The sequence below is a fragment of the Petromyzon marinus genome, chromosome 59, assembly GCF_048934315.1.
Source record: "Petromyzon marinus isolate PM22_M1 ecotype Great Lakes invasive population chromosome 59, UKy_Petmar_22M1.pri1.0, whole genome shotgun sequence".
NCBI classification, from domain to species: domain Eukaryota; kingdom Metazoa; phylum Chordata; class Hyperoartia; order Petromyzontiformes; family Petromyzontidae; genus Petromyzon; species Petromyzon marinus.
The window spans coordinates 6786044-6930222 of NC_133725.1; the positions used below are offsets into that span (position 1 = coordinate 6786044).

The 144179-nt window shown below is 51.2% G+C and overlaps 4 protein-coding genes across 7 annotated transcripts; 2 read left to right on the forward strand and 2 right to left on the reverse strand.

The window, feature by feature from the left end:
* Positions 1-9187: 9187 nt before the first annotated feature.
* C59H9orf78 (chromosome 59 C9orf78 homolog) lies at positions 9188-24424 on the reverse strand. The gene is made up of 9 exons (XM_032976446.2): positions 23841-24424; positions 22699-22758; positions 20768-20819; positions 19445-19515; positions 18173-18259; positions 14723-14920; positions 13117-13253; positions 11704-11805; positions 9188-9299 (listed from the first exon to the last, which is right to left on the reverse strand). Exons 1-9 carry the CDS (start codon positions 23909-23911, stop codon positions 9205-9207), a joined length of 873 nt encoding a protein of 290 aa, XP_032832337.1. The 5' UTR covers positions 23912-24424; the 3' UTR covers positions 9188-9204.
* A 67-nt stretch (positions 24425-24491) lies between these two features.
* Positions 24492-38518, forward strand: LOC116955388 (uncharacterized). 3 transcript variants are annotated; one of them, XR_012929831.1, is made up of 6 exons: positions 24570-24889; positions 28827-29033; positions 31161-31699; positions 34433-35126; positions 35542-35902; positions 36437-38518. XR_012929831.1 is itself a non-coding variant. In XM_032976433.2 (5 exons), the coding sequence occupies exons 2-5, from the start codon at positions 28884-28886 to the stop codon at positions 35782-35784; spliced, it is 1626 nt and encodes a 541-aa protein (XP_032832324.2). In that variant the 5' UTR covers positions 24492-24907; positions 28827-28883; the 3' UTR covers positions 35785-38518. The 3 variants fall into 3 exon arrangements, 2 of the variants coding, with proteins under 2 accessions (XP_032832324.2, XP_032832323.2); XM_032976433.2 differs by having other exon boundaries at positions 24492-24907; positions 35542-38518; XM_032976432.2 differs by having other exon boundaries at positions 35542-38518.
* On the reverse strand, positions 38364-76724 carry WHRN (whirlin). Its single transcript, XM_076052947.1, has 13 exons — positions 75711-76724; positions 74013-74130; positions 66974-67219; positions 64558-64836; positions 63043-63171; positions 60942-61154; positions 59894-60118; positions 57090-57317; positions 51584-51700; positions 49310-50498; positions 47017-47141; positions 45458-45580; positions 38364-45309 (listed from the first exon to the last, which is right to left on the reverse strand). Exons 1-13 carry the CDS (start codon positions 76142-76144, stop codon positions 45127-45129), a joined length of 3609 nt encoding a protein of 1202 aa, XP_075909062.1. The 5' UTR covers positions 76145-76724; the 3' UTR covers positions 38364-45126.
* Positions 76725-92448: 15724 nt separating this feature from the next.
* LOC116955377 (alpha-N-acetylgalactosaminide alpha-2,6-sialyltransferase 5-like) lies at positions 92449-121397 on the forward strand. Of its 2 annotated transcripts, XM_032976407.2 has the most exons (6): positions 92449-93177; positions 106943-107155; positions 108086-108286; positions 109884-110104; positions 116752-116859; positions 118024-121395. In XM_032976407.2, exons 1-6 carry the CDS (start codon positions 93127-93129, stop codon positions 118211-118213), a joined length of 984 nt encoding a protein of 327 aa, XP_032832298.1. In that variant the 5' UTR covers positions 92449-93126; the 3' UTR covers positions 118214-121395. The 2 variants fall into 2 exon arrangements, with proteins under 2 accessions (XP_032832298.1, XP_032832299.1); XM_032976408.2 differs by lacking the exon at positions 92449-93177 and having other exon boundaries at positions 107115-107189; positions 118024-121397.
* The last annotated feature ends 22782 nt before the right edge of the window (positions 121398-144179 follow it).

A 144179-nucleotide genomic window follows, 5' to 3' on the forward strand; every position in this document is an offset into this window, starting at 1 on the left:
ATAAAACATGCTTCAAATATCTTTAAACTATTGTCACATTGTAGTGCGTATTTAATGTGGCGCTGCGCTCTGATGTTGTAGGAAAAAACATTTATTAAAAAGTCTATTTAATTAAGTAGAACGTGTTGTGTCTATATTTATTTAAAGTTGCGCATTTTGATGTGACGTCACATTTCTCAACCCCCCCCCCCCAGGTACGTGACGTCATTTATGGACGGCCCCTTAGGGGTTCAGAGTCCGCACTCGGGTCAGGGGGTCAGAGTAGGCCTCTTGTAGGCACCACGCTCATTGACAGCAACCACCGCGGCTCAGCGTCGTGCTGCGGAACCACACGTGCAGAACCACACGTGAGGTTCCACACGTGCGGAACCACACGTGTGGTTCCGCACGTGAGGAACCACACGTGAGGAACCACACGTGAGGTTCCACACGTGCGGAACCACACGTGTGGAACCACACGTGAGGAACCACACGTGAGGAACCACACGTGAGGAACCACACGTGTGTAGTCACACGTGAGGAACCACACGTGAGGAACCACACGTGAGGAACCACACGTGTGTAGTCACACATGAGGAACCACACGTGCGGAACCACATGTGCGTAACCACACGTGCGGAACCACACGTGAGGAACCACACGTGCATAACCACACGTGTGTAGTCACACGTGAGGAACCACACGTGAGGAACCACACGTGCGTAGCCACACGTGAGGAACCACACGTGCGTAGCCACACGTGTGGTTCCGCACGTGCGTAGCAGCCACACGTGTGTAGTCACACGTGAGGAACCACACGTGAGGAACCACACGTGAGGAACCACACGTGCGTAGCCACACGTGAGGAACCACACGTGCGTAGCCACACGTGTGGTTCCGCACGTGCGTAGCAGCCACACGTGTGTAGTCACACGTGAGGAACCACACGTGAGGAACCACACGTGAGGAACCACACGTGCGTAGCCACACGTGAGGAACCACACGTGCGTAGTCACACGTGTGTAGTCACACGTGAGGAACCACACGTGAGAACCACACGTGCGGAACCACACGTGAGGAACCACACGTGAGAACCACACGTGCGGAACCACACGTGTGGTTCCTCACGTGTGGTTCCGCACGTGCGTAGCCACACGTGCGTAGTCACACGTGAGGAACCACACGTGAGGAACCACACGAGAGGAACCACACGTGCGTAACCACACGTGCGTAGCCACACGTGAGGAACCACACGTGCAGAACCACACGTGAGGAACCACACGTGCGTAGTCACACGTGCGTAGTCACACGTGAGGAACCACACGTGCGGAACCACACGTGCGGAACCACACGTGAGGAACCACACGTGCGTAACCACACGTGCGTAGCCACACGTGAGGAACCACACGTGCGGAACCACACGTGCGGAACCACACGTGAGGAACCACACGTGCGTAACCACACGTGCGTAGCCACACGTGAGGAACCACACGTGCGGAACCACACGTGCGGAACCACACGTGAGGAACCACACGTGCGGAACCACACGTGCGGAACCACACGTGCGTTCATTGCGATCGCTGCGGTTACGGAGACAAAGGGCAGAAAGAGCTCAACGTCAGCGTTATGTGTGTATATAAAAAAAAGGGAAAAAAAGAACCCCAACAAACGAATTGCCAAGGAGTCCCTTTTTGAAAGCGCCGATAACCGTGACAGCAGCAGTCTACTCCGCTCCCGTCGGTTAAAACAAATCCCTCGACGTCAATAACAACTCGGGCTGCTGCGGTACTACTCTTGAATACAGCAAGAGGAAAGCTGATGACATTCAGAATGCGCACGATTATACAGACAAGTCTCAGGGCTGCTCGAAAGCCCTGACCCATGAAGACAAGCGGCCTTTCGATGTTTCTTAAAAGTCAAAAGTGCATTTGATGTTGCGTATGTACAAACGGTTAAGAGTTCCACACCGAGGCTGTAACAATATAATTTAGTGTATAGTAATGTATAGTGTTCGTGTTGTAGTGTATAGTGCAGTATATAAGTGTATAGTATAGTGTGGGTGTATAGTAATGTAGTGTATAGTGTAGATTAGTGGTTTATAATCGTGTAGTGTATCATGTAGTTTAGTGTTTAGGAGTGTATTATGTAGAGTATCATAGTGTAGTGTATAGCGACATAAGGCTGTAACAGTGTAGTGTATAGTGTAGTGTATAGTAGTGTATCATGTAGTGTAGGGTATAGGAGTGTAGAGTGTAGAGTATCCTAGTGTAGTGTATAGTGACGTGAGGCTGTAACAGTATAATGTAGTGTATAGTAATAGTGTTAGTGTTGTAGTGTATAGTGTGGGTGGATAGTAGTGTATACTGTAGTGTATAGTGGTTTATAAGTGCAGTGTATAGTAGTGTATCATATAGTGTAGGGTATAGGAGTGTAGAGTATGCTAGTGTAGTGTATAGTGACGTAAGGCTGTAACAGTATAATGTAGTGTATAGTAATAGTGTTAGTGCTGTAGTGTATAGTGTGGGTGTATAGTAGTGTATAGTATAGTGTGGGTGTATAGTAATGTATAGTGTAGTGTATAGTGTAGTGTATAGTAGTGGTTTATAATAGTGTAGTGTATAGTAGTGTATCATGTAGTGTAGGGTATAGGAGTGTAGAGTATCATAATGTAGTGTAAAGTGACGTGAGGCTGTAACAGTTCGAGACCTTGGTGTCCGAAGAAGATTTTGAACTTCCGTGATCACGAAAATGTTCGTGATCACGGATTGTACAGTGAGGGAAAAAAAGTATTTGATCCCCTGCTGATTTTGTACGTTTGCCCACTGACAAAGAAATGATCAGTCTATAATTTTAATGGTAAGTTTATTTGAACAGTGAGAGACAGAATAACAACAACAAAATCCAGAAAAACGCATGTCAAAAATTGTATAAATTGATTTGCATTTTAATGAGGGAAATAAGTATTTGACCCCCTCTCAATCAGAAAGATTTCTGGCTCCCAGGTGTCTTTTATACAGGTAACGAGCTGAGATTAGGAGCACACTCTGAAAGGGAGTGCTCCTAATATCAGCTTGTTACCTGTATAAAAGACACCTGTCCACAGAAGCAATCAATCAGATTCCAAACTCTCCACCATGGCCAAGACCAAAGAGCTCTCCAAGGATGTCAGGGACAAGATTGTAGACCTACACAAGGCTGGAATTGGCTACAAGACCATTGCCAAGCAGCTTGGTGAGAAGGTGACAACAGTTGGTGTGATTATTCGCAAATGGAAGAAACACAAAATAACTGTCAATCTCCCTCGGCCTGGGGCTCCATGCAAGATCTCACCTCGTGGAGTTGCAATGATCATGAGAACGGTGAGGAATCAGCCCAGAACTACACGGGAGGATCTTGTCAATGATCTCAAGGCAACTGGGACCATAGTCACCAAGAAAACAATTGGTAACACACTACGCCGTGAAGGACTGAAACCCTGCAGCGCCCGCAAGGTCCCCCTGCTCAAGAAAGCGCATATACATGCCTGTCTGAAGTTTGGCAATGAACATCTGAATGATTCAGAGGACAACTGGGTGAAAGTGTTGTGGTCAGATGAGACCAAAATGGAGCTCTTTGGCATCAACTCAACTCGCCGTGTTTGGAGGAGGAATGCTGCCTATGACCCCAAGAACACCATCCCCACCGTCAAACATGGAGGTGGAAACATTATGCTTTGGGGGTGTTTTTCTGCTATGGGGACAGGACAACTTCACCGCATCAAAGGGACGATGGACGGGGCAATGTACCGTCAAATCTTGGGTGAGAACCTCCTTCCCTCAGCCAGGGCATTGAAAATGGGTCGTGGATGGGTATTCCAGCATGACAATGACCCAAAACACACGGCCAAGGCAACAAAGGAATGGCTCAAGAAGAAGCACATTAAGGTCCTGGAGTGGCCTAGCCAGTCTCCAGACCTTAATCCCATAGAAAATCTGTGGAGGGAGCTGAAGGTTCGAGTTGCCAAACGTCAGCCTCGAAACCTTAATGACTTGGAGAAGATCTGCAAAGAGGAGTGGGACAAAATCCCTCCTGAGATGTGTACAAACCTGGTGGCCAACTATAAGAAACGTCTGACCTCTATGATTGCCAACAAGGGTTTTGCCACCAAGTACTAAGACATGTTTTGCAGAGGGGTCAAATACTTATTTCCCTCATTAAAATGCAAATCAACTTATAACATTTTATACATGCGTTTTTCTGGATTTTTCTGTTGTTATTCTGTCTCTCACTGTTCAAATAAACCTACCATTAAAATTATAGACTGATCATTTGTCAGTGGGCAAACGTACAAAATCAGCAGGGGATCAAATACTTTTTTCCCTCACTGTATGTGTGCTGACCTCATTTCGTGCCCTACGTAGCCAACCGTGCTAATTGGAGGTGCGGGTTGAAGGCCAACAAACTAAACACAAACACAGTTTCCCTTCGTGAACTGTGTTTGTGTGGTCTTGTTTTTGTGACGTTATTCTTCCAATTTGAAAGCTTGCCAAAGGGTTCCTCCATCTAAATTCGTTCACTCTTATCCTCGAAAGACGTATACAGCAGCGCCTTACTTCAAGGCGCTTTACAAACATTATAAAAGTTGTACTTAAGATGATCGTGGTTCAAATAACGAGTGGGGTTGCTATTAAAAGTGGCGGTGTAGCTATGGTGACAGGAGGGCAGCTGGGAGCGTTAAGGAGGTACTGATATTTGAGGTAGTGATAGGGGCTGGGGTAGTGATAGGGGTTGGGGTAGCGATAGGAGTTGGGGTGTAATAGGGGTAGTGATAGAGGTAGGGGTAGTGATAGAGGTTGGGGTGGTGATAGGGGTTGGGGTAGTGATAGGGGTTGGGGTAGCGATAGGAGTTGGGGTAGTAATAGGGGTAGTGATAGAGGTAGGGGTAGTGATAGAGGTTGGGGTGGTGATAGGGGTTGGGGTAGTGATAGGGGTTGGGGTAGTGAAAGGGGTAGTGATAGGGTTTGGGGAAGTGATAGGGGTTGGGGTAGTGATAGGGGTAGTGATAAAGGTTCGGGTGGTGATAGGGGTTGGGGTAGTGATAGGGGTTGGGGTAGTGATAGGGGTTGGGATAGTGAAAGGGGTTGGGGTAGTGATAGGGGTTTGGGTAGTGATAGGGGTTGCGGTAGTAATAGGGGTTGGGTTAGTGATAGGGGTAGTGATAGGGGTTGGGGTAGTGATAGGGGTTGGGGTACTGATAGGGGTTGGGGTAGTGATAGGGGTTGGGGTAGTGGTAGGGGTTGGGGTAGTGATAGGGGTAGTGATAGGGGTAGTGATAAGGGTTGGGGTAGTAATAGGGTTTGGGGAAGTGATAGGGGTTGAGGTAGTGATAGGGGTTGGGGTAGGTGTTGGGGAAGTGATAGGGGTTGGGGTAGGTGTTGGGGAAGTGATAGGTGTTGGGGTAGTGATAGGGGTTGGGGTAGGTGTTGGGGAAGTGATAGGGGTTGGGGAAGTGATAGTAGTAGTGATAGGGGTTGGGGTAGGTGTTGGGGAAGTGATAGGGGTTGGGGAAGTGATAGTAGTAGTGATAGGGGTTGGGGTAGGTGTTGGGGAAGTGATAGGGGTAGTGATAGGAGTAGTGATAGGGGTTGGGGTAGGCCTGGTCGTAGCTGGAGGGCAGGGAGTAGCAGCAGTAGCAGGACGGTGGCCTAGGGGATACGAGTTGGGGGTTGTTTTAAGGGAGGAACGGTAGCCAGTTGGTTTAGATCGCAGCAGCAGCATACACATGGCCCACTCTACTGAAAGGGAGAAATCACGACTAACGCCACCATCAATCCCTACGACTGAACATCTATTAAAAAAAATAAAATTTTATTTTATTTTACCAGGTAAGGCCCACTGAGCAATGAAGCTCTTTTTCAGAAGCGGCCTGCCCACAAATTAAATTATAGCTCAACAGTGGCTTATCGCGTGGACATTTGTAGCAGCCGAATACTCGAAACGCAGGTCGATTTTACAAATGTGGAGGGGGAAAAATTGGAACCGGAGAAAAAAATCCACTTGGCAACGTGCCAGAGAATACAACAGACGTGAGCTCGCAGAATCGACAATTGGTGATTGATATTCTTGGTTCTTTCGGTAAAGTCACGTAGAAGGGAAACAATAAAATAATAAATAAAAACAATAAAATTCTCACGACGTTTCGACTGCAACACAAGCAATCATCATCAGGTGTGAAAAACAAATTTTCTTGCTGTGGTTTTCACACCTGACGATGATTGCTTGCGTTGCAGTCGAAACGTCGTGAGAATTTTATTGTTTTATATTTTTATTATTTTATTGTTTCCCTTCTACGTGGTGACTTTACCAAAAGAACCAAGAATATGAATCCCTGCAGTCACGAAAGCTTTAAATAAAAAATTGGTGATTGGCTAAGCACTCGTTTTGTATGAATGGGTAAGGGTGATCTGTAAGGACTTTACTCATTTATTTAAAACTGTTGTTTCACAAATATTTCGTCAGGATGTAACGCAGCAAACATTTCAACAGGGCCAAGATAATCAAGGCGGGATGATATATTGCAAAGCAAGATCATCGTCGCACTTGATTCGTACGAGATATGCGTGCATGCATGTTGAACTTCTGTCGCACCGTACATAGCCAAACGTGCTAATCGGAGTTGCAGCGGGGTGTAAAGGATGACAAACTATTATCGTACAGTCTGTTCTCCTATAATACGGTAACTGAGTTCTTGAAGGACACCGCGTTTTGGGAAAAATCGCGTAAAATAAATCGTATACAATACAGGGTAAATCAGTCCGCGATAACACATGACATGCGTTGAACAGACCGAGGCGTGTGGGTCGTATCTAGAAGCATCCAGCAGCATCCCGCCTGATGCGGGAACTCGCGCGACGTAGTTTCTGTTCACTCGATCGCGTTACAACCAATTCACATCCGGCGTTATAAAAAAAAAAATACGCGTTCCCAAATACGTCCATTGCGTTATGAAAACACCCGTCGTTACAGGAGAAAGACTGTACTTCCTGAACACCCCTGCCAACAATGCACAGGCAACCACCTCCCATCACCCGGAACAGACGGCGTTCTATTCCATTTTGCATAATGCGCTGCAAGGAAGTTCATGGTCTAGAACACTACGCAGCAGCGTCACACACAAAATCTGCTTCGGACACCAAGGTCTCGAACTGTTACAGCCTCACATCGCTACTTTACGCTACACTACTATACACTGCACTGCTGTACACTACACTATACACGACACTTTCGATACAGGTGGTTCGTTAGCCGAATAAGCCAACGTCGAGGTCTGCTTGGCCGCGACGAGATGGGTGGGCGCATTATGGGAGAGTTCTCTCACCCACCAGGCCGGGACGAGGGGGCGGAAAGGGAGTGCGGTATACCAGGGCCCTGAAATATAACTTTGTTCGTTTTAAAACCCTGAAAGTCTCTGTACCAATTAAACGATGGCAAGAGCACATGGTGTGCCGATTAAGTACTGGGCGGCGGGTTGGTTTCGTTAGCAGCACGTGGTGCTGCGAGCCTAGTGACCCATCTGGACCAGCGTGGTGAAGTATGGTTAGTCACTGGCGCTACACACTTATAAATCTATAACTCATTTATTTAAAACTGCTATTGTGTATAGTTTTGTGGCTACGTACGGAGCGAAATAAGTTCGTCATACATAGATAAGTACAACACTTTCACTCACTCACGTAGACTAACACACTTACACTCAGACAGAATAACACTCACATAGACTAACACACTTACACTCAGACAGAAGAACACTCACATAGACTAACACACTTACACTTAGACAGAATAACACTCACATAGACTAACACACTTACACTCAGACAGACTAACACTCACATAGACGAACACACACTCATACAGAATAACACTCACATAGACTAACACACTTACATTCAAACAGAATAACACTCACATAGACCAACACACGTACACTCATACAGAATAACACTCACATAGACTAACACACTTACACTCAGACAGAATAACACTCACATAAACCAACACACTTACACACCTCCGATTAGCATGGTTGGCTACGTACATTGCAAAAGAACTTCAACATACGTACTTGCTCACACAGACTAACACACACACTTACTCACTTTCACACACTCGCACTCTGCAGAATAGGGCGGGGGACACACACACGCAGACTCCAAATGTATCGGCATCATCAGGGTTCGGGATCGAACCCACTCACTCCTGCGTGCCAGGCTAGGGAGGTAACATCTCCTGCGCCACCGCGACGGGGGCAAAGACAAAGATCCCCGTGTAGCCTTAACAGACTGTTGGGGGCAAGTGCTGTAAGCGAGCACCTTCGAAGGCTGGCACGGCAGACGAGGTGGTGGGTGGCCAACGCCACGCCCGGCCGCCTTTGTCTCCCCAGTGGCGATGTTTACACACCAACCACACCAGGTACTCATTTGAAGCCGAGTCGACCTAGGGAAGCCCCCATGACCGGTTCAAATAATCGTCACCGGTGTTGGCCGTGAACGGGAATTGAGCTCGAGTCACCGGATTCGTAGGGCGGCGTAGCGCTCGCCGCTGCACGACCGCCCACCACCACGACGGCGACACACGCGCACACACACGAAACACTTTGAGTAAATCAAGAGTGGTGTAATATCAGGAACGCCATCGTACGGCATCCGATCGATCGCGTTGGGGCAAAGCGAGCGAGCTTGGGGGGCAGAGCACTCGTCACCGGAAGGGGGCCGTGGACCACCCCCGCCCCCCCCCCCCCCCCCCCCCCCCCACCGGTGGTGGCTCGGGAGCAAACGTCAAAGCCGGGTCCAAGAGGGAGGACGTTCCGCCCGGGAGACGGAGCGATGAAACTGGTGCTGCGCAGCAGGTTCCAAGGCAGATTATCACAATCACAGGGACACGAGGGGCGGTCTCGGCGGTGGCTTGGGGGCGGGGGGGGAGGCCTTCAAGGCCTTCAAGGCCTTCAAGGCCTTCGAGGCCTTCATCCACCAGTGGGGTTGACCATGGCTCACGGACGACGACGATTGTAAAGGTCCTGCTGTTGGGCGCCGTCCCTCCCTCGGAAAACGATCGCCACGACACGCCGGGCCCCCCCCGGCCCGGCGTGGCGTGGGGGGGTCGTGACTCCTCCGGTGACCCTGCCCCCCCCCCTCCACTCCACCGCCTCCCCCCCCCCCCCACCCACCCACACCGCCCCCCCCCCCCTCAGTAGCGCCGGTTCATCTTGCGGAACTTCTCGTAGTGGAAGTCGTCCGTCGCTTTGTCGGCATTGGGTCGCTTGAACCCAGGGCGGTGGTCACCTGTGGTGGGGATACACGGGGGCGCACGGGGACACGCGGTGATAGACGGGGACACACGGGGACACAGGGGGGTACACGGCGGTTATGAGGTGGTGATGGTAATAGACGTGGCTGTGCATATTAGTGTAGTGGCGGTTATGAAGGTGGTGATAGATAAAGGTGGCTGTGTGTCGGAGCGTGGTGGCGGTTATGAAAATGGTGATGGTTATAGGGGTTATGAAGGTGGTGACGGAAGTAGGGGCGGCCGTGTGTGTATGAGCGTAGTGGCGGTTATGAAGGTGGTGACAGCTATAGGGGCGGCCGTGTGTGTCTGAGCGTAGTAGCGGTTATGAAGGTGGTGACAGTTATAGGGGCGGCCGTGTGTGTATGAGCGTAGTGGCGGTCATGAAGGTGGTGACAGTTATAGGGGTGGCCGTGTGTGTATCAGCGTAGTGGCGGTTATGAAGGTGGTGACGGTAGTAGGGGCGGCCGTGTGTCTATGAGCGTAGTGGCGGTTATGAAGGTGGTGACGATAGTAGGGGCGGCCGTGTGTGTCTGAGCGTAGTAGCGGTTATGAAGGTAGTGACGGTAGTAGGGGCGGCTGTGTGTGTATGAGCGTAGTGGCGGTTATGAAGGTGGTGATGGTAGTAGGGGCGGCCGTGTGTGTATGAGCGCAGTGGCGGTTATGAAGGTGGTGACAGCTATAGGGGTGGCCGTGTGTGTCTGAGCATAGTAGCGGTTATGAAGGTGATGATGGTTATAGGGGTGGCCGTGTGTGTATGAGCGTAGTGGCGGTTATGAAGGTGGTGACAGCTATAGGGGCGGCCGTGTGTGTCTGAGCGTAGTAGCGGTTATGAAGGTGGTGATGGTTATAGGGGTGGCCGTGTGTGTATGAGCGTAGTAGCGGTTATGAAGGTGGTGACAGTTATAGGGGCGGCCGTGTGTGTATGAGCGTAGTGGCGGTCATGAAGGTGGTGACAGTTATAGGGGTGGCCGTGTGTGTATCAGCGTAGTGGCGGTTATGAAGGTGGTGACGGTAGTAGGGGCGGCCGTGTGTGTATGAGCGTAGTAGCGGTTATGAAGGTGGTGACAGTTATAGGGGCGGCCGTGTCTGAGCGTAGTGGCGGTTATGAAGGTGGTGACGGTAGTAGGGGCGGCCGTGTGTCTATGAGCGTAGTGGCGGTCATGAAGGTGGTGACAGCTATAGGGGCGGCCATGTGTGTATCAGCGTAGTGACGGTTATGAAGGTGGTGACAGCTATAGGGGCGGCCATGTGTGTATCAGCGTAGTGACGGTTATGAAGGTGGTGACAGCTATAGGGGTGGCCGTGTGTGTATGAGCGTAGTGGCGGTTATGAAGGTGGTGACAGCTATAGGGGCGGCCGTGTGTGTCTGAGCGTAGTAGCGGTTATGAAGGTGGTGACAGTTATAGGGGCGGCCGTGTGTGTATGAGCGTAGTGGCGGTCATGAAGGTGGTGACAGTTATAGGGGTGGCCGTGTGTGTATCAGCGTAGTGGCGGTTATGAAGGTGGTGACGGTAGTAGGGGCGGCCGTGTGTCTATGAGCGTAGTGGCGGTTATGAAGGTGGTGACGATAGTAGGGGCGGCCGTGTGTGTCTGAGCGTAGTAGCGGTTATGAAGGTAGTGACGGTAGTAGGGGCGGCTGTGTGTGTATGAGCGTAGTGGCGGTTATGAAGGTGGTGATGGTAGTAGGGGCGGCCGTGTGTGTATGAGCGCAGTGGCGGTTATGAAGGTGGTGACAGCTATAGGGGTGGCCGTGTGTGTCTGAGCATAGTAGCGGTTATGAAGGTGATGATGGTTATAGGGGTGGCCGTGTGTGTATGAGCGTAGTGGCGGTTATGAAGGTGGTGACAGCTATAGGGGCGGCCGTGTGTGTCTGAGCGTAGTAGCGGTTATGAAGGTGGTGATGGTTATAGGGGCGGCCGTGTGTGTATGAGCGTAGTAGCGGTTATGAAGGTGGTGACAGTTATAGGGGCGGCCGTGTGTGTATGAGCGTAGTGGCGGTCATGAAGGTGGTGACAGTTATAGGGGTGGCCGTGTGTGTATCAGCGTAGTGGCGGTTATGAAGGTGGTGACGGTAGTAGGGGCGGCCGTGTGTGTATGAGCGTAGTAGCGGTTATGAAGGTGGTGACAGTTATAGGGGCGGCCGTGTCTGAGCGTAGTGGCGGTTATGAAGGTGGTGACGGTAGTAGGGGCGGCCGTGTGTCTATGAGCGTAGTGGCGGTCATGAAGGTGGTGACAGCTATAGGGGCGGCCGTGTGTGTATGAGCGTAGTAGCGGTTATGAAGGTGGTGACAGCTACAGGGGCGGCCGTGTGTGTCTGAGCGTAGTGGCGGTTATGAAGGTGGTGACAGCTACAGGGGCGGCCGTGTGTGTATGAGCGTAGTGGCGAGCGCGACCACGCACCCTCCTTCTTGTCGGGGTGTTGCTGGGCCTTGCTGGCACGAGGTTTGCTCTCCTCGCGGTGATAGCCCCGTCGAGACCCGTGGCCCAGCTGCTCGTGGGAGACTGCACGGTGGGGGAGCCGGAGGGGAGGAGGCGACAGGGACTCGCATCAATACAGACTCAACGTGACACACGACACGACCCCGGCTTCTCCTTTACCACAACTGAGCCAAACCGTCTCGGCACGGCCCAGCTCAGGAGGGACCGCGTTCTTTTTACAACGCACAAGCCGAGCGGTCCTGCTATAGACTTATTAAAACTAACCTATTTTTAATTTTACAAGGTAAGGCCCACTGAGCTAAATAGCTCTTTTTCAGAAACAAATGATAGCTCAACCAAGTGGCTTATCACGTGGAAATGTATAGCAGCCAAATACTCTAAAACGCGCGACGTTGATTCTAAATGCGCAGGGAAAAACCACAGGACCCGGAGAAAAATCCACGAGGCCACGGGGCGAGAAACATGCAAACTCCAAATAATACAGCAGGTGTCAGGGGTCGGGATCGAACCAACGACCTCCTGTATACCAGGCGAAGTATTGAACATCTCGCTAGGACGCATGCGGGACACGAGTGAAACAGCCTTGGTCTCTCCAGTGGCGACATTTACACACCACACCAGGTACTCATTTGAGACTGAATAGACCTCGGAGAGGCCCAGGACCAGTTCGGATAATCGTGAATGGGAATCGAACTCGGGACACGGAGTTCATAGTGCAGCACGCTAACCGCTAAACCACCACACTCAAAAACAGACATACATACGCGCACACCCACACACTTACGTACGAATACAAAGATCACCCGTATAGTCTTATTAGACTGTTGGGGCAAATGCTGTTAGAGAGCACCTATTAAGGCTGGCACAGCACACGAGGGGGTGGGTGGCCAGCACCACACTTGGCCACCTTTGTCTCTCTCGTGGCGATGTTTACACACCGCACCAGGTACTCATTTGAGTCCGAGTCGACCTAGGGGAGGCAGCCTAGGATCGGTTCAGATGATAGTCACTGCGTGAGTGGGAATCGAACTTGCATCGCCGGGTTCGTAGCGCAGAGGGCTAACCACTACACTACCGCTCCCCACACACACACACACACGCACACCTGCACACCTGTACACGCACAAACACATACCACACATGTACGTACAAACAAATACAACGATCCCTCGTACAGCCTCAACAGACTGTTGGGGCAAATGCCGTTCGCGAGTAGCACCCGTGAAGGCTGGCGCGCGGCACACGAGGGGCCGGGTGGCCAGCACGCGTACACCCACGCACACACACTGACGTACACGCGCCCACCCGTACACGCACGAACACGGTGCACCCGCAACACACGTACGTACGCGCGCATGGCACGCGTGTACGCACATCGGTTGTGCTGCACATAGTTGACGGCCATGTTGGTGGGCACGAAGGAGGTGTTGTTCTGCTGGCGGTGGCGGCGCCGCTCGGCCAGCAGCAGCTGCTTCGCCTCCTCCGTCATCTCGATGTTGCGGATCTTAGCGCTGGCACACGATGGGGGGGGGAGAGAGAGAGAGAGAGAGGGAGAGATGAGGCGCGCACGCGAGAGACGGTTGCACGACTGGTTCCGTGACAGACCGTCGGCCTGCCGTTGGCTTCGTCTCAGGCGCTGTGGCCGTGATGCCGCTGCCTCTGCCTTTCATGTACACGCGTTGGGAATCTACGCTGCGGCTATTGCCTTAACTTGAAAAAGGGGAGTTTATCCTCTGTAGGCCCTGCCCTTTCCTTTTTAGCCCCGCCCACTTTACTTATCAGGCCCCCGCCCCTTGTTGCTTAGACCTCGCCCCTTATTGTTTAAGCCTCATCCCCTTGCTGCTTAGGTCCCGCCCTCTTGCTGCGTGGGCACCGCCCCTTACTGCTTAGGCCCCGCCCATTACCTCTTCTTCCTCTTTTGGCTCTGCGCCTTTGCTTTTTAGAAATCGGCCCCTTCTTCTTGAAGCCCCGCCTCTTTCTATGTAGGCCCTGCCCCCTGCCCCAGACACGCGGATGGGGTGGTGTGGGTAGTGGTGGGCGGGGGTCAGTGGGGGTAGTGGTGGGCGGGGGTCAGTGGGGGTAGTGGTGGGCGGGGGTCAGGAGGGGTAGTGGTGGGCAGGGGTCAGTGGGGGTAGTGGTGGGCGGGAGTCGGGAGGGGTAGTGGTGGACAGGGGTTAGTGGGGGTAGTGGTGGGCGGGGGTCAGGAGGGGTAGTGGTGGGCGGGGACAGTGGGGGGCAGGGGGTCAGAGGGGGTAGTGGTGGGCAGGGGTCAGTGGGAGTAGTGGTGGGCGGGGGTCAGTGGGAGTAGTGGTGGGCGGGGGTCAGTGGGAGTAGTGGTGGGCGGGGGTCAGGAGGGGTAGTGGTGGGCGGGGACAGTGGGGGGCAGGGGGTCAGAGGGGGTAGTGGTGGGCAGGGGTCAGTGGGAGTAGTGGTGGGCGGGGGTCAGTGGGAGTAGTGGTGGGCGGGGGTCAGTGGGAGTAGTGGTGGGCGGGGGTCAGGAGGGGTAGTGGTGGGCGGGGACAGTGGGGGTAGTGGTGGGCGGGGGTCAGTGGGGGTAGTGGTGGACAGGGATCAGTGTGGGTAGTGGTGGGCGGGGGTCAGGAGGGGTAGTGGTGGACAGGGGTCAGTGGGGGTAGTGGTGGGCGGGGGTCAGGAGGGGTAGTGGTGGGCGGGGGTCAGGAGGGGTAGTGGTGGGCGGGGACAGTGGGGGGCGGGGGGTCAGAGGGGGTAGTGGTGGGCAGGGGTCAGTGGGCGTAGTGGTGGTCGGTGGGGGTCAGTGAGGGGTAGTGGTGGGCGGGGGGTCAGTGAGGGGGTAGTGGTGGTCGGGGGCTCAGTGAGGGGGTAGTGGTGGGTGGGGGCTCAGTAGGGGGGGCGGCGGGGGGGGGTCAGCGGGGGTAGTGGTGTGCAGCTGGGTAAGTGTGCGTCAGTGCGAGTGCCAGTTGGGTTCCTGGCGTGTCTGTGCGCCCGCGTGCGCGCTCACTCGATGCCCAGGTCCACCTCCGGGATGCCGCTCAGCATCTGGTTGGAGAGCATCTCCTCGGTGCGCTTGGCCGAGTTGACGCGCAGGTTCTCGGGCAGCTCGTAGAGGGCGTCCTCCGCGCTGCGTTGCCGCGCCGCCATCTCCTCGCTCTCCTCCACGCCCTTGCGCTTGCGCAGCTCCGTCTCGATGTACTTCATCCTGCCCGGCGCAAGGCAGCAGCGCAGTTAGCGTCACCGGAGCCGGCGGTGCGGCGCTGTCGGCATGGGCTCTGGTGGCAAGCGATTAAGCGTGGTGGTACCCCGAACTTTCGCAGGTTCTTAAAATCCCCCCTTTTTCACGCCACCGGCGTGTGGACGCTGCCGTGTCACCTCGCAGGTCGACCCCCCCCCCTCTCCCTGCCCTTCCATCATGCTAAGTCCGCCTATTGAAATGCCACATTTTTTTTAATGCTAATTCCTTTGTCAAGGCACCTTAAATCCCTCTCACACAGCTTAAAGGTCCGTGGTCTGAGCTTGGCTCTGTGTTTCACTCCAGCGCAGTCTTCGAGACAGCCTGGTCCCTTCACCTGATGAAGGCCGCTTGTGTTGTGGCCGAAACGTCGTGATTTTTGTTGTTTTATTTTTTTACCTACGTGACTTTGCCGAATAGAACCAAAGAGCGTGGATTACCCCCCCGAGTCAAATTTCTCCACCCCCCCCGCCGGTCTCAATGGAACGGCGCCCGAGCCCCTTCCGGCCCGTAGGCACCCCCCCCCCCGCCCCTCCAGTGCAGCTGCACGGCCCCGCAGAATCGCTGGCTAGGCCACCGTCACACACAGAGTCGGCTCTTGCCGTTCAGAGGCACTTTCTTCTCAGAGACGTAGATGGAGGGGGAGGCGAGGGGAGAGAGGGGTCAGCATGGGACTGGTCGAGTTCTTCGCGCGATTAGCTTGGGATGACATACAAACACACACACACAAAACCAAAGATCCCTCGTACAGCCTGAACAGACTGTTGGGGCAAGTCTCGTGAGCGAGCGCCCGTCAATGCCGGTACGGCACACGAGGGGGTAGGTGGCCAACAACACGCCTTTGTCTGCTCAGCGCTGATGTTTACTCCACACTGCACAAGGTATTCATTTAACGTTGAGTCGACCGAGGGGAATCCCAGGACCGGTTCAAATATTCGCCACTGGTCATGACTGGGAATTGAAATCGGGTCACTGGGTTCGTGGTGGAAGTGCGTTAACCGCTAGACCATCCATCATCAGATACAAATGAAAGAGAAAAAAAACCTAGTAAACTTAGAAATATAATGCAATACAACACAGATAGTCAGCTAGCATAACAGTCAACACCCTACCTGGTTGATTAACGTTCTTCCAAAGATTGCTAAATTTAAGAGCGAGATAAAACACAGAACCGGAGACACACAGACAGACACATAAGCAGAGAGAGATAACACAGAGATACACAGAGGGAGACACACACATAGACACACACAGAGAGAGACAACACAGAGACACACAGAGGGAGACACACACATAGACACAGAGAGAGATAACACAGAGACACACAGAGGGAGACACACACGTAGACACACAGAGAGAGAGAACACAGAGACACACAGAGGGAGACACACACATAGACACACAGAGAGCGAGAACACAGAGACACACAGAGGGAGACACACACATAGACACACAGAGACACACACATAGACACACAGACAGATAACACAGAGACACAGAGAGAGACACACACATAGACACACAGGGAGAGATAACACAGAGACACAGAGGGAGACACACACATAGACAGAGAAAGAGAACACAGAGACACACAGAGGGAGAAACACACATAGACACACAGAGAGACACACACATAGACACAAAGAGGGAGACACACACAGACACAAAGAGAGAGACACACACATAGACACACAGAGAGAGATAACACAGAGACACACAGAGAGAGACACACAGAGAGAGACACACACATAGACACACAGAGAGAGATAACACAGAGACACACAGAGAGAGACACACACATAGACACACAGAGAGAGATAACACAGAGACACACAGAGGGAGACACACACATAGACAGAGAAAGAGAACACAGAGACACACAAGATAGAGAAACACACATAGACACACACAGAAACAACATCGTATGCTATTATTTAATTTAGAATTTTCTCTTTCTACGTGACTTTACCGAAAGAACCAAAGTAATTCCTGCAGTCACGAAAGCACCAAATCAAGTTCACTACACCACCGCCTACTGCTACATGCACGTACGTATACGTATGTATATATATGTTGAACTTATTTCCCACCGCACGTAGCAAACCGCAGCAATCGGTTGGCTACATATAAACAACTTCAGAGAAAAATCACACGTAAGAATCATCATCATCACCACGATCATCACGATCCATAGGCACATAGCCCGTAGGTGCCCACCCCACATTTCGTCATTTGGTCATCACATGCATCGGATTACTTGAGTCTTTTTTTTCTTCTTCACGGCCGAAGTGTCGGTACCCTTCCCGCCCGACTCTCCATATCCACGCTCGGGACTGGCTCAGATATCTACTGGACTGTGGACCCCCGAGGTGGAGTCATCCGTTAAAATGGATTACGTAATATTCTTCAACAAGCGGTGCATCTTCGGGGACAGTTTAATCCGCAACACGGATGCTAGCCGGGCAGACTGCGGTTGTAGTTTGGCTGATCCGCATCATTTTTCTCAGGTCCGTCTCTCCCCGTGTTTTCTGGGCAGTGCCGTGGTAAACGTGCCCGGGTTTTCCTGACCTGCCGAGCCTCCAGAAGCATCGCAATGTAACGCGCGCTTTCGGACGCAGCCGTCTGGAACGCGTCTTCCTTCCAATGTTAGGAAGCCACTGGAGCTATGCACTGTTAAATCTAGTTTGAAAAGTCGATTCTTTAAAACTGCCTTATGCGTTTAGCTCGTAGTCCTTCCCCCTGCACCTCCGATTAGCGCGGTTGGCTACGTACGGCGCGAAAGAAGTTAAACGTACGTAATGACGAATCGTGTTTCGCACACAGCGCCCGATACGCAGCTGGCTTTAGTCTGCTGCTGCGCAGGGGATCCCGGTTGAATAACCTGCGTTGTCATTTTCAAACTTTCTAACGAAAATCGGGACCCTGACGCGGCACACGCTGGCCTGCTCCTGCGAACGACGTCAAGGGATCTTCAGTCCACTGTAGGCGAAGCGGACGGCACGCAACACTGTTACTATTAGCATTACCAAGGTCGATACCACCGCCAACACGGGTATTAACCGGGGCGGCCGCCAGATTCGAACGGCAAACGTCCGCAACAACAAGCGGCTAACGAAGCACCGCCCCCCCCCCCCCCCCCCCGAGTTACCGTGGCTGCCTCCAGACGCACGCACACACGGACGGACGGACGCACGGACAGATGGACACACGGACACCACTCACATGTCTGCGTCCTCGTCGCGCCGGTTTGTCTCAGCCGAGAAGGCCGTTCCGAGGTTCGTGAGGTCTTTATCCTCATCCTCGCCGCTCCTACGCACGGTGTATCATACATGGCGCCACGCGGACAGCGTATCACACACGCGTAGCGTGACGTGCGCAGCATCACACACCGTGTCACACGCATCACAGGGTCACACGCACACAGAACATCATACACACGTCAAAAACAGCGTCGCACAAACATAGCATTGTGTATATGAGACCGGTTGGGGTACAGTGGTGGGACTGGTTGGGGTACAGTGGTGGGACCGGTTGTGGTACAGTGGTGGGACTGGTTGAGGTACAGTGGTGGGACTGGTTGTGGTACAGTGGTGGGACTGGTTGGGGTACAGTGGTGGGACCGGTTGAGGTACAGTGGTGGGACTGGTTGAGGTACAGTGGTGGGACTGGTTGGGGTACAGTGGTGGGACTGGTTGGGGTACAATGGTGGGACTTGTTGTGGTACAGTGGTGGGACTGGTTGGGATACAGTGGTGGGACCGGTTGGGGTACAGTGGTGGGACTGGTTGGGGTACAGTGGTGGGACTGGTTGGGGTACAGTGGTGGGACCGGTTGGGGTACAGTGGTGGGACTGGTTGGGGTACAGTGGTGGGACTGGTTGGGGTACAGTGGTGGGACTGGTTGGGGTACAGTGGTGGGACTGGTTGGGGTACAGTGGTGGGACCGGTTGGGGTACAGTGGTGGGACTGGTTGGCGTACAGTGGTGGGACCGGTTGAGGTACAGTGGTGGGACTGGTTGGGGTACAGTGGTGGGACCGGTTGAGGTACAGTGGTGGGACTGGTTGTGGTACAGTGGTGGGACTGGTTGAGGTACAGTGGTGGGACTGGTTGTGGTACAGTGGTGGGACTGGTTGGGGTACAGTGGTGGGACCGGTTGAGGTACAGTGGTGGGACTGGTTGAGGTACAGTGGTGGGACTGGTTGGGGTACAGTGGTGGGACTGGTTGGGGTACAGTGGTGGGACTTGTTGTGGTACAGTGGTGGGACTGGTTGGGGTACAGTGGTGGGACTGGTTGTGGTACAGTGGTGGGACTGGTTGGGGTACAGTGGTGGGACCGGTTGAGGTACAGTGGTGGGACTGGTTGAGGTACAGTGGTGGGACTGGTTGGGGTACAGTGGTGGGACTGGTTGGGGTACAGTGGTGGGACTTGTTGTGGTACAGTGGTGGGACTGGTAGGAATTCACGCGAAGCAAGACGCCGTGGCTGAGCATTTCACCGGTCGCGATTGCGATCCTTGATCCGTTTCATGTCCACCATGCCGCCTGTGTCCATCTTGAACGGGTCGCTCTGCACCGCCGCCAAACACAGTCAGTCAAAAAATATTTTTTTTCCACTGGCGCATGTGAGCCGAGCCAGCATGGGAGCCCTTAGCACAGGAATGTGTGTATGTATGTTTGCATGTTGTATGTGTGTACCCCTACAAGTCTCATATATACAATTAACGCTACGTGTGACGGTGTTTGTGACATCGTGAGTGTGACGCTGCGTATGTGTGTGATGCTTCTGTGTGCTTGCGACGTGTGTGACGCTGTGTAATGATCTGCATGTGATACACTGCGTGTGTGTGAGACGCTGTGTATGCTTTTATGCATGATGAACTTCTTTCGCACCACTGTATATAGCCAACCGTGCTAATCGGAGGTGTGCGGGTAAGGACAACAAATTTAAACACAAACAGCAGTTCTAAAGAAATTAGTTTTCAATGTACTATAGTGGTGTAGTGTATAGCAGTGTATAATCGTGTAGTGTACAGTGTAGTGTATAGTAGCGTAGGGTGTAGTGTATAGTGTACTGCATAGTAGTGTAGTGTATAGTAGTGTAGTGTGTAGTGTATAGTAGTGTATGTATGTAAGCTGAACTTCTTTCGCACAGTACGTGGCCAATTGTGCTAATCGGAAGTGCGGGAAAGGGAAAGGGTGGTTTTCCACTGGCCATTTGCCGAGCCGAGCCAGAAGCAAAGGCATGGTATGGCAGCCTGGCAAGAAGATATCCTTCTGGGGCTACGCACTTTAAAATCTAAATTTAAAATGAATTTCTTTAGAAAATGTTTGTGTTTCGTTTCTTGTCCTTCCCCCATACCTCCAATTAGCACGGTTGGCTACATACGGCGCAAAATAAGTTCAACATACGTGCATACATTAGGTTTGTTTGTTTTTTCCCATCTGCAATTGTGGATTTCTGTGATGTCATGCAAGTCTATGGGTCTTTACGCAAGTGCAGACTGAGACAATTAACTCACTGCACTTGAGAACCCGGTTTAATCACAACTCAGTCTGTGTGAGTCTATGGGTCTCTATGTGAGTCTATGGGTCTCTATTCAAATTTATGGGTCTCTTTTTCGGGCATTAGTGGACCAGGCTGAGGCCATCAACTAAGCGGGTAGCCGAAACCTGGATTGGAACCGAGGCCCTCAACGGTGCTGGCTCAAAGCCTGCGGCCTCTGAGCCACCACTCCTGGTCATGTGGGATTTATTTGGTGTCACGTCGGGTGTGTTTCAGTGTCATTTGGGGTGCATTTGGTGGTGCGTGAGTGACTCACCATGGTCTCCTCCTCGTTGGTGAGCTTCTTCCCCACCGACAGTGCCACCGCGCTGCTCACCGAAACGCGCGCAGGCACGGCAACGGGTTGACCGAAGGGTTGCCCGCAACATTGCGATAAAAAATAAAAAAATAACTCCCAGCGCTAAAAGCATATTCAACTTCAACAGCCCTTGTCAATCATTGGACACCTCATTTGCCAGTAACAAAATATGATAATTGGTTTTTTACCCTTTTATCTGGGTAAAAAACCAATTATCATATTTTCTTACTGGCAAATGAAGTTTCCAATGGTGTAAATGCTTACCCCGAGCTCTCATACTCTGATGGTGCATTGCCTTTGAGTTGTGCGCCTTTTGGCGTCTTCTGGTCCAACAGTTTTGTTGCCAGATAAAAGGGTAAAAAAACAATTATCAGCCCTTGTCAATGTTGTGCCTGATAGTGGCAGAGTGGCATTATCAGTTTTCATTGATCTCACGAAAAGGCTCTGACTTTGCGCAGGGGGTCGGCAACCTGCGGCACCAGAGCAGCATGCAGCTCCGTAAGGACTGCTTCGTGACGTTCTTCATTAGCCGTTTTCCATTCCGATGACGTACATGAAAGGGTAAAACCTCATCTTATTTTTCATACTTTTGATACTGGCAAAAAGCTCCCAGCGATATTAAATAGTAAAATATACAAATCACGACTACATTATTTTACGGACAAAATAAATAAATGACGGGGTGTTTATTTATTTGACAAAGCGAACACTGTCATCGCTAAGGGTAATGCTACCTTCCGATATTGGAATGTTTGATAATCCATGCATGTGCACGATTGTTCTTCTTGGTTTTTTTTGGACTGGTACAATTATGCCCAATGAGTAGGGAATTGGGTTACACACACCCCACACGTACACCCCGCAGCACATGTGTGACAAACAAAGACCCCCCAATATAGCCTTCAATAGACTGTTGGGGCAAGTGAATCATTTGCCGGGACCCCGGGGTCCCGCAAAAATCAGGTCAATAATTATTCTTTTTCAGTCCGCCCACTCGTGATCCCGACAGCAACGCGTCGCCCGCGCAGACTCGCGCCAACAAGCGCCAGCAGGCGGCAATCAACACGATGGGCGCCACCCCACCGGCCAAACGCAAGCCCCGGGGCATCCGCCACGGTCACGCGCGGCGACGACGCCCTCCGGTCAGCCGTCGATCCTCAGCTTCTTTGCCAAGGCGAGCCCGCCCCCGCAGTGAATTTAACGTGTTTATGTAATTTTTCAACTTTTTACAAAACTTAGTGCCCCGAGTAGCTCTCGACGAGGCCAATCGATTGACACTAGTTTTGTTGTCACTACGTGGTTTTTCCCACCCCGGGGCAGTGATGGGACCCCGGGGTCCCGCCAATTGCTTCAAGTGCTGTTAGCGAGCACTTCAATCAAACTATAAAGTGTTGCAGGCACATTGCATTGTGTTGAAGGTGTAATTCTTGTGAGAGAAAGACAGTCCACTGGGCAATGCATTCTGGGCCCAACAGCCCCAGTGGGGTCTCAATCGAGGAGATTTACCAGGTCCACATCCCGGAAGCGGATAAATCTGAGTGAAAAGACTATGAGCCACACACTCTCACTCACACACGATACGAACATTAAATGGTTGCCATCTAGAGGTGCCACCTGTCCGAGTTTGACCCCAAACACTCGGGAATCGGCATCTGCGTTCGGTTGGCAGGAATTGGTTCGTGCCGAACATCTGGTACCGGTGTTTCGCTGTGTTGAACTTTTTTTTAAACCACAGCAGCGAGCCGCACAGTTCTCATAGCTCGAGGCTGACCGCTGAATATATCCGGGTTTGGGCTACATTGGGGAAAAGGTGGCGAGCCCAAGACCAGAGCAGCAGCAGCACCAGCAGAACGAGGAGAGTCACCCGTACAAAGCAACTTCTTCCTTACCTGACACCGTGTGGCCGCTGACGAATCTTCTGCATTTCTCTCATCTCCTCCAGCTTCTCCCTGCAAACAAGCGAAACGCCAGATTCAGTTACAGAGCGACAACAACAAGAACCGCTGTTCGCCGCTAAGTGGCGGTGACGTCACCACGGCGCTTGTGCCATACTAGGTGCGCTTTTGAGGCCCACGTGAAGTGTCAAAGACTTGCTGCTGGCAGGTCACGGAACAGACCCTGGGGCATCGCGGTGGCGAAATGTTCGCTTCCTCGCCTGCTATGCAGGAGGTCGTAGGTTCGATCCCGACCCCGTGGTTCCGTGTATTTTTTCTCCGAGTCTCTCGGGTTTATCTCTCAACATTTAGAATCAACATTCGTTTAGAGTATCTGAGTGTACTAGTGGCGAGTGTCGTAGTGGTGAGTGACTATTCGTTTGCGTTTCTCCCTTGTGATGGGACTTTGTAGGATGAACGTTGAGATTTATAAGTGGCACGGTGTGACTAATAAGGTTCTCAATTGGTCTGTACTAAGGTAGGGCACTGATAAGGGGTTGACAGGTGTGTAGTTGTGAGTGTAGTAGTGGTGACTGTCGTAGTGGTGAGTGTCTATTTGTGTTTCTGCCTTGTGATGGGACTTTGTAGGATGAACGTTGAGATTTATAAGGGGCACGGGGTGACCCAATAAGGTCTGAATTGGTCTGTACTAAGGTAGGGCACTGATAAGGGGTTGACAGGTGTGTAGTTGTGAGTGTAGTAGTGGTGAGTATTCGTAGTGGTGTCTATTTGTGTTTCTGCCTTGTGATGGGACTTTGTAGGATGAACGTTGAGATTTATAAGTGGCACGGTGTGACTAATAAGGTTCTGAATTGGTCTGTACTAAGGCAGGCACTACTGATACGAGGGAGGGGGGGGGGTGTTGACAGGGATTTCATTTAGCACGTTCTGTTTACGCGACAAACCTTACTAATTGGCTGTGTCGGGTGGTGGTGGGTTTCACGACACATTCATACTTACGTGATCTAACCCACCAAAACAACACCCCCCCCCCCAACACACACACACTTTATAATGTTTAATATTGGTCGCAACTTGCTTAAGGCTAAGGCGTTAAACGAACGAGAAGGCCTCGTCCGTCCTGAGTCGTCTCTCACCGCATCTCCTCAGCCGTCTCGTCCTCCTCGTCGTCGTCCCGTCGCCGTCTGAATTGCTTGGAGGCCGACATCGTGGCCTCTTTGTCGTGCGTGATGAATAAAGTCGTTGAAATGTAAATAGAAGGTGTACGAAGGGAGTTTGCGTGACCGAGAGAGAGATCGGCTGTTGGAGCGGTGCGGCCTACAAGCGCCAACCGACGAGGTGGCGTCTCAGCCGGCGAAGCCGCTAGCACCACGGGCCCTCGACACAACGCGTGTGAAAAGCAAGTTAAAGATAGCTGTTATTAAATATTAAACAACACAAAACAAATATGTAAACAGTAGCGGGACACTGTTGATAAGATGTAACGTGTTAAAATAATATACCAGTAATGATGTAATAGATTACAAGTTAATACGTGCGCATTGAAGCCGAGACGGATTAAGTTGCCTTGTCGCTAAGGGCAACGGCAATTAAGTCATTAAATAAAGTTTCCTAACGGTAACCTTCCGTGTCACGTATATATGATCTATATTTGTTATATTGTTTGTTTAATAGAGGGTGTAAGCGATGTCTTTAACACGAGGAGGCAGATCAAACGGTTCCGGTGTTAGCTCCTCCTCACACTCCGCTAATTATTATTTTAAAAAAATAAAAAATTCTAGCAGCGAAACAAAAAAATGTAACAAACCAACGTAATGAACTCGGTGACTGGACTGACAACTTTTAGTAGTTAATTATCTGAGGTAAATCGCCTCTAAATGTAAAGATTGCTCCGTTAATAACGCTAGTTCCGGCCTAATCCCCTCCCACGCCTTCCGCCACAAAACAACGCCGTTCCGTGTACCTCACCACGATATACACTACACACATCAAACTCACATTAACTAGCTTACATTTTAAGAGTTATCTACGTACATTTTAACAATATTCCGTCTATTCAGCGCACTCTGCGATTGCCATTGGCTCATCGCTATGGAAGTCGTCGTTCAAATCCTCGATTTGCCACCACCATCATCATCATCGTCGTCATGATCGATCATGATCAATCCACTGCTCGTTGAACAAGGTACGTCTATCATTGCCGGTACGTTAAGTCATCACCTCCATCATTACAATCGTACAGTAGTCACTACAGTCATCACAATGATTATGATCATCGTAATTACCGTAATCTTCATAAGAGTAATTGCCATCATCACCACCACCCATTATCGCTGCTGCTATTATCACGCAATTTGTTTCATAGTTATCAGTATTATCACTGCAGTTACTGCAATCATAAACCACCATCACTACAATCATCATTCGCCTTCATCAATCGCAATCATCACCACCTCCATCAACGTCACCATCATGTGCATCATCATTTTCATCATCACCTTTATCACCATCATCATCACTACCTTCATCACCATCACCATCATCACCATCATCACTATCTTAATCACCACCTTCATCATCACTACCTTCATCACCACCTTCATCACCACCACCATCATCACCTCCACCAATTTCATCACCATCACCATATTCACCATCACCACCTCCATCAACGTCACCATCATGTGCATCATCACTTTCATAATCACCACTTTCATCATCACCTTTATCACCATCATCATCACTACCTTCATCACCATCACCACCATCATCACTACCTTCATCACCATGACCACCATCATCACTATCTTAATCACCACCTTCATCATCACTACCTTCATCACCACCTTCATCACCACCACCATCATCACAATCATCACTATCTTAATCACCACCTTCATCATCACTACCTTCATCACCACCTTCATCACCACCACCATCATCACCTCCATCAATTTCATCACCATCACCATATTCACCATCACCACCTTCATCACCACCATCATGTGCATCATCACTTTCATAATCACCATTTTCATCATCACCTTTGTCACCATCATCATCACTACCTTCATCACCATCACCACCATCATCACTATCTTAATCACCACCTTCATCATCACTACCTTCATCACCACCACCATCATCACTATCTTAATCACCACCTTCATCATCACTACCTTCATCACCACCTTTCATCACCACCACCATCATCACCTCCACCAATTTCATCACCATATTCACCATCACCACCTCCATCAACGTCACCATCATGTGCATCATCACTTTCATCATCACCACTTTCATCATCACCTTTATCATCATCATCATCACTACCTTCATCACCACCACCATCACCACCACCATCATCACTATCTTAATCACCACCTTCATCATCACTACCTTCATCACCACCATCATTATCCCTTCTTACAATGTGTCAAATAGGCCTCGGCAAGGTAAGGTAATTTACCCTTTTTTACCGGGTAAATATATTTTTTATTTTTAATGATAGAATATAGTATTGTCATCAGTTTGACATAAGTATACCACGTTTGCAGTCGATATCACATTGCGAAGTGGGTTAAAATTGAGTTACAACATTTGAAGATACAACAACAAAGTGAGTTAAAAGAAAGCGTGTAAAATTGGAATAATCGAGAGTTTTCTAGATGAATAAAGCGCTCTACCTAGCATTTACCTGTTATAAACCTTGTTCATGTGTAGAAGTACCCCAATAATTACCCTGTAATCGGGTAATTTGTATGGGGTAAGGGTAAAAGGTAGAGTAGAGTGATTGTATTGTGGTAATGTAAAGGTAGGTTCGTTGGTTTTACCCTTTTACCTTACCTGCTGAAGGGTAAAAGGTAGGGTAGAGTAATTGTATTGTGGTAAGGTAAAAGGTAGGGTAAATGTAGGCTCGTTTTTACCTTTTACCTTACCTTGCAGATGCCTAGTGTCAAGCCTAAACCCCCTTAACACTGAATGTTTATAAAGTCACTAGCTGTACTGCCTGGGACTTGGATTCACCACACCCGCCCGCCTTTGTCTCCCCAGTGGCGATGTTTACACACCGCACCAGTTACTCGTTTGATGCCGAGTCGACCTAGAGGAGGCCCAGGACCGGTTCAGATAATCGTCACCGGTGGTGGCCGTGAGCGGGAATCGAACTCGGGTCGCCGGGTTCGTAGTGCGGCGCGCTAACCACTACACTACAATGCGTTACGCTTCCACGTGCGTGGGTCACGTGACAGATTTGACGTCACAGCTCACTTGCCGTGCAAAAAAATAAATTCATTATTGAGCTCCCCCCCCCCCAAAAAAACCTAAAGTGTATTTTTATAATTTTTGCATGGTGCACAGTCTGGAAAGTACCCACATGACAAATTTCAAGTTTGTTGCATGTCGGGAAGTACGCTAAACATTTTGAACAGACACACATTTTCACAACTTTGCCTTTTATATATATGGAGATAGACACACTTTGAGTACAGCCAATTAGGACAAAACACCTCTAAATCGGTGTCATTATTACTCGGACAATCCTCTCATCGTGTTTTCTCTGGCATTGCAAATCAGTTGTGATGACCACGGTCACCCCACACACAGGACGAGAAGAGCGGTGCTTTTTTTTACACGCTTTATATTAACTCACTCTGTCTGTTGTCGTTGAATCCTCAAATCTTGTAACTCAATTTAAACCCACTTCCCAATGTGCTATCGACTGCAAACTTGGTATACTTATGTCTTACTGATGACAATACTATATTCTATCATAAAAAAATTAAAAATACATATTTTTAATAATTCTTTTTAATATGTTATGTTTCGGCTTGGGTCTAATTGTCCACGCTCAACTGACGTTGGCTGTAAATGACCACGGTCCATTACGTTGTGGCAAGCTTCGGGGCCACTTCCTGAAGTCGTGGAGTTCTGTCATTACTAGTAGGGTACATTTCATTAAAGCGTGTTTTTAAAAAAAGTATTACTTATTCGGTACTATCTGCCATCCCTTACCCCAAATGTACGTATGTTGAACTTCTTCCGCACCGTACGTAGCCAACCGTGCTAATCGGAAAACAAACTAAACACAATAAGTAGTTCTAAAGAAATTCGTTTTCAATCCAAATTATTTAAAAGCGCACAGCTCCAATGGCTTCTTTATTATATTGGAAGGAAGAGCGTTCCAGACGGCCGCAGAAGCGCATCTGATGGCGCCGCGCGATGCGGTGACCACCGACTTTGTCCGATGGCCGAGCCAAAAGCAGCCGCTGCAAGGGTGAGCGGAGTTCGCGTGATGGTATATGCTCCTTCACGAGATCAGCGAGGTATTGTGGTTCATTTGTGACAAGCAAAAATAGAACCTGACCCAAAAACCGAACTCATACATTTGAGCCCGAGCCCCAAAACCTATTTGTAACCCCTGAACCCAAACCCTAATCCGAAACTCGAACCCTATTGCCGAATCGATAAACGTAAGCCCTAAATAAAATCATAAACTGTGACCCCCGCATGCTAATTTTAACCCCTGGCCCTCACTCTAACCCTAAACCCAAACCCCATACCATAACTTCAACCCAAAACCTGAACCCATAATATTTTCCATAACCCCTTTAAATCCTAACCCCTAACCCATAAGAAGGTTGGTTGAACTTCTTTTACACCGTACATAGTCAACTGTGCCAATCGGAGGCAAGGGGGAATGGAAACAAACTGAACACAAAAAGCAGTTTTAAAGAAATTACTTTGTCAATCTAGATTATTTAAAAGTGCATAGCTCCAGTGGCTTCCTAATATCGTAAGGACGAGCGTTCCAGACGGCCGCAGAAGCACATCCAAAAGCGCGCGATGCGGTGACCGTCTTTCTTTGATGGCTAGCCAAAAGCCTCCGCTGCCGCCGCTGCTGCTGCTGCCGCTGCTGCTGCTGCTGCTGCGAGGGTGACCGGAGTTTACGTGGTGGTTTATGTTCCCTGACGAGATCAGCAAGGTAAGAAACCGGGCAGATATTGTGCCGAGCAACTCGCGGTAATGACCGGGAAACACTCCGGGGGCGCTGTACGGCACAACCGCGCAAACCTACTGCGTCTGCGTTCTGCGCGGCGCCCTCCCTGTGGCCCGTCTAGGGACCCCTCTAGGGCTGCAGGACCTGGAGGGGGGAGAGTGAGAGAAGAGGAGAGGGCATGGCGATGTCCGAGGCGGGCCGCGCCTTCAGCGAGCTGGGCCAGCTCCTGGGACTGGACTTCTCCGCGCGCGACCGCACGGACGTGGCGCCCCACACATTCCTCTTCTCGCCCAGGGTCCGGGAAGCGGCGGCGAGGGCCGGCGCAGAGGTCGGTGCACGGAGTGGGGGGAGGCGGGGGGGGGCGAGGACCGGTGCGAGGTCCGCGGCGAGGCCCCGGGTTGGGGGCGTATGGTCGAGGGGTAAGGGGGTAAGGAGACGGAGGGGGGGGGGGGTATTCTGTTCTTGGGCGCGATTGCAAGATGCTTACGAGCCAGATGCCAATGTGTATGTATGGTGTATGTACGTTTAACTTCTTTTGCACCATACGTAGCCAACCGTGCTAATCGGAGGTGCAGGGGAAAGACGACAAACTTAAAACAAAAAAGTACTTCTAAAGAAATGAGTTTTCAACCTAAAAGAGCGCCACGGTGGCTAGGAGATGTTAACTACCTCACATGGTATACAGGAGGTTGTAGGTCCAATCCCAACCTTGATGCCTGCTGTACATTCGGAGTTTGCTTGTCTCTCTGCCCGTGGTCACATGGATTTTTGTCCGGGTCCTCCGGTTTTATCCCACCACATTTATAAACGTGCGTTTAGAGTATTCGTCTGCTGTAGGTTTCCACTTGATGGTAAGCCTGTAAGTTGAGCTATCATCTGTAGCCAGGTCTTACCTGGTAAAATAAAATTAGTGGAGGTAAATAAAATAAATAAATTTTATTTCAATCCAGAAGGTTCCGCTGCTCGCCACGACGAGAGGGCTTCAGAAGAGAGATAGAGAAAGTCGTTTTGCCGTTCCTCCTCCTTCGCAGGAGCACAGACCGCAGTGGTTTTACTCCACGGTCCATAGTTTGGGTTGCATGGCCACAGGAGTACTCGTGTCTGGCTCCACTGCCATGGGCCAATGGCCCCGGACCGCTCTTCCGCTTCAACGCATTTTCTCCCATTTAGAGCAGAGCGTTGCAAAATTTGCTGGATTTGAATCGTCACAAATCGGCTGCGTCTCTCTGTCGTCGAGCCCAGTTCGGACTGCCCACTGGATGCTGTCTGGCCACCCCTGGTATAGAGCCTGAGGTTACAGCCAGGGAACATTGGGCATGAGGTAGGGGCTAGAGGGGTAGGGTATATATTAATTTCGGGGTATGGGTTACATGGGCACGGGTATGGGGCTTGGGGCATACCTGTATGGCCAGCGGCATGGGGGTACGTCCAAGAAGAACGGGGTATTTGGTTCGGGGGCGAGACATTGGATTTTGAGGGTGTGGCTTGAGAGAATATGCAGTATGGGCGTGGAGGTAAGGGATTATAATCGGAATAATAATTCATATTGGAGGAATCCCACGAGCCATAAAGCCCCCTTTCACAGATGTCCAGTGAAGGGCAGGGGTCGGCAACCTGCGCGGCTCTTCAAGGGCTGCTTCGTGACGTTACTTATTCAGGACCACCGTCTCGTATTCACCACACAGTGCATTGCAGCTCTTGATATATTGAGGGGTTTTTTTTCCCCCGGGTTAGGGGTATCGTGCATGGCCAACGTATATGTGTGTATGTACGTTGAACTTCTTTTGCACCGTACGTAGACAACCATGCTAATCGGAGGTGCGGGGGAAGGACAACAAACGAAACACAAATAGCAGTTCTAAAGAAATTAGTTTTCAATGTGCTATAATTGTAAGCGACTTCGGTGAGTGGGTGGAGATCTGCAGTAGAGACTCGTTTCCTGTAGCTCTCCGCTACGTTTTCAGAATCAGAAAGGGTTTTATTCGCCATGAAAGTTCACACCGACACGGAATTTACTTTGGCAGGATGGTGCATACATTCAACATACAGGAATCTAAAATCTTAAATAAGTTTTAAACATGTTCTGACGGTCACTCTGCGTGCTCTACGTGTTCCACCTGCTGGGAGCTTCTTGTATGTATGTATGTTGAACAACTTCTTTCGCACCGTACGTAGTCAACCGTGCTAATCGGAGGTGTGGGGGAAGGATAAACTAAATACAAAAAGACAGTTTTAAAGAAACTAGTTTTCAATCTAGATGATTTAAAAGTGCGTAGCTCCAGTGGCTTCCTCATATCAGACGGAAGAGTGTTCTAAACGGCCGCAGAAATAATCTCTAAGCGCGCGATACGGCGACCGACTTTGTTCGACGGCAAGCCAAAAGCCGCTGGCTCAGGGCAGTGACGGAGCCATGACAGTGAGCCCCACGTGTGGACGCGTCCGCATGACCCGGCAGGCGGAGGGTGACGTGACGCGCTGGCTGGAGGAGGCGACGCGGAGCCTGCGGCTAGGGGACCCCGTGGGGCTACGCGCGGCCATCGAGGCCGGGGTCGGGGTCATCCGGGAAGATGGCCTTGGGGTCAGCGGCCTCGGGACCGGGGCGGCGGGCGCGGGCGACCCCCGGGGCCGCCAGGGGGCGGCCGGGAGGGGGTGGCTCTTCCTGCAGCTGCTGGGCGCTCGATCCCTGCGAGAGGCGCTGGAGCCCCTGCGGTCATGGCGGTCCATTCCCCGGCGTCAACTGGCCTGCTCCGCTTGCCTCCTAGCTGCCTGCTCGCTCTCCCGGCCCGTGGCGCGGCACCTGTGGGGCAGTAGGGAGCGGGTCCTGCGGGCCCTGCTGGAGGTGGTGGGCGAGGGCGGCGCCCGGGGAGCGACGGAGGCGAGCGAGAAGGCGGCCGCCGGGGGAGAAGGGACGGGCGGAGGAGATGGTGGGGGCGGAGAGGGGTTGCTGAATGGAGGTGGAGAGAGCGTGGGAGAGACGGACGAGGAGGGCGACTGGTAGGCATCTGACCCGTTCACCGCCATCCCACGCACCCGGGTGATCCGATGGAATTATTTAAAAAGTTTGTATTGTAATTCCCCAAACAAGTGTGCTCGTACATTGTATTCCCAAAAATGTTTTCCATCTTCGCGGGTCCGGTTCGACGACGCCTCACGGACGTTGCGAACGTTGTTGTTGCGAACGTTGTTGCGAACGTTGTTGCGAACGTTGTTGCGAACGCTGTTGCGAACGTTGTTGCGAACGTTGTTGCGAACGTTGTTGCGAACGTTGTTGCGAACGCTGTTGCGAACGTTGTTGCGAACGTTGTTGCGAACGTTGTTGCGAACGTTGTTGTTGCGAACGTTGTTGCGAACGTTGTTGCGAACGTTGTTGCGAACGTTGTTGCGAACGTTGTTGCGAACGTTGTTGCGAACGTTGTTGCGAACGTTGTTGTTGCGAACGTTGTTGCGAACGTTGTTGCGAACGTTGTTGTTACGAACGTTGTTGCGAACGTTGTTGTTGCGAACGTTGTTGTTGCGAACGTTGTTGCGAACGTTGTTGTTGCGAACGTTGTTGCGAACGTTGTTGCGAACGTTGTTGTTGCGAACGTTGTTGTTGCGAACGTTGTTGTTGCGAACGTTGTTGTTGCGAACGTTGTTGCGAACGTTGTTGTTGCGAACGTTGTTGCGAACGTTGTTGCGAACGTTGTTGTTGCGAACGTTGTTGTTGCGAACGTTGTTGTTGCGAACGTTGTTGTTGCGAACGTTGTTGTTGCGAACGTTGTTGTTGCGAACGTTGTTGCGAACGTTGTTGCGAACGTTGTTGCGAACGTTGTTGTTGCGAACGTTGTTGCGAACGTTGTTGTTGCGAACGTTGTTGCGAACGTTGTTGCGAACGTTGTTGCGAACGTTGTTGCGAACGCTGTTGCGAACGTTGTTGCGAACGCTGTTGCGAACGTTGTTGCGAACGTTGTTGCGAACGTTGTTGCGAACGTTGTTGCGAACGCTGTTGCGAACGCTGTTGCGAACGCTGTTGCGAACATTGTTGCGAACGTTGTTGTTGCGAACGTTGTTGCGAACGTTGTTGCGAACGTTGTTGCGAACGTTGTTGCGAACGTTGTTGTTGCGAACGTTGTTGCGAACGTTGTTGCGAACGTTGTTGCGAACGTTGTTGTTGCGAACGTTGTTGCGAACGTTGTTGCGAACGTTGTTGCGAACGCTGTTGCGAACGTTGTTGCGAACGTTGTTGCGAACGTTGTTGTTGCGAACGTTGTTGTTGCGAACGTTGTTGTTGCGAACGTTGTTGTTGCGAACGTTGTTGTTGCGAACGTTGTTGTTGCGAACGTTGTTGTTGCGAACGTTGTTGCGAACGTTGTTGTTGCGAACGTTGTTGTTGCGAACGTTGTTGCGAACGTTGTTGCGAACGTTGTTGTTGCGAACGTTGTTGCGAACGTTGTTGCGAACGTTGTTGCGAACGTTGTTGTTGCGAACGTTGTTGTTGCGAACGTTGTTGTTGTTGCGAACGTTGTTGTTGTTGCGAACGTTGTTGTTGTTGCGAACGTTGTTGTTGTTGCGAACGTTGTTGTTGTTGCGAACGTTGTTGTTGTTGCGAACGTTGTTGTTGCGAACGTTGTTGTTGCGAACGTTGTTGTTGCGAACGTTGTTGTTGCGAACGTTGTTGTTGCGAACGTTGTTGTTGCGAACGTTGTTGTTGCGAACGTTGTTGCTGCGAACGTTGTTGTTGCGAACGTTGTTGCGAACGTTGTTGCGAACGTTGTTGCGAACGTTGTTGCGAACGTTGTTGCGAACGTTGTTGTCGCGAACGTTGTTGTCGCGAACGTTGTTGTTGCGAACGTTGTTGTTGCGAACGTTGTTGTTGCGAACGTTGTTGTTGCGAACGTTGTTGTTGCGAACGTTGTTGCGAACGTTGTTGCGAACGTTGTTGCGAACGTTGTTGCGAACGTTGTTGCGAACGTTGTTGCGAACGTTGTTGCGAACGTTGTTGCGAACGTTGTTGCGAACGTTGTTGCGAACGTTGTTGCGAACGTTGTTGCGAACGTTGTTGCGAACGTTGTTGTTGCGAACGTTGTTGCGAACGTTGTTGTTGCGAACGCTGTTGTTGCGAACGTTGTTGCGAACGTTGTTGTTGCGAACGTTGTTGTGAACGCTGTTGTTGCGAACGTTGTTGTTGCGAACGTTGTTGCGAACGTTGTTGTTGCGAACGTTGTTGCGAACGCTGTTGTTGCGAACGTTGTTGTTGCGAACGTTGTTGTTGCGAACGTTGTTGTTGCGAACGTTGTTGTTGCGAACGTTGTTGTTGCGAACGTTGTTGTTGCGAACGTTGTTGTTGCGAACGTTGTTGTTGCGAACGTTGTTGTTGCGAACGTTGTTGTTGCGAACGTTGTTGCGAACGTTGTTGCGAACGTTGTTGCGAACGTTGTTGCGAACGTTGTTGCGAACGTTGTTGCGAACGTTGTTGCGAACGTTGTTGCGAACGTTGTTGCGAACGTTGTTGCGAACGTTGTTGTTGCGAACGTTGTTGTTGCGAACGTTGTTGCGAACGTTGTTGTTGCGAACGCTGTTGTTGCGAACGTTGTTGCGAACGTTGTTGTTGCGAACGTTGTTGTTGCGAACGTTGTTGTTGCGAACGTTGTTGTTGCGAACGTTGTTGTTGCGAACGTTGTTGTTGCGAACGTTGTTGTTGCGAACGTTGTTGCGAACGTTGTTGCGAACGTTCGTTTGCCTCCGCAGCGACTGGGGCGCGGTCGCCGCCTCCATGGCGGCCGAGTGCCTGCTGAACGTGTGCGCGGGAGACGCGGCGGCACCGCGGAGACATCTCCCTCCTGGCGCCCCCGCCGCTTCCGGCATCCCGTCCGGGCGACGGAAGAAGCCGGACGAGAAGCCGGAGGAGTTGGAAGAGGAGAAGGAGGAGGAGGAGAAGAAGAAGAAGACGGAGGAGGAGGAGGAGCCGGAGCCGCTGACGCCGTCAGGAGGGGACGAGCGGGTGACGTGGCTCCTTTCGGCCGGCGCTCTGCCCCACGCCTCATCGGCCCTCGCCTCGGAGCGCCCGGCCCTGCTCATCGCGGCGCTCAAACTCATCCTGCTGGTGCACGACCTGGCGGCGTGGGGCCCCGCCAAGGCCCACGGCTCCCCCAGCGCTGCCGGCAGCGACGACGGCCGGCGACGGCTGGGGCGGACTCAGGCGTCCCTGGAGCGGGCGAGGGAGGCGGTGGCGGCGATGTCGGCAAGGCGCGCCGCCCGGCTGGCGGTGTTGGCGGGGGAGGAGGAGGAGGAGGAGGAGGAGGAGCGCGGGTACCTGAGGCTCTACGTGGAGAACCGCAGCGTGGGACGCCTCGCTGGATTCCTCACGCTGCCCGCGCCGGTGGTCGGGACGCCCGGCGCCGACCTGGGGCTGCGCTACCGTGAGCCGGCGCTGCCGGAGCCGGTACGGCTGGGTGCAGATCACTGCTAAAACGCACGCGTGTGGAAATGGCACGGCCCTGGTCGCGAGATGTTAACTGCCTCGCCCGGTATACAGGCGGTTTGTGGGTTCGATCCCGACCCTGACGTCTGTGTATTTGGAGTTTGGATGTTCTCTCTCTGGGTCCTTCGGTGTTTCCGTCCACATCTAGGACTAACATGCGTGTGGAGTATTTGAACTGTCATTTGCGGCCAGGTCACTTTTGAAAAAGCGCTTAATAGCTCAAAAAGAGTGGGCCTTACCTGGCGAGGTAAGACATTATTTAGCCGAGTTTATAGTTTATACCCTGGCCCATGAGCGCTTGCTGATGGGAGCCCCGTCTCTCTGGCTGCTGTGTGTCCCGCCCGGGGTGCGTGCGGCCTCCCGTCGACGCGTGCAGGAGGTGGTCTGGTGCGGCCGGGCGTCGTGCGGCTCCCGTGCTGCCGGGCTGCTGCGCTACCGCGTCTGTGGCCGCTGCAAGTTGCTGCGCTACTGCTCCGTGGCGTGCCAGCGGGCCGACTGGCGCGACGGCCACAGGGCTCGCTGTGTGGCGCCGCCGCCACCGCCGCCGCCGCCGCCGCCGCCCTCCAACGGGGAACCGGAGCGGCACCTCAGCGACGGCTTCCTCGAAGGGACGCCGTGAGCGGGGCACGCGTAGGCCGGCAGGACGCCGCTGGTGCCCCCATGGACCCGAAGGACCCGGGCGCCAGCCAAGGGCAGGATAGCTCGCCGCGGTGGCGAGATGTTAACGACCTCGCCTGGTATGCGGGAGCTCGTGGGTTGGAGCCCGACCATGATGCCTGTATATTTGGAGTTTGCGTGTCTCTGCCCCCGTGATCACCGCTTTTTTTTCCTCCACATTTAGAATCCACGCGCGTTCAGAGCATTTGGCCGCTATAAGTATCCACGTGATGGATGAGCCACTTCGTCGGGCTATCATCTTGCGATAGCAATGTCGCTTCTGCGAAAAAGAGCCGTGTGGCTCAATGGGCACTTACCTGTTCAAGAAAAATGGTCGACGTAATAATAATGGGGGAAGAGGCAGAGCAACCCGGCTGTGGACTTTCATGTTTGTGGGCTCTGGGTCAGCCGTCCGCCCGGCCTCGCCGACCTCTCCCGTGTTACGTGCCTCATTTCGCGTCTCTCTCGCCAGGCGTCAACTCTCCTCCGTCCCGTTGCTCGTGTCACGTGTCCTGACGCTTTCCGTTTTTTTTCCCACGCTCGCCTATCTCGCGTGTCCTCGTCCCTGCCCTTGGTAATTTGCCTCGCCCGTCTGTCTCTCCGTCCCACCTTAGAGTAAAGATTGGCGCTGTGAGGACATCCCCCCCCACCCCCCCCCCCGCCTGAAAAGGGGCCCTGGGCCAGCGGCTTCTGGCTAAGCCGTTGAACAAAGATGGTCGCTGCATCGCGCGGCGCTTTCCGATGCGCTTCTGCGGCCGTTTGTGAACGCTCTTCCGATGTTCGGATGCCACTGGAGCCGTGCACTTTTAAATCGTCTACATTTGCAAACTCACTTCTCAAAAAGTGCTCCTTGTGTTTAGTTTGTTGTCTTTCCCCCACACCTCCGATTAGCGCGGTTGGCTACGAACGATGCAAAAGAAGTTCCAATGCAAGTGGGTGGTCACGAGCCGGTGGATGAAGCTCCACGTTCCTATGCCAAGGACTCTGTATACTGACAAGACCACCAATGACTTGTCATCCAGTTGCCATCGGCTCTTGTTTTATTTTAAATTAGGACGATGCTCGTTTTACAGACCTTGGTCTAAATTATTTTTTATCGCTTGCTCAGCCTTTTGCTCGTCTCACTCGAGCTGTTGGTTGAAGTTTGACCTTTTTTTTACCGTCTCGTTAACCGCTTGTAGTCGCTTGGTATAGGTTGAAAACTCACTTCTTCAGAACAGTTTTTTGTGTTTAGTTTGTTGCCCTTTCTCTGTACCTCCGATTAGCACGGTTGGCTACGTACGGTGCGAAAGAAGTTCCCCTATAACGCCGTGTGTTTTCATCACGTGAATTCGATAGAACGCGATGAATATTTTGAGTGAGGAATGCGAATTGGATAGAACGCGATTGAGTGAATGGAACTAGAAATAAGCGGTCGTACCGCTGCCTCCGTGTAGCACAACACAAGGCATTGGAATGCTGCTGGATGCTTCAAGATGCTGCCCACGTGCCGCAGTCTCTGTTCAGCCTGCGTAAGCATCCCACGTGTTATCGCGGACTGTGCTTTTCAACCCTGTATTAATTTGTATAACACGATTTTTCCATAACGCGGTTTTCTTCAGGAACGCAACTACTCCCGCGTTATGGGAGAACAGACTACGTACGTGCGTACTGTCATCGCCGCCGGTGAGCGAGAGATTTTGCCGCTGCGTGGATTGGCACGGGGCGGACGGAAACCGGGTGCCAGTGATCGCGCGGCAGAAGACACGCCACTGTAGAGACGCCCACTAGGCAAAGGCGCCGACTACGCGGGCAAGAAGGAATCGACGATGCAGGGCTCCTGAAACCTTGCACCCGGATTGTCCCTCGCGATGGAGCATCTCAATTGAGATGGGCTGGAGGAGGCAGTTTGGGATGTTAACTACCTCGCCCTGGTACCCAGGAGGGGGCATGGGTTTGATCCCGACCCTGACGCCTGGTGTGAATTTTTTTTATTTTTCTCCCGATGGTCTGATTTTTTCCCTCCACGTTTTAAATCAACATCACGCGTTCAGGGTATTTGGCTGCTGCTATAAACTTCCATGTGATAATAAGCCACTTCTTTGAGCTATCATTTGTGGCCAGGTCACTTTCTGAAAAACGGCTGTAGAGCTCAGTGGGCCTTACCTGGTAAAATACAAATAGTTTAATCGTTTAGTTTTACAACCTAAACACGGTAAAACAACTTGAAATATATATTCTTGGTTCTTTCTGTAAAGTCACGTTGAAGGGAAACAATAAAATAATAATGACTGTGTTACAGTCGAAACGTGACTTTACCGAAAGAACCAAGAATATGAATTATTGCAGTCACGAAAGCTTTAAATAAAAAAATACAACTTGAATTACCTAACACAAAATTTCACGTAAAAAAAAAACGCGGTTCCTTCAAGAGTCTCCCAACGCTGCTGGTCCCGAGCACGCACAAGGAGTCCTGCTGCCGTGACGTTTCCATCGGCTTGACCCCGTGACCTGACACCGGTAAAGGCGGGCCGGGCAACAAAATGGCGGGAAATGTCAACGGTTTTTCCAAACGGATTTATTGTCGACATTACAAGACACCTACTTGCTCCCTGTATTTTAAAAGGAAAAAAGTTGTGGGTTCGCTGTATAATCGGATGTGTCTGTTCAGCTTTATTGACACCGGGCACAATATTAAACGATACTGAGAGGTTTGACAGTTTGTTTCCAGCGTTCTGATTGGCTGGGGTGGCAGGAGGGGCCTGGGGGTGGGGCTGTCGGGGTGGGGGAGGCCATCGTTCTACGATGATTTCTTTGACGCGTGGGTGCACTGTATATATATTTAAAAATATATATATACAATCGTGTCAATGCGTACTATCCATGAGAGTTTTTCTTGGGTTAGATCGCGTAAACATTAATGTCGGTAAACTTGCAACTACCCGACACAGCCAAATTAGTAAGGTTTATCACGTAAACAAAACATGCCAATTCGTTTCTAGTACGACGTTTTTCACCATTAATTCCAACTAGCATCATCAGGCTACAGCCACAGCATCAGACGACAGCCAGAAATCTGGCTGCCGACTTAAAATGCTAGTTGTAATTACTGGCGAAACGTCGTACTCGAATTTTAAACGTGGTTTTACTCTCCAACACTCCGGTGTGCCGAACTAGTAACTAATTGGCATGTTCTGTTTACGTGACAAACCTTACTAATTGGCCGTGTCGTGTGGTGGCGGGTTTAACGACACATTTTTATTTGCACGATCTAACCCATGAAACCTCTTGTGGATCATATTGCTCGTGAAAGCCTACTACGTACTAAACTAAATGCGTACTATTATAATATGGTTTCCCCCCTTTTTTTGGCAACAAAACTGAAACCTTTTTATGTCTGCATTAACCACAATACCTGCAGTCAAAAATGCAAACAAAAATCATACAGACGGGCTTTATTTAATCAGTTTCAAGGACAATGCATATATTATCATAGTATGTTTTTTGTTTGCATTTTGACTGCAGGTATTGTGGTTAATGCAGACATGAATCCTTGTAAAAAGGTTTCAGTTTTGTTGCCAGAAAAAAGGGGAAAAACTCTATTATTATATTTTGGTACTGGCAAAGGAGGTCGAATGATGTAAATGCGTACTGTTTAAATTCCACGAGTGTGTGTGTGTGTGTATACAGTTAGTCCTCATTGAACATGGTCAATGCATTCCTGAAAAGTGCGCGTTAAGTGAAAAATGCGTAAAGCAAAAAACTGTCTCCCCCCATAAATTATGTAACGATAACGTTTGGAGACACGATGTACTACTGCTATGCCCACCACACGGTGAGATGGCTGGACATCACTGAGGGCACCCCGCCGTGTTAATGTATCACTCCGCTCAGCTGCGCGGCTCAAGAAAGTAGTTTGTCGTTGACCGCTTAGAAATTAACGTCATAACGGTGCGAATTCTGCGTTGTGTGAAAAGTGTTCCCGAATGGAAAACCGCTTTGTAGCGGAAACGCGTTTTAGTGTGAACACCGCGCGTTAAGCGAGGACTTAGCGTATAGTGTATTTCACTCGCGCGCGCGTGTGTACATGTGAATGTGGGGTGGGACTATGTCCTGTTTGTCCAGTTCAGGTGTCGTTCTGTTGAACCAGGTGAGAACTCAAGAGGTCAGGGGGACGTCTCATTTCCCAGAGTGCCCTGGGATTTTATTTGGCCGGTAGGGGGAGGGGCGGGCACTGATTGCTGCGTGCGATCCCAATTCGAGTAACCTGCGGAGTCATTTTTCTAATTTGGCAAATTCGGACCGCAACGCCCTACACGCACAGTGGGACCTGCTCTTGCGAACAACATCACGGGATCTTTAAATGTCCACCGGGAAACAGGAAACGGCTTGTAGCCGTATATTGCTTCGGTCAACACGCACACCGCAGCAGTGATAACCAGGGTATTGCTACGGTCAACACTCACACCGTAGCAGTGATAACCAATGAATTGCTACGGTCAACACTCACACCGCAGCAGTGATAACCAGGGTATTGCTACGGTTAACACGCTCACCGTAGCAGTGATAACCAGGGTATTGCTACGGTCAACACTCACACCGCAGCAGTGATAACCAAGTAATTGCTACGGTCAACACTCACACCGTAGCAGTGATAACCAGGGTATTGCTACGGTCAACACTCACACCGTAGCAGTGATATCCAGGGTATTGCTACGGTCAACACTCACACCGCAGCAGTGATAACCAGGGTATTGCTACGGTCAACACTCACACAGCCGCAGTGATAACCAGGGTATTGCTACGGTCAACACTCACACAGCCGCAGTGATAACCAGGGTATTGCTACGGTAAACACTCAAACCGCAGCAGTGGTGACCAGGGTATTGCTACGGTCAACACTCACACCGCAGCAGTGATAACCAGGGTATTGCTACGGTCAACACTCACACCGCAGCAGTGATAACCAGGGTATTGCTACGGTCAACACTCACACCGTAGCAGTGATAACCGGGGTATTGCTACGGTCAACACTCACACCGTAGCAGTGATAACCTGGGTATTGCTACGGTCAACACGCTCACCGTAGCAGTGATAACCAGGGTATTGCTACGGTCAACACTCACACCGTAGCAGTGATAACCGGGGTATTGCTACGGTCAACACTCACACAGCCGCAGTGATAACCAGGGTATTGCTACGGTCAACACTCACACCGTAGCAGTGATAACCAGGGTATTGCTACGGTCAACACTCACACCGCAGCAGTGATAACCAGGGTATTGCTACGGTTAACACGCTCACCGTAGCACTGATAACCAAGGAATTGCTACGGTCAACACTCACACAGCCGCAGTGATAACCATGGTATTGCTACGGTCAACACTCACACCGTAGCAGTGATAACCGGGGTATTGCTACGGTCAACACGATCACCGTAGCAGTCATAACCAGGGTATTGCTACGGTTAACACTCACACCGCAGCAGTGATGACCAGGGTATTGCTACGGTCAACACTCACACCGCAGCAGTGATAACCAGGGTATTGCTACCGTCAACACTCACACCGCAGCAGTGATAACCAGGGTATTGCTACGGTCAACACTCACACCGCAGCAGTGATAACCAGGGTATTGCTACGGTCAACACGCTCACCGTAGCAGTGATAACCAGGGTATTGCTACGGTCAACACTCACACCGTAGCAGTGATAACCAGGGTATTGCTACGGTCAACACTCACACCGTAGCAGTGATAACCAGGGTATTGCTACGGTCAACACTCACACCGCAGCAGTGATATCCAGGGTATTGCTACGGTCAACACTCACACCGCAGCAGTGGTGACCAGGGTATTGCTACGGTCAACACTCACACCGCAGCAGTGATATCCAGGGTATTGCTACGGTCAACACGCACACCGCAGCAGTGATAACCAGGGTATTGCTACGGTCAACACTCACCGTAGCAGTGATGACCAGGGTATTGCTACGGTCAACACTCACCGTAGCAGTGATAACCAGGGTATTGCTACGGTCAACACTCACACCGCAGCAGTGATAACCAGGGTATTGCTACGGTCAACACTCACACCGCAGCAGTGATAACCGGGGTATTGCTACGGTCAACACTCACACCGTAGCAGTGATAACTGGGGTATTGCTACGGTCAACACTCACACAGCCGCAGTGATAACCAGGGTATTGCTACGGTTAACACGCTCACCGTAGCAGTGATAACCAGGGTATTGCTATGGTCAACACTCACACCGCAGCAGTGATAGCCAGGGTATTGCTACGGTCAACACTCACACCGCAGCAGTGATAACCATGGTATTGCTACGGTCAACACTCACACCGCAGCAGTGATGACCAGGGTATTGCTACGGTCAACACTCACCGTAGCAGTGATAACCATGGTATTGCTACGGTCAACACTCACACCGTAGCAGTGATAACCAGGGTATTGCTACGGTCAACACTCACACCGCAGCAGTGGTGACCAGGGTATTGCTATGGTCAACACTCGCACCGTAGCAGTGATAACCAGGGTATTGCTACGGTCAACACTCACACCGTAGCAGTGATAACCAGGGTATTGTTACGGTCAACACTCACACCGTAGCAGTGATAACCAGGGTATTGTTACGGTTAACACTCACACCGCAGCAGTGATAACCAGGGTATTGCTACGGTCAACACTCACACCGTAGCACTGATAACCAGGGTATTGCTACGGTCAACACGCTCACCGTAGCAGTGATAACCAGGGTATTGCTACGGTCAACACTCACACCGTAGCAGTGATAACCAGGGTATTGCTACGGTCAACACACCGCAGCAGTGATAACCAGGGTATTGCTACGGTCAACACTCACACAGCCGCAGTGATAACCAGGGTATTGCTACGGTAAACACTCAAACCGCAGCAGTGATAACCAGGGTATTGCTACGGTCAACACTCACACCGTAGCAGTGATAACCAGGGTATTGCTATGGTCAACTCACACAGCCGCAGTGATAACCAGGGTATTGCTATGGTCAACACTCACACCGCAGCAGTGATAACCAGGGTATTGCTACGGTCAACACTCACACCGTAGCAGTGATAACCAGGGTATTGCTACGGTCAACACTCACACCGCAGCAGTGATAACTGGGGTATTGCTACGGTCAACACTCACACCGTAGCAGTGATATCCAGGGTATTGCTACGGTCAACACACACCGCAGCAGTGATAACCAGGGTATTGCTATGGTCAACACTCACACCGTAGCAGTGATAACCAGGGTATTGCTACGGTCAACACTCACACCGCAGCAGTGATAACCAGGGTATTGCTACGGTCAACACTCACACCGTAGCAGTGATAACCAGGGTATTGCTACGGTCAACACTCACACCGTAGCAGTGATAACCAGGGTATTGCTACGGTCAACACTCACACCGTAGCAGTGATAACCAGGGTATTGCTACGGTCAACACTCACACCGTAGCAGTGATAACCAGGGTATTGCTACGGTCAACACTCACACCGTAGCAGTGATAACCAGGGTATTGCTACAGTCAACACTCACACCGCAGCAGTGATAACCAGGGTATTGCTACGGTCAACACTCACACCGTAGCAGTGATAAACCAGGTTATTGCTACGGTCAACACTCACACCGTAGCAGTGATAACCAGGGTATTGCTACGGTCAACACTCACACCGTAGCAGTGATAACCAGGGTATTGCTACGGTCAACACTCACACCGTAGCAGTGATAAACCAGGTTATTGCTACGGTCAACACTCACACCCTGTTCCGTCACGCCTGACCCATGCCGTGTTTTGTTGTCTTCCACAGAGCACTCGTTGTTGGTCTGCTCCCGTGTTCTAAGACGCAATATATCACTTGTCCTGTATTATTATTGTGTTGCTTGTGCCGACATAAATGTTTAAAACCAGGTCGCTGTCCCCTCCCCCTCAGGGAGCGATGGAGCGGTCTGTGTGTGGGAGTACGCGTGCCCCTAGGGAGCGATGGAGCGGTCTGTGTGTGGGAGTACGCGTGCCCCTAGGGAGCGATGGAGCGGTCTGTGTGTGGGAGTACGCGCCCCTAGGGAGCGATGGAGCGGTCTGTGTGTGGGAGTACGTGCACCCCTAGGGAGCGATGGAGTGGTCTGCGTGCGGGAGTACGCGCGCCCCTAGGGAGCGATGGAGCGGTCTGCGTGTGGGAGTACGTGCACCCCTAGGGAGCGATGGAGTGGTCTGCGTGCGGGAGTACGCGCGCCCCTAGGGAGCGATGGAGCGGTCTGCGTGTGGGAGTACGCGCCCCTCAGGGAGTGATGGAGCGGTCTGAGTGTGGGAGTACGCGCGCCCCTAGGGAGCGATGGAGCGGTCTGCGTGCGGGAGTACGCGCCCCTCAGGGAGCGATGGAGCGGTCTGCGTGCGCGAGTACGCGCGCCCCTCAGGGAGCGATGGAGCGGTCTGCGTGCGGGAGTACGCGCCCCTAGGGAGCGATGGAGCGGTCTGCGTGTGTGAGTACGCGCGCCCCTCAGGGAGCGATGGAGTGGTCTGCGTGTGTGAGTACGCGCGCCCTAAGGGAGCGATGGAGCGGTCTGCGTGCGGGAGTACGCGCACCCCTAGGGAGTGATGGAGCGGTCTGCGTGTGGGAGTACGCGCGCCCCTCAGGGAGCGATGGAGCAGTCTGAGTGTGGGAGTACGCGCCCCTAGGGAGCGATGGAGCGGTCTGTGTGTGGGAGTACGCGCGCCCCTAGGGAGAGATGGAGCGGTCTGCGTGTGGGAGTACGCGCCCCTAGGGAGCGATGGAGCGGTCTGCGTGCGCGAGTACGCGCCCCTAGGGAGCGATGGAGCGGTCTGCGTGTGTGAGTACGCGTGCCCCTAGGGAGCGATGGAGCGGTTTGCGTGTGGGAGTACGTGCCCCCCCAGGGAGCGATGGAGCGGTCTGAGTGTGTGAGTACGCGTGCCCCTAGGGAGCGATGGAGCGGTTTGCGTGTGGGAGTACGCGCGCCCCTCAGGGAGCGATGGAGCGGTCTGCGTGTGGGAGTACGTGCCCCCCCAGGGAGCGATGGAGCGGTCTGTGTGTGGGAGTACGCGCCCCTAGGGAGCGATGGAGCTGTCTGCGTGTGTGAGTACGCGCGCCCCTCTAGGGAGCGATGGAGCAGTCTGCGTGTGTGAGTACGCGCGCCCCTCTAGGGAGCGATGGAGCTGTCTGCGTGTGTGAGTACGCGCCCCTCTAGGGAGCGATGGAGCTGTCTGCGTGTGTGAGTACGCGCCCCTAGGGAGCGATGGAGCTGTCTGCGTGCGCGAGTACGCGCGCCCCTCTAGGGAGCGATGGAGTAGTCGGCGACGAGGAAGCTGATGTGCGACGTGCTGGGCTCGCGGAACGCCAGGGCGATGGTGCGCGCGGCGTCGTGGTGCTGCAGGTCACGCAGGCTCGTGCCGTCCACCTCCAGCAGCAGCTGGCCCACGCGCAGCAGTCCGCTCGCGTGCGCCGATCCGCCCTCCTGGTTGCGCGCGACGGGGCGGCGGGGCGTGGGGGGGGGGTGTCACGGGGTCAGATCAGCCCACGGGGTTAAATGGGGTCACGCACGGGGTCATGGCGTGACAAAGGTCACCGTGTGAGTGAGTGAGTGAGGGCGATCTCCCTCTTGCCTGCACGGTGACGATGCGAGGCAGCGGCTGGCGGGTGTGGGCGCCGCCCTCGATGGCAATGCCCAGCGTGGGGGCGCACTTGGGCACGCGGACGCGGCGCGTCGCCCCGTCCCTCATGCCAGGCTGAGGGCATGCGCGAGAACACGGGGACACGCACGGGCACATGGAGACGCGTGGGGACACGCAGGGACACATGGGGACACGTGAGAACACAAAGACGCGGGGACACGCTTGAGAACACGGGGGCACGCGTGAGGACACGGGGGAGACGCGGACACGGAGACACGAGGACACGGGGACACGGAGCGACACGGGGATACACAGGGACACGGGGGGGTACAGGTTACACGCGGGGGACACGGGCACATGGGGGAGGCACACGGGGACACGGAGTGTGTGCACACTCGTACAAATTAAAAAACGCATTTTTCAACGTTTGTACGACGAGGTGATGATGATGATGATGGTCGGTGACGACGGAGACGATGTTCATAACAAAGGTTTTTGGGTTAGATCGCGTAAGTATGTGTCGATACCCCCCCCCTCCACCTCTGATCTCTGCACCTGATTGGCTTCAGTGATTTTGGGTTAGGCTATTAAGTAATACATATTACAATTCCTTATAGAGGAAACACATACTAATTCACTGATTACTAATCTATTATATAATTACAATACCCCCCCCCCCCCGCCTCTGATCTCTGCATCTGATTGTGATCAGGTGATGACGTCGTCCTGCTGCTCTATTTAAGACCGGAAGCACGTGGATGGCTTCACTGTTCTGGCAAATCGCCTGATGACGCTGGATGATGTCATTACCAGCGAAACGTCACGGCACTACTCACATTGTGAATGTTGTGGATTGACTCTCCAACACACCGGTGGGCTGAAGCAGTACACTACACTATACACGACACTACTATACACTACACTACTATACACTACCCTATACACGACACTACTATACATTACACTGCTATACACTACACTACTATACACTACACTATACACTACACTACTATACACTACAATATACACTACACTACTATACACTATTATACACAACCCTATACACTGCACTTCTATACACTACTATACACATAACCCTATACACTACACTACTATACACTACACTACTATACATTACCCTACTATACACATACCCTATACACTACACTACTATACACTACACTATACACTACATTATACACTACACTACTATACACTATACTACACTACTATACACTACACTTCTTTACACTACACTACTATACACTACATTATACACTACACTATACTACTGTACACTACACTACTATGCTATACACAACACTATACACTACACTGCTATACACTATACTAGTAACTATTTGGCGTTTTGTTTACGTGACAAATCCCTTACTGATTGGCTGTGTCGGTTAGTGGAGGGCTTTTATACTTCCGCGATCTAACCCAAAACCCTTTATCATGAATAATATTGGTCGCGAAAGCCCACGTGTTAAACTAACGATGATGCCGAACGTTTGCCGAACGTGGCCCTCTGCCTGTGCGCTCCTCACCGGCCTTGTGGGCCCACCGCTGTCCCCACCACTCTCGTGGGCCCCTTGGGACCCGTTCCGCGTGGCCTCAGACCCCGCTGCCACCACCAGGCTCCGGATAGGCTCAGCGGAGAGCGGTAGCGGGTCTGGGGGTGGGGGGCAGAGACATTGCATACTCGTTCACAGCAACATCTATAGCAACACCCACAACATCAACTACAATTACATACACAGCATCAGCAACAACATGCACAACATAAACAACATTCACAACTTCCACAATACTCGTGAGACAAGGCCATGATCGGTGTCATGGATAATCATACCTGTCAACACCTTACCAGTGCCTCCCTTATTAAAGACCAATTCAGTCCCATCACAAGGGAGAAACACAAACAAATAGATCATTATTTGTTGTTCCAATATTGAAACGACTGGATGCCGTATGGACCTGAAAACTCTATTTCCCCATACAAGAATACGGGGTAAACCGCATGGGTTGACAGCTATGGACAATGCGTCCATTATTATTATTACAGCGTGTTTGCATGTTTGATGTTCGGTTATTCCAGACTCGATGCCTTACAAAAGGGTGTCTATTCGGTGTCCAAACATCTTAACACCTCCTGTATTCTTTCCCAGAAAGGGTAGAAGCCTGTTAATTTTCCCATCATTGTGTGAACCCCTGAAACTTAAAGGTTGCCCTCATTGCACACACAAAGCGCTTGCCACAAATGAGCGACAACACCTCGCCGCCGATCTCGTCAAGGAGCTTGAACCATCATCACGTGACACTCTGGTCATCCTCGCAGCAGAATCTTTTGGCTTACTGTCGAACACAGACGGTGGTGCCGTTTTCAGATGCGCTTCTGCGCCCGTCTGGAATGCTCTTCCTTCCGATTTTAGAAAGCCACTTGAGCTATATACTTTGGAATCATCTAAATTGACAAACGTATTTCTTTAGAACTGCTTTTTGTGTTTAGTTTGTTGTCCTTCCCATACTCTTTGGTTTTTTCGGTAAAGTCACGTAGGTAAAATAAAATAAATGAAAACTAAATTAAATTACGACGTTTCAGAGGCAACACAAGCTTCTGTCTTCAGGTGGAACAGTCACAGCAAAATAGCTGTATCAAGTGAAGAGCTCTGAGACACCCGAGATTATATACAGGTTAAGGGGGGGGGGGGAGGAGCCAGGAAGTGACGTGGGTGGGGAGGGGAGGGGCTAAGTTAAGACGCCTTTTGTTATGCTGCAGGGGGTTCGGGGGAAGCGGTGGTGCACTGCACGAGAGCGAGTACAACCCACTGGTAGAAATGGAAACGGCTGTACAATTAAAAGGCAGCTAAAGTTTGACTTGGTTGATGACATCTTTCCAATGGTTGTTCAATTTAAAACCACCCTCTCGGTTGAAGTTGTGTCTATGTTTGTATATCTGGATGGCTTCGTGGACAAATCTTTGGTAATAACCGGGAGGTTTGCATAGTATTTTGGTATCGGAGAAAACAATGTCATGAGAACCCCGCTATGTTGAAACAATGATCAGCCACGGCCGAAGAATTCGTTCAGCCGTGTTTCAAATCTGATGTGCTCGCGAATTCGGTCAGAAATATGTCGTTTCGTCTCCCCAATATAGCAGTCACCACAGGTACAACTCAATTTGTAAACACCGGGTTACTGTAAGTCAGGAATGACATGATTTAATTTAGTTGTTTTCATTTATTTTATTTTACCTACGTGACTTTACCGAAAAAAGCAGAGTATTAACATACATACATATACAAGGACAAAGACACCGCATAAAGCCTATAACAGGCTGTTTGGGCAAGTGCTGGTAGCGAGCAGCACCTATGAAGGCCAGCATGGCACATGAGGGAGGGGGTGGCCAGCACCATATACATACAACAACAACCGCCATTCGCCACTAAGTGGTGGTGATGTCACCACGGAGCTTGTGCCAGGCTATGTGCACGCTAAGGCCACGTGAAGTGTCGAACACCCGCTGGCAGGTGGTCACGGGGCAGACCCAGGTGCCACGGGTCGACTGAGATGACTGGCCGATGCACCACCTGTGCCCCCTACTGTGCCACGTACACGGATACACACAGAACGGTGCCCACACAACACAGTGCGCCCGGGGATTACAGCTTCCACGAGGAGGGGAGATCCCTGGGGACTGATCTCATGGGGTTGGGTGTTGTCCAACAGGGGCCCAACGGGATCCCATAGGGAGTCCCATAGGGGGTCCCATAGGGGGTTCCGGTGGAGCCTCGATTGCATCTGGAGGCCCCCCACCTCGCCGGCCTGCCCGGCCCGCACCTCGGCTGCGTGGCAGCGCCGTCGCTTGGTTGACGTCCGGCTCCGCGTTGGGGCGGTGAACCTCCACCGTCACGAAGCGCACGTTCCTCCGCTCCTCCCTCTCCGCCACCGCCACGCCGGGCGTCGTGGGCTCCGCGAGCCCAGCGGGCCCCGCCGGGCTCCGGCTCCCCGGCTCCCCCGGGCCCGCGGGCGGCAGGGAGCCGGTGCCGCGCGGCGGCACGGTGGGCGAGGTGGCCCTGGGCAGGACGAGCGCCCGCGGGCGAGCCGCCGCCCCCCCGTTGGGCGCCTTCCCCGAGCGCCGGGACGACGGGGATCCCGGCGGCGACGACGAGGAGGAGGACGACGAGGAGGAGGGCGACGGGGAAGAGGAGCGGCGGCGGAGGGGCGACCCGCGGCCTCGTGACGCGCTCGAGTAGCCCGGGTCGGATGGCCGCGCCGACGACGGCGACGACGACGACGCCGCCGCCGCGGCCAGCGCCACGGCAAGGGGGGCGACCGAGGAGGCCCCCGAGGAGGACACGGAGCCCCCTGGGCCCGAGCCCGTCTTTGCCAGCGACGAGGCGACTGAAGACGGTGACGATGACAAAGCGACGGACGCCACGTCCGCCGGGAAGGGCACGGGCGGGCGCCGGCCGGCGTGCGCCAGCAGCTCGGCCCCTCCTCTGGCCCCTCCCCCTCCGGCCCAGCCGGCCCCGCCATGCCGGGACAGGGAGGCCTCCAGGATCTTGCGCAGTCCGGCGACGCCTGGGGCCCGGGGTCCCTCCGTCTGGGGCACCTCCCCCTCCTCGTCGCCCAAGAGATTGGGCCCCGGTGTCGGACCCTCCCTCCTCGGGGGCCTCGTCTCCTCTCGATGCTCACCGCGGTGGCCATTCTTGTTGACGTTGTTATTGACGTCGTCGCCGTCGTTGTTGTGGGATGAGCGCCGCCGCTCTTGAGACTGAGCCCTGGATGGCGGCCGGCTCCCAGAAGCCCCTGGGGCTGACGGGAGCGGCGGAGGAGGAGGGGTGGCGGCACAGGTGCAGCAAGGCATGCTGGGAGGAGCAGGGTCCAGAGAACAAAAATCTTCATGCTGATGATACTGGTGGTGGTGCTGCTCCTGCTGGTGCTGCTGCTGGTGCTGCTGGTGACGTGGTGATGATGGGGATGGGGGTGGTGGGTGGAGGTATGGAGGCCGCTCTGAAAGCACAGGCTGCACGACAAGAAGGACAGTATTGACACAGCGGCATCGACACTCGCAGTGACATCGACACTCACAGCGGCATAGACACAGCAACATTACTACTATAATGAGTCAAGAATATCTGTTTGTGTGTAATGCGCGTGACGTCACTCCACATGCCGCACCCCCCCTCCCCCCATCATGAATATTCATGAGCACTTGGATTTTTACACGAACGCAGAAGAAGGTCGAGCGGAAATAATTTTGTTTCGCAAATTCGCTTTAAGTTTGACGTTTCTTTATTGAAAGTTAATCTAATAAATAATTATACGCAGCAAAAAAGTGGATTTGGTGTCTTCATTTATTTCTTCAGCACATCGGACAAAAGGTAAGTCAAATTTATGCTTCTACATTATGGTAAAATAGACATTTCTCGGTGATTTTCCAGATATTGTATCGAATTCCAGTTTCGATACAATATCAGAGCAGTGAATTTGAACAAATTGAAGGTCAGTTATATACAGTGCTACAGTGACATGAAGTGAGGTGTTTTATGAAGTAGTTTTGTGCAAGAATCACTGCCATGGATACAGTGCTACAGTGAACTGCAGCAAAGTGTTTGATGACATACTTTCGTGCAAGATTCACTGCCATTAAATTTACACAAGATACAATTATTACTCTGCTCAATTTTTTCGTAAATATCACAGCTTCCGTCCTAGGACGGGCAAACAAGCTGGTCAAAGTATATCTACCTTGAACAACATGACAGCTCCAACAACGTTGACATTAACAACAATTTCGATTCGTGGTATCACGTGGTGTCAGCTGGTGTCACGTGGCTTCACGTGTGTCACGTCGTGTTACTTAGTATCACGTGGTGTCGCCTGGTGTGACGCAGTGTCACGTGGCATTACATGGGGTCAGTTGGTGTCACGTGGTGTCACCCGGTGTCACGTGACGTCACGTGGTGTCACGCGATCCCGAAGCGGTGTCATGTGGCGTCACGTGCTGTTGCATGGTGCCAGGCAGGGGTCACGTATGCTGTCACGTGGTCTCCCACAGTCCCGCGTGCTCACACGTGGCTCCCACGCGGGACCCAGGCGGAGCCTCACCGTGCCCACGTCGTCCCGTGTCCTCGGGTCCCAGTCCAGGTTCGTCTCCGGGACGAGGTCTCCCACCTCCTCCACCTCCTCCACCTCCTCCTCCGTGAGAGAGGCGGCCGCCCCAGCCTGCAGGCAACCCGCGCAGCATCAACGCAGCGTTGGGGGGTGGAAGAGGGGGGGGGGCAGCCCACTACCCCCACCCCCCCGCCAACCCCCCCCCCCTCTTCCCACCATTCTCTCTCGTTTTTCTGTGTGGCTGATTGCATCGTTGTGTGTTGAATCGAACTAGGCACCCATTTCTGATAGAGGGCCCTTCCCTATAACATTGGGCAATGTACCAGCATTGTTTCAAGCGTGCCTGACTGCTGATGATGGGACTCTGAATGGCCAAACGAAGCCCTTGCCTACATTGGCCAGTTCACCAGCATTGGTTCAAGTAAACTGAAACTAAACTAAACCATTTTTTTATGTTGTCAGTTAAGGCCCACTGAGCTATGTTGCTCTTTTTCAGAAGCGACGTGGCCACACATGACAGCTCAACGAAGTGGCTTGTCACGTGGAAATTTCAAGCAGCCAAATGCTCAAAAACGCGCATCAATTCGAAATGTGGAAGGACCCGGAGAAAAAATCCACGCGACCACGGGGAGAGAGACAAGGGAACGCCAAGTTTCCAGGCGTCAGGGTCGGGATCAAACCCACGACCTTCTCTGCATCAATACCAAGCGAGGTAGTTGACATCTCGTTACCATGGCACCCCATCAGAAGCAGAGTTAAGTGAGACTGACTCTGCTGCTGATGAGACCACTGAATGTCGAAGAGAAAGATACCCCGGTATCGCTGTGGTCCCCTCAATGGGTGCTCGTTAACAGCACTTGCCCCAGCGGTCTGTTGAAGGCTACATGGGGGATCTTTGCGCGTGTGCCGTGGCGAGCGGTGGTGCAGCGGTTAGCACGCTGTGCTATGAACCCGGTGAGTTTTGATTCTCGTTCATGGCCACCAAAACGAGTGACCTAACCGGCCGATTTTTACTTGTGCCAATCTGACCTGTTTTAATTTTACCCTTACCATTTTTACTTGTGCCATTTTACCTGTGCCATTTTTACCCGTGCTATTTTTTCCCTGTGCTTGTTTTACCTGTGCCAATTTTACTATGTGCTATTTTTACCTGTGCCATTTCAACCTGTGCTAATTTTTCCTGTGCTATTTTTACCTGTGCCATTTTTTCCCGTGCTATTTTTACCTGTGCCATTTTACCTGTACCATTTTTTCCCTGTGCTTGTTTTACCTGTGCCAATTTTACCTGTGCTATTTTTACCTGTGCCATTTTAACCTGTGCTATTTTTACTTGTGCTAATTTTTCATGTGCCATTTATTCCTGTGCTATTTTTACCTGTGCCAATTTTACATGTTTTAATTTTACCCTTACCATTTTTACCTGTGCCATTTTTACCCGTGCTATTTTTACCTGTGCCATTTTTACCTGTGCCATTTTTTCCTGTGCTATTTTTACTGTGCCATTTTTGCCTGTGCTATTTTTACCTGTGCCATTTCAACCTGTGCCATTTTTCCTGTGCTATTTTTACCTGTGCCATTTTTTCCCTGTGCTTGTTTTACCTGTGCCAATTTTACCTGTGCTATTTTTACCTGTGCCATTTTAACCTGTGCTATTTTTACTTGTGCTATTTTTTCCTGTGCCCTTTTTTCCTGTGCAATTTTAACCTCTGCCATTTTTTCCTGTGCTATTTTTACCTGTGTCAATTTTACATGTTTTAATTTACCCTTACCATTTTTACCTGTGCCATTTTTACCCGTGCTATTTTTACCTGTGCCATTTTAACCTGTGCCATTTTTACCCGTGCTATTTTTACCCGTGCCATTTTTACCTGTGCCATTTTTTCCTGTGCTATTTTTACTGTGCCATTTTTGCCTGTGCTATTTTTACCTGTGCCATTTTTTTCCCGTGCTATTTTTACCTGTGCCATTTTTACCTGTACCATCTTTTCCCTGTGCTTGTTTTACCTGTGCCAATTTTACCTGTGCTATTTTTACTTGTGCTAATTTTTCCTGTGCCATTTATTCCTGTGCTATTTTTACCTGTGCCATTTTTTCCTGTGATATTTTTACCTGTGCTATTTTTGCCCGTGCTATTTTTACCTGTGCCATTTTTTCCTGTGCTATTTTTACCTGTGCTAATTTTTCCTGTGCTATTTTTACCTGTGCCATTTTTTCACGTGCTATTTTTACCTGTGCCAATTTTTTCCTGTGCCATTTTTACCTAAGATCGGGTTTAACCAGGCTGGACCACAGTGCGAGGAGCTCGCAGATCTGCGAGAGACCTGGACACGGTCACCAACATTCGTGGCCCGCGAGCGGGAGAGAGATGGTACCCGCCACTCGAGAGTGAGCGTGGGGGTCCCGTTGCCACGGCAACCCCGCAGCTCGCCCCGGTGGTCACCGTGGAGACGGAGCTGCCACAATAGAGCATGGCAGCCGTATGCATGGGAGCCGTGTGCATGGGAGCAGTGTGCATGGGAGCCGTGTGCATGGGAGCCGTGTGCATGGGAGTAGTGTGCATGGGAGCCGTGCGCATGGGAGCCGTGTGCATGGGAGCAGTGTGAACCCCACCTTCCCCACCGCCCAGCAACAAACAGCAGTCTCGAGGTCGAACGTTCATGGGGAGTTCCTGCCATAGTCCTACACAGAGACCCATAGTCCTACACAGAGACCCATAGACCTACACAGAGACCCATAGACCTACACAGAGACCCATAGATCTACACAGAGACCCATAGTCCTACAAAGAGACCCAAAGTCCTACACAGAGACCCATAGACCTACACAGAGACCCCATAGACCTACACAGAGACCCATAGACCTACACAGAGACCCATAGACCTACACAGAGACCCATAGATCTACACAGAGACCCATTGTCCTACACAGAGACCCATAGACCTACACAGAGACCCATAGACCTACACAGAGACCCATAGATCTACACAGAGACCCATTGTCCTACACAGAGACCCATAGACCTACACAGAGACCCATAGACCTACACAGAGACCCATAGATCTACACAGAGACCCATTGTCCTACACAGAGACCCATAGTCCTACACAGAGACCCATAGTCCTACACAGAGACCCATAGTCCTACACAGAGACCCATAGCCCTACACAGAGACCCATAGTCCTACACAAAGACCCATAGTCCTACCCAGAGACCCACAGACCTACACAGAGACCCATAGTCCTACACAGAGACCCATAGACCTACACAGAGACCCATCGACCTACACAGAGACCCATAGTCCTACACATCGACCCGTCGACCTACAGAGACCCATCGAGATCCACAGACCTAGAGAGACCCATAGAGACCCACATACCTACATAGACACCCATAGACTTACACAGAGACCCATAGACACGTATTGTCTGTGTCAGCACCGCGCTTGGGATCATGACCACACTGCCCGGCACCAAAGCTTACAAAGACAAAGATCCCCCATGCAGCCTTAACAGACTGCTGGGGCAAGTGTTGTTACTGAGCAACGCCTATGAAGGCGGGCATGGCACACGAGGGGGTGGGTGACGAGCACCACGCCCGGCCACCTTTGTCTCCCCAGTGGCGATGTTTGCACATCACACCAGGTACTCAGAGGAGGCCCAGGACCGGTTCAGATAATCGTGACCGGTGATGGCTGTGAGCGGGAATCAAACTCTGGGCGGGGGGGTCGCCGATTTCGCAGCGTGACGCACTCACAGCTACACTCCATTTCCCTGCACACACCCACTCACCCACACAACCACCCACTCACCCACTCACCCACACAGCCACTCACCCACTCACCCACACAACCACTCACCCACACAACCACCCACTCACCCACTCACCCACACAGCCACTCACCCACTCACCCACTCACCCACACAACCACTCACCCACTCACCCACTCATCCACACAACCACTCACCCACACACCCACTCATCCACACAACCACTCACCCACACAACCACACAACCACTCACCCACACAACCACCCACCCACTCACCCACACAACCACCCACCCACCCACTCCCCCACACATCCACCCACCCACACATCCACCCACCCACTCACCCACACAACCACCCACCCACTCACCCACACAACCACCCACCCACTCACCCACTCACCCACACACATCCACCCACCCACTCACACATCCACCCACCTACTCACCCACACAACCACCCACCCACTCACCCACACATCCACCCACCCACTCACCCACACAACCACCCACCCACCCACTCCCCCACACATCCACCCACCCACACATCCACCCACCCACTCACCCACACAACCACCCACCCACTCACCCACACAATCACCCACCCACTCACCCACACAACCACCCACCCACTCACCCACACACCCACCCACTCACCCACACATCCACCCGCTCACCCACACAACCACCCACTCACCCACACATCCACCCACTCACTCACCCACACGTCCACCCACTCACTCATCCACACAACCACCCACCCACTCACCTACACACCCACCCACCCACACATCCACCCGCTCACACAACCACCCACCCACTCATCCACTCACCCACACACATCCACCCACCCACTCACACATCCACTCACCCACTCACCCACACAACCACCCACCCACCCACTCACCCACACAACCACCCACCCACCCACTCACCCACACAACCACCCACCCACCCACCCACACATCCACCCACCCACACAACCACCCACCCACTCATCCACTCACCCACACACATCCACCCACCCACTCACACATCCACTCACCCACTCACCCACACAACCACCCACCCACCCACTCACCCACACATCCACCCACCCACCCACTCACCCACACAACCACCCACCCACCCACTCCCCCACACATCCACCCACCCACACATCCACCCACCCACTCACCCACACAACCACCCACCCACTCACCCACACAATCACCCACCCACTCACCCACACAACCACTCACCCACACACCCACCCACCCACTCCCCCCCACATCCAGCCACCCACACATCCACTCACCCACTCACCCACAAAACCACCCACACACTCACCCACAAAACCACCCACACACTCACCCACACAACCACCCACCCATTCACCCACACACCCACCCACACATCCACCCACTCACTCACCCACACGTCCACCCACTCACTCATCCACACAACCACCCACCCACTCACCTACACACCCACCCACCCACACATCCACCCGCTCACCCACACAACCACCCACCCACCCACACATCCACCCACCCACACATCCACCTACCCACCCACTCAACCACCCACCCACACACCCACCCACCCACTCACCCACACATCCACCCATCCACCCACCCACTCATCCACCTACCCACCCACCCACTCACCCACACAACCACCCACCCACACACCGGTTTTGCAGCGCCACGCCAACCACAGCGCCACCGCTCCCCCTCCCCCCCACCGCCCTCACCTGCAGCCTGGCCCAGGGGTCACGAGCCCCGGCCCAGTGGCGTCCGGCCCCCTCGGCCCCCTCCCCGTGGCTCCCGTTGGCGCCCTCCCCCCACCGGAGCCCTCCCCCAAGTGGCCCCCACGCCCGGGCTGCCTCGCACGGCGCTGTCCCGATGCGGGGCAGCAGGGAGTCGAACTCGTCCAGGTCGCGCGCGCTCACCAGCGCACGCACGTCCTGCAGCAGCGAGCGCTGCGGCAGTAGCAGCAGTAGCAGTGGTAGTAGCAGTAGCAGTAATGGTAGTAGTAGTAGTGTTAGTAGTAGTAGTAATGGTAGTAGCAGTAGCAGTAATGGAGTAGTAGTAGTGGTAGTAGCAGTAGTAGTAGAAGTGGTAGTAGGAGTAGTGGTAGTAGCAGTAGTAGTAGCAGTGGTAGTAGCAGTAGTAGTAATGGTAGTAGTAGCAGTGGTGGTAGCAGTAGTAGTAGCAGTGGTAGTAGCAGTAGCAGTAATGGAGTAGTAGTAGTGGTGGTAGCAGTAGTAGTAGCAGTGGTAGTAGCAGTAATGGTAGTAGTAGTGGTGGTGGTAGCAGTAGCAGTGGTAGTAGGAGTAGTGGTAGTAGCAGTAGTAGTGGTGGTAGCAGTAGTAGTAGCAGTGGTAGTAGCAGTAGCAGTAATGGTAGTAGTAGTAGTGGCAGTAGTAGTAGCAGTGGTAGTAGGAGTAGTGGTAGTAGCAGTAGTAGTAGCAGTGGTAGTAGCAGTAGTAGTAATGGTAGTAGTGGCAGTAGTAGCAGTGGCAGCAGTAGCAGTAGTGGTAGCAGTAGTAGTAGTGTCAGTGGCAGTAGTAGCAGTGGCAGTAGTAGTAGTAGTAGTGGCAGCAGTCGTAGTGGTAGTAGTAGTAGCAGTGGTAGTAGCAGTAGTGGCAGTAGTGGTAGTAGTAGTGGTAGTAGTAACAGTAGTAGTAGCAGTGGCAGTAGTAGCAGTAGTAATAGTGGCAGCAGTCGTAGTGGTAGTAGTGGCAGTAGTGGTAGTAGTGGCAGTAGTGGTAGTAGTAGTGGTAGTAGTAGTGGCAGTAGTGGTAGTAGCAGTAGTAGTAGCAGTGGCAGTAGTAGCAGTAGTAGTAGTGACAGCAGTCGTAGTGGTAGTAGTGGCAGTAGTGGTAGTAGTGGTAATAGTGGCAGTAGTGGCAGCGGCAATAGTAGCAGTAGTAGCAGTGGCAGCAGTTGCAGCAATATCAGCAGCAGTAGCAGTCGTACAAAATCAGCAATCCCATCGGCACGCACGCGTGGAGGTGGTGTCTTGTGTGTTATCGCGCTTGAAGGTACGACACGTGAATGGAAATACAGGGAGGCGTGGTGCAGGGACGAACGGCATTGTGAGTGATGAGTGTAAGTGGTGGGGAGGGATGGTGTAGTAGCGGTCAGCGCGCTGCGCTGCGAACCCAGTAGCCCGAGTTCGATTCTCACTCACGGCCCACACCAAGTGGCGATTACCCGAAGCAGTCTTGGGCCTCCCCTAGGTCGGCTCAGCCTCAAATTAGTGTCCAGTGCGGTGTGTAAACATCGCAACTCGGTGGAGACAAAGGCGGCCGGGCGTGGTGCTGGTCACCCACCCCCTCGTGTACCGTGCCGGCCTTCATAGATGCTGCTACTCGCTAACAGCACTTGCCCCAACAGTCTGTGAAGGCTACACGGGGGATCTTTGTCTTTGACGCAGGGATTAGTGATAAAGTGGTGATGATGTGGTGATGATTGTGTTAATACTGATGGTGGTAATTGTGTTAATACTGATGGTGGTGATGGTAATTGTGTTAATACTGATGGTGGTAATTGTGTTAATACTGATGGTGGTAATTGTGTTAATACTGATGGTGGTAATTGTGTTAATACTGATGGTGGTAATTGTGTTAATGCTGATGATGGTGATGGTAAATGTGTTAATACTGATGGTTGTAACGTGGTGGTGGTGGTGGTGATAGTGATTGTGTTAATGGTGATGATGTAGTCGTGGTGGTGATTGTGTTAATGATGATAGTGGTAATGTGGTGGTGATGGAGCTTGTGTTAACTGTGGTGATTGTGTTAATGCTGATCGTGATAATTGTGTTAATGCTGATTGTGGTGATGATGGTGAATGTGTGAATGCTGATGGTGGTGATGTGGTGGTGGTAATGTGGTGGTGGTGGTGGGAATGTGGTGGTGATTGTGTGAATGCTGATGGCGGTGATGGTGAATGTGTGAATGCTGATGGTGGTGATGTGGTGGTGGTGATGATGTTCTGGTGGTAATGTGGTGGTGGTAATGTGGTGGTGATTGTGTGAATGCTGATGGCGGTGATGGTGAATGTGTGAATGCTGATGGTGGTGATGTGGTGGTGGTGATGATGTTGTGGTGGTAATGTGGTGGTGGTAATGTGGTGGTGATTGTGTGAATACTGATGGCGGTGATGGTGAATGTGTGAATGCTGATGGTGGTGATGTGGTGGTGGTGATGATGTTGTGGTGGTAATGTGGTGGTGGTAATGTGGTGGTGATTGTGTGAATGTTGATGGCGGTGATGGTGAATGTGTGAATGCTGATGGTGGTGATGTGGTGGTGGTGATGATGTTCTGGTGGTAATGCGGTGGTGGTAATGTGGTGGTGATTGTGTGAATGTTGATGGCGGTGATGGTGAATGTGTGAATGCTGATGGTGGTGATGTGGTGGTGCTCGGTGGCAGTCGTGGTATTGATGATGTGTCAATGATGGTGATGATGATGGTGATGATGGTGGCGGTGGCAGTGTGAATGCCGAGCGAGAGACACCGAGAGAGAGAGAGAAACGGCACCGCCCTACCTGCTCCGGCGTGTGCAGCAGTGCGTCCAGCCGGGCGAGCAGCGCCGGCACGGTGAGCCCCCCCGCCCGGTACTCGTCCACCAGCCCCTCCAGCCGGGCCCCCCCACCACGGCCCGCGGGGCCCCCCAGGACGAGCGCCGCTCGCTCCCCCAGGGCGCGCCGCGGCTGTTCGCACAGCGCGCTGGGGGTCACGCCGGTGCCGCACACCCCGCGGCACAACACCACCTGGGGGGGGGGGGGGGGGAAGGGTGACCACACGAGCGGAGGGGGTAGGCGAGCGGACGGGTAGGCGAGCACGTGAGTGAATGGCACACGAGCGGAGGGGGTAGGTGACCACACGAGCGGAGGGGGTAGGCGAGCGGACGGGTAGGCGAGCACGTGAGTGGATGGCACACGAGCGGAGGGGTAGGTGACCACACGAGCGGAGGGGGTAGGCGAGCGGACGGGTAGGCGAGCACGTGAGTGAATGGCACACGAGCGGAGGGGGTAGGTGACCACACGAGCGGAGGGGGTAGGCGAGCGGACGGGTAGGCGAGCACGTGAGTGGATGGCACACGAGCGGAGGGGTAGGTGACCACACGAGCGGAGGGGGTAGGCGAGTGGACGGACAGGCGAGCACGTGAGTGAATGGCACACGAGCGGAGGGGTAGGTGACCACACGAGCGGAGGGGGTAGGCGAGCGGACGGGTAGGCGAGCACGTGAGTGGATGGCACACGAGCGGAGGGGGTAGGTGACCACACGAGCGGAGGGGGTAGGCGAGCGGACGGACAGGCGAGCACGTGAGTGGATGGCACACGAGCGGAGGGGGTAGGTGACCACACGAGCGGAGGGGGTAGGCGAGCGGACGGGTAGGCGAGCACGTGAGTGGATGGCACACGAGCGGAGGGGGTAGGTGACCACACGAGCGGAGAGGGTAGGCGAGCGGACGGACAGGCGAGCACGTGAGTGGATGGCACACGAGCGGAGGGGCCCAGGCGAGTTTGGCGGTTAGGCGGCCAACAATGGGTAGACGGGTAGGCGGGCGCGCGAGCCAGCGGCGCCCCTCACCGGAGCCGGCTCCGCATCATCGTCCGTCGCCGGTTGCCGGCGCGGCGGCGGCGGCGCGGAGCGGGGCCGTGGCACCGCGGGGGCCCTCGGGAGCCGGCCCACGTCGCGCACGGTGAGCATGAGGTGCGCGCTGGCGCCCAGTGTCGCCACCGCCTCCGCGTGGCTGGCCGAGCGGAGGCACCGCCCGTTCACCTCCACGATCTGGTCGCCGACCTGCGACGGGCGGAGCCATTCGGGGTTCGTTAAGCTGCTGTGCATTTGCCACGTGATGCTGATGAGGCCGCTTTGTCGAGCTATCGTTTGTGATAGGCGGGTCCCTTCTGAAAAAAAAGAGGCATGCAGGGTGCTTCAAAAAGATGTTAACGCTTCGGAGAATTTGCAACAACGCCGCAAGAAATGCGCTGCCTCCGGGCTCTGGGAATCACCGGGAGAAGATTCCAGGCACGCGTTGACAACGATGGCGAACAAGCGGTGAGATTCTTTGACTTTTTGAAGCTATTATCACGTTCCAGTGTAGTATCCGTTATTTGTCCGATAGTCCCATGTAAGTGTTAAAATTTGTTTTGAAGCACCCTGTATATAGCTCAGTGGGCATTACCTGGTACAATAAAAAAGAGTATTAGTTTAATAATAATGATGATGAGAATGACCTTCCTTCCCTCCCCCTTAAAAGGCTTTGTACCCAATCTTTGCCCCTGCCATGGCAGGGCGGTGAGCCTGGGTGTTCTCGTCCATTTCCTCAGCACGAGTTGCACGTTGTGTCAACGTGCTGTCTCGCCCTCCCTACGACGTTCCCGTGATATCTTTGGCTCTTGAAAAACAAAACAAAATGTCATATAATACCTGTCAACCTCTTATAAGTGCCTATCTTATTACAGACCAATTCAGACCGTATTGGTCACCCCGTGCCCCTTATAAATCTCAACGTTCATTCTAGAAAGTCCCATCACAAGGGAGACACATTTTAAAAATCAATTTCCCTGTACAAGAATACGGGTAAACCGTATGTGTAATGTCAATACAATCTAAATGCGGTGTGAGTGGACTAGTGGCCACGGGAGGTAATGACAGGGGAGTCAGCTGTGAGTGCGAAGGGACTCGTGGCTACGGGAATGATCTAGAAGGGAGCGTAGTCAGATGATAGAAAAGGATGGTGGAATCTGCCGGTGGAGCGAGCATCCAGAGTCAGCGAGAAGGCTCGAGAAGGGGGGCGTGGCCTCGTGTTGATATATAAGGGAGATACGCGGGAGACTCGGGGCTGTTTCAGTGGGGTCTCCTTCGGATGTCAAGTGAACGCATCTTCCATAAAGTGTGTCAAGTCGTCATTACACATATATACACAGTCTGTTCTCCTATAACGTGGCGGTAGTAGTTGTGTTCCCGAAGAACACCGCGTGATGGAAAAATTGCGTTGCAATATATGATACAGTAAGGGTAAATGGCACAGTCCGCGATAACGCGTGACATGGATACACAGGCCAAACAAAGACCGAGGCGTGTGTGGGTAGCATCGAGAAGCATCCAGCAGCATCCCGACACCTTGTGTGCGACACTACGCCGAGGCAGCGGTACGACCGCTGAATTCCTACTCGCTCTGTGACGTAGTTCCGTTCGCTCGATCGCGTTACTGTATATCCGATTCGCCTACGCGTTCTTAAAAATATGTGTTCCTCAGTACATTCGTAAGAGGCTCAACATACGGAGAAGGACACTCGCTTTATTCACACGTGGATCTACCAGGTTCGGCCGCAATCATGTCCTCCTCCTCCTCGCTCTCTCCCTGCCTCTCCTCTCAAATCATCCCTCCTCGCCTCCTCTCCTCCCTCTGACGCGTCCCCGGCCCCTGTCCACGGGTGTGGCAGCTCTGCCATCCTATGCTATTTTGCTTCGGGTGCTTGTAACACCCCTGATGCATTCATCGCGTTGCGAAAACTACGCGCTATACGAGAACGGGCTGTGTTAATAAAAAAAATATTTTTAAATGCCGATGTGAACTCGTGCCGCGGCGCCGCCTGGGGTTTTGTCTCCCCCGTTCCGCCGGCGTCGTCCCCCGCCGCCGCCGCTACCCTCTAGGTCGACTCGGCCTCAAAACGGACCTTACCTGGAGGCCCGCGCTCTCGGCAGCGCCGCCCGGGTCGAGGCCGGACACGAAGATGCCGAGGCCGAAGTCGGAGCCGCCTCGAACCACGAGCCCCAGCGGGGCGCGGCCGGAGGCTGGGAACACGCTCACCTGCACCGTGGGAACACAGGAACATGGGAACAGCACGGGAACACGCTCACCTGCGCCATGGGAACACAGGAACACGGTAATAACACGCTCACCTGCACCACGGCAACACAGGGACATGGGAACAGCACGGGAACACGTTCACCTGCACCGTGGGAACGCAGGGACATGGGAACAGCACGGGAACACGTTCACCTGCACCGTGGGAACGCAGGGACATGGGAACAACACGGGAACATGGGAACAACATGCTCACCAGCACGACGGAACCACAGGAACACGGTAACAACACGCTCACCTGCACCACGGCAACACGCTCACCTGATCGTGTTGAACTCGGGCAGAGAGGTCAAGCGGTCACAATAGGAGTCTAGATTGCACGAGTGAGTGGATGGGTGGGTGGGTCAGTAGGTGAGTCGATGGGTTAGTGGGTGAGTGGGTGAGTGGGTCGGTAACTGGGTGACTTGGTGGGTCAGTGGGTGAGTGGGCGGGTTAGTGAGTGAGTAGGTGGGTCAGTGGGTGAGTGGGTCAGTAAGTGGGTGACTGGGTGGGTGGGTCAGTGAGTGAGTGGGTGGGTCAGTGGGTGAGTCGGTCGGTAAGTGAGCGACTGGGTGAGTGGGTCAGTAGGTGAGTAGGCAGGTTAGTGAGTGAGTAAGTGGGTCGGTGGGTGAATGGGTCGGTAAGTAGGTGACTGGGTGGGTGGGTCAGTGAGTGAGTGGGTGGGTCAGTGGGTGAGTCGGTCGGTAAGTGAGCGACTGGGTGAGTGGGTCAGTAGGTGAGTGGGCAGGTTAGTGAGTGAGTAAGTGAGTCAGTGGGTGAGTGGGTGGGCCAGTGGGTGAGTGGGTCGGTAAGTGGGTGACTGGGTGAGTGGGTCAGTAGGTGAGTGGGCAGGTTAGTGAGTGGGTCAGTGGGTGAGTGGGTGGGTCAGTGGGTGAGTGGGTGGGTCAGTGGGTGAGTGGGTGGGTGGGTGGGTCAGTGGGTGAGTGGGCGGGTTAGTGAGTGAGTAGGTGGGTAAGTGAGTGACTGGGTGAGTGGGTCAGTAGGTGAGTGGGCAGGTTAGTGAGTAAGTGGGTCAGTGGGTGAGTGGGTGGGCCAGTGGGTGAGTGGGTCGGTAAGTGGGTGACTGGGTGAGTGGGTCAGTAGGTGAGTGGGCAGGTTAGTGAGTGAGTAAGTGGGTCAGTGGGTGAGTGGGTGGGTCAGTGGGTGACTGGGTGGGTGGGTGGGTCAGTGGGTGAGTGGGTGGCTCCTTGAGGCCAAGACGAGGTTCCACTGGGCCCCGCTACCACGACATTGACAATAATTGTCGCCTCGGAGGGCAGGCGGCCCTATGGACGGGATGAATCTTCACCCCCCCCCCCCACACTCCCCACCACTCTGCGTGCCCCCCACCTTCCTCTCGTCGCCGTTGCTCAGCAGCCGGAGGCTGCCGCGCTCCTCCGCGCCGGGCGCCTCGCAGTCCGCTCTCCCGCCCGGGCGATCGGGAGGGGGGCCACCCCCTCCCCCCGCCTCGGCCGCATGGCCCCACCACGCGTCCCCCCACGTGCGGTGGCGGCGGTGGTGCGGTGGTGGTGGTGGTGGTGTCGGTGCGGCTGCGGCCGCGGTGGTTGCCTCGGTGGCCGGGGGGACGGACAGCACGGTGAGGTCCAGCCTGCGGCCTGAGCGCAGCACCTGGGCGGGCGTGAGGGGGGGGGGGATGGTCACGTGAGCGTGGGGGGGGGGGGACGGTCACGTGAGCGTGGGGGGGGGGATGGTCACGTGAGCGTGGGGGGGGGGACGGTCACGTGAGCGTGGGGGGGGGATGGTCACGTGAGCGTGGGGGGGGGGACGGTCACGTGAGCGTTGGGGGGGGATGGTCACGTGAGCGTGGGGGGGGGATGGTCACGTGAGCGTGGGGGGGAGGGACGGTCACGTGAGCGTGGGGGGGGGACGGTCACGTGAGCGTGGGGGGGGGGGCGGTCACGCGAGCGTGGGGGGGGGGATGGTCACGTGAGGGTGGGGGGGGGATGGTCACGTGAGCGTGTGGGGGAGGGACGGTCACGTGAGCGTGGGGGGGAGGGACGGTCACGTGAGCGTGGGGAGGGGATGGTCACGTGAGCGTGGGGGGGAGGGACGGTCACGTGAGCGTGGGGGGGGGGACGGTCACGTGACCACCGCCAATACCAATACCGACAGCCGCCATTCGCCACTAAGTGCCGGTCACGTCACCACGGCCCCTGTGCCAGGCCAGGTGCACTTTGAGGCGACGTGCGAAGTGCCGGAGGCTCGCTGACAGGTGGAGGTCTCGAGACGGACCCAGCGGGTGCCATGGGTCGGCTCACTGAAATGACGGCTAAATGCACCGGCCGTAGCCCCTGCTGTGCCAGGCATCACCACCAGCGTCACCGGCACGGTCATCCCCATCACGGCCCCGGTTCCTGGGTGTGCCCAACCTCACGGCGGTGCTGTGACGTGGTGGTGGAACACACCGTGCACGTGTTTGTGTTTGTACCCACGCTGACGATTCGCGGTAGTGTATTGGTTTGCGCACTGCGCTGCAAACCCGGAAAAACCTGCGTTCATTTCTCCCACAGCCAACACCAGCTACGGCTATCTTAACCGGTAATGGGCCTCCCCTAGGTCGACTCAGCCTCAAATGAGTACCTGGTGTGGTGTGCAAACATCGCCGCTGAGGAGACAAAGGCGGCCAAGGCGTGGTGCTGGCCACCGACCCCCTCGTGTGCCGTTCCGGCCGTCATAGGCGCTCGCGAGCAGCACTTTCCCCAACAGTCTGGTCAGGCTGTACGGGGAATCTTTGTCTTTTTGCTGTGTACGCACCCGGGGCGGTTAGTAGGCGTGCATTGGTTTGCATACCGCGCTACGAATCCGGCGGCCCCGCGTTAATTTCCCGCTCATGAACCCAACACCAGTGACAATGATGATTTGAGCCGGTCTTGGGCCTCCTCGAGATTGACCCGGCCACAGTTGAGTACCTTGGCGTGGTGCGTGGACATCACCACTGGGGAGACATGGACAGCAGAGCGTGGTGCTGACCACCCCCCTCCCTCGTTACGCACCGTGCCGCCTTTCGCAGGCCTTCCTCTTTCGCGTGGATTCATTACGGAATGTTAAAGAGACGCCATTTTAGGCGTGTCGTCCACCCAATTGTCTGTTCAGACGCAGAGCGGATCTCGTCCCGTTCCTCCCTTCACGGCGGCGGACGGTTCACGGTGCGGTCGACGCTTCGCGATTCGTGGCCGCACCACTCGCAGGCCGCCGAATTCTTCCGAGGCGCGCCATTCGGGACGCCAGGGTTGGCCGCCGTCGGCCAACCCTGGCGTCCCGGTCCCGATTTGGCCGATGGTCGACCGCTGGCGGCGTTGGAACGTTGGAAATTGGGAGGTCCCACGGTGCCTACTCGCCCAGCGGCAGTTGCCTTGTCGGTTAAGGGCTACCACGGTCGGCGGATCCTACGCCTTCGTCTTTGCACCCAGGGGCGCAATGACCATACCTGTCGACACCTTATCATCAGTGCCCTACCTTCTTACGGACCAATTCAGACCCTATTGGTCACCCGTTCCGTTGCACATCTCAACGCTCATCCTACAAAGTCCCATCACAAGGGAGAAACACAAACAAAGAGACATTTTCCATTTGCCCGCATTGAAACGGCTATAAGCCGTACGGACCTGGAAACTCAAATTTCCCTGGAACAAGGATACGGGGTAAACCATATGGGCTGACACGGTATTCATACCGCCCCCCGACCCCCCACCCCACACTAAACCCACTCCCCCCATAGTTGCGCCACCACGTTCATTGCACCCACCCGCACGGCGTCCTGGTGCGTCACACCGTTGTGCAGGACGACGCCGTTGGCCCTCAGGACGAGGTCACCGGGTCGCAGGCCGCACTGCCAGGCGAGTGAGTCGGGAGCCACGCGGCCCACCGCCACGGGCAGACCGTGCTCGGCGCCACCCCGCACGCTCAGCCCCAGCGGCGCCGGGGCACCCCGGGACCCCCTCTCCAGCAGCACGCGACGCACCGAGGCCTGGGGAGGCAAGGCCTGGCGGGACTGTGGGGGGGGGAAGGGGGGTGGGGTAGCACGGGCAAGGTGACACAAAGATAAAGGTCCTCCCCTGTATAGCCTTAACAGGCTGTTGGGGACAAGTGCCGTTCGCGAGTAGCAGAACCTACGAAGGCTGGCACGGCGCACGAGGTGGAGGAGGATAGTGGCCAGCAACCACGCCCGGCCGCCTTTGCCTCCCCGGAGGCGATGTTTTACACACGCCGCACCAGGTACTCGTTTGAGGCTGAGTCAACCTAGGGAGAGGCCCAGGGATGGTTAAGTTAATCGTCGCTGGTGTCGGTCGTGAGCGGGAATCAAACTCGCGTGCCTGTTCAACCCCTTCGGTTTACCTCGTATTCTTGTAGACGGAACGTGAGTTTTAAGATCCATAGGGTGTACAGCCGTTTCAATATGGGCAACATTTATTTTTGTCTATTTGTTTGTGTTTCTCCCTTGTGATGAACGTTGAGATTTATAATGGGCACGGGGTGACCAGTAAGGCCTGAATTGGTCTGTAATATGGTAGGCACTGTTAAGGGGTTGACAGGTATGAACTCTGGTCATCAGGTTTGTAGCGCCATGCGGCAACCGCTACATTACCGTCCCCCCGACACCACGGCATCACACGCGCGGCCCAACACGCAGCAACGTGGGTGTCACACGTTGTTGCTTTTGTCCTGATTTCTATTCGCTTCCTCGATCCGCTTTAAATTATTTAATCGTTTTTGTCACTTTGGTGACCCAGAGTTACTCTCAAGTTCGCGCCCTGGGGGAAACACATGGGGGGTGAATGACATGGGGACAACGCGGGAGACACGGGGGTCACATATAGGGGCGAAGGTGGACACAGTGAGCACACCAGGAGGTGACTTAGGCCTGTCCTCAGTCTCCTCCCAATTCCTCTGCCTGGAGAGGCAACGATGACCAGGGCAGGGAAACCAGGCGGTGCAGGCCTGTTCCCGCAGACACTAGGCCTCAACTGCGTTTACAGTTAATACGATGAAATTAAGAAAATATGACACCACGTGCACCTACATGACGTGCACGTGTTAAAGTCACCTCGTTGACAATTGATTGATTTTGAACATAAAAACACTTTTGAGGCCTAGTGACCTCCCCATGACCATGCCTTCCTCACCCAGTATCCCTACCCAGGTGCTCGCACCTGCCCGGGCAAGGGAATCGGAGAGAGTGACTGGGGTAGACCCAGAGTGACTGGGGTAGACCCAGTCACTCATCATCATTCATAGTGTCTGACGTCACAAAGGCCCATGTAATAAATTATGATTTTTTTCTCTCGTAATTTTGGCCAATCCTTTGATAAATTCTCCCTGGCCGTCTATAATTGCCAGTATGAAAGTATGAAAAACAAGAACAAAGACACCTTTTTGCAAGGAATGAAGTCTCCATTAACCACAAGTACTTGTGGAAAAACATGAAAGCAAACAATGCCCATATTATCAAAGCATGTTTTCATGTTTTGCCATAAGTACGTGTGGTTACTACAGACTTGATTCCTTCGCAAAATGCATCTTATTTGGTGTTTGAACATCTTAACACCTAAATTTTGATTTAAAGCTTTCGTGATATTTTGTTATTTTGTTATTTTGTTGTTTCTCTTCAACGTGACTTTACCGAAAAAACTAAGAATATCTTAACACCTGTTTTATTTGCCAGAAGAGGGTAAAAGTCTACTCCTATTGTTATTCTTGTGGCTGGCAGACATCGACGCTGGCCTTTGACCCCGGGACCATATTGCATCACGCAAGAAGAGAGGATGAAATTAAATTTACGTAAAACACCTTTTTTTTTTTCAAGAGAGCTGTCGTAACCCTGCTCCGAAGATAGAGGGACATGAATGATAACAAAAAAGTGAGCAAAATAAATAAATATTCGTGAGTTTAACACGTAGGCTTTCACGACCAATATCATCCATAATACAGGTTTTTTTGGGGTTAGATCGCGTAAATATACGTGGCAACCCTTACTTAATTGGCAGTGCCGGGTGGTGGCGGGTTTAACGACACATTTAAATATTTACGCGATCAAACCCCCCCAAAAACCTGTGTTATGGATCAATATTGTCATTCACAAGTGATTTTTTTCGGGTTAGTCAATGTAAGGACCTGATCAAATGTGTCGTTTAAGAACTCTCCACCACCCGACGCAGCCAAATGTCCAATCGTCACGCGTAGAAGCGTGTGAACAACGTGCCAAATTGCAAACCTGTCAACCCATACGGTTAACCCATAGTATTGTCGATGGAAATTGAGTTTCAAGTCCATACAGCCGTATCGATACGGGCAAAAAAAACCGTGTCTATTTGTCTGTGTTTCTCACTTGTGATGGGACTTTGTGTAAGGGCACGGGGTGACCAATAAGGTCTGAATTTGTCTATAATAAGGCAGGGCACTGATAAGGGGTTGACAGGTATGTGATTGTAATAATAATAATTACATTTGGTTTCAGCTCAATTCGCCAGTTAGACGTTAAGAGCACAATTCTCACGGCCAGATTTAGCAGCCGTTTTTATAAAACAAAGCTTTGCTTGAAACTGCATCTAGCAACCTCGGGTCATAAGGGGCTGTCCATAAATGACGTCACGCGATTTTGGACGATTTTTTACCCCCCCCTCGTCACACGGCGTCACAAAAAGTTAGACCCCCCCTCAAATGTGACGTCACAAAGCTCTGCCCCCCCCCCAAAAAAACATTTCGATTTTGAAAATAAAACATGCTTCAAATCGCTTTAAACTATTGTCATTGTGGTGCGTATTTAATGTGGTGCTGCCACTCTGATGTTGTAGGAGTGTTATAACAAATGTCTGACCCCCCTCCCTAGGTGCGTGACGTCATTTATGGACGGCCCCCAACCATGAAAGGCAGAAATAAGCGTGTCGCCTTACCTCGTTTCTTAAACAGGCGTCATGACAACGCAGGAACAACCAATCAAATTCAAGCAAAGAAATTAACCGTGGCAAATGAATGCATTCTAATTTAATTCTCATTTATCTGGGTCATTGGTTACCATCGCATGCATTATTCATGATAGCTACTCATGAATATACATGGCCGCAGCAGGATGGGAATATCATGTTAATTCGGGGGCTGTTTCATGGCAAACATTTGGCCAGCTCATTACGTGGCCGAGATGGTGTCACCAGGGTGGGGTTGATTGGGCCCATCATGTCACGTGGCTAACAAACTGAGGCCTGTATGTCACCTGGGTGGCACAGTCAGGCTCTGGATGGCACAATTAAGCCCGTATGTCAACTGCATGTCACATGTATGCACGTTGAGCTTCTTCCACACGGTACGTAGCCAACCTGAGTGGGTTGGTGAGTCCTGAGTGTCACCTGAGTGGGTTGGTGAGTCCTGAATGTGACCTGAGTGGGGTGGTGAGTCCTGAATGTCACCTGAGTGGATTGGTGAGTTCTGAATGTCATCTGAGTGGATTGGTGAGTCCTGAGTGTCACCTGAGTGGATTGGTGAGTCCTGAATGTCACCTGAGTGAGTGGGTGAGTCCTGAATGTCACCTGAGTGGATTGGTGAGTCCTGAATGTCACCTGAGTGGATTGGTGAGTCCTGAGTGTCACCTGAGTGGGTTGGTGAGTCCTGAACGTCACCTGAGTGGATTGGTGAGTCCTGAATGTCACCTGAGGTAGTTGGTGAGTCCTGAGTGTCACCTGAGTGGGTTGGTGAGTCCTGAATGTCACCTGAGTGGGTTGGTGAGTCCTGAATGTCACATGAGTGGGTTGGTGAGTCCTGAATGTCACCTGAGTGGGTTGGTGAGTCCTGAATGTCACCTGAGTGGGTTGGTGAGTCCTGAATGTCACCTGAGTGGGTTGGTGAGTCCTGAATGTCACCTGAGTGGGTTGGTGAGTCCTGAATGTCACCTGAGTGGGTTGGTGAGTCCTGAATGTCACCTGAGTGGGTTGATGAGTCCTGAATGTCACCTGAGTGGGTTGGTGAGTCCTGAGTGTCACCTGAGTGGATTGGTGAGTCCTGAATGTCACCTGAGTGAGTAGATTGGTGAGTCCTGAATGTCACCTGAGGTAGTTGTTGAGTCCTGAATGTCACCTGAGTGGATTGGTGAGTCCTGAGTGTCACCTGAGTGGATTGGTGAGTCCTGAGTGTCACCTGAGTGGGTTGGTGAGTCCTGAATGTCATCTGAGTGGATTGGTGAGTCCTGAATGTCACCTGAGTGGATTGGTGAGTCCTGAATGTCACTTGAGTGACTTGGTGAGTCCTGAATGTCACCTGAGTTGATTGGTGAGTCCTGAACGTCACCTGAGTGGGTTGGTGAGTCCTAAGTGTCACCTGAGTGAGTTGGTGAGTCCTGAATGTCACCTGAGTGGGTTGGTGAGTCCTGAATGTCACCTGAGTGGATTGGTGAGTCCTGAATGTCACCTGAGTGGATTGGTGAGTCCTGAGTGTCACCTGAGTGGGTTGGTGAGTCCTGAACGTCACCTGAGTGGATTGGTGAGTCCTGAATGTCACCTGAGGTAGTTGGTGAGTCCTGAGTGTCACCTGAGTGGGTTGGTGAGTCCTGAATGTCACCTGAGTGGGTTGGTGAGTCCTGAATATCACCTGAGTGGGTTGGTGAGTCCTGAATGTCACCTGAGTGGGTTGGTGAGTCCTGAATGTCACCTGAGTGGGTTGGTGAGTCCTGAATGTCACCTGAGTGGGTTGATGAGTCCTGAATGTCACCTGAGTGGGTTGGTGAGTCCTGAGTGTCACCTGAGTGGATTGGTGAGTCCTGAATGTCACCTGAGTGAGTAGATTGGTGAGTCCTGAATGTCACCTGAGGTAGTTGTTGAGTCCTGAATGTCACCTGAGTGGATTGGTGAGTCCTGAGTGTCACCTGAGTGGATTGGTGAGTCCTGAGTGTCACCTGAGTGGGTTGGTGAGTCCTGAATGTCACCTGAGTGGATTGGTGAGTCCTGAATGTCACCTGAGTGGATTGGTGAGTCCTGAGTGTCACCTGAGTGGGTTGGTGAGTCCTGAACGTCACCTGAGTGGATTGGTGAGTCCTGAATGTCACCTGAGTGAGTGAGTTGGTGAGTTCTGAATGTCACCTGAGTGGATTGGTGAGTCCTGAATGTCACCTGAGTGAGTGGATTGGTGAGTCCTGAATGTCACCTGAGTGGGTTGGTGAGTCCTGAATGTCACCTGAGTGGATTGGTGAGTCCTGAATGTCACCTGAGTGGATTGATGAGTCCTGAATGTCACCTGAGTGAGTGGGTTGGTGAGTCCTGAATGTCACCTGAGTGAGTTGGTGAGTCCTGAATGTCACCTGAGTGGATTGGTTAGTCCTGAATGTCACCTGAGTGGATTGGTGAGTCCTGAGTGTCACCTGAGTGAGTTGGTGATTCATGAATGTCACCTGAGTGGATTGGTGAGTCCTGAATGTCACCTGAGTGGATTGGTGAGTCCTGAATGTCACCTGAGTGGATTGGTTAGTCCTGAATGTCACCTGAGTGGATTGGTGAGTCCTGAATGTCATCTGAGTGGATTGATGAGTCCTGAATGTCACTTGAGTGGATTGGTTAGTCCTGTGTGTCACCTGAGTGGATTGGTGAGTCCTGAATGTCACCTGAGTGGATTGGTTAGTCCTGAATGTCACCTGAGTGGATTGGTGAGTCCTGAATGTCACCTGAGTGGGATGGTGAGTCCTGAATGTCACCTGAGTGAGTGGGTGAGTCCTGAATGTCACCTGAGTGAGTGGGTGAGTCCTGAATGTCACCTGAGTGGGTTGGTGAGTCCTGAGTGTCACCTGAGTGAGTTGGTGAGTCCTGAATGTCACCTGAGTGAGTTGGTGAGTCCTGAATGTCACCTGAGTGGATTGGTGAGTCCTGAATGTCACCTGAGTGGGTTGGTGAGTCCTGAATGTCACCTGAGTGGATTGGTGAGTCCTGAATGTCACCTGAGTGGATTGGTGAGTCCTGAATGTCACCTGAGTGGGTTGGTGAGTCCTGAATGTCACCTGAGTGGGTTGGTGAGTCCTGAATGTCACCTGAGTGGGTTGGTGAGTCCTGAATGTCACCTGAGTGGGTTGATGAGTCCTGAATGTCACCTGAGTGGGTTGGTGAGTCCTGAGTGTCACCTGAGTGAGTTGGTGAGTCCTGAATGTCACCTGAGTGGGTTGGTGAGTCCTGAATGTCACCTGAGTGAGTTGGTGAGTCCTGAATGTCACCTGAGTGAGTGGGTTGGTGAGCCCTGCACGTCACCTGAGTGGGTTGGTGAGTCCTGAGTGTCACCTGAGTAGGTTGGTGAGTCCTGAATGTCACCTGAGTGGGTTGGTGAGTCCTAAATGTCACCTGAGTGAGTTGGTGAGTCCTGAGTGTCACCTGAGTAGGTTGGTGAGTCCTGAATGTCACCTGAGTGAGTTGGTGAGTCCTGAATGTCACCTGAGTGGGTTGGTGAGTCCTGAATGTCACCTGAGTGGATTGGTGAGTCTTAAATGTCACCTGAGTGGGTTGGTGAGTCCTGAACGTCACCTGAGTGGGTTGGTGAGTCCTGAATGTTACTTGAGTGGGTTGGTGAGTCCTGAATGTTACTTGAGTGGGTTGGTGAGTCCTGAATGTTACTTGAGTGGGTTGGTGAGTCCTGAATGTCACCTGAGTGGATTGGTGAGTACTAAATGTTACCTGAGTGGGTTGGTGAGTCCTGAATGTCACCTGAGTGGGTTGGTGAGTCCTGAATGTCAACTGAGTGGATTGGTGAGTCCTGAATATCACCTGAGTGGATTGGTGAGTCCTGAATGTCACCTGAGTGGATTGGTGAGTCCTGAATGTCACCTGAGTGGGTTGGTGAGGTCCGTTTGTCGTCTGGGTGGGTTGGTGAGGCCTGATTTCCGCCTCTGTTGCTCTCCCGCAAGAAGCGCAGCTGATGGAGCTGAAGGAGGCGTGTGTGGAGCTATGAAGAAGGTGGAGTCAGGGAGACATGAACACCACCACCACCACCACGCTTGCATGCCTCATCGCTTCCACCACAACTATATATATACCGCGACCACCATTATCAACACCACCATCCCCACCACCATCCAAATGACCACATGATCAACATGACCACCACGAATACAACCAAAACCACCACTACTACCACTAACATAACCACCAGGACATCACATCACCACCATCAGCATTAATATAATCACCACCACATCACCACCATCAGCATTCACACAATCATCACATCACATCATGAGCATTAACACAATCACCACATCACATAAGCAGCATTTACACAATCACCACCACCACACATTACCACCATCAGCATTCACATAATCACCACCACCACATCACCACCATCATGATTCACGCAATCACCACAACATCATATCATCAGCATTTACACAATCACTACGACCACATCAACACCATCAGCATGAACACATTCATTACAACCATCACTGCCATCACCACCACCACCATATCACCATACCTACGTTAAAGACAAAAATCGCCTGTATAGCCTTAACAGACTATTAAGGCAAGTAGCACCTATGAAGGCCGCTACAGCACACGAGGGGGTGGGTGGCCAGCACCACGCCTGTCCGGCCGCCTTTGTCTCCCCAGTGGCGATTTTTAAACATCACACATGTTACTCATTGAGGCTGATTCGCCCTAAAGAAGGCCCAGGAACGATGAAAATATTCTACATTACTCATAATAAATGTTTTTTGATTATACAGTATCGCGTAAGTATATATGTACTACCACCAATACTACATCCACCATCTGTACCACCACCAATACTACATCCACCACCTCTACCACCACCAATACTACATCCACTACCTCTACTACCACCAATACTACATCCACCATCTGTACTACCACCAATACTACATCCACTACCTCTACTACCACCAATACTACATCCACTACCTCTACTACCACCAATACTACATCCACTACCTCTACCACCACCAATACTACATCCACTACCTCTACTACCACTAATACTACATCCACTACCTATACCACCACCAATACTACATCCACTACCTCTACTACCACTAATACTACATCCACTACCTCTACTACCACCAAAACTACATCCACTACCTCTACCACCACCAATACTACATCCACTACCTCTACTACCACTAATACTACATCCACTACCTCTACTACCACCAATACTACATCCACTACCTCTACTACCACCAATACTACATCCACTACCTCTACTACCACCAAAACTACATCCACTACCTCTACTACCACCAATACTACATCCACTACCTCTACTACCACCAATACTACATCCACTATCTCTACTACCACCAATACTGCATCTACTACCTCTACTACCACCAATACTACATCCACTACCTCCACTACCACCAATACTACATCCACCACTTGTACTACCACCAATACATCATGCGCCAACTGTACTACCATCAACAGAGAAACACATCCACCACCTACACGATTGCAATCTCCACCAACCAACCAACCAACCCCCCTCCTCCTCGCTACCTGGGGAAGTTGTACGACACTCTGATGGGCAGGGTGGCTGCGTCGGCACCACCGCCACCGCCGCCACCGTCACCGTCACGAGCAGCAGCTCCTTGCTGCTGCCCCAGGCAGCAACCGCGCGACGTGTAGGTGTCGAAGAGCAGCTGGTCGGCCGCGGGCAGCACCTGCCGTAGCAGGGGCAGCAGGTGGCGCCTGGGCGGGCAGTCGAGGCGAAGGTCGCGGAGGGCGGTGACGAGGTCGTGAACGTTGCGCCGCGCCTGATACTCGCGCAGGCGTCGGAGCAGCGCCAGGCGCTCCGAGTCGCTGAGCAGCGAGCCCAGGGCCCCGTGCAGCTTGCGGACGTTGGCGGACAGGGGCCGCCCCACGGCGGGTCGCCCAGGGCCCCCCACGGCGAAGGAGGGGCCCGAGAGGGGCGGCGGAGGAACCGAGGACATCGGCGGCGGCGGCGGTTCCGATGGCTCGGCGGCGGGATGGAAGGGTCAACGCGGAGGCTCGGACATCGGAGACGCGATGCGAACTTCTTGCTACAACATTTATCGCGAGTTCAATTATGTATGTGGCTCCCTCCTCCTCCTCCCCTCCTCCTCCCCTTCACTCCCACCTACACCTCCACCACCACCTCTACCACCCCCTCTGTCCCCCGCACCCCAAGAACGACTCGCGCTATCTCTGGTTATTATTGCCGCCCTTTCGAAGCGGGTGAACCTAGCCTGGCACCAGCGGCGTGCTCGCGTCGCCCGCCGACTAATTGACGAATGGCGGCCGTTGTTAGTCGTCGTTGTTAGTCGTCAGTAGTCGGAGGACGACTGACAAAACCTCTGACGGACGAGAGAGAGAGAGGCATCGGGTTCGATGTTTGTTGTCTCTCTCTCGCTCCGTCTCTCCCTCCCTTCGTCGCCTCCCCCCCCCCCCCCCCCGTGCTCACCGCCGCCTCGCCACTTGTTGCCTCTGAGCACGGAGAGCCTCTAGAAGCCTCGGCCACGGGCCTCGTACCCCTCCCTGCTGCTCCCCCTACCCACCCACCCCTGCCTCGTCTATGCCCCCATTCCTTCTTGATCCTCCCACTCCTCCCTCCACCCTGCCCCCACCCTGCCCCCACCCTGCACCCACCCTGCCCCCACCCTGCACCCACTCTGCCCCTACCCTGCCCCCACCCTGCACCCACCCTGCACCCACCCTGCCCCCACCCTGCCCCCACCCTGCACCCACCCTGCACCCACCCTGCCCCGGACCCCGAGCAGCGCGCGCGCCACTCACATTCAGCACCAGGGACAGCGCCGCCAGCGGTGGCGGCGTCTCTAGACAACGGGGAGGGAAGGGAGGGGAGGGAGGGGAGGAGAGGGAGTGGAGGGAGTGGAGGGAGGGGAGTGGAGGGAGGGGAGGGGAGGGGAGGGAGGGGAGGGAGGGGAGTGGAGGGAGGGGAGGGAGAGGAGGGGAGGGGAAGGAGGAGAGGGGAGGAAGGGGAGGGGCATCGGGGAAGAGGGGGTGGGGGAGAAGGGAGATCAAGGCAAGGAGGTGGGGGGTGAGGGATGGGTGGGAGGGCTGAATGACGCGGAGGGGGAGGGTCACTTACAATCCCTTCCAGGGGTCCACTTACAATCTCTCCCAGGGGTCCCACTTACAATCCCTTCCAGGGGTCCCACTTCCAATCCCTCCCAGGGGTCCCACTTACAATCCCTCCCAGGGGTCCAACTTAAATCCCTCCCAGGGGTCCCACTTCCAATCCCTCCCAGGGGTCCACTTACAATCTCTCCCAGGGGTCCCATTTACAATCCCTCCCAGGGGTCCCACTTACAATCCCTTACAGGGGTCCAACTTACAATCCCTCCCAGGGGTCCCACTTACAATCCCTTACAAGGGTCCAACTTACAATCCCTTACAGGGGTCCAACTTAAATCCCTCCCAGGGGTCCCACTTACAATCCCTTACAGGGGTCCCACTTACAATCCCTTACAGGGGTCCCACTTACAATCCCTCCCAGGGGTCCCACTTAAATCCCTCCCAGGGGTCCCACTTACAATCCCTTACAGGGGTCCAACTTACAATCCCTCCCAGGGGTCCCACTTACAATCCCTCCCAGGGGTCCCACTTACAATCCCTCCCAGGGGTCCCACTTACAATCCCTCCCAGGGGTCCCACTTACAATCCCTCCCAGGGGTCCCACTTACAATCCCTCCCAGGGGTCTCACAATCCCTCCCAGGGTCCCGCTTACAATCCCTCCCAGGGGTCCCACTTACAATCCCTCCCAGGGGTCCAACTTACAATCCCTCCCAGGGGTCCAACTCACAATCCCTCCCAAGGGTCCCACTTACAATCCCTCCCAGGGGTCCCACTTACAATCCCTCCCAGGGGTCCCACTTACAATCCCTCCCAAGGGTCCCACTTACAATCCCTCCCAGGGGTCCCACTTACAATCCCTCCCAGGGGTCCCACTTACAATCCCTCCCAGGGGTCCCACTTACAATCCCTCCCAGGGGTCCCACCTACAATCGCCCTGGGGGCTATGAACGAGCTTTACACTTCTTTTGCACCGCCGTACGACGACAACCGTGGTATTGATCAAGAGGTGCCGAGTCATCATGTCTCTCTCTGCCTCTCACCAACCCACAAGGCTCCCATAGACTTCAATGGTAAAGGCTCCCATACACTTCAATGGTAAAGGCTCCCATAGACTTCAACGTTAAAGGCTCCCATACACTTCAATGTTAAAGGCTCCCATACACTTCAATGTTAAAGGCTCCCATAGACTTCAATGTTAAAGTCTCCCATACACTTCAATGTTAAAGGCTCCCATAGACTTCAACGTTAAAGGCTCTCATACACTTCAATGTTAAAGGCTCCCATACACTTCAATGGTAAAGGCTCCCATAGACTTCAACGTTAAAGGCTCCCATACACTTCAATGTAAAAGGCTCCCATACACTTCAATGTTAAAGGCTCCCATACACTTCAATGTTAAAGGCTCCCATAGACTTCAATGTTAAAGGCTCCCATACACTTCAATGTTAAAGGCTCCCATAGACTTCAACGTTAAAGGCTCTCATAGGCTTCAATGTTAAAGGCTCCCATAGACTTTAATGTTAAAGGCTCCCATAGACTTCAATGTTAAAGGCTCCCATCGACTTCAATGTTAAAGGCTCCCATAGACTTCAATGTTAAAGGCTCCCATAGACGAGAATAGGTTTTCCCATTTTTTATGGCAACAAAACAGCTGTTAAGATTTTAAAACACCAAACTGAAACCTTTTACAAGGAATCGTGTATTGCATGAACCACAATACTTGTGGTCAGAATGCAAACAAAACAAAAACATCCTCTGACAATATATGCATTGTCTTTGATACTGATTGGTCCACACCAGAGACAGCTTTCTTTGGAGCCTCGTCTCAAAAGTTGTTTTCGGGCTATCGAACGCTCGGAGTGAATCTAAGATCAGCCTCTAACGAACATCAAAGGAACTGCACTTTTTATTCAACTGAAGACAGCAACATTCCCTCATTTCGGTCTCTCTCGTGTCTCTCCGTGTGTGTCTCTGTGTGTGTCTCCGTGTGTGTCTCTGTGTGTGTCTCCGTGTGTGTCTCCGTGTGTGTCTCTGTGTGTGTCTCTGTGTGTGTCTCTGTGTGTGGCTCTGTGTGTGTCTCTCTCGTGTCTCTCCGTGTGTGTCTCCGTGTGTGTCTCCGTGTGTGTCTCCGTGTGTGTCTCCGTGTGTGTCTCTGTGTGTGTCTCCGTGTGTGTCTCTGTGTGTGGCTCTGTGTGTGTCTCTGTGTGTGGCTCTGTGTGTGTCTCTCTCGTGTCTCTCCGTGTGTGTCTCCGTGTGTGTCTCCGTGTGTGTCTCCGTGTGTGTCTCTGTGTGTGTCTCCGTGTGTGTCTCCGTGTGTGTCTCCGTGTGTGTCTCTGTGTGTGTCTCTGTGTGTGTCTCCGTGTGTGTCTCCGTGTGTGTCTCCGTGTGTGTCTCCGTGTGTGTCTCCGTGTGTCTCTCTGTGTGTGTCTCCGTGTGTGTCTCCGTGTGTCTCTCTGTGTGTGTCTCCGTGTGCGTCTCCGTGTGTGTCTCCGTGTGTGTCTCCGTGTGTGTGTCTGTGTGTGTGTCTGTGGAGAGCGATAGTGTAGCGGTTAGCGCGCTGCGCTATGAACCTGGCGACCCGGGTTCGATTCCCGCTCACGGTCAACACCGGTGACGATTATCTGAACCGGTCCCGGGCCTCCCCTAGGTCGACTCAGCCTCAAATGAGTACCTGGTGTGGTGTGTAAACATTGCCACTAGGGAGACAAAGGCGGTCGGTCGTGGTGCTGGCCACCCACCCCCTCGTGTACCGTTCCGGCCTTCATAGGTGCTCGCTAACAGCACTTGACCCTACAGTCTGTTAAGGCTATATGGGGGATCTTTGTTTTATCTTTGTGTCTGTGGAGTAGCGTGTACACGCGGGGGAGTGGTGGCGCAGCGGTTAGCGCTACATTGCGCTACGAACCCGGCGACCCGAGTTCGATTCCGGTTCACCACCAACATCTGCGAAAAATATCTGAACCGGTCCTGGACCTCCCGCTAGGTCGACTCGGCTTCAAACGAGTACCTGGTGCGGTACGTCAGCATCTCCACCGGGGGGAGACAAAGGCGGCCGGGCATGGTTGCTGGCCACCCAGCCCCCTCGTGTGCCACAGTGTGTGTGTGTGTGGACATAAGCGTGTGTGTGTGTGGACATACGCGCGTGTGTGTGTGGACATACGCGTGTGTGTGGACATACGTGTGTGTGTACATACGTGTGTGTGTACATACGTGTGTGTGTACATACGTGTGTGTGGACATACGTGTGTGTGTGTGGACATACGTGTGTGTGTTTGAACACACGCGTGTGTGTGTGTACATACGTGTGTGTGTACATACGTGTGTGTGGACATACGTGTGTGTGCATAACGTAAATATGCCTCGCCGTCCGGGGGGTGGGAGTGGGAATTGGAGCGTGGGAGGGGGGTCCTTGCCCTCTGAGTGTTTAATCAGTGGGGGTGGGGGAAGGTCCTTGCCCTCTGAGTGCTTAATCAGTGGGGGGGGGGGGGGTCCTTGCCCTCTGAGTGTTTAATCAGTGGGGGGGGGTCCTTGCCCTCTGAGTGTTTAATCAGTGGGGGGGGGGGGGGGTGTTCGCGTGTCCATGCCACGCGAATTAAAGTCATCGGTGGCATTACGAGACGTGGACGATGTTGGGGGTGGTGGTGGGTGGCCTTTCCGGGACACGACCGACCCACGATCATCACCGCACAAACGGACACGCGCATCGCCTACGCTCGTAACAGCATAGTTGTGTGTGTGGACATACGCACGTGTGTGAGGGTGTCTCGCGTGTGTGTGTGGGTGTCTCGCGTGTGCGTGTGTGTGTGTCTCGCGTGTGTGTGTCTCGCGCGTGTGTGTGTGGGTGTCTCGCGTGTGTGTGTGTGTCTCGCGCGTGTGTGTGTGGGTGTCTCGCGTGTGTGTGTGTGTCTCGCGCGTGTGTGTGTGGGTGTCTCGTGTGTGTGTGTGGGTGTCTCGTGTGTGTGTGGGTGTCTCGCGTGTGCGTATGTGTGTGGGTGTCTCGCGTGTGTGTGTGAGGGTGTCTCGCGTGTGTGTGTGGGTGTCTCGCGTGTGTGTGTGTGGACATACGCGCGTGTGTGTGTGGACATACGCGCGTGTGTGTGTGGATGTCTCGCGTGTGTGTGTGTGGGTGTCTCGCGTGCGTGTGGGTAGGTGGGTGGGTGGGTGGAGAGCGGTGGTGGAGCGGTTAGCGCGCTGCGCTACGAACCTTGGTGACCCGGATTCGATTCCCGCTCACGGCCACCAACATCAGTGACGATTATCTGAACCGTGTCGTGGGCGTCCCCTAGGTCGACTCGGCCTCAAATGACACCTGGTGCGGTGTGTAGTAAACATCGCCACTGGGGAGACAAAGGCGGTCGAGCGTGGTGCTGGCCACCCACCCCCTCGTGTACCGTGCTGGCCTCCATAGATGCTACTCGCTAACAACACTTGCCCGAATAGTATGTTAAGGTTATACGGGGGATCTTTGTCTTTGTTTGTGTGTGCGTAGGGGGGGGGGGGGCTGTGGAGTGGCAGGTAGCGCTGTACTGCGCTACATAAACCCGGCGACCCGAGTTCGACTCCCGCTCACGGCCACCAACAGATGATCTGAACCGGTCCCTCCCCCCTAGGTAGACTCGGCCTCCAATGAGTATCTGGTGCGGTGTGCAGCGAACATCGCCACTCGGGGAGACAAAGGCGGCCGTGCGTGCGGAGTCCGCACTTGCAGAAGTGGGACAAGGATGGGCCCCGTTTGCCTGAAATGCCACCGATCACAATTTGCGCGACTTTTGAAGGTCGCGGTGTTATTGACGAACGTGCGTGTTGAGTAACACATTTTTCTGGCTCATCTCGGAAAGCTTCATCGAGTTCCGAGACTGGTAAGTCCCCCCCCCCCTGCATACTGCTACATTCTGGGGGTATTTCGGTCGTGAAATTTGCACGGTGAAAGGCGTTAAGAATTGGTTTAACCCTTTCTGGCAATACTACAGGCGGCGTTAAGATGTTAAAACACCAAACTGAAACTTTTTGCAAGGAATCATGTCTGCATTAACCGCACATGTTTGTGGTGAACATGCAAACAAAAAACACGCTCTGGTAGTGTATGATGATGCATTGTCCTTGAGAGTTATTGGTCCACAGCAGAGACAGCTTTCTTTGCAGCCTCGCCTCAAACGGTGTCAGACCAGAGGACAACGCCAAAAGGCGAACAGCACAAAGACAATGCCACTATCAGGAACATTGATGGCTCGGGTTGAGCAGCTACATCAAGGGACCTCCCTTACCAGCATCAAAATATAAGAAGAGGTTTTACCCTTTTGTCCGCATGGACCACATATTCTTGTGGTGAATATGCAAACTAAATTTAAAAAAATGCTCTGGCCGTATACAGTACATGTTTTATTGCCAAAAAGGTGAAAACCATTTTCTTTTATTTTCATGCTGGCAAGGGAGGTCCCGTGATGATGTTGAGGGCCGCTCGTTTGAACTTCTCTTCGGAAGGGAGAGCGGAGAGCACCCGAGACAACCCCGCCTCGCACACGATGAATGGATAAAAGGCGAAGCCCCGCACAGATATATTTACCAATGTGTGAGCCGTGCTGCCGATAGTGTGCAGCCCAGCTTGAGGGCCCACACCGCAACAGCGTGCGTGGTTCGTACGTGATTCGGGAAATAATTTGTTGCCGTCGGGGTCGAATTGACCTCCAAATATCCGCTTAACGCAAAATGCACAAAATGATCCATTATTTCATACAACGGTAATTTAATTGCGAAAATCGATTTGCTGGGATGATGTGTGTCTCTGTGTGTGTGTAAATGCATGATGTGTGTCTGCCATATATATGTGTGTGTGTGTGTCGTGGGGAGCGGTAGTGTAGCGTTAGTGCGCTGCGCTACGAACCCGGTGACCCGAGTTCGGTTCCCGCTCACGGCCAACATCGGTGACGATTATCTGAACCGATCCTGCTGGGCCTCCCCTATGTCGACTCAGCCTGAAACGAGTACCTGGTGCGGTGTGTAAACATCGTCACTGGGGAGACAAAGGCAGCCGGGCGTGGTGCTGACCACCCACCCCCCTCGTGGGCGGTTCTGGCCTTCATAGGTGCTCGCTAACAGCACTTGCCCCAACAGTCTGTTAAGGTTATACGGGGATCTTTGTCTTGGTAGTGTTGTGTGTGTGTGGCGGTGGTGCAGTGATTAGCGCTACGCTGCGCCACGAACCCGCTGTCCCGAGTTCGATTCCCGCTCACGGCAACCAACACCCAGTGACGATTATCTGAACAGGTCATGGGACCTCCCCTAGGTCGACTCAGCCTCAAATGAGTGCAGTGTCTAAAACATTGCCGCTAGGGATACAAAGGCGGCCGGGCGTGGTGCTGGCCACCCACCTCCTCGTGTGCCGTGCTCGACTTAATAGGCGGTCGCTAATGGCACTGCCCCAAAACTCTGCTCAGGCTCTGCTGGGGATTGTTGCTTTGTCTTTGATTGTTGAGGATGAGTCGTGGTGTGTGAAGCCACGTTGCGCTATGAACCGAGTTTAATTCCTCTAAGCTCACGACCCACGTCAGTCGCAATGATCTGAACCGGTCCTGGGCTTCCCCGAGGTCAGCGGTTGTTAACCTGGGGGTGACCGCTGCATCCCCTAGGGGTGCTCGCTGCATATGCACACAATGATTTATTATTTCATGTGACGGCAATTTAATTGAGAAAATCGATTTGTTGCGATGATGTGTGTCTCTGTGCGGTCTAGCGATGGCTCCCTATTGCTCAACCACGTTATGTATGCCGATGATTTGGTAATAGCTGTTCATTCAGAGGAGGAGTTGGTAGACGCTGCTGCTGAAACTGGAGCGTGCTACACATTATTTAACATCTATTTTGACCATGTAGTTCGTGAAGCCTTCAATAGCTGTACCGGGGGAATCTCCATATGGTACAGATATAATGGGAGGCTGATTGATGCCCGGGTGCGGTCAAGGGATGGCTCCCTATTGCTGAACCACGTTATGTATGCCGATGATTTGGTAATAGTTGCTCATTCAGAGGAGGAGTTGGAGACGCTGCTGCTGAGACTGGAGCGTGCCACTAAGAGATGGGGCCTTACCATCAGCCCCACCAAAACTAAACACCTGCCTGGGTATTTTGTACCATCGGACACTCCACCCCCACAACTCCACATCGGTGATGGGGCAGTTGTGGAGAGAGTGGAGAGTTTCCCATACCTGGGCAGTGTGCTTATGACTGGCTCCAGTTTAACAGCAGAGGTCTCACTCCGAAGCAGTCGAGCGGCAATATCTTTTCATCGGTTGCGTAACGCTGTGTGGAAGCTACCTGGTCTGTCGCTACACACTAAGCTTCAGGTCTTCTCGGCCACGGTCATCCCCTCCCTTCTCTACGCTTGCGAAACGTGGACCCCCCTAATGGAGCATCTTCGCCGGTTAGAAACATTTAGGCTGGCCTGCCTACGATCCATCCTGGGTTTAACCAGGCTGGATTGTGTGAGGAGCTCACAAATCCTTGAAAGATCTGGGCACGGTCCCATCGGTGAGCTCCTCCGGCAGGCAAGGCTGCGTTGGCTGGGTCATGTAGCCGGCATGCCCAGCCACTGCATGCCGAAACAGCTTTTGTTCGGCCGGATCGAGGGGGCTAAACGGGCGCGGCACGGGCTAGAGAAGAGATGGAGTGATGTGGTACAGGAGGACGTGCAGCTGAGTGGACTTGCCGATGACTGGTACCAGCGGTGTCAAGATCGGCCTCTCGTTGTTGTGAGCGACGCTCACAACAACGAGCGGAGCGCCGGGTGGCTAAAGCACAGCAGGTTGGCACAGTAGGGAGCACAGGTGGTGCTTCAGCCAGTCATCTCAGTCAGTCGACCCGTGGCACCTGGGTCTGCCCCGTGACCTCCTGCCAGCGGGCGTTCGACACTTCACGTGGCCTCAAGGTGCACATAGCCTGGCACAAGCGTCGTGGTGACGTCACCGCCACTTAGTGGCGAATGGCGGTTGTTGTTGTAAATGCATTATGTGTGTGTGTGTGAAGCGGGGAGTGGTGGTGTAGCGGTTAGCTCGCTGCGCTACGAACCTGGCGACCCGAGTTCGATTCCCGCTCGCGGCCAACACCAGTGACGATTATCTGAACCGTTCCTGGGCCTCCCCTAGGTCGGCTCAGCCTCAAATAAGTACCTGGTGCGATGTGTAAACATCGCCACTGGGGAGACAAAGGCGTCCGGGCGTGGTGCTTGCCACCCACCCCTTCGTGTGCCGTGCCGGCCTTCATGGGTGCTGCTAGCTAACAGCACTTGCCCCTACAGTCTGTTACAGGCTACACGGGGCATCTTTGTCTTTGTGTGTGCGTGTGTCGTGGGGAGCGGTGGCGTAGCGAGATGTCCTTTCTGGTGGAGGTGCGAGACGCGGCCAGATTTTCAATTTTTTTTTAGAAGATCAATAATCGAAAACACAAATTGGGCACGGGCACGTGAAGTTACGACTTACTTCGCTCCATCAAGCCCTACGTATGTGTTCACGTTCTCCGTGGCCTTAGCGATTGAGTAGCTAAGGGGACGCAAGACCGCATTCAAGGTCAAGAGCCACTGCCAATGGATAGATTCAGCCCGCAGATGAGCACCTGTAACGGTGCGGTGTTAACAACAAGAACAACAACATCGGCAACGCTTCCGGGGAGACAAAGGTGGCCGGGTGTGTTGCCCCGACGCATAACCTCCCCCACACACCGTGCCGGTGTGAATCGGTGTTCGCTCGCAGCACATTGCCCAACGTCCCCGTGAGGCTACATGGGCAACGGCAGAGAGTGTGGCCCTTTCACAATACATGCAGGGTGAGAGGTGGTGAGGAGAGGTGGTGGTGAGGAGAGGTGGTGGTGAGGAGAGGTGTGTGGTGGTGAGGAGAAGTGGTGAGGAGAGGTGGTGAGTGAGAGGTGTGCGGTGGTGAGAGGTGGTGAGGAGAGTTGGTGAGAGGTCGTGAGGAGAGTTGGTAAGGAGAGGTGGTGAGGAGAGGTGGTGAGAGGTGGAGAGGAGAGGTGGTGAGGAGAAGTGGTGAGGAGAGGTGGTGAGAGGTGGTGAGGAGAGTTGGTAAGGAGAGGTGGTGAGGAGAGGTGGTGAGAGGTGGAGAGGAGAGGTGGTGAGGAGAGGTGGTGAGAGGTGGTGAGGAGAGGTGGAGAGGAGAGGTGGTGAGGAGAGGTGGTGAGAGGTGGTGAGGAGAAGTGGTGAGGAGAGGTGGTGAGAGGTGGTGAGGAGAGGTGGTGAGGAGAGGTGGTGAGAGGTGGTGAGGAGAGGTGGAGAGGAGAGGTGGTGAGGAGAGGTGGTGAGGAGAGGTGGTGAGAGGTGGTGAGGAGAGGTGGAGAGGAGAGGTGGTGAGGAGAGGTGGTGAGAGGTGGTGAGGAGAGGTGGTGAGAGATGGTGAGGAGAGGTGGTGAGGAGAGGTGATGAGAGGTGGTGAGGAGAGGTGGTGAGGAGAGGTGGTGAGAGGTGGTGAGGAGAGGTGGTGAGGAGAGGTGGTGAGAGGTGGTGAGGAGAGGTGGTGAGAAGAGGTGGTGAGTGAGAGGTGTGTGGTGGTGAGAGGTGGTGAGGAGAGTTGGTGAGGAGAGGTGGTGAGAGGTCGTGGTGAGTGAGAGGTGGTAGTGAGTGAGAGGTGATGACTGAGAGTTGGTGAGAGGTGGTGAGGAGAGGTGGTGAGGAGAGGTACTGAGGAGAGGTGGTGAGAGGTTGTGGTGAGTGGGAGGTGGTGGTGAGTGAGAGGTTGTGGTGAGTGGGAGATGGTGGTGAATGAGAGTTGGTGACTGAGAGGTGGTGAGAGGTGGTGAGGAGAGGTGGTGAGGAGAGGTGGTGAGGAGAGTTGGTGAGAGGTTGTGGTGAGTGGGAGGTGGTGGTGAGTGAGAGGTGGTGGTGAGTGAGAGGTGGTGGTGAGTGAGAGGTGATGACTGAGAGGTGGTGAGAGGTGGTGAGGAGAGGTGGTGAGGAGAGTTGGTGAGAGGTTGTGGTGAGTGGGAGGTGGTGGTGAGTGAGAGGTTGTGGTGAGTGGGAGGTGATGACTTAGAGGTGGTGTGTCCCAGCCTCTCGTGGGCTCGCTTGCCCAATCAACAGCAGGCGAGGGCAATAATGGCAGCAGTGATGATTGTTGGTGTGGGGATTACCTATGGCCACTGCTGAAGATGAACCTCTGTGTAGTGATGTATGTAGGGGCCAAGGCCGATGAGCCAGTTACCTGCTACTGACCTCCTGTCCCTGGCATTGGCGAAAGTGCCACCACCCCCGAGGATTGGAGTCGTCACCTCACTGGGTGACATTCAATGCCCGAATGCGTCGCAACGCTGGCACCGGGGCCGCGGGTGATTGGAAGGCATGGGGCAGATTCAGCTCAATAATAATGTAATAGCATGGGGGTTGGGTCAGATGGCGTAAATATATAAATGTGTCGTTAAACACGCCACCACCCGACACAGCCAACTTGTAAGGTTTGTCACGTAAACAGAATGCGGCCAATTCTTTGCTCGTGTTATCGCCGGAAATGACCCCAAACCAATGTGCAGCCTAACGGCTATTCAAAAACATAAATAAACCGAGGTCTCCAATTGGAGTAAAAGAGGCCTCCACAGGGATTGGTCAGGAGGCGGGGCTTTGAAGTAGATTGGCAGGATGTTACTCTACTTCAGCAGTTTCCTTGCTGTAGTTGTCTTACCTGATGACTATTGCTTGCGTTGCGATCAAAACGTCGTGATCTATTGAATTTTCTACCCACGTGACTTTACCGAACGAACCTAAAGAGCATGGATTCCTGCAGTCACGAAAGCTTCAAATCAAGATTGGCGGGATATTTTTGAAGGAGAAAAAGGGCGGGAAACAACGGTGGTGGAACCCAGAGGCTGCGGTTTGGATCCGTTTGAGGGCAAGGACAGCGATTGGCTGGGGGGGGGGGGGGGGGGGTATAAGGGGTGAGGGAGGCAGAGCACGAGGAGCCGGGAGGGTCGGAGGAAGATACAATCTGGACGGCAGTCACGAAGCCTAGGGTCCCTTTATTGTGGAAGTCTTCAAATAAAAGTGGCTCTTCATATAACTTGTTGTCGAGTCGTTACACTTGCACAGCACACACCGGTGTGTTGTAGAGCAAATCCACCACATTTACAAATCTGAGCCACAAATCTGGCTGTCGCCTGATGAAGCTCGTTGTAATTTCTGGCGAAACGTCTGCACTCGGATTGTAAATGTTGCGGATTTGCTCTCCAACCCACCGGTGTGTGCCGTACTAGTGTAGTGACTAAGACTTGGAGGCACTCGTTAATTAACGAGCACCATCGGGGTTAAAACTCTTAACAATTCGGCTGTCTATTGTCGGCGACGCTACTCAGTCAGGACAGTTGGTAGGCTGCCTGAGTAGCGGCGCCCGAGATGGTGAAGACGAAGAGGACGAGGAGAAGGGCGGTGAAGACGACGAGGAGGGCGATGAAGACTTCAGCAGCACGACGGAAATCCCACTCCAACAACAACCCCGAGGTCCCCTACAGGGGCCCTTCTTATAAACTGTCAGCTTGGCCTGGCTCCGCCCCCGGCCACGCCCCCCTTCTGGAACCTACCAGCGGGTTCTTGGTGTGCCCCTTCTGTGACATTTCCCCCAGATCCCCCTCTGGTGTCTATCCTGGCCTGCTGACGTCAGGGCTGCCGTACGCCGCAGATCCCCTTTCCTGCCAGCAGCCAGCGCTATGCCACTACACCAGTAACGAATTGGCCACGTTCTTATTCTTTGGGTCTTCCGGTAAAGTCACGTAGATAGGTTCAAAGGAAATTACAAAAAAATCTACGGCGTTTCGATCGCAACGCGAGCGGCCGTCGTCCGAAAAAGCAGCTTACCGAAGGGCTTTTCTGGCGACGATCGAAACGTCGTAGATTTTTTTCGTTACTTTCTTTGAACCTATCTACGTGACTTTACCGAAAGACCCAAAGAATATGAATTCCTGCATTCACGAAGGCTTTAAGTCAATATTTGGCCGCGTTCTGTTTCACGTGACAAACCTTACTGATTGGCTTGCGTCGGGTGGTGGCGGGTTTAACGACGCATTCATACATTTACGTGTTCTAACACAAACAAGAGAAAACCTACGTTATGGATGATATTGGTCGCGAAAGCCTGCTACGTTTTAAAATGACGGCAGGAGGCCTCTATTTCCCGTGTGAGGCCCACGCGCGTTGCGACCGCTAAGCGACCGCCTGCTCCATCACCCGGCGCATTAACAGCTCGGGTTGCACGCTGGGTTCATGGGAATGAACTTCTGCTCGCCCACGTACGAACATTCGCCTGGCATGCGTCGGTGACCGATGGATGCGCTCGCAAGAAGATCCTCACCGTGTCTGTCCAAGTGCTTGCCGAGCTGCGCTGGCTTTCTGAATGCGCCGCTGTAAGGTCATCGTGCTCGGTTTAAACCCGTAGGCTTTTGCGACTAATATTATTCGTAATAAAGGTTTTTTTTTTTGGTTGGGTTAGATCACGTAAGTATTGATGTGTCGTAACCCTCCATCGCCCGACACCGCCAATTAGTAAGGGGATTTGTAACGTAAACAACGCGCCAAAATAGTTACTAGTATGGTGTGGTGTGTATTGTAGTGTGCAGTGTATAGTGTAGTGTACTACTTCAGCCCACCGGTGTGTTGGAGAGTAAATCCACAACATTTACAATTTGAGTACGGTGACGTTTCGTTGGTAATTACATCCAGCACCATCGGGCGATTTGCCAGCATAGTGAAGCAGGATGACGTTATGACTTGAACCCGTTGGCTACCACACACACAAAGGTGCCTGCCACAAATGAACCACATTTGCCTGGCCGATCCCGTCAAGGAAGCTAGAAGCCATCAATTTACGCGACACTCCGCTCATCGCGGAGGCAGCAGCGGCGGCTTTTGGCTGCTCAGCCGTCGAACAAAGGCGGTGGTCACCGCTGCTTCTGCGGCCGTCTGGAACGCTCTTCCATTCCGATGTCAGGAAGCCACTGGGAGCTACGCACTTTTAAATCATCGTCGTCTGGATTGACAAACTAATTTCTTCAGAACTGCTTGTTGTGTTTAATTCTAGATTTGAAGCTTTCGTGACTGCAAGGATCCATATTCTTTGGTTCTATTCGGTAAAGTCACGTGGGTAAAAAATAAAATAACAAAAATCACGACGTTTCGGCCACAACACAAGTGGCCTTCATCAGGTGAAGGGACCGGACTGTCCAGAGGACAGCGTTGGAGTGAAGACAGCCAAGCCCACGGGTTTTTATCAGAGATTTGTCCACGAGGCAATTCAGATTTACAAACACAGACACAATTTCAACCGAGAGGATGGTTTCAAATTAAGCAATAATTGGAAAGATGTTCTAAATCAAACCAAACATTAAACTCATTTTCAATGGTACAGTATATTTATTCAAGTAGTGGTATCCGAAACTTTCACAGCAGCTTATTTCCCTTCACACCAACATTATGTAAACTCCTCCCCCCACCGTGCCGGTCCGGTACATCATTTTATGATAATTCCTTTGTCAAGGCGTTTTTTGCTTCCTCCCACACAGCTCAAAGGACGCGACCTGGGCTTGGCTGTCTTCACTCCAACGCTGTCCTCTGGACAGTCCGGTCCCTTCACTTGATGAAGGCCACTTGTGTTGTGGCCGAAACGTCGTGATTTTTGTTGTGTTTAGTTTGTTGTCCTTCCCCGCACTTCCGATGAGCACGGCCGGCTACGTACGGCGCGAAAGAAGTCTAACAAGCGTAAATAATCTGAACGGCCGATGCAAGTTCACGTCCTTGACACATGGATAGAGGGGGCTAAACGGGCGCGGTCAGAGAAAGTGGAGCTGAGTGGACTTGCCGATGACCGGCACCAGCGGTGTCAAGCGCAGCCTCTGTGGAGGAGGCTCGTGAAGGGCGCTGCTACCGGGCAGTTGGAGGCGGTCGCCCTCCAGCAACAACGGCGGGCGAGAGGAGCGACGCTCACAACAACAACGGGTGGAGAGCCGGGCAGTTAAAAGGCAGTAAGTTGGCACAGTGGGGGGGGGGGGGGGGGGGGGGCACAGACGGTGCATCTGCCAGTCATATCAGTCAGTCAACACATGATACCTTGGTTTGTCCCGCAACCTCCTGCCAGCAGCGATCCTTGCACATTTCACGTGGTGGACTCAAAGTGCACCTAGCCTGGCACATGGATTAACGTGGCATCATCGGCACATAGTGGCGAATTGCGGCTGTTGTTTGTGTGTGTGTCAATGTGTGTAGGAGGCAGTGCCGGATGAAGCGAGTGCGGGGCCTGTAGCATGTTGTTATAAAGGGGGCCTAAATAAAAAAAAACACGTAAATATTAAAACACAAAAATGTTCACTCGCATAGTAATGTAATTGTATTTATTTGCGATACAGCCAGATAATACGACAAATCGCTAACCTTAAACACCCAGTCATTCATAGAAGGCGGTATAGTACTATAGTAATAGAGCAAGTGCAGAATAACTGAACCGGAATTGATAGCTTGAAAGCATTTAGCGTGGGGCCTTTGAAAGTGCGAGGCTCGTAACTACTACACATGTAGTAGTTACTAAACGTGTAGTAGCTACTACACATGTAGCTACTACATATGTAGCTACTACACGTGTAGCTACTACACATGTAGCTACTACACACATGTAGCTACTACACAAGTAGCTACTACATGTGTAGCTACTACACGTGTAGTAGCTACTACATGTGTAGCTACTACACATGTAGTAGCTACTGTACACATGTAGTAGCTACTACATGTGTGAGGTAGCTACTCGTGCTATTAGGATAATCTGTCACTTTGTGGGAGCGGTGGCGCAGTGATTAGCGCGCTGCACTACGAACCCGGCGACTCGGAGTTCGATTCTCGCTCACGGCCAACATCAGTGACGAAAATCCGAACCGGTCCTGGGCCTCCCCTAGGTAGACTCAACCTTAAATGAGTACCTGGTGCGGTGTGTGAACATCGCCACTGGGGAGACAAAGGCGGCCGGGCGTGGCGCTGGCTACCCCACCCCCTCGTGTGTCGTTGCGGCCTTAATAGGTGCTCGCAAACAGCACTTGCCTCAACATCCTGTTAAAGCCTATACAGAGTATCTTTGTCTTTGTGTGCGCGCGTATGTTTCTCTGCCACGTGTGTGTGTGTATATATAGTACGCGTCTCAAAATCACATACACGTTATGCGTGCATGTGTGGTACGTGTGTTCTGCGTGTATACAGCACGATGGGACATGTGTCTGTACACATCTGAGCGTACGTGTGTCTGTTTATTCGCTCATACAAGCGCGTGTAGCGTTCACGTGTAAAACATCGCCCGACTGGTTAGACAAACACGGCCGCGCCTGGCACTCACCACACTGCCCCCTCGCGTACCGTAACCGGCCTTCAGTAGTTGCTCGCGAGCAGCACTTGCCCCACACAGTCCGTTGAAGGCTATACGGGGGACCTTTGCCTTTGATCGGCGTGTACGTGGACATCTGCGCGCGCGCGTATTAAGGCAAGCCGGGCTGTACCATTGTGAGCTCTGAGAGAGAGAGAGAGAGGGGGGGGAGGAGGGGGGAAATCCTGTGAGGATGATGATGATGGTGGTGGTGGTGCCTGTGTGCAAGGCACAATCGAGAGGAAATCCCGCTGCAGCTGATCGCATGATCACGTAACCTCCACCACCGTCATCATCATCATCTTCATCATCGGAACAACGATCATCATCATCGGAACAACGATCATCATCAGTCGTTTCAAAGAAAATACACGCGAGATTAATTCGACCGATTGCACTAGCAGTTGGCGTGAATGATTATGGAAATCATAGCATTTATGTATTATTATTAATTAAATACACGGATATCATCACATCGATGCAATCGGAGACGCTTGATTTTGGTCGACTAAGTGGAGCCATGAATTTGGTGAGCGGCTATTTCCATTGCCTCTGCTGTCGTGTCGCGAGAGTCGTGTTCATGCGTGCCGTTCCCGTGCCCATGTGCGCGCGTGTGCCATTGTGTCTTCAATGTGTGGCTGTGTCTACTGAGTGTGTATATGCTTATTGTGTATGTGCGGCTGTATTTGTGTGTTTGTGTATATGCCCATATTTATGAGTGGCTGTATGTCTGTTATTGTGTATTCGCCGATGTGTATGTGTGGCTGTGTGTGTGTGTCATTGTGTATATGCCTCTATATGTGTGTCTTTGTCTTTAATATCAGTGTATCAATGCGTGTGTGTGTGTCTGTCTGTGTATGTATGTGTATATATGCATGTAATTACGTACAGTTTATGGCTGTATGTATGCTCGCGGGCACCACTAGTGATAGCGATTATCTTAAGCCGTCTTGGGCTTCCCCTAGGTAGACTCAGCCTCAAATGAGTAAATTGTGTTGTTTTTAAACATCGCCAGTGTGGAGACAAAGGCGGTCGGGCGTGGTGCTGGCCACCCACCCCTCTCGTGTGCCGTGCCGGCCTTCATAGGTGCTCGCGAACAGCACTTGCCCCAACAGTCTGTTAAGGCTATACGGGGGATATTTGTTTTTGTTTGTGTAATTATGTACAGCATATGGCTATGTACATGTGTATGTCACTGTGTATATCTTTGTGTGTATATATATATATATGCCTATATGTGTGTATGGCTGTGCTTGCATAGATGCCAATTTGTGTACATGTGTGTTCCTATATACCGTAGGCATAATATGTGTGGCTGTGTATATATGTTTAGCCGTGTATGCGATTGTGTTTATGCCTGTGTGTGTGTCTATTTTACTGTGTATAGCTAGATGTCAGTGTGTGTGCGTATCTAACTCTGCGTATGTGTGTGTATATATATACATGTGTCTGTGTACATACGCCGATTTTGCGATAAGTAGGTATATGGGTTTTATGTGAGTCTATGGTTATCTGTGTGAGTCTATGGGTCTCTATGTCAGTCTATGGGTCTCTATGCGAGTCTATGGGTCTCTATTGGAGTCTTGGATCACTCTGTGAGTATATGGGGCACTGGGTGAGTCTATGGGTCTCTGTGCCACTCTATGGGTCTCTATGTGAGTCTATAGATCTCTATGTAGGTCTTTGGTGACGAGGCTGAGACCATCAACTCACTGCACTAGAGAGCCTGGATTTGAACCCAGGATCTCAGTGGTGCCGGCTCAGCGTCTCTGCACCATCAGCCACCCAACCACATCATCATCATCCTGGGTGGCAGGGTGGCGCAGTTGCCTGGGTTCGATACCCGACTCGGACACCTTTCTCTGTGGAGTTTCTATTAATTCTCCGCATGATCTACATGGGTTTCCTCCGGTTTCTCCGGCTTCCTTCCCATATCCCCCCCCCCCCAAAAAAAATAAAAAAACCGAAACTATATATATTTTTTTTCATTTTAACAGGTAAGGCCCACTGAGCTATATATATAGAGATATTTTTCAGAAGCGGCCTGGCCACAGACTATCGCTGAACGCAGTGGCTTATCACGTGAAAATATATAGCAGCCAAATATTTAAAACGCACCTTGATTCTCAGGTAACACCGGAAGACGCGGAGAAATACCCACGCGATCACGGGAAGAGAGACACGCAAACGCCAAATATACAGTCAGGCGTCAGGGTTCGTATCGAACCCACGACTTGCTGTATAACAGGCCAGGTAGTTAACTTCTCCTAGCCACCGTGATGATGATGAGAGAGAGAGAGACACGCAAATTCCACATATACAGCAGGCGTCGGGGTCGGAATCGAACTCACGATCTCCTGCATTCCAGGCGAGGTAGTCAACATCTCCTAGCCACTGTGATTATGACGAGAGAGACACCGCAAACTCCACATATACAGCAGGCGTCGGGGTCGGAATCGAACCCACGACCTCCTGCATACCAGGCGAGGTAGTCAACATCTCCTAGCCACTGTGATTATGATGAGAGAGACACCGCAAACGCCACATATACAGCAGGCGTCGGGGTCGGAATCGAACCCACGACCTCCTGCATACCAACGAAGGTAGTCAACATATCCTAGCCACCGTGATTATGATGAGAGAGACACCGCAAACTCCACAAATACAGCAGGCGTCGCGGTCGGAATCGAACCCACGATCTCCTGCATGCCAGGCGAGGTAGTCAACATCTCCTAGCCACCGTGATTATGATGAGAGAGACACCGCAAACTCCACATATACAGCAGGCGTCGGGGTCGGAATCGAACCCACGATCTCCTGCATACCAGGCGAGGTAGTCAACATCTCCTAGCCACTGTGATTATGATGAGAGAGACACCGCAAAACTCCACATATACAGCAGGCGTCGGGGTCGGAATCGAACCCACGACCTCCTGCATACCAGGCGAGGTAGTCAACATCTCCTAGCCACCGTGATTATGATGAAAGAGACACCGCAAACTCCACATATACAGCAGGCGTCGGGGTCGGAATCGAACCCACGACCTCCTGCATACCAGGCGAGGTAGTCAACATCTCCCAGCCACTGTGATTATGATGAGAGAGACACCGCAAAACTCCACATATACAGCAGGCGTCGGGGTCGGAATCGAACCCACGACCTCCTGCATACCAGGCGAGGTAGTCAACATCTCCCAGCCACCGTGATTATGATGAGAGAGACACCGCAAACTCCACATATACAGCAGGCGTCGGGGTCGGAATCGAACCCACGACCTCCTGCATACCAGGCGAGGTAGTCAACATCTCCTGGCCACCGTGATTATGATGAGAGAGACACCGCAAACTCCACAAATACAGCAGGCGTCGCGGTCGGAATCGAACCCACGATCTCCTGCATACCAGGCGAGGTAGTCAACATCTCCTAGCCACTGTGATTATGATGAGAGAGACACCGCAAACTCCACATATACAGCAGGCGTCGGGGTCGGAATCGAACCCACGATCTCCTGCATACCAGGCGAGGTAGTCAACATCTCCTAGCCACCGTGATTATGATGAGAGAGACACCGCAAAACTCCACATATACAGCAGGCGTCGCGGTCGGAATCGAACCCACGATCTCCTGCATACCAGGCGAGGTAGTCAACATCTCCCAGCCACTGTGATTATGATGAGAGAGACACCGCAAAACTCCACATATACAGCAGGCGTCGGGGTCGGAATCGAACCCACGATCTCCTGCATACCAGGCGAGGTAGTCAACATCTCCTAGCCACCGTGATTATGATGAGAGAGACACCGCAAAACTCCACATATACAGCAGGCGTCGGGGTCGGAATCGAACCCACGATCTCCTGCATACCAGGCGAGGTAGTCAACATCTCCTAGCCACCGTGATTATGATGAGAGAGACACCGCAAACTCCACATATACAGCAGGCGTCGGGGTCGGAATCGAACCCACGATCTCCTGCATACCAGGCGAGGTAGTCAACATCTCCTAGCCACTGTGATTATGATGAGAGAGACACCGCAAACTCCACATATACAGCAGGCGTCGGGGTCGGAATCGAACCCACGACCTCCTGGATACCAGGCGAGGTAGTCAACATCTCCTGGCCACTGTGATTATGATGAGAGAGACACCGCAAACTCCACATATACAGCAGGCGTCGGGGTCGGAATCGAACCCACGACCTCCTGGATACCAGGCGAGGTAGTCAACATCTCCTAGCCACCGTGATTATGATGAGAGAGACACCGCAAAACTCCACATATACAGCAGGCGTCGGGGTCGGAATCGAACCCACGATCTCCTGCATGCCAGGCGAGGTAGTCAACATCTCCTAGCCACCGTGATTATGATGAGAGAGACACCGCAAACTCCACATATACAGCAGGCGTCGGGGTCGGAATCGAACCCACGATCTCCTGCACACCAGGCGAGGTAGTCAACATCTCCTAGCCACCGTGATTATGATGAGAGAGACACCGCAAACTCCACAAATACAGCAGGCGTCGCGGTCGGAATCGAACCCACGATGTCCTGCATACCAGGCGAGGTAGTCAACATCTCCTAGCCACTGTGATTATGATGAGAGAGACACCGCAAACTCCACATATACAGCAGGCGTCGGGGTCGGAATCGAACCCACGATCTCCTGCATACCAGGCGAGGTAGTCAACATCTCCTAGCCACCGTGATGATGATGAGAGAGAGAGACACCGCAAACTCCACATATACAGCAGGCGTCGGGGTCGGAATCGAACCCACGATCTCCTGCATACCAGGCGAGGTAGTCAACATCTCCCAGCCACCGTGATTATGATGTGAGAGACACCGCAAACTCCACATATACAGCAGGCGTCGGGGTCGGAATCGAACCCACGATCTCCTGCATACCAGGCGAGGTAGTCAACATCTCCCAGCCACTGTGATTATGATGAGAGAGACACCGCAAAACTCCACATATACAGCAGGCGTCGGGGTCGGAATCGAACCCACGATCTCCTGCATACCAGGCGAGGTAGTCAACATCTCCTAGCCACCGTGATTATGATGAAAGAGACACCGCAAAACTCCACATATACAGCAGGCGTCGGGGTCGGAATCGAACCCACGACCTCCTGCATACCAGGCGAGGTAGTCAACATCTCCTAGCCACCGTGATTATGATGAGAGAGACACCGCAAAACTCCACAAATACAGCAGGCGTCGGGGTCGGAATCGAACCCACGATCTCCTGCATACCAGGCGAGGTAGTCAACATCTCCAAGCCACTGTGATTATGATGAGAGAGACACCGCAAACTCCACATATACAGCAGGCGTCGGGGTCGAACCCCTAGTCGATAACCCGCCAACGCGTCGCCCCTATTTCACGCCGGGGCAACACCGCCCTCCCAACCTACTGGGCAGCGCCCCCTCCTCAACAGTCTTGAGACTCAAACGAGAATAAAAATAATAATGAAACAAATATTTCGTTGTCTGTACCGTGGGACTTGGGTTTCAGCACCAGGGACAGCGCCCTTTGGAGAGATTGGGGCCTGTGCTCACAGAGCAAAGCAACGTAAGAAGCTGGTGTTATCACAACTCGCTCTGTGTGAGTCTATGCTTCTCCGTGTGAGTCTATGGGTCTCTATGTGAGCCCATGCGTCTCTGTGTGAGTCTATTGGTCTCTATGTGAGTTTATGCGTCTCTGTGTGAGTCGATAGGTCTCTATGTGAGTTTATGCGTCTCTGTGTGAGTCTATTGGTCTCTATGTGAGTTTATGCGTCTCTGTGTGAGTCTATTCGTCTCTATGTGAGTTTATCCTTCTCTGTGTTAGTCTATGGGTCTTTATGTGAGTTTATGCGTCTCTGTGTGAGTCTATGGGTCTTTAAGTGCGTCTATATGTCTCTGTGTGAATCTATGGGTCTCTATGTGAGTCTATGCGTCTCCGTGTGAGTCTATTGGTCTCTATGTGAGTCCATGCGTCTCCATGTGAGTGCATGCTATCTATCTAAGTCTAAGGGTCCATGTGTGAGTATATGGGTCTCTACGTGAGTCTATGGGTATCTATATGAGTCTATGGGTATCTATATGAGTCCATGCATCTCCGTCATAGTCTATGGATCTCTATGTGAGTCTATGGGTCTTTATGTGATTATATGCGTCTCCGTATGAGTCTATGGGTGTCTATTTGAGTCCATGGGATCCATGTGTGAGTCTATTGGGCTCCATGTGAGTCTATGGATCTCTATGTGAGTACTTGCGTCTCTGTTTGAGTCTACGGGTCTCAATATGAGTCCATGCGTCTCTGTGTGAGTCTATGGGTCTCTATGTGAGTCTATGCGTCCCTGTGTGAGTCCATGGGTATCTATGTGAGTCGATCCTTCTCTGTGTGAGTCTATGGGTTTCTATGTAAGCATTTGGGTCTGTCTGTGCGTCTATGGTTCTCTATATTAGTCTATGGGTTTCTGTGTGAGTCCATGGGTCTCTATGTGGGTCTATGATTCTCTATTTAATTTCATGGCCTGTATTTGTGTATGGGGTTTTACGTGAATATTTGGTGCTCTGTATTAGTTTATGGGCCTCTGTGTTATTCTGTGGGTTACTTTATAAGTCATTTGTGTCAGTCTATGCGTATCTGTAGTCGTCTTTGGCCCCTATGTCAGTGTATGGGTTGCTACGTAGAAATATTGGTTTTTAAATTAGTTTATGGGTCTCTGTGTTAGGCCACGGGTCTCTTAATCTATGTCCTGTGCTAGTCTATTGCTTTCGATTGAAGTCTGTGGCCTGTGTTAGTCTATGGTTTGCTAAGTAGGTTTAAAAAAAAAATCATTTTTACGTGAGTCTGTATGTCTCTGCGTTAGTCTATGGGTCTGTGTGTTTGTCAATGGGTATCTAAATCTATGGCATGTGTTCGTCGATGGTTCGCTAAGTAGGTACGTTGCGTTTTTTCTTACGTGCGTCTGTCGGTATGTGCGTTAGTCTATGGGTCCTCGTGTTTGTGTATGTGTCTCTAAATCTATGACATGTGTTAGTCTATGGTTCGCTAAGTAGGTAAGCGGGTTTTCTCCTTACGTGAGTCTGTAGGTATGTGCGTTAATCTATGGGCATGTGTGTTTGTCCATGGGTATCTAAATCTATGGCATGTTAGTCTATGGTTCGCCTAGAAGGTAAGTGGGATTTTTTCTTACGTGATTTTCTAGGTATGTGCGTTAGTCGATGGGTCCGCGTCTGGAACGCCATCCCTCTCACATTTGCAGCATCACCTCCATCGTCTCCTTCAAGAGACACTTAAAAACTCGCCTCTACAACTTGACTTTCGAGTGACTCTGAGCTTGGCTCCGCGTTTACTGAGTTGCTGCAGTTCCGTCCCGCAAATTTGCGCGCGTTACAAATTGCATTATTATTATTTGTCCATCGGTCTCTACGCAAGTCAGGATGCAATGTAGCCCGATCGGAATTAATTTCTTGGGAAAGAGAGAGAGAGATGCAGAATAATCCACGCTCATAGCAGTTGGCAGGTCTGCAGGTGCCGGGCTGGTGTCGGATGGCATCGGATACCTCGACAGGGAGTGCAGGAGCCTGCTACCGAGTGGTGGCCACGTCGCTCAACGTGCTCCGAAGAGGGGCCCTTGCCCGAAACGTCGCCTGCTAGATGCGTGGATTGGCCTCCGATTGGCTATGGTTGGCTACGTGCGGCGCGAAAGAAATTCGACGTGCGTACGTATCTCGTGCGGCGGCATAGACGCACGTGCTGAGCTGTTTTCGAGTCTTTATTGACGTTGATTAAAAACCAGATGGCGCATCGCTTATCGTCCACAGGGCACGACCCCTCTCTCCCCCCCCCCCACCTCATCCCCTGAAATCCCCCCAGGGCCCCCCATTTTCCACCTCCCGATCACCAACCAGCCACAACATTGAACCATTGGCCCAAAGGTGGATTATCGGTAACCCCCCCTCTCGCCTCTCCTCCTCCCCGTGGGGGTGGGCGAATTCTACCGACGAATTTATGGAAGCATCGTATCACGACCTCGCAAAATCTCCGTGGCAGCAAAAGATCAGCGTGGTGGCCGCTTGTAACGAGAATTTTTTTTTTAAATTTTGATCAAAGAAGGGTACTTCATGAGACCTCCGTTGCCAGTACCAAAATATAAGAATAGAGTTTTCCCCCCTTTTTTTCTGGTAACAAAACCCGAAACCTTTTTTTTGTTATTTTACGAGGAATCATGTCTGCATTAACCACAATACTTGTGGTCTTGTAAAAGAAGGGCACTGTCGAGTGATGGACAATGTCGAATAGCAACCAGACTGCCGTGTGGAAACAGACGGCGTCCATGGCAAGCTTTTCGACATCAGTTGGACAATGCCCATGGTGGACGCGGCCCACGTTGGACACGAGAAGCGTTTTGCTACCCCAGCTGACACCGATGGACCACGTGGCTCACGGACTATTCATGGGTCCTGTGGGGATCGGGGAGTGCGTGGGTTCTTCTCTCGGGGGGACGGGGGGGGGGGGACGGGAGTAATTAATTAATTTTAAAAGCTTTTTCCAATATACCTCTCTTCCCAGACAGCCTGACCGCATCACAGAGTCACTCTCGCTCCCTCCCACTCCCCCATCATCTCCCTCCCTCCCTCCACTCCCTCCCTCCCTCCCTCCCCTCCCTCCACTCCCTCCCTCCCTTTTTAACGATCAGACGAAACAGAAAGATGATCGGTTCTTCGGCACTTTGCTTCGTTCATCATTTCGTTTTTTTTTGTTTGCTTTTGTGCCCCTTTTAAATCAAAGCTATCACACGGCTCTCCCGTGTTACATGAATCCCATTGTGTACAACTGTGTTCATAGACACCAACAATAAAAAAAACTCACCCCTAAAAACCCATTACCAGATCCGCTGCATTCGTCACATTACACAAAGCACCCTCGGTAGTCCAACGCGTCGAGAAAGATGAGACACCCCCCTTCCCCCGTCAACTGTGCGTACGGAAATTCCAGCCAAATTCTGGCAGAAACTAGGTCTTTGAAGATGCGGCAGTGGCTGGGGAAGCCGCTCCCATCAATCGCGCATTTCGTGGCCCTACACATAGCCAGTTTGGCGTTGTTCATGATAAAGTTCGTCAACCCCTCTACGTCTTTGGTAACCTCGTTCCCCCTATATCCAAAAATAAGAATCGTAGGGGAGAAATTAAGATTGCATTTCAGTAGAATATTTCGTAGCAGCTTAGGCGTTTGCAGTGTACGTATCGATCCGCCACTGTTTCGAGCTCACCGCAGAATACGCGCATTTCGGATTTGTCTCTGTAAAAAGGGCCAGAAATGTGTTTGTGGTCGCAGTCCCGAGGGCAATGCTCCAGCTCAGATCGCCGTGGTGCTTGTACGATGGATTGGAGTAAAACAGCTCCTAATGAGGCCTCACGCGATCACTTTAGGGCATCGTCTCTCTTCAAGCGTAGCCTTTGCATGAAGTTATTATTTATTGATGGTGGAATTTGACCATCTGGGCGTACAGCTTCCTCCCGGTCTATACTTGAGAAGCACCCCTCCTGGTCATTTCCTGACATGTGCCCCCAGTGCTGCTGTGAAGAAGATAGTTGAGTTTGCTTCCTTGCTGGGACCACATTCAGTGTTGGTGGCACTGGGCCACCGCTAGCTTGACTCGTCACCAGCACTCACAGCAGGCGCGCTGCTCCCCACTGTTGTTGAGAAAAACTTTCACACTTCGTTCACAAGTTTTGCATCACGTCTCACCGAGTGCATTCCGGGCATTGCAACTATCTCGGTAGGGAGAAGCCACTGCCCCTCCGTGCCTGGTCTCACCAGATCGCCCACCCTGGTGAGACGTGCGTCTACCACGCGTTTCTCCACGGCAGGGCCCACAAGAGAGAGGGTTAGTGCCATGTGCGGGTTCCGCAACAGTGGCTAATTCTGATGCCGACCGGGGTGTATTCAGTCGGGCGGTGACGAGGAAACCCCAGGTAATGTAGGATACCCCCTGTAGAAGTGGGGAATCTGCGCGAGTGGAATACCCGTAATGTCCATGAAGAAGGGCTGCCTGCTGCACTGAAGGCCCCCCCCTCCCCCCAGGTTATTTAGAAAAAAAGGATCCTGTGGTACACAACATGGGCGATGGGGCCGTGTCGAGAAACCTCTGTACTGCTCGCAGGCGAAAGGTGGAGAGTTGGCTCCGTACACACACCAGACCTTGCCCGCCCTCCAGCAGTGGCAAGGCCAAAGGTGCCAGCAGCCACGCGGTGCTTCCTCTGCGACCAGAAGGAAGGCAACTATCAGTCTCTGAAGTTTCGCTATGAGGCATGCGGGTGGAGTGCGGGAGAAGGAGCGGTGCCACAAGGCGGATGCAATCAACTGCTTCACCACCAGCGGTTTTTTTTTCTCTGAACGCGAGAGATTTGCACAGGCGACCCCCAAAGGTTCTGCAGTAGTTTCCTCGCCTTCTCTTCCAAAAAAAAAAATCACAATTATTATGCAACGTGATCTCTTTGGTTCTTTCGGTAAAGTCACGCAGGTCGGAAAAAAATGTAATATGTATTTTTTACTACCTACCACGTGACTTTACCAAAAGAACCAAAGAGTATGGATTCCTGCAGTCACGCAAGCTTCAAATCAAGATTTTCTGCAACGGATTATCTCCAGGTCCCAGGAGCACGCCGAGATGATGAAGAAAACTCTTTTGGCTCCACGTTATTGTTTTGGTCAACTCAGTGGAACTTCCCCACAAGCAGCCCACTGCACTTCTCCCAGCTCATCCTGGAGGAGGATGCACGCGGGGAGTAAACCTCTGGGCACTTGTGCAGCCGTTCGATGTCGTCAAAGCTTCGTAAAAAGGGGAGAACGCCATCGGCATACGCTGTGAGAGCCACTCTCATCACCGGGCGCCTTTTAGAGTCAATCGGGTGAGTCGGCGTCGCAGTAGACGCAGAAATGGCTCCACGGCGTGGATGTAGAGCTGTCCTGACATAGGACAGCCTTGCCCGATGCCTCTTTTGAAGTCCACAGGAGCAATTGGTCCACCAATAACTTTGACTAGACACTGGGCCGTGTTGTAGAGCAACCTAATGAATCCTATGAAGCTAGTCCCAAAACCAAAAGCTTTTAGAGGCGTTATTGCCAGGTTCGTTATCTTCCCACGTAGTTATTCGGCTCAGGGAGTACCTGATCCTGTCCCTTTCTTTTCCAGATGATGACTTTCCCTGTCTCTCGAAGCCCTGCTCAACGTGGAGTAGGGAGGCTATAAATGCCTCCACATTTCGCCACCTTGACAGAGCTGCAGTCACTCGTTCTTCCGAGCCATGCACTGCATCTAAAATGTTCCACAGCTCCGACTGTGAGAATGTTGGTGCCACTTCAGTCAGCTCAGCAGATGTGGGGCTCACCCAACTTCCTGTGCCGAGGTCTTCTTCCACCTCCTCTTCCTGAGCTTCCCTCCGCAGCCCCGAGGCTTTGAGGATTCTCTGCCACTGTGCTATCCCCTGTCGTTTGCTTCATTGGGTGATGCCGCTTGCCCTTCCATTGTCCTCGCCCAGGTCACCCACCGGCAAGTTTGGTTAGTTGGGTCCTGTTTGGGGGCCTCTTGGTGGTCTCGGCTGCTCGCGTTTCCTGGGAGCCCCCGGCCGCCTCACTGGGCGAGTCGTCGAGGTCTGAAGTGTGAATCCTCTTCGCCACTGCACAGATTGCGTTTCCCCTCGCTTCTATTTCAAGCTACGAAATTTTCTGCAGGCGTCCTGCGCTTGAGCTTGGTTCATGCACGGGGGCTTCTTCCCTGTGCGTGTCCCACCTCCAGGGGCATCTGGGCAGTTCTCCGCGTCTCCCGGCAGTTCTCCGCGTCTCCCCCAGGCGTTGGTGCGATGTCCGACTCCATCTCGAGGAGATATTTAAAAGGACCGAGCTCATCCCCACTTGGCTCTGGAGATGACGAAGCTTGCTCCTCCGTAAATGTTCTCTTCAGAGGTCCGGCTGTCAATGACGGCTGTGCGGCTGGCTGAGCCTCAGTCTCCGTGGCAGTAGCCGGAGTTGGAGCGTGGTCCACTGCCGTCTCGCGTGAGCTCTGTGGTGAGTTGAGGGCTCTCCCCTGAGTCATCCGTTTGGTGTTTTCTTTAACAAACTTTTCCACAGCCCCCCCCCCCTCGCTGTTGGATTGGGCATTTGCCGTCTTGGGGCAGTGTTTTTTTAACATTCTTCCAACTCATTCACTTACCCACTCGCCTTCCCGTTCACACACTCACTCACTCTTCCACTGAAACCCACAACCACAAACTCAACCTCTCATTCACCTACCCACTCGCCTTCCCATTTACACACTCACTCACTCTTCCACTGAAACCCACAACCACAAACTCAACCTCTCATTCACCTACCCACTCGCCTTCCCATTTACACACTCACTCACTCTTCCACTCAAACTCACAACCACAAACTCACCCTCTCATTCACTTACCCACTCGCCTTCCCGTTCACACACTCACTCACTCTTCCACTGAAACCCACAACCACAAACTCACCCTCTCATTCACCTACCCACGCGCCTTCCCGTTCACACACACACACACTCACTCTTCCACTCAAACTCACAACCACAAACTCACCCTCTCATTCACCTATCCACTCGCTTCCCATTTACACACTCATTCAATCTTCCACTGAAACCCACAACCACAAACTCAACCTTTCATTCACTTACCCACTCGCCTTCCCATTTACACACTCACTCACTCTTCCACTCAAACTCACAACCACAAACTCACACTCTCATTCACCTACCCACTCGCCTTCCCATTTACACACTCACTCACTCTTCCACTGAAACCCACAACCACAAACTCACCCTCTCATTCACCTACCCACTCGCCTTTCCATTTACACACTCACTCACTCTTCCACTCAAACTCACAACCATAAACTCAACCTCTCATTCACCTACCCACTCGCCTTCCCATTTACACACTCACTCACTCTTCCACTCAAACTCACAACCATAAACTCAACCTCTCATTCACTTACCCACTCGCCTTCCCATTTACACACTCACTCACTCTTCCAATCAAACTCACAACCATAAACTCACCCTCTCATTCACTTGCCCACTCGCCTTCCCATTTACACACTCACTCACTCTTCCACTGAAACCCACAACCACAAACTCACCCTCTCATTCACCTCCCCACTCGCCTTTCCATTTACACACTCACTCACTCTTCCACTCAAACTCACAACCACAAACTCACCCTCTCATTCACCTACCCACTCGCCTTCCCATTTACACACTCACTCACTCTTCCACTCAAACTCACAACCATAAACTCAACCTCTCATTCACCTACCCACTCGCCTTCCCATTTACACACTCACTCACTCTTCCACTCAAACTCACAACCATAAACTCAACCTCTCATTCACCTACCCACTCGCCTTCCCATTTACACACTCACTCACTCTTCCAATCAAACTCACAACCATAAACTCACCCTCTCATTCACTTGCCAACTCGCCTTCCCATTTACACACTCACTCACTCTTCCACTGAAACCCACAACCACAAACTCACCCTCTAATTCACCTACCCACTCGCCTTCCCGTTTACACACTCACTCACTCTTCCACTGAAACCCACAACCACAAACTCACCCTCTCATTCACCTACCCACTCGCTTTCCCACTCACTCACTCGCCCATTCACTCACCCTCTGACCGCGACACTCACTCAACTCATTCACTTACCCACTCACCTTCCCACTCACTCACCCTCCCACTCTTCCTCCGACCACACCACTCATCCTGCAACTTATCGATTGACCGCAACAGTCGCCCTTCCACTCATCCACCCACTCGCCTTCCCACTCACCATTCTACCACGAAATCACCCTCTCACCCGCCCACCCATCCTCCTACTACACGCTCCCACTCACCTACCCACCCACTCACCATCCTACCACGACACTCACCATTTCACACACCCACCCACTCACCCACCCTCCTACCCCACGCTCCCACTCACCCCACCCACCCACCGACCCACGCACAATCGACGTGTCGAACGTCGATTGTGCGTGGTGCCTTTGGCCACGTGGCCTATTCAATTTCATTGACGCTCGGACCGCGCTGTGTGGTGGTCTTGACGACGCAAACCTGAATCGGGGATCGCCACGTGGCCTAACCCACGAATTGAACGACGAGCAACGAATGAACGAATGGATGAATGAATGAATGAACGAATGTCCTTCTATCCATACCGCTCACTCCCCCACTCCACTCCAACCTCCCCCCACCCCCCCCCCCCCCACGCACAGACGGGGGTGCCGCTGCTGCTGTGCGTGGCTGCCTGCGGGATGGTGGCCGCCCTGCTCCTCTACGGCTCTCTGCTCCTCCAGGAGGACTTGATGGTCGTGGGGAGCCACCCCGGGGGTCCCCTCTCCCGCCCGGCGTCCCCCCACGGGGAGAGGGGCATGGACCCCCGCGGAGTCTACATCCTGCCGGGGTACGCCTCCATCCACGGGCAGCAGGTGCGGCCCACTCCACGTTACCATGGGTTGTGAGGTTGGTTGTTTTTTTTTCTTTGTCGGATGATGACAATGCTGCCGTTGATGATGCTGATGATGGTGACGAGGCTGCTGATACTGCTGCTGATGATGGTGATGATGACGAGGCTGCTGATACTGCTGCTGATACTGCTGCTGATGATGGTGACGAGGCTGCTGATACTGCTGCTGATGATGGTGATGATGACGAGGCTGCTGATACTGCTGCTGATACTGCTGCTGATGATGGTGACGAGGCTGCTGATACTGCTGCTGATGAGGATTATGGTGACGAGGCTGCTGATACTGCTGCTGCTGATACTGATGATGATGACGAGGCTGCTGATACTGCTGCTGATGACGATGACGAGGCTGCTGATACTGCTGCTGATGAGGATTATGATGACGAGGCTGCTGATACTGCTGCTGATACTGCTGCTGCTGATGATGACGAGGCTGCTGATACTGCTGCTGATGATGGTGATGATGACGAGGCTGCTGATACTGCTGCTGATACTGCTGCTGATGACGATGACGAGGCTGCTGATACTGCTGCTGATGAGGATTATGATGACGAGGCTGCTGATACTGCTCCTGATACTGCTGCTGATGATGGTGATGATGACGAGGCTGCTGATACTGCTGCTGATACTGCTGCTGATGATGACGCCGATGCTTCTGCAAACAATAAGATGATGTTGATGATGCCGATGCTGCTGCTGAAGATGCTGATGATGATACTGATGATGATACTGATGATACTGATGATGATGATATTGATGATGTTCCTGCCCATGATGAAACCGATAATACTGATGATGCTGCTAACGATGCTGATGATGATGCCCTTGACCTCGGAACCCGTTGACCCCAACACCCCCCCCCCAACCCAACCCCCCCGCCCGCCTATCACAGCCGCTGCGCATGCGCTGTGGCGACTGCGCCCTCATCACGAGCTCGGGCCACCTGCTGGGGGCGGGCCTGGGCCCCGCGGTGGACAGCACGGAGTGCGTCATCCGCATGAACGACGCCCCCACGCGCGGCTACGAGCGTGACGTCGGCTCGCGCACCACCCTGCGCGTGGTGGCTCACTCCAGCGTGGCTCACCTCGTCAAGGTGGGTGGGCGGGGCGGGGGCGTGGTCGGGGGCGTGGCCGGGGCGGGGCGGGGCTTTGTGACGTGGAAGGTGTCTCGCCCACGTGCTGTCACGGGGAGCGGTCTAGCGTACCCCTGCTACTACTATTACTACTATTATTTTACAATTAATACTATTACTACTATTATTACTATTACTACTATTATTTTACTATTACTACTATTACTCCTATTATTACTACTACTATTATTACTATTACTACTGTTATTTTATTACTACTACTATTACGACTAATGTTATTATGACTATTATTACTATTACTACTATTATTTTACAATTAATACCACTATTACTATTAATACTACTATTATTACTATTACTACTATTATTTTACTATTACTACTACTACTACTATTGTTACTACTACTATTATTACTATTATTGTATTACTACTACTATTACGACTAATGTTATTATGACTATTATTACTACGACTAGTACTATTATTACTACTAGTATTATCACTATAATTACTACGACTATTATTACTAGAGGCCGACCGAAACTGAATTTCTGATTTCAGCCGAAACCGAAAGTTAAAAAATTACTTTCGGCCGAAGCCGAAAGTAAACCGAAAGTAAAAAATTAACTTTGAAACCGAAAGTTAAAAATTAACTTTGAAACCGAAAGTTAAAAATTCACTTTGAAACCGAAAGTTAAAAATTAACTTTGAAACCGAAAGTTAAAAATTAACTTTGAAACCGAAAGTAAAAAATTAACTTTGAAACCGAAAGTTAAAAATTAACTTAGAAACCGAAAGTTAAAATTAACTTTGAAACTGAAAGTAAAAAATTTACTTTGAAACCGAAAGTTAACTTTTTGACTTCGGCCGAAACGGAAACTAATTCGAAAGAGGCCATTGGCCAACTCTCGGCGCCGAAACCAAAACCGAATTTCGGTCGGCCTCTAATTGTCAGACTTCGAATCTCGGTATCAACACGCGTGTAGACTGAAGCGAACGCAACACATAAAAGCCAAGGCGGGCAGGCGGCTGAGAACAGACAACAGAGGCACTTTGTTGTCATCTCGCCAAAGAGACTCCACCCACGGATGGAGATGCAGGCTGCCATCTCTTGACCGGTCGGATATACATTAGCAGACTGCATGGTTGTGGCTGTAACCTCGCTCCCAAGCTACTTCTGCTGCTGCTGCTGCTGACGTGTGTGTGTGTGTGTTTGTGTGTACGTGTGTGTGTGTTTACAACCTATCGCATAGGATTGCCTAGCGCCGACTGACCGGCCGATAGGCAGAGTTGATAGACGTAGCACTTAGCGTTAAATTCTAAAAACAGATCTTCGGTTGACGAACGACGACCGAAAGTCAATGTCCCGTTTCGGCCGAAACCGAAAGTAATTTTTTTTTTTTACTTTCGGCTGAAACCGAAACTATGCCGAAAGAGGCCATTGGCCGACCTTCAGCGCCGAAACCGAAACCGTATTTCGGTCGGCCTCTAATTATGACTACTGCTATTACTACTACTACTACTATTCCTACTACTACTATTATTGCTATTATTACCACTATCCCCCACGCCACCCTCCCCGTCCGCCCACGGCAGCACCACGGGCACTTGCTCTGGGCCGGCAACGCGACGCACCCCGGCGCCGCTGTGGTTTTCTGGGGCCCCTCGGACCGCATGCGAGCCGGCGGAAAGGGCCCCACGTTCGGCCTCCTGCGGCGGCTCGCCAGGGCCGTGCCTCGCCTGCGGGCCCACATCGTGACGCCCCGCAAGATGCGCACCTTCGACGAGCTCTTCAGGCACGAGACGGGCAAGGACAGGTGAGCGGGCGACGGTCGGATGATGATGATGATGATTGGTTGGTTGGTTGTTGTTGTTGGTGGTCTTGTTGTTGTTGTTGTGGTTATCATCTTGTCGCTCTTAAGGAGGGATTTGGGTTTTTGCAGTCGCCTCAAACCTCTCTATACACCCCCCATACCAACCCACTGCTACGCACGATCGTTCCCCCCCCCCCTTCCTCACCCCCCCCATCTCCTCCCCCCCCAACTCCCCCAAACCCCTCACCTCCTCACTCCCTCACCTCCTCTCCCCCACCCCCACAACCCCCTCACCTCCTCCCACCTCCTCCCCACCCACCTCCTCCCCACCCACCTTCTACCCCTCCACACCTCCCCACCCTCACCTTCTCTCCCCCCCCCCACCACCACCTCCCCCCCCCCACCTCATCCACCCACCCCCACCCCCCACTTCCTCTTCCCCGCTTTCCACGAAGCCCACCCAGAGACACAGCAGCCCGACCCCGTGTCAGTGGTGGGGCTTCAACAGAGCTTGGCCCTCTCTGAAGTAGAAGGGGCAGAGAGAGAGCCTACACAGATTCTGGTCTTCGGGGTGAAGCCAGCGAACTGCTACCCGAACTGACCCCGTCCCCTACCCCCACTGACCCCGTCCCTACCCCCACTGACCCCGCCCCTACCCCCACTGACCCCGCCCCTACCCCCACTGACCCCGCTCCTACCCCCACTGACCCCGCTCCTACCCCCACTGACCCCGCTCCTACCCCCACTGACCCCGCTCCTACCCCCACTGACCCCGCTCCTACCCCCACTGACCCCGCTCCTACCCCCACTGACCCCGCTCCTACCCCCACTGACCCCGCCCCTACCCGAACTGACCCCGTCCCCTACCCCCACTGACCCCGCTCCTACCCCCACTGACCCCGCCCCTACCTCGACTGACCCCGCCCCTACCCCCACTGACCCCACCCCTACCCCCACTGACCCCGCCCCTACCCCCACTGACCCCGCCCCCTACCCCCACTGACCCCGCTCCTACCCCCACTGACCCCGCTCCTACCCCCACTGACCCCGCCCCTACCCCCACTGACCCCGCTCCTACCCCCACTGACCCCGCCCCTACCCCCACTGACCCCGTCCCCTACCCCCACTGATCCCGTCCCCTACCCCCACTGATCCCGTCCCCTACCCCCACTGACCCCGCCCCTACCCGAACTGACCCCGTCCCCTACCCCCACTGACCCCGCTCCTACCCCCACTGACCCCGCCCCTACCTCGACTGACCCCGCCCCTACCCCCACTGACCCCACCCCTACCCCCACTGACCCCGCCCCTACCCCCACTGACCCCGCCCCCTACCCCCACTGACCCCGCTCCTACCCCCACTGACCCCGCTCCTACCCCCACTGACCCCGCCCCTACCCCCACTGACCCCGCTCCTACCCCCACTGACCCCGCCCCTACCCCCACTGACCCCGTCCCCTACCCCCACTGATCCCGTCCCCTACCCCCACTGATCCCGTCCCCTACCCCCACTGACCCCGCTCCTACCCCAACTGACCCCGCCCCTACCCCCACTGACCCCACCCCTACCCCCACCGACCCCGCTCCTACCCCCACTGATCCCGTCCCCTACCCCCACTGACCCCGCTCCTACCCCCACTGACCCCGCCCCTACCCCCACTGACCCCGCTCCTACCCCCACTGACCCCGCTCCTACCCCCACTGACCCCGCCCCTACCCCTACTGACCCCACTCCTACCCCCACTGACCCCGCTCCTACCCCCACTGACCCCGTCCCCTACCCCCACTGACCGCGCTCCTACCCCCACTGACCCCGTCCCCTACCCCCACTGACCCCGCTCCTACCCCCACTGACCCCGTCCCCTACCCCCACTGACCCCGTCCCCTACCCCCACTGACCCCGCTCCTACCCCCACTGACCCCGTCCCCTACCCCCACTGACCCCGCCCCTACCCCCACTGACCCCGTCCCCTACCCCCACTGACCCCGTCCCCTACCCCCACTAACCCCGCTCCTACCCCCACTGACCCCGTCCCCTACCCCCACTGACCCCGCTCCTACCCCCACTGACCCCGCACGTACCCCCCGACCCTGACGCCTGCTGTATGCATGTCCTCCCCCACGGTCGTGTGGATTTTTTCTCCGGGTCCTCTGGTTTTTCCCTTTCGACATTTAGAAACATGCGTTGAAACCAGAAAGTGTCTGTGTCTAACTGTGTTGTTGGCCTGACTGGATGTGGCTTCACATAATGTTTTTTCAGGTTTGTTGAATTCTCGTCTCTCATCTTTTTGTTGTATTTTACCTCCGTGATTTGTTCTTGACACCTGATGAAGATCGCTTGCGTTGTGATCGAAACGTCGTGATTGTTCTTTGTTTTAATATAATTTTATTGTATTTCTACACACGTGACTTTACCGAAAAAAACCAATGAGTAATTTTATGCAGTCACGAAAGCTTTAATACTTTATTATAATTTTGCTGCTTTACATTGTCCAGTTTGTTGAGCTATCCTTTGTGGCCAGGTCACTTTTGACAAATAAGTGAATGCCTCAGTGGGCTTTGCCTGGTAGAATGGGGATGGTTTAGTTTAATGTGTATATGTTTGGGTGGTTTTGCATTGTGTTTGTTGTTGTAACGTTCTTACCCGCCCCTACTGGACATCTGTTAAAGAAAGAGTTGTAGAGCTCATCGGATTACTTCAGTATTAATCAATATTCTGATTCTGATTGAAATTAATATCTGGTGCAAGTGTAGTGAGTCATTCAGAGACGCTATTTAGGAGGCAACAACGTTTATTCTACACTTTATGCAACACCATTACACACGGGACTAAATGCACCTATTCTAACCATTGTTACGCATAAGACCACAATACAGTAAAACCTTGGATTGCGAGCATAATTCGTTCCGAAAACGTGTTTGTAATCCAAAGCACTCGTATGTCAAAGCGAATTTCCCCATAAGAAATAAGGGAAATTCAGATTATTCGTTCCACGACCCAAAAATATTCATGTAAAAATTATTAATACAAAATACCTTTTTTATATTTTTATTATTTAAATTTAATATAAAGTAATCAAATTTAATCGTGGCTGGTGTGAGGGAGACGAGAGAGAGGAGGAGGGTTATTGTGTAGGACGACTTTCACTGCCATATGTTGGCTCACTGGAATTTTTTTTATTTTGTGCGACTTTAACAAGGAACCTATCCCAATGACGCCCGCTTTTCGCCTCCTTTTGAGGATTTCGCGGAAATTATAACATTGCATTGTAGTTAAAACAGATTCATCGCTCGCACTGCTACAGCCTCATTCACGGGTGCCATTGTTGCAGCATAGTTACTAAAGAACAGTCACTCCACTTGGACACAAAATAAAAAAAAATGCTTTACGCACACACACGTGGTCACAACACTGTAGTAAATAGTATACACGTGGTCACAACACTATAGTACTGTAGTAAACAGTATACACGTGGTCACAACACTGTAGTAAACAGTATACACGTGGTCACAACACTATACTGTAGTAAACAGTATAGACGTGGTCACAACACTATACTGTAGTAAACAGTATACACGTGGTCACAACACTATTGTCCTGTAGTAAACAGTATACACGTGGTCACAACACTATATTGTAGTAAACAGTACACACGTGGTCACTATACTGTAGTAAACAGTATACACGTGGTCACGACACTATAGTAAACAGTATACACGTGGTCACAACACTATACTGTAGTAAACAGTATACACGTGTTTCGATTTAAAGCTTTCGTGACTGCAAGGATTCATCTTCTTTGGTTCTTTCGGTAAAGTCACGTAGAATGAGAATAAAATAATAAATTGATAAAATAAAATAACACTATTCTCACGACGTTTCGGCCACAACACAAGCGGCCTTCATCAGGTGAAGGGACGAGACTGTCTGGAGGACAGCACTGGAGTGTCCTCCAGACAGTCTCGTCCCTTCACCTGATGAAGGCCGCTTGTGTTGTGGCCGAAACGTCGTGAGAATTTTATTGTTTTATTTTATTATTTTATTCTCATTCTACGTGACTTTACCGAAAGAACCAAAGAAGAAGTATACACGTGGTCACAACACTTTAGTAAACAGTACACACGTGGTCACAACACTATAGTACTGTAGTAAACAGTATACATGTGGTCACAACACTATACAATACTATAGTAAACAGTATACACGTGGTCACAACACTATACAATACTATAGTAAACAGTATACACGTGGTCACAACACTATACAATACTATAGTAAATAGTATACACGTGGTCACAACACTATAGTACTATAGTAAACAGTATACACGTGGTCACAACACTATAGTACTATAGTAAACAGTAAACGCTCGCACAGATGTTGACTATACGAGCGAGGCACGCCGACTGAGACCGAGCATGGGAGACGATTACCCACAATCCCGCAGCGAGAGAGAGAAGAACCATTGGCTCAGTTGTGATCACGTGACGCTCGGCAGTACAAAGCGTACACGCACTACTCGTATTGCAAGACCCTCGCTCGTTTATCAAATTAAAACTCATTAAAATGTTTTGCTCGTCTTGCAAAACGCTCGCAGACCACGTTACTCGCAATCCAAGGTTTTGCTGTACACCTATTTCTCTTGCATACGGGATAACTGCAATCGGGTCAATCGATGTCGAAGACGGGGACGAAGACGCAGCACTTGGGTTCAACTTCGCCTGCAGACAGCCCGGATCTGTGATCGGGGCTTCCTTTTTATCTCTCTCGGCGCTCGCCTGGCTCCGCCCTCGGCCGCGCCCTACGTCCAGAATATTCCCGACGGTTCCAGGCTACACCGCACCTGTTCTCTTTCTGGCTCCGCCCATAACCACGCCTCTTTCGGGAACTCTCTAGACATTAAATTTCGACTTCTTTGGTTCTTTCAGGAAAGTCACGTAGAATGAGAATAAAATAATAAATTGATAAATAAAATAACACATTCTACGTGACTTTACCGAAAGAACCAAAGAAGATGAATCCTTGCAGTCACGAAAGCTTTTAATCGAAAAATTAAATTTCGATTTAAAGCTTTCGTGACTGCAATGATTCATCTTCTTTGGTTTCTTTCGGTAAAGACACGTAGAATGAGAATAAAATAATAAAATAAAGCAATAAAATGCTCACGACGTTTCGGCCACAACACAAGTAGCCTTCTTCAGGTGAAAGAACAGTACTGTCGGGACGACAGAGCTTGTCGTCCCGACAGTTCTGTTCTTTCACCTGAAGAAGGCTACTTGTGTTGTGGCCGAAACGTCGTGAGAATTTTATTGTCTTATTTTATTATTATATTATCTCTAGACATTCTCAGCTACTCCCCCCCGTGCCCCATTCGTTCACCTTTGGCCCACACCCCGGCCCATCACGTGCTTCACCCGGTGTCGGAGTGACCTGTCCTCACATGGCCCCTACCACCACCACCGCACTCTTCCAGTGGCACACTGTTTGTGATTCCCTGCGGCGCTGGTCGAGGCTGCAATCCCCTACTCTGTCGGTAGGACTCATCAGGCTTCCTCATGCTAGCACCCAGTACCATGACCCTAGTGACCCACTGAGTGGTACTGCACGGTGTGTTAGCCTCTGTGCATATTTCAACGGCACTCGGCGCTACGCGCCGTAGTAACCCATTTAACGTCGCTACACCAGTGTGCAAACATCAGCAATAGGGGGTTAAACCGTGGGCCTGGACGAGATTACAGCCACCAGCTCCCCAACGCTCTGTGAAAAGGCTACATGCACACACACGTGTGTACATACACACGTGTGTGTGTGTGCAAGTACACACGAGGCTCATGTGCATCCCGTATATGATTGTGAATACAAGCGTGTGGCCTTGTGCGTGTGCCCACAGGTAGTGCCGGATTAAGATGGTGTGGGACCTGTAGCATATGTTATAAAGGGGCCCTAAATGAAAAAAAAAACACACACTTAAATATTAAAACACAAATTTTTAACTTGCACAGTAAAGTCATTGTATTTTTTCATTTGCTACACAGCCAGATAATACCACAAATCGCTAACCTCAAACACCCAGTCGTTCATAAAAGTTGAAGGCAGTATAGTACTATAGTAATAGAGCAAGTGCAGAACCGCTGAAACGGAATTGATAGCTTGAACGCATTTAGCGTGGGGCCCTTTAAAGTGCGGGGCCCGTAGCATCATGTGTAGCTACTTTTGCTACTAGGATAATTCGGCACTGCCGGCCTTCATAGGTGCTGCTCGCTATCAGCCACTTGCCCCAACAGTCTGTTAAGGCTACACGGGGGATCTTCTTCTTTGATCTTTTAGTGCCCACAGGGTTGGGAGGGGTGGTGTAACGGTTAGAGCGCTGCACTATGAACCCGGCGAGCCGAGTACGATATCCCGCTCATGGCCAACACTGGCGACAAATATCTGAACCGGTCCTGGGTCTCTCCTAGGTCGACTCAGCCTCAAATGAGTACCTGGTGAAGTGTGTAAACATCGTCACTGGGGAGACAAATGCGACCGGCGTGGTGCTGGCCACCAGCCCCCTCGTGTGCTGTGCTGGCCTTCATAGGTGCTCGCCAACAGCACTTGCCTCAACAGTCCGTTAAGGCTACACGGGGGATCTTTGTCTTTGTGCCCACAGGAAGTCATCGCAGTCCTGGCTGAGCACTGGCTGGTTCACGATGGGCGTCTCTCTGGACGTGTGCGACCGCCTGCACGTGTATGGGATGGTGCCCCCCAGCTACTGCAAGTGAGCCAGTGGCCCCCCACTCCATCACCCAACACAACCGCCGCCCCCCCCCCTACATTACACCACGCAGCACAGCTCCCTACGATACACCAATGATGATGACGCTCATGATGACGATGACAATGACTTCGATGATGACAATGATGACGAGGATGACGATGACAACAACAATCACGGTGATGACGGCGACGGCGACGATGTTAACGACGGAGACAATGACGATGATGATGATGACGACAACGATGACGACGACAATGGCTTCGGCAATGACGACGATGACGACGACGATGGCTTCGGCAATGACGACGATGACGACGACGATGGCTTCGACAATGACGACGATGACGACGACGATGGCTTCGGCAATGACGACGATGATGATGACGATGGCTTCGGCAATGACGACGATGACGACGACGTTGGCTTCGGCAATGACGACGATGATGACGACGATGGCTTCGACAATGACGACAATGACGACGACGATGGCTTCGGCAATGACAACGATGACGACGATGGCTTCGGCAATGACGATGACGACGACGATGGCTTCGGCAATGACGACGATGATGACGACAATGGCTTCGGCAATGACGATGATGACGACGACGATGGCTTCGACAGTGACGGCGATGACGACGACGATGGCTTCGGCAATGACGACAATGACGACGACGATGGCTTCGGCAATGACGACGATGACGACGACGATGGCTTCGGCAATGACGACGATGACGACGATGATGGCTTCGGCAATGACGACGATGATGACGACGATGGCTTCGACAATGACGACGATGATGACGACAATGGCTTCGGCAATGACGACGATGACGACGACGATGGCTTCGGCAATGACAACGATGACGACGATGGCTTCGGCAATGACGACGATGACGACGACGATGGCTTCGTCAATGACGTCAATGACGATGATGGCTTCGTCAATGACGATGATGAAGACGACAATGGCTTCGACAGTGACGATGACGACGACGACAATGACGACAATGACTTCGACAGTGACGACGATGACGACGACAATGGCTTCGACAGTGACGATGACAACGACAATGGCTTCGACAGTGACGATGACAACGATAATGGCTTCGGCAATGACGACGATGACGACGACCGACGCCCTCTCTGCGCGCGTGGCGCCAGGTCCCCCCAGCACCGGCGCGTGCCGTACCACTACTACGAGCCAGCGGGCGCCGACGAGTGCTCAATGTACATCTGGCACGAGCGCGGGCGCCGCGGGAGCCACCACCGCTTCCTCACCGAGAAGCGGGTGTTCGGCCGCTGGGCCAGGGCCTACAACATCACCTTCTCGCACCCGGCCTGGCACGAGTAACGTGGGGGCACCCACCCAGGACCCACCTGGACCCACTTGGACCCACCTAGACCCACCAGGACCCATCCAGATCCACCTAGACCCACTTAGTCCCACCAGTACCCGCCTAGACCCACCAGGATCCAGCAGGACCCACCCAGACCCACCAAACCCGTAAAGACCTACATAAGCTCACCAGAACCTACCAGAACCCAATGGAACCCACCAAAAGCCATCCAGACCCAAAACCTACCAAAACCCACCAGAAGCCCCACCAGAACCCACCTAGACCCACCCAGACCCACCTAGACCCACCTAGACTCACCGCAGCCTACTAGAACCCACCAGAACCCACCTAGACCCACCCAGACCCACCTAGACCCACCTAGACTCACCGCAGCCTACTAGAACCCACCAGAACCCACCTAGACCCACCCAGATCCGCCTAGACGGAACCATAACCCAACTAGAACTGACCAGGACCCACCTACCCCACCTACCCCCACCAAAACCCACCAGAACCCACCAGGACCTACCAGCACCCACAAGAACCCACAAGAACCCACAATAACCCACCGGGATCCACCAAGACCAACCAACGCTATCCGCTGTGTCTTCGCCCTCCCACACACGCGGTGAGTGGGCCAAAAAACAGTCAGTCCCAACGATATTTTTGAAGGACGAGTGAACGATAGAGACTCACGTGGAGACCCAGAGGCTCACACAGATTGAGTTGTGATTAAGCCGGGTTCTGAAGGAATGCGAGTGAGTTTGATGGTCTCAGACCGACTATATTTTTGAAGTCAGTGAAAGATAAAGCCCCACATAGGCTCACACAGATTGAGTTGTGATTAAGCTGGGTTCTTAAGGGAAATGAGTGAGTTTGATGGTCTCGGACCGATTATATTTTTCAAACGCGAGTGAACGATAGAGACTCACATAGAACCCCATAGGCTCACACAGACTGCGTTGTGAGTGAGTTGATGGTCTCAGACCGGCCACAAATGACTGCACAAAAAGAAGGCATCAAATGAGATTTAGTTCTGCGCTTAATTTTGCCAAATTACAGCTCAGAGAAGTTAAAAAAACAGATATCGGTTTGACCGCCAGGTGATTGACGTTTCAGGAGGTCATGGGTTCGATTCCGACCCTGACGATGCCTGCTGTATATTTGGAGTTTGCGTGTCTCTCTCCCCGTGGTGGCCGCGTGGATTTGTCTCTTTATAAACGCATAGAGTAAACTTGCGTTTATAAAGTATTTGTCTCCTGCTATAAATGTCCACGTGATGATAAGCCACTTCGTTGAGCTTGTGGCCGGGTTCGCTGCTTGACAGCTCAATGGGGCCTTACCTGGTAAAATAAAAACAACTACAAGTTTAGTTTAGATTATGCACTGCACCAGGTAACACTGTTTTTTTTTAAAGACTGAGTCGACCTAGACGAGGCCCAGGCCCGGTTCAGGTATTCGTCACTGTACCAGCTCATCGCTCTCGTAGAGAGAAGAAAGAGAGGGGACGACCCAGAGAGAGACAGAGAGCGACTCAGAGAGAGAGAGAGGGGACGACTCAGAGAGAGAGAGAGGACGACTCAGGGAGAGACAGAGAGCGACTCAGAGAGAGAGAGGACGACTCAGAGAGAGAGAACGACTCAGAGAGAGAACGACTCAGAGAGAGAAAGAGGGGACGACTCAGAGAGAGAGGATGACTCAGAGAGAGAAAGGACGACTCGGAGAGAGAGGACGACTCAGAGAGAGAGGACGACTCAGGGAGAGACAGAGAGCGACTCAGAGAGAGAGAGGACGACTCAGAGAGAGAGAACGACTCAGAGAGAGAACGACTCAGAGAGAGAAAGAGGGGACGACTCAGAGAGAGAGGATGACTCAGAGAGAGAAAGGACGACTCGGAGAGAGAGAGGACGACTCAGAGAGAGAGAGGACGACTCAGAGAGAGAGAGAGAGACGACTCAGAGAGAGAGAGAGAGGACGACTCAGAGAGAGAGAGAGGACGACTCAGAGAGAGAGGACGACTCAGAGAGAGAGAGAGAGGACGACTCAGAGAGAGAGAGAGAGAGGACGACTCAGAGGAGGCGCCAGAAGGAGGAGCCACAGACGAGGAGCGTGGAGGCAGCAGCAGCCACGCGGTGGCGAGGAGCCGTCGCTACCAACGATCGCCCACCATGCTCTGCGATGCTCCACGTGTTAAGGTGTCATGGGCCAATGGTTGAGTGTTCACGTGCGGGAGGAAACCGGGAGCGTGGGGGAAACACTCTATCCCGCACAGCTGAATCAGGTGGAGCCCACACATTTTTTTGTTTTACTGTGTCGCCATTCACCTGGCGATGCCAGGTGAATGCGGTTCCTCCTCGACGTCCAAACGGGAAGGGAGTTTTACACAACATCTGCGCGTGATCCACCAACCCTTCGCTGCTGCTGTGTCCACAGCGCCGGAGCACAGGCAGCCACGTGTAGCGTAGCCACCACCACCACCGACACCGCCACCGACACCGCCACATGACTGCTGTTTGTGCACGGTCCGGTCATCGCACATGCGAGCACTTCTACCCAGGCTCAAGCCTGCTTTAGCTCACGACGAGCCCCACGTTGTGTGTGCAGAGCTGCGATGTTCGTGGCGAGCATGGGTTAGGGTCAGGATCAGGGTTAGGGTCAGGGTTATGGTCAGGGTTATGGTCAGGGTCAGGGTTAGGGCCAGGGTTAGGGTTAGGGCCAGGGTTAGGGTCAGGGTCAGGGTTAGTGTCAGGGTTAGAGTCAGGGTTAGTGTCAGGGATAGGTCAAGGTCAGAGTTAGGGTCAGGTTCAAGGTTAGTGTCAGGGTTAGAGTCAGGGTCAGGGTTAGAGTCAGGGTCAGGGTTAGGGTCAGGGTCAGGGTTAGGGTTAGAGTCATGGTTAGGGTTCGTGTCAAGGTCAGGGTTAGGGTCAGGGTTAGGGTCAGGGTTAGGGTCAGGGTTACTGTCAGGGTCAGGGTTAGGGTCAGATTTAGGGGCAGGGTTAGGGTCAGGGTCAAGGTTAGGGTTAGTGTCAGGGTAAGGGTCAGGGTTAGGGTCAGAGTTAGGGTCAGGGTCAGGGTTAGGGTCAGGGTTAGGGTTAGTGTCAAGGTCAGGGTTAGGGTCAGGGTTAGGGTTAGTGCCAGGGCTAGGGACAGGGTTAGCGTCAGGGTCAGGGTTAGGGTCAGGGTCAGAGTTAGCGTCAGGGTTAGGGTCAGGGTCAGAGTTAGGGTCAGGGTTAGGGTTAGGGTCAGGGTTAGGGTCAGGGTTAGGGTTAGGGTCAGGGTTAGGGTCAGGGTTAGGGTTAGGGTTTAGGGGTTAGGGTTAGGGTTAGAAGGGTTAGGGTTAGGGTCAGGGTTAGGGTCAGAGTTAGGGGCAGGGTTAGGGTCAGGGTCAGGGTTAGGGTTAGTGTCAGGGTAAGGGTCAGGGTTAGCGTCAGAGTTAGGGTCAGGGTTAGGGTCAGGGTTAGGGTTAGGGTCAGGGTTAGGGTTAGTGTCAAGGTCAGGGTTAGGGTCAGGGTTAGGGTTAGTGCCATGGCTAGGGACAGGGTTAGCGTCAGGGTCAGGGTTAGGGTCAGGGTCAGAGTTAGCGTCAGGGTCAGGGTTAGGGTCAGGGTCAGAGTTAGGGTCAGGGTTAGGGTCAGGGTTAGGGTCAGGGTCATGGTTCAGCGCTGATGAACTCTGCCACCGCGGGTCTGAACAGTCCCACGCCGAAAGTGCTTTATTTATACTCGCTTGGATTAAAACACAGCAAGATTGTTGTTGTTGTTGCTACGACTAAAGATATATTATGATACGATATATACTAGAGAGAGATGTGTATTTTGGAACAAGAGCTAAAGAGGCAGAGACCTTTTAAAGTGACTGACGGGTGTGGTTTTTTCTAGAGCATATATTTTGAGAGAGCCGGGAGTACACGGGCCGAGGACGCCGCAACTTGCGCGGCGCTCTCCGCGGACGAAACGTCCGACGTTTCGCGCTGGCACCGTCTTCTTTCGGCACCCCCCCCCTCTCCCACTACCACCCCCCGCTGCACGCGATGGGGTCACGCGGGGATCGAGTGGTGGCGCGTTCTCCAGCTCGTCGCAGCAGCAACAGCAGCAGAGGTTTGCAGTTCAAACCCCCCCTGGCGGCTGCCCTGGTTAATACTCGGAAGAGTTTGCATCGCGCAATTGAGCATTGAGCATTCGAGGCATGATTGGCGCTTATTTTCAATCGACAGCCCCAAGCTAGTTGGGGGACATTCCACGTTCCTATGGCGGGGGTGGATGGGGCGGGAGGACAAATCGCTGTTTGACTTCCCCACAGAGTGGTCCTTATTTTATCGACCCGCGAGGGATGATGGGCTGTGATTTAGCTTCCCAACCGGGGTTTAAACTCGCAACCTTGCGATCGGGAGCTGCTCGCTCTGGCAATAAAAAAATAGATAATAATAATATAATTTTATACACATAATATATGTCCCAAATGCGGTTTTATGGAATCTGAAATTTCTATTCTTAATCTCCTGAAGGAATGTATTACAGATTGTATTGGGCAGTTTGCAATAGCTTGTCTGGGTTTGCAGGAATAGGGGTTTGTGGAATTGATCGATTAATTGAGGTCATTAACAACTTTGCACGGATGGCTGAAATGCTGGACAATTGATGATTTAGTTGCAGGATGTTGCATGCTGTCACCTGGCATATTTAGACTAAACTAGCACAGACGCGCGCGCGTGTACACAAGATACGGACTCGCTTGTACGTGCACGACTCTGCAAGCAGTTGCTCTCAGTTGCTTGCAATCTGGTTGCGTGCAACCTGCTCTGGCTCACGCGTGGACGTGATCTGCAAAGGGTGGCGTGCAACTGCATCGCTTGCGTGTGGACACCTCCGCTGTTGCTTGTGAGCAACTCCACAAATTCGGTTGCGCGCAACCGAATTGCACACCGCATGCGGATGCCTCCACGACTGGTTGCGATCGGTTGCTTTCAATCGGCTGCTCGCAACTCGGTTGCGTTTCAACTGAATATGCTTACGGGGAGATGCACAAATTTGCGGCGACGCTTTTCATGGCCACGCGGCACATTTGTGCAACTACGATTGGTTCGATATAGAGACATTTGTTTGGGGGGGGGGGGTGGTTAGGTGGCGTGAACTTAAATGTGTCGTGAAACCCACCACCACCACCATCACCACCACCCGACACGCAGCTAACTAGTAAGGGGTTTGTCACGTCGACAAAACGTGGCCGATTCGCTACTAGTACAGCGCTAAAAGGTTGTATTGGTGGAGAGTAAAACCCACTGCAACGTTGACAATTCGACTGCCTGGGTGACGTTTCGCCGGCAATTGCAACGACCAGCATCATCAGGCGGGACAGCGGCACGAGTTTTGGAAGAGGTATAATCATAATAATCTCGCATTTATCGACCAGCAATTGTTGTTATTGACATCAATCAGCATCATCTGCCAATTATCAATCAACTACGGTACTTTGTCATTATCAGACGTTATCAATGATACGTCAGCCACCACCATCATCAATCATCTTCATCAATTACCAAATGGCAATCATCATCAACCATCGTGATCAATCAATCATCGACCATCAGTCACAATCAATCATCATCAATAGACCTCGTCACTAATCATCATCCTCGTCAATAGACCTCGTCACTCATCATCATCATCATCATCAATAGACCTCGTCACTCATCATCATCATCCTCGTCAATAGACCTCGTCACTCACCATCATCATCAATAGACCTCGTCACTCATCATCATCATCAATAGACCGCGTCACTCATCATCATCATCATCAATAGACCTCGTCACTCATCATCATCAATAGACCTCGTCACTCATCATCATCATCATCAATAGACCGCGTCACTCATCATCATCATCATCATCAATAGAACTCGTCACTTATCATCATCAATAGACATCGTCACTCATCATCATCATCATTGTCAATAGACCTCGTCACTCATCATCATCAATAGACCTCGTCACTCATCATCATCATCATCAATAGACCTCGTCACTCATCATCATCATCATCAATAGACCTCGTCACTCATCATCATCATCAATAGACCTCGTCACTCATCATCATCAGCATCATCAAAAGACCTCGTCACTCATCATCATCATCATCATCAATAGACCTCGTCACTCATCATCATCATCAATAAACCTCGTAACTCATCATCATCATCAGTAGACCTCGTCACTCATCATCATCATCATCATCAATAGACCTCGTCACTCATCATCATCATCACCATCAATAGACCTCGTAACTCATCATCATCATCATCAATAGACCTCGTCACTCATCATCATCAGTAGACCTCGTCACTCATCAGCAGGCAAGGGGGTGCCTTGCCCCCCCCCTCTTCTCCCCTTCGCCCCCCGTGGTGCCCAAAGCTACGAGTTGAGCACCAGAGAGAGATTTATTTACAACAACAGCGTAAAGCAGGGGTGGCGAACATTTTTTCATCATTCGCGGGCCATACAAAATTATCAACTAAAAAATTAAAACCGTTACATTTGGTAAAACATTTTAATTAACTCGCCCCTAATGCGATGGCTGGAACTGTTTCTCTTTGGCGAGGCGTGTGATGATGTTAGCCGGTATTGCTACTCGCAAATGCTTTTCCAGGTTTGCTCCAAGATTTATTGAATTTCGAGTCCCGCCTGCGGTTGCCTTTTGCAGGGCCAGACACAAAATGATGTTGCGGGCCTCATACGGCCCGTGGGCTGGACATTCCCCATCCCTGGCGTAAAGAGAACAACAACACCAACAACGCCACCGATTTAATGATGTGATTAGAGCAAGGGGAGTCCGTGATATAGAATAGCATAGAGGTGCGATTGTGCGAGACAAATCAAATATTGGCTGACCCCCACCTGACCGATTGCCGCACGCCCTGGGCTGATAACTACGCCACTGATAATGTAGTTACTACACTACGAATGACGTAGTTACTACACAACTGATAATGTAGTTACTACACTACTAATGATGTAGTTACTACACCATTGATAATGTAGTTACTACACTACGAATGATGTAGTTACTACACCACTGATACGGTATTTACTACGCCACTAATAATGTAGTTACTACGGCACTGATAATGTAGTTACTACGCCACTGATAATGTAGTTGCTACAGCACTAATAATGTAGTTACTACACCACTGATAATGTAGTTACTACACCACTGATAATGTAGTTACTACACTACTGATAATGTAGTTACTACACCACTGGTGATGTAGTTACTACACCACTGATAATGTAGTTACTACACCACTGATAATGGAGTCACTACACCACTGATAATGTAGTTCCTACACCACTGATAATGTAGTCACTACACCACTGATAATGTAGATACTACACCACTGAAAATGTAGTTACTACACCACTGATAATGTAGTTACTACGCCACTGATAATGTAGTTACTACACCACTGATAATGTAGTTACTACACCACTGATAATGTAGTTACTACACCACTGATAATGTAGTTACTTCGCCACTGATAATGTAGTTATTACACCACTGATAATGTAGTTACTACACAACTGATAATGTAGTCACTACACTACTGATAATGTAGTCACTATACCACTGATAATGTAGTTACTACATGACTGATAATGTAGTTACTACACCACTGATAATGTATTTACCACGCCACTGATAATGTAGTTACTACGCCACTGGTAATGTAGTTACTACGCCACTGATAATGTAGTTACTACGCCACTGATAATGTAGTTACTACGCCACTGGTAATGTAGTTACTACACCACTGATAATGTAGTTACTACGCCACTGGTAATGTAGTTACTACACCACTGATAATGTAGTTACTACGCCACTGATAATGTAGTTACTACACCACTGATAATGTAGTTACTACGCCACTGGTAATGTAGTTACTACGCCACTGATAATGTAGTTACTACGCCACTGATAATGTAGTTACTACACCACTGATAATGTAGTTACTACGCCACTGATAATGTAGTTACTACACCACTGATAATGTGGTTACTACACCACTGATAATGTAGTTACTACACCACTGATAATGTAGTTACTACGTCACTGATAATGTAGTTACTACACCACTGAAAATGTAGTTACTACGCCACTGATAATGTAGTTACTACACCACTGATAATGTAGTTACTACGCCACTGATAATGTAGTTACTACACTATTGATAATGTAGTTACTACACCACTGGTGATGTAGTTACTACACCACTGATAATGTAGTTACTACACCACTGATAATGTATTTACCACGCCACTGATAATGTAGTTACTACGCCACTGGTAATGTAGTTACTACGCCACTGATAATGTAGTTACTACACCACTGATAATGTAGTTACTACGCCACTGGTAATGTAGTTACTACGCCACTGATAATGTAGTTACTACGCCACTGATAATGTAGTTACTACACCACTGATAATGTAGTTACTACGCCACTGATAATGTAGTTACTACACCACTGATAATGTGGTTACTACACCACTGATAATGTAGTTACTACGCCACTGATAATGTAGTCACTACGTCACTGATAATGTAGTCACTACACCACTGATGATGTAGTTACTACACCACTGATAATGTAGTCACTATACCACTGATAATGTAGTTACTATAATACTGATAATGTAGTTACTACACCACTGATAATATAGTTACTACGCCACTGATGATGCAGTTACTACGCCACTGATAATGTAGTTACTACGCCACTGATAATGTGGTCACTACACCACTGATAATGTAGTTACTACACCACTGATAATGTAGTTCCTACACCACTGATAATGTAGTCACTACACCACTGATAATGTAGATACTACACCACTGAAAATGTAGTTACTACACCACTGATAATGTAGTTACTACGCCACTGATAATGTAGTTACTACACTATTGATAATGTAGTTACTACACCACTGGTGATGTAGTTACTACACCACTGATAATGTAGTTACTACACCACTGATAATGTATTTACCACGCCACTGATAATGTAGTTACTACGCCACTGGTAATGTAGTTACTACGCCACTGATAATGTAGTTACTACACCACTGATAATGTAGTTACTACGCCACTGGTAATGTAGTTACTACGCCACTGATAATGTAGTTACTACGCCACTGATAATGTAGTTACTACACCACTGATAATGTAGTTACTACGCCACTGATAATGTAGTTACTACACCACTGATAATGTGGTTACTACACCACTGATAATGTAGTTACTACGCCACTGATAATGTAGTCACTACGTCACTGATAATGTAGTCACTACACCACTGATGATGTAGTTACTACACCACTGATAATGTAGTCACTATACCACTGATAATGTAGTTACTATAATACTGATAATGTAGTTACTACACCACTGATAATATAGTTACTACGCCACTGATGATGCAGTTACTACGCCACTGATAATGTAGTTACTACGCCACTGATAATGTGATCACTACACCACTGATAATGTAGTTACTACACCACTGATAATGTAGTTCCTACACCACTGATAATGTAGTCACTACACCACTGATAATGTAGATACTACACCACTGAAAATGTAGTTACTACACCACTGATAATGTAGTTACTACGCCACTGATAATGTAGTTACTACACCACTGATAATGTAGTTACTACACCACTGATAATGTGGTTACTACACCACTGATAATGTAGTTACTACGCCACTGATAATGTAGTCACTACGTCACTGATAATGTAGTCACTACACCACTGATGATGTAGTTACTACACCACTGATAATGTAGTCACTATACCACTGATAATGTAGTTACTATAATACTGATAATGTAGTTACTACACCACTGATAATATAGTTACTACGCCACTGATGATGCAGTTACTACGCCACTGATAATGTAGTTACTACGCCACTGATAATGTGGTCACTACACCACTGATAATGTAGTTACTACACCACTGATAATGTAGTTCCTACACCACTGATAATGTAGTCACTACACCACTGATAATGTAGATACTACACCACTGAAAATGTAGTTACTACACCACTGATAATGTAGTTACTACGCCACTGATAATGTAGTTACTACACTATTGATAATGTAGTTACTACACCACTGGTGATGTAGTTACTACACCACTGATAATGTAGTTACTACACCACTGATAATGTATTTACCACGCCACTGATAATGTAGTTACTACGCCACTGGTAATGTAGTTACTACGCCACTGATAATGTAGTTACTACACCACTGATAATGTAGTTACTACGCCACTGGTAATGTAGTTACTACGCCACTGATAATGTAGTTACTACGCCACTGATAATGTAGTTACTACACCACTGATAATGTAGTTACTACGCCACTGATAATGTAGTTACTACACCACTGATAATGTGGTTACTACACCACTGATAATGTAGTTACTACGCCACTGATAATGTAGTCACTACGTCACTGATAATGTAGTCACTACACCACTGATGATGTAGTTACTACACCACTGATAATGTAGTCACTATACCACTGATAATGTAGTTACTATAATACTGATAATGTAGTTACTACACCACTGATAATATAGTTACTACGCCACTGATGATGCAGTTACTACGCCACTGATAATGTAGTTACTACGCCACTGATAATGTGGTCACTACACCACTGATAATGTAGTTACTACACCACTGATAATGTAGTTCCTACACCACTGATAATGTAGTCACTACACCACTGATAATGTAGATACTACACCACTGAAAATGTAGTTACTACACCACTGATAATGTAGTTACTACGCCACTGATAATGTAGTTACTACACCACTGATAATGTAGTTACTACACCACTGATAATGTAGTTACTACACCACTGATAATGTAGTTACTTCGCCACTGATAATGTAGTTATTACACCACTGATAATGTAGTTACTACACAACTGATAATGTAGTCACTACACTACTGATAATGTAGTCACTATACCACTGATAATGTAGTTACTACATGACTGATAATGTAGTTACTACACCACTGATAATGTAGTTACTAGACCACTGATAATGTAGTCACTACGCCACTGATAATGTAGTCACTACGCCACTGATAATGTAGTCACTACGCTACTGATAATGTAGTTACTACACCACTGATAATGTAGTTACTACACCACTGATAGTGTACTTACTACATCACTGATAATGAAGTTACTATGCCACTGATAATGTAGTTACTACACCACTGATAATTTAGTCACTACACCACTGATAAGGTAGTTACTACGCCACTGATAATGTAGTCACTACGCCACTGATAATGTAGTTACTACGCCACTGATAATGTAGTCACTACGCCACTGATAATGTAGTTACTACACCACTGATAATGTAGTCACTACACCACTGATAATGTAGTCATTACACCACTGATAATGTAGTTACTACACCACTGATAGTGTAGTTACTACATCACTGATAATGTAGTTACTACGCCACTGAAAATGTAGTTACTACACCACTGATAATGTAGTTACTACACCACTCATAATGTAGTCACTACACCACTGATAAGGTAGTTACTACGCCACTGATAATGTAGTCACTACGCCACTGATAGTGTAGTTACTACACCACTGAAAATGTAGTTACTACGCTACTGATAATGTAGTTACTACACTACTGATAATGTAGTTACTACACCACTGATAATGTATTTACTACGTCACTGATAATGTAGTTACTACGCCACTGATAATCTAGTTACTACGCTACTGATAATGTAGTTACTACGCTACTTATAATGTAGTTACTACACCACTGATAATGTATTTACTACACCACTGATAATGTAGTTACTACGCCACTGATAATGTAGTTACTACGCCACTGATAATGTAGTTACTACACCACTGATAATGTAGTTACTACACCACTGATAATGTAGTCACTACGCTACTTATAATGTAGTTACTAGGTCACTGATAATGTAGTCACTACAGCACTGATAATGTAGTCACTACACCACTGATAAGGTAGTTACTACGCCACTGATAATGTAGTCACTACGCCACTGATAGTGTAGTTACTACACCACTGAAAATGTAGTTACTACGCTACTGATAATGTAGTTACTACACTACTGATAATGTAGTTACTACACCACTGATAATGTAGTTACTACGCTACTCATAATGTAGTTACTACACCACTGATAATGTATTTACTACACCACTGATAATGTAGTTACTACGCCACTGATAATGTAGTTACTACGCCACTGATAATGTAGTTACTACACCACTGATAATGTAGTTACTACACTACTGATAATGTAGTTAGTACGCCACTGATAATGTAGTTACTACACCACTGAAAATGTATTTACTACACCACTGATAATGTAGTTACTACGCCACTGATAATGTAGTTACTACGCCACTGATAATGTAGTCACTACACCACTGATAATGTAGCTACTACGCCACTGATAATTTAGTTACTACGGCACTGATAATTATCAGTAGTTACTACACCACTAATAATGTAGTCACTACACCACTGATAATGTAGTTACTACACCACTGATAATGTAGTTACTACACCACTGATAATGTAGTTACTACACCACTGATAATGTAGTCACTACACCACTGATAATGTAGTTACTACGCCACTGATAATGTAGTCACTACACCACTGATAATGTAGTTACTACACCACTGATAATGTAGTCACTACACCACTGATAATGTAGTCACTACACCACTGATAATGTAGTTACTACGCCACTGATAATGTAGTTACTACGCCACTGATAATGTATTTACTACGCCACTGATAATGTAGTTACTACCCCACTGATGATGTAGTTACTACACCACTGATAATGTAGTTACTACACCACTGATAATGTAGTTACAACGCCACTGATAATGTAGTTACTACACCACTGATAATGTAGTTACTACACCACTGATAATGTAGTTACAACGCCACTGATAATGTAGTTACTACACCACTGATAATGTAGTTACTACACCACTGATAATGTAGTTACTACACCACTGATAATTATCAGTAGTTACTACACCACTGATGTAGTTACTACGCCACTGATAATGTAGTTACTACACCACTGATAATTATCAGTAGTTACTACGCCACTGATAATTATCAGTAGTTACTACACCACTGATAATGTAGTTACTACACCACTGATAATGTAGTTACTACACCACTGATAATGTAGTTACTACACCACTGATAATGTAGTTACTACACCACTGATAATGTAGTTACTACACCACTGATAATGTAGTTACTACACCACTGATAATGTAGTTACTACACCACTGATAATGTAGTTACTATGCCACTGATAATGTAGTTACTACACCATTGATAATGTAGTTACTACACCACTGATAATGTAGTTACTACACCACTGATAATGTAGTTACTATGCCACTGATAATGTAGTTACTACACCACTGATAATGTAGTTACTACACCACTGATAATATAGTTATTACACCATTGATAATGTAGTCACTACACCACTGATAATGTAGTTACTACGCCACTGATAATGTAGTCACTACGCCACTGATAGTGTAGTTACTACACCACTGAAAATGTAGTTACTACACCACTGATAATGTAGTTACTACACCACTGATAATGTAGTTACTACCCCGCTCACTCCTCAGGAGTGAGCGGCTCAGGCATGGCTCTGCTCTCCGCTCAGCTCAGGGGATTACCCTGAGATTATCTCAGAGCCGGCTCAAGTAGAAGCGCACGGCTTTGAGCCACGGCCCCACTTGAGCCGGCGTGTCTTGAAGCGTTGAGCCGAGCAGCGGCTCAGGAGTCAGGACCCTCGGTGAGGTTGCTCGCTCCTCCACTCGTAGGCCGCGTCTCTCGAGTGGCCTCATCGCCAGGAGGCCGTCGGCGTTGCGCGCCCCCTCGTGAGTGATTTTGAGGGCCCCTTGGTCGTGTGGCCACAATTTCTCTTCCTTTTAAACAGCATCATCAGCATTTTTACCCCCCCCCCTCCCCCCGATTCAACCTTATTTTGGGGGATTTTCTCAACTCTCCCCAGATTTTCATGACTTTCCACCAGATTTTAAACTGGATTTTGTAAAAAAAAAAAAATGTTCACCATATTTTCCCTGGATTTTTTTTATTGAATTGAATTCTCTCATCTCTCTCGATCGTTCGCGACGTATTTCTCAAATTTGTCTTGACATTCCCCCCCCCCCCCCACACCGTCCCCAGATCTCCCTGGAGTTTCTCTGGCTTGTTGGTTTAACCAGGCTCATCTGCATCTGTTATTATTCTTAACCCGAGTTGTTTGGACTTTGTTCGGATGTTTTCATCGACTTTTGTTTTTTGCTGTTTCATTCTCCTACGAATTCCTCCAAATCGCCGGACACTCTCGGACCTTGACTTTCAAGGATCAATCGCGGTTATTTCAGTTCGTCTGCTGATATAAAGTTTTACAATTGATCACTCCTAACAATCCACGAGAGATTTAACCAGACGCACACTCTCTGTACCACAGCTCCTCCATTGCCATTCCACACACACTTCCAACACCACCACCACCACCACCAAAAAGACAAAGATCCCCCGTATAGCCTTAGCAGACTGTTGGGGCAAGTGCTGTTAGCGAGCACCTATGAAGGCCGGCAGGAGACACGAGGAGGTGAGTGGCCAACACCACGCCCGGCCGCCTTTGTCCCCCAAGCGGCGATGTTTACTGACCGCATTGGGTACTCATTTGAGGCTGAGTCCACCTAGGGGAGGCCCAGTACCGGTTCAGGTAATCGTCACTGTTGCTGGCCGTGAGCAGGAATCGAACTCGGGTAGCCGGGTTCATAGCGCAGCGCGCTAACCACCACCACCACCATCATCAGCCATGATCAATCCACAGCTGGATGAATGCCTCACCCACAAGCCACCCGCCCTCCACCTATCACGATCCTGCGATGCAACGATCCACCCAGCGCCTGCGAATAAGTCAAATTCACCGCTCCATCCCATTGGGCCCAATTCCATTCGTGGACTCCAGCTCCGTTATTCGTCCAGCTCCCCCAACATAAATAAACCGGACAGGAAGCGTCGTTCACACATAATAAACAGTCTCTCTCTATGTATAAGGTATATATATAAAAAGTATTTCTTACGAAACCCATTGGCCGCACGCACGGCATTCTAGGAGCACACGTGATCTCAGCAGCATTGGTTTAAGACAAGCAGAATCTTGCTGATTGGTCCTACACCATGATCACCACAATTACTGTGTGTGTGTCATTAGACCTCATTTGCCAGTACCAAAATGTAATAATAGGGTTTTTTCCCCTTGGTGTGGACCAATCAGTTTCAAGGACAATGCATCATATTATCATAGTATGTTTTTTGTTTGCATTTTGACTGCAGGTATTGTGGTTAATGCAGACATGAATCCTTGTAAAAAAAAGGTGTCAGTTTTGTTGCCAGAAAAAAGGGGAAAAACTCTATTATTACATTTTGGTACTGGCAAATGAGGTCTAATGATGTAGATGCTCACCCCGAGCCCTCATTACTTTGATAGTGGCATTGTCTTTGAGCTGTGTGACGCCTTCTGGCATCATGTGGTCGAGCACCAATTGGGTCGAGGCTCAAAAGAAAGCCGTCCCTTGGTGTGGACCAATCAGTTTCAAGGACAATGCATCATATTATCATAGTATGTTTTTTGTTTGCATTTTGACTGCAGGTATTGTGGTTAACGCAGACATGAATCCTCGTCCAAAAAAAGGTTTCAGTTTTGTTGCCAGAACAAAGGGGAAAAAACCCTTATTATTATTATTACCGTGTGTGTGTGGTGAATGCGGTGACTTGATTCCTTGCAAAAGGTGTCTATTTGGTGTTTGAACACCGTTAACATAACTCCTGTTGTATTGCCAGAAAGGGTTAAACCTATTCTTATTTTTCAACGGTTTTACTTAACTCCGACGTTTTCCGTGGTCAAATCTTGTCATCAAAATTGTGTCCACTTCCCGTTGTCCAATGAATTCAAAATTTTGCACACGTACTCAGATCCGGTGACAATGCGTGCCTGTATCGAAATCGGCATCAATTAATCGATTAATTGGCTCTTTTAAAGCGATTAACATTTTCAATGGACGGCTTATTAATTAAATATTGTCATGGTCAGGTAAAAAAAACGCCGCGGTCCCTAAACTCTGGAATCGCCTCGCCCAAAAATCGGGCGTCACGTGCCGTCTCGGGCGTCACGTGTCGTCTCGGGCGTCACGTGCCGTCGCGGGCGTCACGTGTCGTCGCGGGCGTCACGTGTCGTCTCATTCGCCACGTGCCTCAGGCGCGCCTGCTCCGTGTCAACGAGTTACGGGCACCCTCACTCCACACGAACAAAAGTTGTACATTGAAGATTCATTTATAAAGTAATAAATTAATTCAAGTAAGCGTCGACGTGGGAGCAGGCGCCCAGCATCATTGGCGTAGTTCAACGAAGTTGTTAATAAAAACCGTTGTTTATTTAAAAAAATAAAATCTTTTTAAGGAGTAAAAGTTGGGACTCGCGGGCCCGCGATGGGTTCAGCTGTTCCATTGCCACGCGCTAAACCGTCGCGTTTCGAATGTCATCCCTGAAGACAAAGCAACGTAGGCAGAAGAATGTGTTGTCGTCGTTGTTGTTGTCGTCATATATGCAGGTATATACATATATAGTCTACGATACAGATGACTTTTTGTATGCATTTGAATGTACGCGCGTCCGTACGTACGGTTGTTCAACCCCGTGGGTCTGTACGCGTGTGGCGATATTAAAGTTTCCTAACAGGTGTCCAGTGTGTTGTGTCCAGTGTTGTGTCGTTAGAACCCGCCACCACCCGACACAGCCAACCAGTAAGGGTTGTCACGTAAGCAGAACGTGGCCAATTCGTCACTAGTACAGCACTAGTGTGTAGTGTATAGTAGTGTATAGTGTAGTGTATAGTGTATAGTAGTGTAGTGTATAGTAGTGTAGTGTATAGTGTAGTGTATAGTAGTGTAGTGTATAGTGTATAATGTATAGTGTAGTGTATAGTGTATATAGTAGTGTATAGTGTAGTATACTAGTACAGCACGCACCGGTTGTGTGTTGGAGAGCCAAGCCACAACATTGACAATCTAAAGTACGACGTTTCGACAGTAAATACAACCAGCTTCATCAGGCGATAGCCAGATTTGTAGAGAAGTCTTACTGTCTCGTTCCTTATATGGAGGCGTAGATTGAGAAACACCTTAAGAGATGGTGTTTATTCTGTCCTGTGGTTTTGACGGCGATGAAATTGTACGAGATGTTTGCGTCGGGTGGTGGAAGGGGTGCACGACACACACAAAGACAAAGATCCCCCGTATACCCTTCACAGACCGTCGCGGCAAGAGCTGTTAGCTGAGTAGCACCTGTGAAGGCCAGCACGGCACACGAGGGGGTGGGTGGCCAGCACAACGCCCGACCGCCTTTGTCTCTCCAGCGGCGATGTTTACACACCGCACCGGGTACTCATTTGAGGCTGAGTCGACCTAGGGGAGGCCCAGGACCGGTTCAGATAATCGTCACTGGTGGTGTTGGCCGTGAGCGGGAATCGAACCCGGGTCGCCGGGTTTGTAGCGTAGCGCGCTAACCGCTGCACCACCGCTCCCCACACACTCACACACACTCTCACACGCTACCTCGCTCTCTCACAATCTCATTCACAACAACAACCGCCATTCGCCACTAAGTGGCGGTGACGTCACCACGACGCTTGTGCCAGGCTATGTGCACCCTGAGGCCATTCACACTCACACACACACTCTCACTCACACGCTACCTCGCTCGCTCTCTCTCACACACAATCTCATTCACAACAACAACCGCCATTCGCCACTAAGTGGCGGTGACGTCACCACGACGCTTGTGCCAGGCTATGTGCACCTTGAGGCCATTCACACTCACTCTCACTCACACACTGTCAGAACGGGGCGAGAACGCACAAACTCCGCACAGAAAGACGTCCCGAGTCGGGATTCGATCCCGGCCCCCCTTCTTAGCTGGGAGGCGCCAGCCAGCCAGCCTGCCAGCTTGCCTGCCTGCCTGCTGCTGCCACCCACACTGATGATGCCCCCTCGTAAGCGCACGCTTCACCATCGTGCTCGCAGTCGCAGCGTGTGCCCGCCACCCCTTGCGCCTTGCCAGGGGCACGCCTGGACCTGCGGATGCGACGGTGTCAGGGCGAGATACCTCTGCGATCGTAGCGATGGGAACATGCGCGTTATTGTAACGATCGTCGTGGTCGTCGTTTATTATTATTATGATTGAACAAAGTTAACTTCTGATTTAATTAAAGCACTCACCGCAAAAAAAAGCCCTCCCCTCCGTCCGCGTCCTTATTACGAACGTGCACTGCCTTGGAGAAAAACAAAAATAAAATAGTTTGCCAACTTTAACAGCCTCGGAGCGAAAGTGTTAAATAACGCGGCGTTTATGGCCCGAACTCCGATTTCAGATTGCCCGACGAAACTCGAGAACAACTTTATACACGCAGAGGATCGCAGAGCTTGGTGTTATTGCTGCTGCTGCTGTTGCTGCTGTAGCTGTTGTTGCTACTGCTGTTGCTGCTGTAGCTGTTGTTGCTACTGCTGCTGTTGCTCCAGCTGTTGTCTTCCCGCTCCTCGTCTGTGGTTCCTCCTCCTCCTCCTCCTTTGGACGGAAAATTTCCCATCCAAGCTCTGCTGTTCTATACATATACATGGATGGTTGTGTGTCTGTTGAACTTCTTTCACACCGCATGTACAGTGAGGGAAAAAAGTATTTGATCCCCTGCTGATTTTGTACGTTTGCCCACTGACAAAGAAATGATGAGTATAATTTTAATGGTAGGTTTATTTGAACAGTGAGAGACAGAATAACAACAAAAAAATCCAGAAAAACGCATCTCAAAAATGTTATAAATTGATTTGCATTTTAATGAGGGAAATAAGTATTTGACCCCCTCTCAATCAGAAAGATTTCTGGCTCCCAGGTGTCTTTTATGCAGGTAACGAGCTGAGATTAGGAGCACACTCTTAAAAGGAATGCTCCTAATCTCAGCTTGTTACCTGTATAAAAGACACCTGTCCACAGAAGCAATCAATCAGATTCCAAACTCTCCACCATGGCCAAGACCAAAGAGCTCTCCAAGGATGTCAGCGACAAGATTGTAGACCTACACAAGGCTGGAATGGGCCACAAGACCATTGCCAAGCAGCTTGGTGAGAAGGTGACAACAGTTGGTGCGATTATTCGCAAACGGAAGAAACACAAAAGAACTGTCAATCTCCCTCGGCCTGGGGCTCCATGCAAGATTTCACTTCGTGGAGTTGTAATGATCATGAGAATGGTGATGAATCAGCCCAGAACTACACGGGAGGATCTTGTCAATGATCTCAAGGCAGCTGGGACCATAGTCACCAAGAAAACAATTGGTAACACACTACGCCGTGAAGGGCTGAAATCCTGCAGCGCCCGCAAGGTCCCCCTGCTCAAGAAAGCACATATACATGCCCGTCTGAAGTTTGCCAATGAACATCTGAATGATTCAGAGGACAACTGGGTGAAAGTGTTGTGGTCAGATGAGACCAAAATGGAGCGCTTTGCCATCAACTCAACTCGCCGTGTTTGGAGGAGGAGGAATGCTGCCTATGACCCCAAGAACACCATCCCCACCGTCAAACATGGAGGTGAAAACATTATGCTTTGGGGGTGTTTTTCTGCTAAGGGGACAGGACAACTTCACCGCATCAAAGGGACGATGGACGGGGCCATGTACCGTCAAATCTTGGGTGAGAACCTCCTTCCCTCAGCCAGGGCATTGAAAATGGGTCGTGGATGGGTATTCCAGCATGACAATGACCCAAAACACACGGCCAAGGCAACAAAGGAGTGGCTCAAGAAGAAGCACATTAAGGTCCTGGAGTGACCTAGCCAGTCTCCAGACCTTAATATCATAGAAAATCTGTGGAGGAAGCTGAAGGTTCGAGTTGCCAAACGTCAGCCTCGAAACCTTAATGACTTGGAGAAGATCTGCAAAGAGGAGTGGGACAAAATCCCTCCTGAGATGTGTGCAAACCTGGTGGCCAACTACAAGAAACGTCTGACCTCTGTGATTGCCAACAAGGGTTTTGCCACCAAGTACTAAGTCATGTTTTGCAGAGGGGTCAATTAGTTATTTCCCTCATTACAATGCAAATCAATTTATAACATTTTTACATGCGTTTTTCTGGATTTTTTGTTGTTATTCTGTCTCTCACTGTTCAAATAAACCTGCCATTAAAATGATATACTGATAATTTCTTTGTCAGTGGGCAAACGTACAAAATCACCAGGGGATCAAATACTTTTTTTTCCTCACTATAGCTAACCGTGCTAAATTGGAGATTGTGGGTGGGAGTGGGGGAAGGACAATTAACTCAAAGAGGTCGGAGAAAACCGGAGCACCCGGACAAAAAAAACCCCACGCGTGCGAGGGGGAAACACTCTATCCCCCCCCACCCCACCCCCATGCAGATGGAACAGGTGGAGTCCACACGTGTTCTGTACCGCCGAGTCAAGGTGGGTACGGCTCCTCCTTGACGCCCACGATCATGAAGGGAAGGGGGATCCCGTGTGTGCGGTCATCCACAAACCCTCGCTGCTGCTGCTGCTGACTCGACAAGTGCTGGATTAGAGGCCACGTCACGTGCAGCAGCAACAGCAGCAACAGCAGCGTCGTAGCCACCACCATCGCCCCTCCATTATTCCATCAGCGGCGAGGGGCACGCAATTGCAGGTGCTGCGCCTTTGCCAACGAGAAAGCGTGCGTGTGCATTTGCGGCACGAATTTTTTTTTCGTTTGCTTTTTTTTATTGCGCTATATCTCAAAGCGGTGTTTAATTATCATATATAAAATAATAATAATAGACGACGCCTTTGCAAACAGCGCCGTAAATTCCTGCCCGATGAGTTATTTGCGTGCGCAAATAAAGCGTCAGTTTTTTTTTTATTGCAGCAACAGCGGCTGTGTAGCTCGCACGCTCGGCGGCAATAACAGCTCGTCACCGCGGAGTTTGTGCCAGGCTAGGTGCGCCTTGAGTCACGGGCCATGGTTTTGACTGATTGAGACGACTGGCTGGAATTATGCGCCATCACCCGTGCCACCTCGCGCTGCCGTTTTAGCCACCCCCCCCCCCCCCGGCGCTCCGCTCGTTGTTGTGAGCTCGTTGGCGCGTGGCGCTGTTACTCTCTGTGTGTGTGTGTAGTTTGTGTGGTAGTGTGTCCTTACCTGGTGCGCGGTGTAACAAAAACAAACCAATCAGAACTGGGGAGACAAAGGCGGCCGGGCGTGGTGCTGGCCACCCTCCCCCTCGTGTGCCGTGCCGATCCTTCACAGGTGCTACTCGGCTAGCAGCACTTGCCCCAACAGTCTGTGAAGACTATACGGGGGAGTGACCTTTGACTTTGTGTGTGTGCGCGGTAGTGTAGCGGCGAGCGCTACGAACCCGACGACCCAGGTTCGATTCCCGCTCAAGGCCAACACCAGTGACGATTATCTGAACCGGTCCTGGGCCTCCCCTAGGTCGACTTAGCCCTCAAATGAGTACCTGGTGCGGTGTGTAAACATCGCCACTGGGGAGACAAAGGCGGCCCGGAAGTGGTGCTGGCAACCCGTCCCCTCGTGTGCCGTGCCGGCCTTCATAGGTGCTCGCTAACAGCACTTGCCCCCTACGGTCCGTTAAGGTTACACGGGGGATCTTTGTCTTTGTGCGCGCGAGACCAGCCCTCTTGTGACTCTCATTGTCGCCGCGCTCACGAGTTTGGGGCGAGCGTCTTGCCTCTCCGGCAGCTGCGTCTCATCACCCGGAGAAGAATGAGGAGGAGGAGAGGAGAGAGCAGGGGGAGTCGGGGGCAAACTGCGGAATTTCATCCAAACTCGTAACGAGTGGCGATTTAACCCATTCTGACTCGTAGGGCAAAAGCGCGTCTGAAATAAGGCGTCCATACAAAATGTGAATTGCCAATTTAATTGATTAATTGATGCATTGTCAACGGATCTGAGTGCGTGTGCAAAATTTGGAATTGATTGGACAACATGAAGTAGACTAAATTTTAATTGCAAGATTTGACCACGACAAACACAAATGAAGTTAAATAAAACCGTTGAAAAAAAATAAAACTGTTTACAAAAAATAAAACCGTTGAAAATTAATAAAACCGTTGACGAAAAATAAAACTGTTGGCAAAAAATAAAACCTTTCTAGATTTGAAGCTTTCGTGACTGCAAGGATCCATACTTTTTGGTTCTATTCGGTAAAGTCACGTAGGTAAAAAATAAAATATTGTTTTATTTTATTCGGTAAAGTCACGTAGGTTAAATTTTTTTATTTTATTTTATTTTTTTACCTACGTGACTTTACCGAATAGAACCAAAGAGTATAAAAAAATAAAACCGTTGAAAATAAATGAAACCTTTGACGAAAAATAAAACCGTTGGCAAAAAAATAAAACTGTTGGCAAAAAAATAAAACCGTTGAAAAAAATAATACAGTTGAATGAAAAAAAATTAAACCGTTGAATGAAAAAAAATAAAACTGTTTGCAAAAAAATAAAACCGTTGAAAATAAATGAAACCGTTGACGAAAAATAAAACCGTTTAAAAAAAATAAAACTGTTGGCAGAAAAATAAAACCGTTGAAAAAAATAATACATTTTGATTTAAAGCTTTCGTGACTGCAGTAATTAATATTCTTAGTTTTTTCGGTAAAGTCACGTTGACTTTACCGAAAAAACTAAGAATAAAAATAATACAGTTGAATGAAAAAAAAATAAAACCGTTGAATGAAAGAAAAAAACCGTTGAATGAAAAAAAACCGTTGACAAAAAATAAAACCGTTGAAAATAAATGAAACCGTTGACGAAAAATAAAACCGTTGGCAAAAAAATGAAACTGTTGGCAAAAAAATAAAACCGTTGAAAAAAATAATACAGTTGAATGAAAAAAAAATTAAACCGTTGAATGAAAAAAAATAAAACCGTTGAATGAAAAAATAAACGTTGACAAAAAATAAAACCGTTGAAAATAAATGAAACCGTTGACGAAAAATAAAACCTTTGAAAAAAAATAAAACCGTTGGCAAAAAAATAAAACCGTTGAAAAAAATAATACAGTTGAATGAAAAAAAATAAAACCGTTGAATGAAAGAAAAAAAACCGTTGAATGAAAAAAACCGTTGACAAAACATAAAACCGTTGAAAATAAATGAAACCGTTGACGAAAAATAAAACCGTTGAAAAAAAATAAAACTGTTGGCAAAAAAAATAAAACCGTTGAAAAAAATAATACAGTTGAATGAAAAAAAATAAAACCGTTGAATGAAAAAAATAAAACCGTTGAATGAAAAAAAATAAAACTGTTTGCAAAAAATAAAACCGTTGAAAATAAATGAAACCGTTGACGAAAAATAAAACCGTTGGCAAAAAATAAAACCGTTGAAAAAAATAATACAGTTGAATGAAAAAAATAATAAAACCGTTGAATGAAAAAAAAAATAAAACCGCTGAATGAAAAAAAACCGTTGACAAAAAATAAAACCGTTGAAAATCAATGAAACCGTTGACGAAAAATTAAACCGTTGGCAAAAAAATAAAACCGTTGGCAAAAAAATAAAACCGTTGAAAAAAATAATACAGTTGAATGAAAAAAAATAAAACCGTTGAATGAAAAAAAATAAAACCTTTGACAAAAAATAAAACCGTTGAATGAAAAAAAAACCGTTGACAAAAAATAAAACCTTTGAAAATAAATGAAACCGTTGACGAAAAATAAAACCGTTGAAAAAAATAATACAGTTGAATGAAAAAAAAATAAAACCGTTGAATGAAAATAAAATAAAACCGTTGAATGAAAAAAAATAAAACCGTTGAATGAAAAAAAATAAAACCGTTGACAAAAAATGAGATCCTTGCCCAGCACCATGAAGGGCATCCAGGGTGGTCTAAAATCATCGCCTCGGCGTATTTACCCGCGCCAGTTCACTGTACGACGCCTGTAAAACCACGGGGGGACATGCGGCGTAAAAAATAAGAATAAAAGTTAATTAATAACCACAGTTGTGCTGAACCCTAAAAGAGTTGTCCCCTTACCCCCCCCCCCCCCCCAACATAAATAAGAATCAGGCTACAGTCTACATGAGTAGTTTATTATATATATTAATATTTCATTATTTACTTTTTTTATTGTTATTTTTCTATCCTACGTGACTTTACCGAAAGAACCAAAGGATATAAATAAATCTGTAACTATAGCACGCTGTAAATCGTGGGGTTGGTCTGCAGCAGCAGCGGCGACGGGATTATAGGCACACACCCTCGGGAGAACGAGCTGCAGTGGATGCGGTGGGCGGAACGTGGTGGATACATCACGACTCAACCCCAATTGAGCACCTGGCGCGGTGTGCCAAGCAAACATGGCCCGCTGGGGAGACAAAGGCGGCCGGGCGTGGTGCTGGTCACCCACCCGCTCGTGCGCCGTTCCCGCCTCCATAGGTTGCTGTTCGCTAACAGCACTTGCCCCCTACAGTCTGTTAAGGCTATACGGGGGATCTTCGTCTTTGGTGGGGTGCATCGTGGCCGTGTCACAGATCATGCCAGAATTGCCAAGAGCATCAGTGTTAGAAAATAAGTTTCAACCTGCTCAACCAACCAGCCAACCGTGATTAAAATCCCGGTTTTGCGTGTATGCCATGCGTGTTGAACTTACCTTTAGAGGCTATGCGGGGGACCTTTGTCTTTGTTTTGAACTTTTTTTGCACCGTACATAGCCAACCGTGCTCATCGGAGGCGCGCGTGAGGATTGACGGTCGCTCAGACCCGGTCACCCAATGACTCGCACAGAGACTCGGGGACTCGCGCAGAGACTCGCACAGAGACTCGCACAGAGACTCAGAGACTCGCACAGAGACTCGCACAGAGACTCGTAGACTCGCACAGAGACCCAGAGACTCGCACACAGACTCGCACAGAGACTCGGAGACTCGCACAGAGACTCGCGCAGAGACTCAGAGACTCGCACAGAGACTCGTAGACTCGCACAGAGACTCGCACAGAGACCCGCACAGAGATTCACACAGAGACTCGCGCAGAGACTTGCGCAGAGACTCGTAGACTCGCACAGAGACTCGCACAGAGACTCAGAGACTCGCACAGAGACTCGCACAGAGTCTCGTGGACTCGCGCAGAGACTCGCACAGAGACTCGCCCAGAGACTCGTAGACTCGCACAGAGTCTCGCACAGAGACTCAGAGACTCGCACAGAGACTCGCGCAGAGACTCGGAGACTCGCACAGAGACTCGCACAGAGACTCGCCCAGAGACTCGCGGACTCGCACAGAGACTCGCGGACTCGCACAGAGACTCGCGGACTCGCACAGAGACTCGCGGACTCGCACAGAGACTCAGAGACTCGCACAGAGACTCGCCCAGAGACTCGGAGACTCGCACAGAGGCTCGCGGACTCGCACAGAGACTCGCCCAGAGACTCGCGGACTCGCACAGAGACTCGCGGACTCGCGCATAGACTGAGTTGTGATTACACCGGGTGCTCAAGGACTTGCAGAGAGATCCGGAGAATCACACAGAGATTCAGAGACGCACATACACAGACTGGCATAGAGACCCAAAGACTTCCATTGAGGCCCATGGATTTACAGAGATCCACAGTCTTACGTAGAGATGCCTACATTCACGTAGACTCATATAATCAGACGTCCAAAAAAAACCTTACATTCTTCAAACTAGAAAATATTTTTTTTATTTCTCCAGGTAAGGCCCACTGAGCTATGGAACTCTTTTTCAGAGGCGACTTGGCCACAAATGATAGCTCA

Bases quoted from the DNA above. Each gene is read 5' to 3' on its own strand.
- C59H9orf78 (XM_032976446.2), bottom strand. From the start codon at position 23,911: ATGTCGGCCTCCAAGCAATTCAGACGGCGACGGGACGACGACGAGGAG. The intron at 19,516-20,767 runs GTGAGTCACTCA...GCGGCGGTGCAG, and splicing joins CCAACGAGGAGGAGACCATG to AGCGACCCGTTCAAGATGGA. The intron at 11,806-13,116 runs GTGCGTACACGC...CCCACCGTGCAG, and splicing joins CTATGTGCAGCACAACCGAT to TCTCCCACGAGCAGCTGGGC.
- LOC116955388 (XM_032976433.2), top strand. From the start codon at position 28,884: ATGGCGATGTCCGAGGCGGGCCGCGCCTTCAGCGAGCTGGGCCAGCTC. The intron at 29,034-31,160 runs GTCGGTGCACGG...ATGACCCGGCAG, and splicing joins CGGCGAGGGCCGGCGCAGAG to GCGGAGGGTGACGTGACGCG. The intron at 35,127-35,541 runs GTACGGCTGGGT...CGACGCGTGCAG, and splicing joins AGCCGGCGCTGCCGGAGCCG to GAGGTGGTCTGGTGCGGCCG.
- WHRN (XM_076052947.1), bottom strand. From the start codon at position 76,144: ATGTCCTCGGTTCCTCCGCCGCCCCTCTCGGGCCCCTCCTTCGCCGTG. The intron at 64,837-66,973 runs GTGGGTGCAATG...ACGCCCGCCCAG, and splicing joins CGCACCAGGACGCCGTGCGG to GTGCTGCGCTCAGGCCGCAG. The intron at 57,318-59,893 runs GTAGGGCGGTGC...CTACTGCCGCAG, and splicing joins TGCTGCACACGCCGGAGCAG to CGCTCGCTGCTGCAGGACGT.
- LOC116955377 (XM_032976407.2), top strand. From the start codon at position 93,127: ATGCAATCGGAGACGCTTGATTTTGGTCGACTAAGTGGAGCCATGAAT. The intron at 93,178-106,942 runs GTGAGCGGCTAT...CCCCACGCACAG, and splicing joins TAAGTGGAGCCATGAATTTG to ACGGGGGTGCCGCTGCTGCT. The intron at 108,287-109,883 runs GTGGGTGGGCGG...CGCCCACGGCAG, and splicing joins GCGTGGCTCACCTCGTCAAG to CACCACGGGCACTTGCTCTG.